This window comes from Populus alba, chromosome 9 (assembly GCF_005239225.2).
Source record: "Populus alba chromosome 9, ASM523922v2, whole genome shotgun sequence".
NCBI lineage: Eukaryota > Viridiplantae > Streptophyta > Magnoliopsida > Malpighiales > Salicaceae > Populus > Populus alba.
This window is the reverse complement of record NC_133292.1, coordinates 11,618,468-11,750,272: the sequence shown is the minus strand read 5'-3', so window position 1 is coordinate 11,750,272 and position 131,805 is coordinate 11,618,468. Positions and strand designations below refer to the sequence as shown.

Below are 131,805 nucleotides of genomic sequence, written 5' to 3'. Positions count from 1 at the left end.
ATTAAAATTCATATAAATTAATTTGAAGATGTCCTTAGCTTTTGAGGGGGGGGGGGGGGGGCTGGTGTGTTGAGTGTTGATGGTTACTATGTACTTACAATAAAAATGATCCGAGCTTGTACTGCCATAACCCAGATTAAGAAGGTATTAATTTGGCATTGCTCAGTCCAACTATTGTTTTTGAAAATTTTTAAATTATTTTTTTTATTTTTAGATATATGCTGATATTAAAATAAATTTTTAAAATAATAAAATATTATTTTAATATATTTTTAAATAAAAAATATTTTTAAAATAACATTTACTATCTTTTCAAACCGGCACTACATTATTACATACGGATCTCTTACGGCAAAGCTCACAATCAAGCAGGAATGCTGGAATAATGGGTTTTAAGATTTTAGCCCATTTGCTGGGTTTACTTTTATTTCGGCCTTGTTTCGGCTCTTATGCAGCCTCTAGTACCACGTTTTGTAAGAAAATGACATTAATAATCTTTAATGACATTTTAATTATTATCAAACAATATTTTCCGTTTAATTTTTAGTGTAAAGGAATGAATAGGAACAAAACCCTATTTAATTGGGTCATAATCGGACTAGGAATACCCAAACTCATAAAAAATCTTTTTTTTTAAAAAAAAAAAATCTGAACTATAATACGAAAATAAATTTACTTACCAATTATTGAATTCAAAAATACGTTTAAATCTATCAACATTTAAATAAACGCTCTCAAATTTCAAAGATATTAACATTGTTAAAAAAATTATGATACTTGTGTAATGGAAAAGTAGGCTTGATGTGAATTTATTTTATATATTTGTACCATAAAATAATTGGCTAGCTAGCTAGGTATATATGTTTTACTTTTGTAAGCCTTAGATTCAAATTTTAAGAAGGTGAGGTTGGATTTAAAAATTGACGAAGTTACCTTCATCGTCTAGCTATAAAATGATGACAATTACACTTGAATATATGCTATTATATAGTAATTAATATGACTAGTGACATTTCAAACACATGCCGCTAAACATCAATTGTTCCTTAATGATGGTAGGTCCCGGAGCAGAAGAGAAAAATACATGTGGGTGCAACTCGTGTTTTTTATTTTTTAAGAAAAAACAAAACCTAAACGTTATAGTTGAAAGAGAAAAATCATGGGGTTACACATAACTTATACTTATTGTCATAACCTAATTTCAAAATCAAATATCATATTGAAAAACACGTGTAAATATAGAGTTCCAATGAAAAGTTTTGGAAGGGACTTAATTGTATAAATCTAAAGTTTACGTTTAATTAGGAGTTTTATTGAGACTAATTGAAAGCTGGAGGGCAAAATTAAACTTCTATGAAATCCCTAATTTAACCTTAAACAGTGTTGTTTTGATCATTAAAAAAACAAACAAAGATAACCAGACGACGTGACATCAGGTTATTGTTCATTATCTTTTTCTCTTACCCAGAAAAGGTTGTTCATGTCACCTACTTTGCAGATGTATTTAATGCATCTAACGTCCATAAAATTTGACAAATCTTGCATGCAAATGATCATCTACAATGTATCTACAACTCCATATGTCATGTTCAAACTTAATGACAACCCATCGGCCTTGAAACTGGCCTAAAAAGGCCATCTCAATAACTTTTTCCTGCATATTTGACAACTCAGAATGCTTACTTTGAACCAACAGTTGTGATCCTTTTTAACTAAATCAAGAGCTGAAAATTTTTCTTAGTGTAGACAAGATTGCTCTCTTCCACTGTTTATAAATAGAGGTGGATTTCAAGGTCTAAGAGATGAGAAAATCAGGTCCAAAGTCAACCAAAAAACTAGCTTTTTTCGGTTTCTGCACATTTCTTTAGCTGTTAAAGACCCCACAGAAACCTTTCTTCTCCACCAAAAGACGGTGGCTCAATCTCCCCATGAATCCAAATCCTCACTAGCGATAGGGGTAGCCATTACGAGATTCTCCCTCTCCCCTCTGTAGATTTTCTTCTTCTGCTTCTTCTTTTTTCTTCCTTTACCACAGGGAGCCAACATCGCCACCATTTCTTCCACCAGCTTCACTCCAGGCCAATGACAACAACTACATCCCCTCCATGCAGGTGGCCTTTCTTTTTCTTCCCTCTGTTTTCCCCCACGATTTGCAACTTCTTAGTTGCATGCAAAACATGAACATTTCACATTCTACAAAATAATTAACATGGTTGCTGGGCTAGGCCAACAACCACGTGGTCCATGGACTGGACCTGTCCCAACCTAATCGAGCTAAGCCCACAAGTTTTAATAATATTTAATTAACACACACACACACACACACATATATATATATATATATATTAAAAAAACAACGAAAATTTTTCCAAAAAAAATAAAAAATCATTTCAAATTTTTTTTTATTTTCTCAAATATTTTTCTATCGATTTTGCATAGTATCAAGTTGTATATTTACATTGAAAAATATAAATTATGTATTAAAATACCCGATTTTCTTCAAAATATTTCAAAAAAATTCAAAATATCTTCAAAAAAAATCTCAAAAAAATTTCAAATTAATTTTTTTTCAAAGAAAAAGAAAAAAATATTTTGTTTTAATACATACGGTCAAATCCTAAATATTTTCCAAGCATATTTTCATAAAAAAAATCATGTTAGTTAGATTATTTAAATTCCATTCGAAATATATATATATATATATATATATATATATATATATATATATAGCAAGCACATTTATAACTAGCATATGAGATAGAAACAATTAGGATAGAGAAGAAAGATTTTAACCTTTGTACTTCAAAATTATCTCAAAAATAAATTTGTATTATATTTCTATTTCTTATATACAATCAAACATATTTATGTTTTTTCTATTTTTAGACATTAAATAAACACAACCTATATATATAGGGGGGGGGGACACTCCAAGCACCGATTATATGTTTTTATGTCTAAATGATTCGGAAAATCATTTAAATCAAGAACTACCCAATTTTTGGATGTTCATGATCAAGAATTCAAAACAACAGGAAAAAGACTACCATACCAGACATTTTTTCAGAGCCATATGTGGGCATTAATTAATAAACAATTCATCAATCCATGTATAGCGTGTAGAAGATGTTCTTTAACCTCACATGAAAAATCTTATATTATTGTGGTTGTTTTCTAAAATGAATTTTATTTTTTATTATATATATATATATATATATATATTTTAATATCAGTATATTAAAATAATTTTAATATACTAAAAAAATTAATTTAAAATAAAATAATAAAATTAATTTATTTTTTTAAAAAAATATTTTTTAACCAGAATTGTAAGGAGCCTTGTCCGTATCATTAATAGTGAAAAGATAGGGGGGGGAAATCGAGGAGTCGTGGCCCAAATTATTGTGACAAATGTCTATCATGGAATTCATTGATTTATCATGAGTTACATCATCGAGGACATGAAACTTGTTACACATTTTTCACGCAGGGCATCGATATGATAGGTGTAATTTTTTTCCACAAGCCTAACTCCCTACATTGCTTTTTGTAACTAATCAAGATTGAACCTTGAAAAGAATTGGTGATGCCAAAGGAGCTGATAAAATTTTAATTTTTATTTAAAAGAAATGAAACCACGTTTTTTTATGAGAAAAAAATAATCGAATTCATCCAGGTTTTAATTGGATTGTTCATATTATTATATCAAATTACTTGAATAATGTAGATGGTCCAAATTGAGAGGTAGCTTATTTCGGCGCTGAATGGAAACGTGTTCTAAACGATGTTTCATAAAAAATTATCAAAAATAATTTAAAAGATAATTACCTGTTGGATCAATGTTGTGGACGGTAGCCTAGTAATCTCATAGTAATGGCTGCGAGACCTAGAATCTATGATTATTTATACTTTGGATGTACCTAAAATCTATCATATTGAACAAAATTAATTTTCATTTTTTTTATTCAAAAGAGATATCAGTAACAAGAATCTGATTCATAAATCCAACATGTTCTTATTTTATTTTATTTTTTATGAATGTGATGTGAGACTGTTGCTGGGAATTAAAAAAAGAATAAACCCAGAAAGATTAGTGGCCAAATATTCAAAGTAGGTCAAAAAAGAAAGAAAAACATCGTCGTCGTCGCCAAGGAAGAGGGGGTAACGACAAGAATACAGCCAAACTCTAACGTGAGATTTTCCAAGAGCAAAGACGCAGGGCTGCCAACACATTGACAACAAAATAATGAGAATCAAGGAATGGAACCATGCATGCCTCCAATAGCAACGAAAGATCCAATTCCAAGAAACCAAAGATGAACCACTCATGGTTTTAAAAAACCTCGAATAAATTATAGCGCATGCAGGGACATGATGAACAGACCACCATTAGAAAGAAATTGTTTTAACCCAGAGGAGTGGCTTTGGTTTGGTAATTAATGAGAGGTAAGAGCTAGCTATCTCCAGTACTATGATTAAGTGCCTTGATCTTCAAGTAGTAACCACTTGTATTTACTTCCGAGAAAGAGATAAAACAAGGAAAAAAGAGAAACAAAAGAGAGAGAAAATCAGTCAGGTGAAAATAGTCTTGCCAGTTACGGATTTGATTCCTTTTTTTTTTTAATCCAATATCTCTCTCTCTCTCTCGCTTAAAAAATAACTACTCGTATATACTTAGTCTATAAATCCTATAATTTTATTATTTTTTTGCCTTCAACCATGCATTATGAATTTTTTTATCTCTCCTCTTTATTAACCTCTGATAAATTTCATTTTGATTGATAATTGTATTGAATTGGTTGCATATTATTTCTACAGTCATTAATTAGAAATTGTTTTGTTAATATGTCATTCGAGAAGAAAATAAATCCTAAATAAATACTAAATTCTCATGCACTTTGAAAAGGGCACGGGATTATGGGGCATCGATCATGGTTGATCTTTATATGAAGTGATCAGATATATTGGTCATCGATTCCAAATTATATGCAAAGATTCTCTCCCTACATAACAATAAATTGGTATAAAAGAGGGAAAATTAAAGTCTAAAATTAAGCTCTAAAGAGGATGAGTGGACTCCTAGAGCCTATGAACCCTAGAATCGTAATTAAGAAGACATTATAATTAATGTTCTGAAAAGTCTATTAATTTCCAATGAACCCTAAGAAGGATAATGGATGGAATGGTAGTGTATATATATGAGAGCTCTACCTTTATTATAAAGTTTATATATGACCCCAAGATGAATCAAAAACGAAAAAGTAAAACATTTGAATATGATCACTGAGAGTCTAAGCAGTCGCCCTCCCATAATGTCAAGTCCGTAGAACAAGCCATGTCATCCCAATAAACTCCTCTTGCCATAGCTGGCGGGGTAAGGATCAAACCCTCTGCCATGCTATCAAGTAATCCTGGCATGTTAAACAATGCCTCCTCATCAAAGAACGTTGCATTGGAATGATTAGGCACCTTCTCTGAGGAGTTACTAGAGCATGACATGACCATAATATTTGAAAAAGGCTCTTGATTAGAAACCTTCTTTTCATATATCTCAACACTTTGTGTGTCAAATAATGAAGGTCTTAAGACATTTTCTGTGCCCTTCTCATGTGGAAGATCACTTAAAGATGGACTCAAGACTTTCCTTGAACTTGTAATGAGGCATGACAGTTTCTTATGATCAGGTGACGAGGAAGAAGAACACGAAGAAGCACTTCGTCCAAAGACCTCTGTAGCAGCAAGGGCAGCCCTTTGTATATCTCTAGCAGAAGACGACTTTGCTCGAGGAAGTATCAAAGCTGAATCAAGAAAGTTCAGGGCAGCAAGCTCTCCTTTAAGTGCTAAAGCAGCAACATCATGTGCCCTAGCTGCCATTTCTGGGCTCTTGAAGGTCCCCACCCAAATTCTTGATTTCTTGTTTGGTTCACGCACTTCACAAACCCATTTATTCCCATTTCTTCTCCGTACCCCCCTATATACCGGATGCCGCGTCTCCTTGAACTTCTTCCTTCCCGCTTTGTTCTTCTTCAAAACTGCAACTGGCCGCTCTTGCCCTCGTGGAAGATTATTAATATTAGGGCTGTTGCATTGCTTGCACGATAAAGTCTGAAGAATTGAAGATTGTGACGATGAATAACTCTCAAATTCCATTTAGGCTTTTAGCAAGAGTTATTCATCGTCACAATCTAGATATATAGAGCGAGCTGCACATGTAATGTTTATATAGAGCTAGTAAGTGATACACGAACCTGAGACTGCCGAAAACATTGAGCATGAGATTGATTGATTATTTGACCATTTCCTTTGAAAACTGTTCAATCCGCGAAGCAGACATGGACACATACACGGTACGGTTTTACACGAGCAACACACTGATGCTCGGGCTTCCACATGTGTGGATCAAAATCATGGGGCCTGGTAACCCCATTGTACATTTGAATTATTAATAGTATGAATAACAAGACAGATTAGTGTGACCGATATTTTCTCTGAAAGGACCCGCCGCATTGATTGATATTGCTCACGACCTTGAATGAGTACCCGTTGCTGGTTTAGATTTATCTGGAGGCAGTACCAACTGGTTTACAAACTCAGAGTAAGTAATCATGTTGTGTGGGTTCATTGAATTATTGGAAGGGGAATAAAATAAACAAAAGGGAAATCTAATTACCCTTCTCCTTTTCCTTGTGCTAAAAATGATGTAAAAGAAAGGGAAAAGAAGTGGGAAATGAACGTGAAACTAACAAAAAAAATAAAATACAATCTTCACTTGTAGGAGAAAACTAATTAAAGACTGCGTTATTTTAGGCGTTTTGTTTTTGGGAGAAAATAATTTGTCTTGATAAACAAGTGTTATTGATAAAACTTTCTAGAGAATAATTCATTTCTTATCGATTTCTTTTTTAAATTGAGTTCTGTCATGGAAAACAAAGTTATAAAAACATTATATTATGTTTGAAATACATAAACTTAAATTAAATTCTAAAGAAAATATTTTTTCTATAATTGAATTAATATATAACTTAATATATATATGCATGCATGCATGTATAGTTACTACTAATAATTGATCTAGCAATTAAAACATTGTTATATTCAAGCAAAAATAAAAATAAAAATTTAATTTTTAAAAAATATAATTATTAAAAAGAACAGTCACGAACTCTGACTTCAAACATGACTAATTTTATTTTTTAAAAGGATATGAAAATATATATATATATATATATATATATATATATATATATATATATATACTGTGAAATATGAAAGCGTATACGACTGCGCCTAAAATTAACAAAATATATAGAAATATACTTTTCCTTTTTGGAAAATGCCCCGCTCCTAAAAAAGAAAAAGCAAATTTCTCCAAAAAAAGGCATAGTTTTGTCGCTCACTAAAAAGAATTTATGACTCTTTTTTCCCTTCGAAAACATGTTTTTTTTTCAGACAAATAAGTAAAGAACCTTTTGGCTATATATGATAGATGTCGACACCCAGAAAAAAATATTCTCCAACTTAGCTTTTGAGCCGACTATTTAGGCATCGACTGAGTCCACTACAAAAACAAATTTGACTTGAATTGTCTGAAACACAGCAGATTTTTTACTACAGAATTTGATCTTTTAAAGCAGCAATGATGCCCGGCACCCCTTGAGCTTTCTAATTAACCTGGTAAACTAAATTAGCCACATACTTAGATTTGAACATTTTGATATATTTACAATAATACTTGAATTAGTGGTTTAATCATCCTATCAAGAATTTGCCCATTATATACTCACCTTGTTACGTCTCTTTCCACCACCCTCGTATATATCTTCCAAGGTGGGAATCCTTGCCGGATCTTCAACGTTTTAGTCCATGCACTGGTCCCCAGATTGACAAATTAGAGCTTACATGACAAAATCGAGGGTCTTCGTTTCTCCGAAGACGATATTTCTGTCATGGGCAATGATGCAATGACACATCGTAGCTGCGCGCACTACTTAATTTGTTTAAAGGAAAGAAAGACAATCCAGTTACTTGTGGCTCAGTTTGACGTTTTATAATATCAATTTTTTAGTTTTTTATTACATTTCTACGTACAGTCCGGGAAATCTTGGACTTCGTATTAAGCTTAATCCGTTTGTAGTTACCATGTCATCTTGCAATAATTATTTGGGTTTTAGCATAATTAAGCTGGTTGTTTTGATTCAATAACTGGTACTTCAGATTTCAATATCTATTGTAACCTCTGCTTGGATGCATATATCTGTTTACTTACTTTGATCGGTTGTTTCTATATTAGTTTGCTTGTAGCGCTAGGTAGAAGGAAGAGAGCCTGACTTGTTGTTGACATGTTTGCAGACTTGAAAGGCTTTTCCCTGGTGAGACATCACTCTAAAGGCAAGATGCTTTCAGTTTTTATTAGTTCGCATTAAACATTGATTTATTTTCTCCATTTTAACTGTAGTCTAATCCATTCTTTAACTATTGAACGAACACTAATCGATATATGCAGCTGAACAAAACTTGATGTTCATACAATGGTCATTGTTGAATCTTGTTTCCCATTTTCTTCTTCATTTGTGGTAGATTCTCTCTTGATGAAAGGCAGGAGATATTCTCACAGGGTCCTTTCGGATGCATGCTCTCATAACTAGTTGAAGGAGAATCCTTGCTGAAGTTCTTGAAGCCGTCAACTGGGTGCTGATGGTTTAACAGTAAAATCTCACGCATGGAGGCACAAGTGCGAGCCCAAGTGATTCCTCATTCTTGTAATGATATATCTATAGAATTTATTGAGAAACACATGGTGGGGGAAAGGTAAAGTGCTCTTTTCTGTAGAATATAATTACGATTCACGATTGACAGCTCAGGTATCAGATATGATGTTGTCAAATCAGTAAGGATAGGGAGGGAGGGGGGGGGGGGTTGCAGTCCTTTCCTCTTAAAGGGCGTGCAGATGAGTGTTTTTTTTTTCTATTTTTAGATACTTTTATAAAATACTTTTGTTTTAAAAGAACATTGAATTACTTTTTAAAATATGTGTTTTATGTTTGTATGTCACATATTATATATATATTATCACTTTATGACGTAATGCTGACTGAATCATTAGAAGAAAAATAAAAGAGAGATTTCTCATAATTGTGTCAGTGCTCCCTCGAGATACATGTTAGTCTATTGACTTCTATCATTTATTCTACTGCAAGTGTTAAAGTTTATTGTTCTTTGATTTATTTATTTATTTATTTTGAAAATTTGACCCTGATTTGTTTTTTTTTTTTTATTTTGGATTTATTTTATAGTTTTTATTGTGTAATTTTAATCATCATAATTTTTTTTATTTATAGTGCATTTGATTTGATAACCTGGATCTGAAAAGTTAACAAGGATTAAATTTTTTTCTGACAACATCATCATTCAATATTTATTTTTTTTAATTTTTATCTTATATTTTTATTATATTATTAAATTAATTAAGTTAACGAATTTTTTTATTTCTTTACAAAAACAAGTGTACCCTCAACTAATTTTTCCGGTTAAAAAGAAGAGTCCGGCAGATGTGATGGCGTGGCACGAATGTAGTGCTGACAAAAGTCTGTAATGAAATCCATAATTGCTAATTAATGAGACAACACTGTGATGCTGACAAAAGTGGGTAGTAAATATTAAAACACCCTTGCATTCACGTCTGTCTGTACAGTCACAAATCAAAGCTTTGATATTTTGTAATTTGTACCTCTCTTTGACGTCTGACTCACTATACATAAAAGTACTCTTCATATTTAATAGTCCAGAGCTTCTCCCCACTTATTAGAAAAATAACAGTAATCATTCCAATTAACCAACTGATCACTGCATCAATATAGGTTAACTCAACCAGGTTAGATATAAGTCCGCGCTCCGCTGTGGCCTTTTCTTCTATCATGGTGCTGGTTATTTGACCCAAATTGCTTGGATTTGATATAATTGCCAAACTTACGGTATGTGAATCAGGCGTATGTCATTTTGGTTTAACATGATAGTTAGATCCACATTATTTGAGGTTTTTTTTTAATAATGGTACGGATAAGCCATTCACCATAACTAATTTTTTTTTTTAAAAAAAAAACATTAGACGAGATGTCACTCATAATACCCAGATTCCAGCTACTATAGTAGCCCAAAAATCAGGATAGCTATTTTTTATTTTTGTTAAAAACTTATTTTCAACTCAAAATATCTAGAAATCACCTTAATAACCTTTTTCAACCAATCTTTAACCTCCAAAGCACAAAAAAACAATCAAAACTCCAAAATCAACTAAGAAACCAATTTCTTCCTAATCTCATATCTTAATTTTTTAAGCACTTTCAAGGTAAAAAAAAAATCAAATCAAACTTTTTTCATCGTATGGAATTATTTGAAATAAAAATTTAACATTTTGGTAGTTGAAATCCAAAAAAATAATATTTTTCTTTCTCCATCCTTTCTCTCCCCTCACCCATTAAGAACTAAAAAAATAATGAAAATAAAGTTTAGTATCAAAATAAAATTGTTAAAACTTCAAATGACTAGTCACCTTATAGCAAAAAAAAAAAAAAAAAATGAGGGACAAAAACATACATCACAAATAAATTTGAATGGGCCACCCATGACACTCTTGTTTTCCACTTCAATCCCCTGGCTTTCAATTCAACCCTAAACCATAAGAATAAAAAAACATCCAAGCTCAATTACACTAAAACAAAGTTAAAGAATCAAATTGAAATTCTTTTTAAAATCTCACCATCACAATCCACATGAAACATGAGAGGAGAAATAATAAAACGATATACAGTGAAACAGCCACGTGGTTTATATTATAAGTAATTTGTTCGAATCAATTAATTTACTAAAAACCAATGAGATCAATTAGGTTTCAACGGATCAATGATATTTTTTATTCAACCTTGAAATTCAACCCTCAGCGTAGTTTGTTAAACCTGCCAGACCAAAGCCAGGTTTAACAAACAACGCAGAAAAGGAATAAACATCAAGCTATGTCTTTAACTAAGTCTTTCCGGCGCTAAACAAAACATGTTTCACATACAAGTAAACTGATATATCCACAACTACATCTCGCATCAGGATTGAGAATAGGAGAAAAAAAAAAGGGGGGAAATGATAAACGAAGTTGCTGGTACCTTTCCCTTGCTAGCTCTTCCCATTTTTCAATTTGTAAATGAGCTGGGAGAATCTAAAAGGCAGTCACTGGGAAATAAATTCAAGGATGTTATGGACAATCAACCAGGTTGTTGGACCAATACAGGTGAAGTCCACGTGCAGATACTTGGAACATTCCATCTCATAACTAGGATTGTACGATCATGAAAATTGGTGACTAGCTACTGTTGGAGATGACCTCCTGCTCCACTAAGGAATTGCTGTGTCCTTGTGATTTCCGTAGCCGACAGATTCGTTTTCTATGCCCACGGCCTTGTTTGTGCTGTTCCCACTCATGAGCTCCTCTAAGCACTCTATTCCCACAAGCCTAACAGCAACAAAGACGCAAGCAAGCATATTTTAGAGCATGGCCCTTCTTCTTCCAAACACCAGCCGACATCGACAATTCAAGTAAACAAGTCAAAATTAAGAAAAGCGGATAGTTCTTCAAGTTCTTCGAGACATGCAAACCTTGCAAATGTATTGAGTCCACAAGTTCCTCTCAACTGATTTCATTCCACTACCAACATGCGTTTCCGAATCAGGCACTGCACTCCTCTCCTCGGTTAGAAAAGCTCTGATAACATTCACAGCGGAGCTAACAACTTGTCCAGCCCACAATTCATCCGATTTGCCTGAAACATGAGTACCCGTGTGATTTAGCAGGGTACATTGCAAAGCATGCTAAGAGAAGGGATGAAACAACTAGGACTCGGAAAGGTTTACATGATATGAATTCTGTTGCATCTACATAATGTATGTTCCATCCAAAGAATGTTTGAAGTCGAGTAAGCCTCCTCTTCTGTAAAACAATAATATTTAAATCATTGAAGTCTTTGAGATGACCATAAAACACTAAGTTACATATGTTGGACACAATGAATACATTAAACAGAGAATGGGGTGCACCATAGCAATTTCATGAATGATTTGAGTAAAAATATGATAAAGGATATAGGAGCTGCTTGTGCATTCAAGTGGTACAATTTTTGCATGTACAGTCACAAACACATGCACATATACAGTATAAGCAATGCTATAAACAGGAGTGATTGTTTCTGAAGTGTGAAAAATATTGAAATGTCAGATATGATCTTCAACACAAGTGCATGTCTGACAAAGACAAGTAGATAATGTGAGACAATACAGACTTACTTGTACACGAACAAGTCTTCTGGTGTTTGCTTTTACTTTGTCAATAGCTTCTGCCAACAGAATTTTAAGTTGGTTATCATCAGAGGAATGGAGGATTTCCCTCGTATTATCTTTCAACAGCTTCACATCCTTGTTTTTTGACTGCACAAAGAGAGATCCTGTAGAGTCGTGTCCCTTTTCATCTGATATGTAAACCCTCAGAAAATTATCAAACTCCCGCACACCAATGGCTTGCCGCAAACCTCGAGTATATTCCGCATTATAATTATAAATCTCAGAGACTTCACCAAGTAATCCAGCATCTATCATGCTATCTACTCTTTGTTCCACATACCGGTCCAGAACTGGGATATCAGCATCAACACATATAAAACAGCAATGGAACCTATAATTATCCATGCAACCCCAATTCTGCCCTGCCACAATCAAGATGTTACAAATTTCAAGAGCACGCAGGTAAGAATAGTTTCATTTCTACAACTCTGTTTTGTGAAGCTTCAATTCCAACAGTTGGAATTGGTTTTGATGGATCCAAATCCCATTCTGTTCAGTTATGAGCTAACATGCTGAACCTAAGCTGCTGTGACATTAGTTTTATTCCTCCTGGGAAAAGTTACTAATTCTTTCTAAATCCAGAAAATCACAGTATGGGATACAGATACTTGCAGCAACCAATCTTCTTCAAGTAATATATACTGCATTTCAAAGTTTTCCAACTTGAAGATGCATGCCAAGACATCAAGTAGCCAAAGTGTCAGAATTTTGTTGAATCATGCAAGGTCAAACTACAAGCAAAACAGCAATTTAAGAAGATGGCCTAAAGGCCTAAAATAAAAGTTACAAACAGAAACCAAAGATATGTTAAAAATATGAAAATGAAAATAAAACAGAGTAAAATAATAGGTAAACGGAGACACAAAAAACTTTGGGGGGCATCTATTTACTATATATGGAAATCACACTTAAAAGTGAGGCGAACTTGAAAATGTGTACGTAGCATACCCTCTAAATTTAAAAAACAGGTATTGATAAATAACTGCCCGCACACAAGACTTTCATTTTTCCAAAATCATAACAGCTTCAAAATAATAGTAGAGTTCTATTCTGGTATAAAATATCTGAAATATAATGAGAAAATGTATGATCAAGCTGAATGGTGCAAAAGGATCCTTATAGCTGATGCCAACAAGTTTGGATTGATGTTTAGCAGTTGTTTATAATGAGAACAAATATGATTGCATGAATACATATTTAGTAAGAAATACGAACCTCTGCAGCCTTTCCCTGATAAATTTTGCTAGGGAGGATACCAGAGCGAGCATACAAATTAAGGTACTGATTGATCTGTATAGAAAACAAAATTTAGCGATATCCAGAAAAAAAAAAAAAAAAAAAAAAGTCAATAACATTTCTAGACTAATTAGTAGATGCTGCTGCTCAAAGGGAGATGCCAAATTTACAATAAAAAATTTCTAATGAATTTATCAGTCCTCCCAGGAGAAGACTTTTTGTTCATGCACAATTAATTTTCTCTGTAATTATGTTTCAGTAAGACAATTCATCTAGGTAAAAAGAAGATGAAGTGAGCAGAATATCAGAAAAATTTCTATTGTGGCACAAAAATTAAGTCTGCGGAAATAAGGTAGCTACAAAAATTGCACATTTCAACATGTTTTTCAAGGACTGCACTAAAGTGAAAAGTTGGAATCCCAACCTTTCTATGGTTATTTGGGTGGAGTCTGTTTGCTGCAACAGGATCAAGTTCTTTAAGATGATCATAGCTATAATTGAAACTCTCTCTCCCAGAGTCAGCTGCATGATCAGCCTGCTCATCACCTGTTAACATGTGAAGTATATCAATCTCATTTAAATTGCAGATTAATGCTGATTAAGCCAATAGAGTTGGTGCATACCAGAAGGATGATTCAGAAAGCTTTCATCTAAATCAGTTGTTGTATCATCTAGAAGGAATGGACTTACAAGAGCCTGAATGCAGTAAGTAAATAGAAAAGATTAAAGACAGCACAGCAGTTTTAAAAAGGAAAATGAAAATGCAAGAGTTAACAATTTGTAATGTGAATATACTAAAAGCGACAAATCTCTTCCTGGTCAGCCCAGAAAGCTCCTTGCCAGGAAATAAAAGAAAGACCTCCATGCTAGACCTTACTCGAATGACAACGTAAACAGCATTACCTGGATATAGTAATTTGTACCTCCAACAATAACTGGCAAGCAATTGCGAGACAGAATCTCATTGATGAGCTGAAATATAATAAACTCAATCAAATCAAAACATGCACATGATCATTTAAATTAATGAGAAATACCTTAGCCAAAACAAATGGTTGTTTGTGATAATTAGGACTCAGCACTAATTATCATTTGACAACTAATTGAGTTGGCAAGGCCAAGAGGATTGCTACGGAGCTTAACCAAATAACACCATTACTTTTTAGCCAAGAAAATAAATGGGAATTAGAATGACTCTATCAACTGTTAGTACCATGAAGCCATTTATTGCATTATTAGTAGCTATAATAAAGACCATGAAAATCCCAAAAGCCACTCAACATTTCAAAAGGTATCTGCATTTCCCAATGCTGAGAACCTATATGGCATATGCACAGTACCAAGTGCTCAAGAAGAAGGCAACAGCTAACTCACAGGAATAGCAGAATCCCGAAAGTCCTTAGCAGTGAATTCCACACTTGGATTTACTGTTCCCAAGAGATGATGTGGAACTCCTGCATCCATTCACAAAATCATAAAACAAATAAGTAATAATATCAGGAAATTTCTATGAAAATGAAGTCGATTTGAGGAAAGAAAAACGAAAGAAAAACCCAATTTCCACAACCTAGGAAAAGAGGTAACCATGTACAGAGAGATGGAACTCATGGGCATGACCAATAGTTGTTAGAAGATTATAAGCAGTCCAATCTCTATAACATAATCCAAGTGTTAGTGAGCATCTAAAAATAGAGACCCGTTAAATCGCTCAAACAATAAACTATCTATATTATATTAGTTTTGTAGACAATAACCTAAATGTTGAGTACACTTTCCTTCCCTTATCTATAAAATATAAACATTTTCAGTTCAAGCATTTGAAATCATCACACTCGGAGTCATAAGCTCTACACCCTCTAATTTCTTTCTCTCCCGTTCATTCTAGGTAGTTTGGAACCTGGTCTAGCCTCTACGTAGCCACGAAGATTTGAAACTTTGTAAGATATTGGTAGTTGCTAAGGAGTTTCAAGGAGTCATACGTAGGATGCAAGATCATACCGTAATTCCAAAAATAATTAAATGGAAAAGAGAACTTCTAGAATATTTTTGCCAGAATGTTGATCCTTAATTCCAGCGAAGACAAAGACGCTGTGTTTGGTTAAATCTATTTATTCTTACTTAATATTGCAAACACATTACCAAAAAATATCTTTGCTTTAGTCATTTCATCAACAAAGTTGGCTAATTTATTGCCATACCTCAGTGACTTAATCTTTCTTTTCTTTTTACGAATTTATAACCAAAACCCATAAGATTTTTTTTTATTATAGGTGAAAAATAAAAAATTCATGGCTGTAATACTTGTTTGTAAATTACACAATATATATAAAAAAAAGATTGCCACTTTTATAAAGAAGACGTAAGCACAACATATATTAACATGTAGAAAAAGAAAGAGAACAAACCCTCTTGATCAGAGATGGGGACTTTGTTGGTGAGAACATCAAGACCACGGTAGACCTGCATGGAATCAGCGTTGATGATTTCAACAGGGAAGTGGGCTGCTAAATCAATGGCTAGTTTTGATTTTCCTGAACCAGTTGGACCCATTATTACTACCACCTTTGGCTTCTCTTCTTTTTCTTCTTTCTTTGTAACTGTTGGCTTTTCACCTCCATCGGTATTGCTGGGGTTTTGCAGAGCTTCCTCGGCAGCACTGTCACTCTCCATTTCTCTCTCCGTGCTTCTCTCGGAGGGAAGCCTCGCGGTACACGACATGTCAATCAAAGTGTCATGTAAAATATGTAATGGGTGGGTTGATGTGTCTCTTGGGCCTTATTAAATCATTTCCATTGGGAATAGACTTCTGGCCTTTACCCAACAACAATACGTTTTGGGCCTAAGCCTAAAAAACATATGGGCCGATTATATCAGCACCTTCTTGAGATGATTAATGGAGATCCACGATGATTCGCATCACGGAAATTTTATCACCAAATAGGTACATAAGATAAATGATATTGTATTTGGATTAAATTACATAATATGAAATTATTTATATTATTCGTTAGAAAATTTTCATTATACGCAGCATAACTCTAGATAAATCAGTGTGGCGTGTTGTGTACATGATTGTTTAGTATTCGGGATTTGAAGTTTTATACGGTTGAGTTTTTAATTAAATTGAATAATATATTGATTTAGCCAACCTTATTTTAACTTATTATGATTTGTGTGAGCCGATTATAAGCTCAAGTTAACACCAAGAAAAAACTATATATAAAGAATATAAAATAACATCGTTTGATAAAAATAATTAATATGAGTTTATTTAATAATTCATGAGTTGATTGATCACTCGTATTCATTTTTCAAGTAAGAATCTAACAACTGTATACTACTTTTGATGTGAAAATATAATTAAAAAAATATTTTATGATAGATGGACTGTAAAAAAATTAATATATTTGGAATTGTATGGTCACATGTTGATATAGGCAAACTTTTCCAAGTATTAGGATTGGTTAGGCCATAAAATCTCTCCCATCCATGATAAGTTCATTTATAAAGTCCATTAATCAATTTAACTTATAACTAATGCTCATAAAAAAAAAAAAAAAAAAAAGGAAGAAAGAGAAGTTATTTTCACATTAACTTAAAACTAGGGAAGGAAAACTTGGAAGTGCAGAATCAATGTTTGAACTATTGTATAGTTGAATGGCTGCAAGTGATATATTTAGTAATGATTGGTTTTTTTATAAAAAAAAAAATTATTCATTTGAAAATATATCAAAATAATATATTTTTTAAAATTATTTTTAATACTAATATATCAAAATAATTAATTTAAAATAATTTTTTTATCAAATTTTTTTTTAAAGTAAAACAAACAGCCACTAATTCTGGTGGCATATCAATTCAGTGATTTTGATAGCTGGCTTCGTCACTGATACAATTAGGAAATCTTCATGAAAATTTCAGCTTCAAGATTGAACAAACATTTCTTGAATTTGACTACAAGAATGAGAAGGTCAAGATTTGACATGTGAGTAGCACCAAACCTCCATGGTGGGTACTTCTGCCCTATATGTAAAAAAAAAAAAAAAAAAAAAACTGTCCATGGAAAACCCACTAAAAATGAAAATAAAAATCACAGAAATCACAAGATATACACCAAATTCAAGGGCATGCATGGCAACAAATTAGCATAGCATGGCTGGCAATTGCTGGGGTGTTTGCAAGAATTCAGGGCAGAGCTTCAATATTCCTGCTCAATTCCTCTAGTTTCTTCATCCTTAGTTTCTCGCTTTCACCCACCAGCTGACCAACCAGTTGATACCAAAAAGAAATAAAAATTATTAGCAAACCAAAATCGAGATTTAACTAATTAAACATCGTCAACTGAGTATTACATGCACTAACATAGTATCTAATTACCTCCACTAATTTGGAAACAAGCTGAGCTTTTTCTTTGTTCTTGTCATTAAAAGCTTCAAGAGCTTCTTTGTATTCTCTCTCCTGCAATCATATAATAAACTCTTGAGGGGCTACTGACATCCTTTTGCTTCAATGCATAATTAACTGGTACTGTAAATCTTGTATCAGAGTTAATTAATAATCCTTAAAATATTCCATTAAGTTTTATTTCCTTCTTAAGGTAACAAACCCAGTATGACCATGCAGCTTAAACATGAAAAATAAGCATACTGTTCCTTAAAAAAATTTAGATCAAATCTTTACCTGATAAAATAGTAAAGAACATTGGATTGTCTGACTTGCAATGTTTCTTATATTTCCCTTGATGACTAATTTGAAAAAAATATTGAATTACTGGGTAAACTCATGAAGATATTAATTATTTTTATTAAAAAAATATTGTTTTTTAATAAAAACTTCATAGCCAGTTCTAGATAAGTTTACTGCATAAACTGAGGGGGTAGAAATCCAATCAAATCAACTGAATTTGACTCTATATTGATGTTCTTATCATGGCAAAGGAAGAAGAGAAGGAAACAAGCTAGAATTTTAATATCACCTTCTTCTGACAACTCAGGCCCAGAGGCTTCAGCTCTCTGTTGACTGTGTCGATCCTCTTACGTACCATCGAAACTTCCTTCCTCATTGGATCCGTCAGAGCTTCAAGCTCCTGAAATATAATTTTTTCCTTTAAAAATCCACAGTAATAATCTCTTCCAGAAAAGTCCAGGAAATATAAAAAAAAATAATTTATTGTATTTTTATTACAGATAAATAATTTTATTGAATTATGAAGACTCAAACAGTGTATATATATATTATGATGTTAGACTTACTTCACGAATTTCTGCTAAACGTTTGGTTGCTTCCTCCACGCGTCCTAGGTGAGCATGAACCTTGTCTCTGACTTCCATCTTCTTCTTCTCAATCTCTTCTTCCTTTGCCCTAAACATGGCCAATGCTGACCTTGATATCTCCTCATCCTTTTCATCCCTTAACAGCGGGCTTTCATTGTAATTGCTGATAATGCCTGAGCTCTTCAATTTGATCTGCATTTGTGACATTTGTTGCTCCAATATTGGTTTTTGTGTTGTCATTTTTTAGCCCCCTGTTTATCCTCTCTTCTCTCTCTGTGTCTCTTCTTTCTTTGCTCTTTTTTCTTTTTGATATGATTGCTTTCTTTCTCTTGTTGTAGAGGTAGTTTATAAGCAAAAGCTGGCTTTAAAGGTGTGATGCCAGCTTGCTTACTTTACATCAAAACAAAACACTAAATGACCCATTTGCCCGATCACCTTTAATCATGAAGGTAAAAAGAGGATTTCATCTTTGTTGAATGAAGACTTAACTTTGAATTATCCTCTTAACCTTCCTTTCACCTTTACTCAAAATGAAAATGATCACAAATTATGGTATTGCAATTTAAGAGTGTGTATGGTTTTATTTTCTTATTTTTTAATGTATTTGGTCAATTCTCTCTCTCAGTGTGTGTGCATATTATATATTATTGTGCTAGTACCATATTTATAGAATATTTACATTGTAAATTGCACGGATCATAAAAATATTTTTTTTTTATTTTTTATTTTAAAAAAATAACGCGTGTTGGATCAAGGTATAATTATCAAACTCAACACTTAAAATATTTTTTATATTTTTTTAAAAAATTATTATTGATTTGCTATGAAACACGAGATAATGCTAGTATATATAAAAACTTGATGAACGGCTGGATGGGCCTCCTTTGGTAGATGGATATTTTCTCAGGTCGGTTTCTTGACAAGTTTATCTTAGCTAGCTACACCAAGCCTGATTAATTTAGTGTTCATGTACTAACAAGACAAATACACTTGATAAGTGGTATTTAGTGCAAAACATACATACAATTCTCACCATATCTTGAAGGGTAAAGCCAAGTGATAGTAGATTAGCTGCATAGCACAGCACCATTATCAAGTCTATATTTGAAGAGACAGAGAGTAGTATCACAGGCAATCAATTATTTTCCAGACTCTTATGCATGGCAATCTTATTAGTCATGGAGAAATGATGCGAGGGAGTTAAAATTTGGTTGAAGGGTCTATAAGTAGAGGTAAATCTTCTTTTTCACTTGAAGAAGTGTGCTTTGGGTGGAAGTTTTGTTCTTGGAGTGGACAGGAAGGGCTCACCTACGCCATAGATTTTCTTGAGAGCCTTAGGGGACAAGACAGAGTAGGAGAGACAGGCAGAGCTAGCTTGCCTTCATTACATATCATTACCCTCCCATTTTTAAATTGTAACTGAGAATCTTGGCTTTAACACTTCTAATCCTTTTGGTTTCCCATGTTTTCTATTGCTTGTCATGTCAATGGCTTCGCAACTACAATGCCCGTTTGCTACAAATTTTGATCGACAGATTCTTTGGTGACTCTCTCATTTGTTTTGAAATTTCAAAACAGAAAAGAAATGCAAGCCATCGTGGTTGTAATCAGGGATACAAGTTCAGAGGACAAATCTTAAAAAAAAAAAAAGCCCCCGAACTGTATTGTAAGTATGGATTTTACCCTTAACAAATCCTTTTTATACCAATTTTGTTGCTAAACAATTTCGATTACTCAATTGGGCCTTCTATTAAGTTCTTTATAAGAAGACACAGTCAAGTTATCTACAAAATGATGTCGTATTGTTTTTCAAAAAGGTACAGTGTGTCAAGAATTCATGATCAAATATGGATGGAAGGGGACAGAATTGATATAGAATTTATGTGGAAGCAAAATCAAGACTGCCTATGTAAATGGGGGGCTATTTTTTATGTTTTCTTTCTTTAACTTTAATTTAAATGCAGGGACTGAGGCCAGGTCCATGAGTTGATGATTCGATACATAGGAAAGCATCAACATTTGATGGCCATGACTTTCCAGCTAATGATGTTCGTGGTTGTTGATTCAATTAGCGCACTTTTCATTTTGTTTTCCTAACTGTGGTGCTGCTTAGGCCCACGTTGATTTTATGTTCCACAAATCTACGTTCTATCTTTAAGAACTCGAAAAGTTATGGAGATTGCATGGTGTCCAAAATGTCTAAATGATAAGCTTGATGCGAGCCTTTTCTTTCCAAGTTATGGGGTGTTGTCCAGAAAGTAGAGCTTTAGCTTTTGTATAGTGGTTGGCTCTGTGGTAAGTAAGATCCGGTTCAAGCCAGCGTGATGGTGCTTGTGTGCCTCGTTATCACTTGACCAGTTTTTTTTTTTTTTTTTTTGCGTTTGCTCAAATGGGACTAGATGTAGGGCAGCTCTCTTAATTTTTAATTTTTTTTTTTTCTGTGTATCATTGTGTTTTAGAGACAGCCTTTTCTGCTAGTGCTGGCTAATTAACTAGTTGGTAATGTCTTTGAATCATAGTTTTTAAACCCGATTTGATAATTGACCGGTATAATAATTTAGGTCAAGGAGTTAGATGGGTTGACCTAGATTAACAAAAAAAAAAATTTACTTTTATGATCAATAACCAAGGCAATGGATCTTATAATATAACGTAAACTCAATAAACAAAATAATTCTATTATCTGCTTTATATAAACTCATTTTAGCGAGCCTTCAAGCCAAATCGCCAATGACAAATTCTTATAAAATAAAATGACAAAAACATTCAATGCATCATAAATTCTACACCAACCTCATCGAAATCAACCTCACATTCATCCTAAAAAAATCTCAAATTACAAATTATTCCAAGAAAACAAAAAAACAAAATCATAACAAAACCCATTTTCTCAAAATGGAAACTAAACCATAAAAATCATAACTTGATAATAACAAACAACAATTTGTTTGGATTCAATAACTTACTTTTCAATGGAAGGAAAGAAGAGAATTAAGTCATATCATATAAATACTGGCCATAATGTTGAAGGGCAAGTTTTGGGTCATCAACAAGCTTGAAATCAAGATCGAAACCACGAGATTTGAGAGAATTGAAGAAGATTGAGTGGGAAGATTTGAGTGACAATTCGTTGAGGAGGATCAAGAGGCGATGATCTGTGGGGGAATATGTGGAAAAAGAGAAGGAGAGAATGGGAAGGAGTGTGACCGATAAAATTGTTAAGATTGAGAAACTATTTCTTCCCATTTTTGCAGTCTTGGCTGCCTTAGTGAAAGGGTGCGAGAGAGAGAGGGAGAGGATGAAGGCTTACCAAAAATTAATATGGCTATGAACTTTGAAAAGAGACGGGGATTAATCGATAGTAAAAAGCTAAAGCAAAAAACAATGTCATTTAACATATATATATATAAATAGCCAGTTCTTAGCTGGGTTTACCTGGGTCAATTGGGTCCCGGGTCGATCGAGTTTTGCCGGGTCAATTCTCTAACGAGTTCTTTTCATCAACTTGACCTGGTTTCCAGTCCTGGATCAGCTGGGTCTCAAATTGACCTGCCAGGATTGAATTTTAAAACACTATTTTGAAGGCTTGAATTAAAACGCATCTACACCTGAAATGAAAATGAACAAAGGAGAGGAGGTTACTCCATTGTTCTAAAGGCAGTTTTTTTTGCAAACAATAACAACAACAACAATAATTTTATCATATGTTGGTGTAATTTCATTTGTGTAGAGACTGCTGAAAGGATGCCTAGGTTTGTTTTGAATTTTTTTAAAAAAATATACGAATATGAAAGATAAATAGATAACAATAGCAATTTTATTGAATTAAAAAATAATAATTATAGATACTTAATTGAAAAAAGTAAAAAGTAGTTTATGAACATATTCAATGTTGCTCAGGTTTGCATAAGAACATATTCAAGATTACCCCACCCTCCTATGATTTGACAAGAAGTCCCCGTAAATCTTTCATGCCTCTTTTTTCGTAATCTAGACATCTACTTAAATGGAATATAAATTCAAAAAAATTCAAATTTAAATTTAAAACAACTTTATAAGCAAAATGTAAATAAAGGCCAAGACTTTTACAACTCCGAATTAATTTGAGAAATATTTTCTTTTCTATTAGAAACTAAACCTGCTTGTTGTAAGATATATATTATATTAGCAAGGGAAATAAACTTTTTTTCTTGCTTTAAATAAAATATTTCAATCCCTGAAAAACCCTACTCTTTGTATATGGAAAACAACAAATTTTTCACAAAGAATCGAGAAGAACTCTCACAATTTTTTCTCGAAATCTTCCCAATTCCAAACGAGCCATACAGCTAAAATATAACACAAGATCTAAATTTAAAATCCCAGTGAAAAATTCATTTCATTTCTGTTGAATTCTGATGTGGTCTATCGTTTAAGGTGTGAGGCTTGAGAAGGATCACAGGTAAAGGTGGCAGCTTGTCGGAGGCAAATGCAATCTATATTGCTCGCAAACACTTGGCCCATCTACTAGTATGTAACGGACACGGCTGAAAATGGGCAAGGCCCAAATAGGTTACTGGTACCCGATGACCACCGAAAGTGCCAGTCCAATTGGACTTTTTTTTTTTTTTTTCTTTTAAAAAGGGTAATTATTTTATTATCTTGTTTTTTTTTATTGAAATTTTTTATGTTTTTATCCTATTCTTTATAATCAAATCCATTTTTTCTAATAAAATTCATTTTATCTTTTTTGTATATTACCATTTACAATACATTATTTAAATATAACCTTAATATATATTTGAAAAAATTAATTCTTTCACATTACTTTAAATCGTCTAGTTTCATCATTCTTGTTTTATTTAATTAAAAATAATTAGCCAATAATAACCCAATTATTTATCATCCTTTTCTCTCTCATTTTGCTCAAAATTTTAAAATTAATGTTGTGATTTGAAAGATGATTAATTATTTAACAGCATAATTAGAGTATCAACAATCCAATATAAATATTAAATTTAGCTTAATTTGATTAGTTGAACAAAAAAATTTGAGATTCAAAATCTAACATCTTTAATTAAATAGATATTAATCCAGTAAAACTTTATTTACAAAATCTAATCCGAACCTAAATCTAACACGGAAAAAATAAATCCTAATCAAACGAAAACACATCTACGTTAGATCAAAAGAGCCGTCACCAATCATGGGTCAACTAGTGTCAAAAGGAAAACCTTTGGTCCACTCAAAATCAATCCAAAGCCCAAGTCTCCTCCTTTAACCCTCCCCCACCTCCACCTCTGTCAAATCAACCAACCCCATCATAAGATCCACTGGACATGTCCACACCGTATCCCCATTTCACAACTGTTAAAAAACCAAGGGTACATTGGAAGCCACACCACAATTTCTGTTTCTGTAACCTTAAGTTATTCGAGACAAGAAAAACCACCGCTCAGTAAACCTCAAAATATCTCTCTACAGAGGAAAAAAAAAGTTTCAATTGTTCTTCAAATTCTAAAGAGGAAACGAAAAATTCTTTAAACCCACATCATCGTTTCTCTTTGTTGTTGTTTTTTCCTCTCAGTTAAGAAACCCAGTAAATAAAACAGGTCCTTTTTTTTTTTGTTGTGTCGCTGAAAGCCTCCTTTTTCAATGAAACATCAACGACACAGCAATGTTTACATCAGTAGACCTTTGTCTCCGCCACGGCAGACGCCGCGTTGTGGAATAAGAGACTGTGAGCTTGAAGAAAACCGCCGGTTTTCTCATGCTAATCAGTCTCGAAGTCCGGCGAGGAGAGAGAACCAACAACATGGCAATGTCAGGACACGCGAAGAAGTCGAAGGAAACAGGCGGTTTTCACGTTCTTATCGGTCTCGAAGTCCGGTCTGGTCAGAGCAACACCGGTCTGGACAGGCTGGGAGAGAATACCAACAGCATGGCTATATGAAAACTCGAACCCCACCTCGAAAGCAGGATGAAATCGAAGGGAACAGACGGTTTTCACGTTCTCATCGGTCTCGAAGTCCTGTTTCGGATGAACCACCCAGGTCTAGACAGGATGGGAGAGAACGCCGACAACTTGGCGATGTGAGAACTCGAACCCCACCTCGAAATCAGGATGAAATCGAAGGGAACAGACGGTTTTCACGTTCTCACCGGTCTCGAAGTCCTCTTTGCGCTGAACCACCCAGGTCTAGACAGGATGGGAGAGAACACCAACAGCATTGCGATGCGATAACTCGAATCCCACCTCGAAAGCAGGATGAAATCGAAGGGAACAGACGGTTTTCACTTTCTCATCGGTCTCGAAGTCCGGTTTGGGCTGAACCACACAGGTCTAGACAGGATGGGAGAGAACACCAACAGCATGGCGATGTCAGGATTTGGTCTCCACCTTGGAATCGTGAAGAAAGAGTAACAGTCATGCGGTCTTCTGGTTTAAATCAGCCAGTTGAGCCGGACCAATTGGGTTCGGTACATAGGAGAGAGGGTGATAGACTGTTTAATGAAGAGAGAGATGAGCATTTGGAAAAACTGTCACAGTTTTGCGAGTCTTTGTCAAAGAAAGGATCAGCCTTCAACAAGTTTCAATGGGACAATTTACTAGCACAAGAAAACAAACCCCAGAATGCAAGTGCAAATTTGGGTCCTTCAGTTGATCCTTGGAAGACCAGTGGGGTTGTTTCTGATTCTGGTGTGGTCCCCGCATCATTGTCAATGGAGTATGTGGGGCCAAGAAGCCATTTTGAGTGCTGCTTGGATGCCACAACAAGGGGTGACAATCATGGGCTTATTGATGGTGGCATTGGTAATGTCAATGTGTCGCCTTTTGGCGAACCTGTTAGGAAGAGGTTTGAAAGGAGAAGTAGTAGTGTTATCGACCCAATTGTGGACAAAGTTGAAAGGAATGATGCTTCTGTAGTAGGGCATCATTATGTTGAAAGAGTTAGGGTGTCACATTCAATGAGGCAAGAGGAGAAAGATGTGAAAGATTGTAGGAATGATCATGGAGACTATGGGGTTTTTATTAGGGAGAGGGGAAATATGGGTTCACTTCCCATGGCATCCTCATTTCAGAACATGAAAAATGTCAGAGGAAAGACTTGTATTGTTGACGTGATTGATGGAAATGACGCTGCTCTTAATGATCACATGAGAGAGAACAGGATGGTGGACAATCCTGAGGTTTTTGGAGAAAGGTACCCTTACGCTGAACGGGTTAGTGTTTTCCATTCAATGGAACTAGATGGGAGAGATAAGGACTGCAGAAGTGATCCTGTGGAGTATGGATTTATTCAAGATAAGAATGAGTCTCATTTGAGGAAAACTTTTGTTCGTGAGCGAGCTAATGTGGGGTCACTGCCCATGGAATCCCCATGTGAAAACATGAGTGTGTCAAGGAAAAGGACTTGCTTAGTTGACCCAATTGCTGACACGATTGATGGAAATGATGCTGCTCTTAGAGAGAGAATGAGAACAAGCAGGATTCTGGACACTCTTGGTGGTTTCCAAGAAAGACCTATCAATGTTAGCAGGGGGTCGTTGCGTTCATTCGAGGAAGATGATAAAGATGAGGAAGCTTTGGTTTCTAGCAACATGTACTATGAGATGGAAGAGTGTTTGGATCCTGAGAACCTGAAGTCAACAGAGGAATGTGGTTTTGAAGGGGATGGGGGTAGCATTGGGTCTTGTGGAGATGGTTATAAGAGGGTGACGGTATCATATGATGGACTGTATGCGACTGAGAATAGTTCGCAAAGGGTGGTCATGGAAGAGCAGCCTGGTATTCATGGGCAATCAGAATACATGCTCGACGGACAGCATATTTTCGACATGGAAGCTAGCATTCATGATCAAAGAAGTGTGATATCTTCTGATTGGAATGGCCTTGAGCAGATGCATGATGTGGGCTATAGAGATGGAAAGTGGACTAATCAGGATAATGAGCAATATTCTTCATTGGAGAACTCGGGATTGAGGCGTTTGCAAAGTGGTAGGGATGGATGGATGATTGAGGACAGGGCAAGCCATGAAGATGCCTATTCTTTCCATCCCTTACCTTCTACAGATAGGCATCTAAGCGAGCCTGTTGAACCTCCGAAAAGCAATGTGAAGCAGCGTTTGGGGCCTCTGCGAAATGTGAAGCAGCGTTTGGGTTCTGTACGAAATGTGAAGCAGCGTTTGGGTTCTGTGCGAAATGTCAAACAGCGTTTGGGGCCTGCTCAAAATGCGTGTAAGAGCTTGGGGGCTGCTCAGAAAGCTCAAAGGAAACTTCCTTGGGTTAAGATATATGAAGAACAATGCCTGTATGATTCTGACGGAACTCATAATATTCAAGGAGTAAAATCCTCAGAAATGAAGAAGAAACATGCAAATACTGAGGCGTCTAAGGACTCTGATGAGTTCATGCATCTGGTGCAAAGGGCTTTCTTAAAGTTCTCCAAACTTTTGAACGAGAATTCGGCTAACAGAAGGAAATACCAGGAGAAGGGAGGAAATGCTAATTTGAAGTGCTGCGTATGTGGCAGGTCTGTTTTTACGCATCTTTTAAGTTCCTGATATTGGTGAAATTCTTTTGCTCCTGGTTGGTTAAAAGTTTTGCTTTCGATTACATCCAACTAAGTATTCATAGTGTTATTTTGAAATTTTATACTGCTTAGGAATCAAATTTTGAGAAAGTTGGATTTTTAGTCTTCGCCATCTGGATTTCAATACACTTGATTCCTGATTATTGTAGATTTTAGTAGTATTTGGGGTTGGTGAGTAAGTATTGTCGGTAACATGCAATTTAAGGATTGTTGAATCTATCAGCAGAGTGTGCAGGGGAAGATTCAGATTGTTTTGTATTTCTACCATGATTCTTGAAATTAACAAGGGCAGAACAGAAAAGGTTGGAGAAAGGGAAACGAGAAGCCTTTTCTTCTAATGATTTTCAAAATGGTGAAAAAGTTTAGCTGGAATTAATGATACTTGATTTTAGAATGGTAATATTACAGTTTGAGAATCATGGTTTGCATTCTGTTGTGAACGGATTGGAAGATACAAAAAGTTAAGGAATCTGTAATCTAAGTTCTCTTTACACATGGTACCTTTTATATAGCTTTCAATTGGTGAAGGATAACCTTAACCAGCAGCTTCTTTCCTTCCCTCTGGAATCCATCCTGGTTCGCTGGAGCAAGCTATACTAGTGAAGGAATGTTAGGTGATATTCTGTAGCATGTATCTCTTTTTTCACATGATGGAAAATATATTTTGGTGTGAGTTTCTCTCTCTCTCTATAAAGCTCCCTCATCCTTTTTTATCTGTAGAACCAGTGGTTGAGGAAAAGTGTTATGTGCACAAGTTAATTGGTAGTTGTGGGAAAAATCTATCCACTGCCAGACTGTCCTTTAGTTCTGTTTTGTGAAGGGTTTGTGCTAGTTGCCTATTTGAACTGCTCTTGTGGACCAGAAACTTCTGTATCTAGCTAGGCTTCCTTCTGGCTTAATGCAGGATTAGAAATATACCTTAGTTTCTGAGGTCCTTGCTAATTGTTGATGTTTCATACTTCATAGAGATGAAGTGGTGCTTCTATAGTGGATCCTGTATGCTTTTCTTTTTTATTTCAATTTACCCTCTTAACTGACTTTTACTCGTTCACATGTTATCTTAGCAACTCCAAAGACTTTGTGGACACATTGAGCTTGGCACAACATACGGTCATGTTTTCTAAGGGCAGTTTCAGAGCAGAGCATTTGGGTCTTCACAAAGCGCTTTGTGTGTTGATGGGATGGAATAGTGCTGGATTCCCCAACAGTCAATGGGTTCGGCAGGTATTGCCTGAGGTCGAAGCCTCATCACTGAAAGAGGATCTCATCATATGGCCGCCAGTTGTTGTTATACACAACAGATCCATAGCAAATTATAATCCAGATGAACGGATTATTGTAAGTGTTGAAGGGCTCAGACATATTCTCAGAGGTAAGTGGACTTTTTTAACTGATGATAGTTCCCACATTTTCTGAATGTTTCTCAGTGTTCCTCGTTCTGGAGAATGGAACATGTTTTCCGAGCTGCAATCTAATTGAAAACCTTTTCTTCTCCTTCTGCTCAGTTGTGCTGATATTTCTTATGATCTTTCCATAATTATTTGTTAATTTCCCATATACCATCCTCCTCCCCTACGTTTCCGCTTTCCCCCACCGTTGTTTAATATGATAAATTGATTTCTTCTTGAAAAATAATAAATGTTTAGCAGCACTTTTTTGTTTTTTCTTGAGATTCCTTCCGACATTTTTTGTTACTGCTACTTGAATCTCCAAATGATTTTCTAGGTACCAATTTTACTTTTTGTCCTGATTCCTTCATTAACTTGTTATCAAGAATCTGAAGGAGAATGTGTAGAGTTTATATGCAGAACCAGTGCACTTGTCATTAGGCAGGTTTCACATGGATGTCTAGCTTCGGAATTGACTTGAACACTTCTGACCTTAACAACAAGCTTGCTTTTTTGGCTGATCCCAAGAAATTGCAATGATGCTTGTTGTTTATGTTGCCAGGCATCTTTCTTCCTTTTATGCGATGCATTGCTTTCTGTCCTCTTTTTTTCTTGTTTTCACTTCCATATCATCATTGCAGGTATGGGTTTTGGTCAAGGGATAACCAACATCTGCCGTGGCAAAGCCGCAAATCAGAGTACCATGGTGGTCATCTTCGGTCAGACCTTTTCTGGGCTGCAAGGAGCCGAGAGGCTTCACAAGCTTTATGCTGAGAGCAAACGTGGAAGGACCGAGTTCCAGCAAATTGGTCTACACGGGAGTCTGCAAACTCAAGGGGTGTCATCTAACACAAAAGAAAATGTTCTATATGGCTATTTGGGAATTTCAATTGATCTGGATAAACTCGATTTTGAGACCAAAAAACGATGTGTTGTGAAGAGCAAGAAGGAGATAAAGGCTGTTGCAGATTTTGCTCTGAACACTGAATGATGAAATTTGATCTGTATAAAATAGGTCTCCAGTAGAGAGTCAGGTTTTTTTCCTTTTTGATTTCTGTTCGGTACAAACTACAGATACAATTGACTGGATGTTCAACTCGATTGTAGACAAGGTTAATGGTTTGTCTAATCACTTTATTGCTCGTTAATTTTTATTTTTATTTTTCTTCATTTTGGGTTATGAACGGAAGGACTAGACTTAATTATAATATGAATTTAATTCCCATGTTTAGTGCAACCTTTTTGTGCTGATAGCAACCAGGCAAAGATCGCACTTTGTAACTTTCTGAATTAAAGAAATGTACAATTGAGTTGGAAAAGAATAGGAAGGAGAGATGTGCTGGGGTAATATGGAGGCCGAGAGGGGCCAATCTTTAGCTTTCCTCTCTGACTGGTCAAGAAATCTGGACTCCAGTGCTCTATGAATGAACTAATGATATTGCTGACTGAACCTCCTAGTGCCCAACGATATTCATCTCCTCTGGAAGTTAAGGAACTTGATGCCGTATGCGAAGACGAAAAAGAAGAGGAGAACCCAACCAACATGAGCTAGGACGACGGGTAGAAGGAATTCGTGATCATAACCCAAGTACTTCTCAACGAATGCCTTTAATGGCACTGGTTCTGATCCAGGAATTTCAAGAAGGGTGTTTTTATCAACAACTTGTGAGGTGAAAATGCCGTAAATGGTCCAAGCAACTGGAGAAGCCCAGTAATACCACCTCCACCACACAGGAATCAGCTGCAATGATTGGGTAGAAGTGTTAAGAAAGCAGTAATCAAGGTGCTGACTGAACTCTAATGCATCATGAGGTATTTCAGCAGATCATCTAAAGAAAATTAAAATTGGGAAAAATAGTATGCGAATTTTCATGAAAAACTTTGTTTTTGAGTAATATAGAAAAAGAAACTTTGAGTTCGAACTTGCTTACCGGCCTAGCGATGAGATAACCAGAGAACAAGTTCCAGAAACTTATGAAGAAGGACATAAACACGGCAGCGATCACAGGGCCAGGAGTCAGGGAAATAATCATCATCCCATACATTGAAAAGTAGGTGAAGCTCATGAAAATGAAGTAGTAGAAGTACAAGAACTTGCCCACATTCCATTCAAACCCAATCATTGAGAACAAAAGAAGAGAATATAGAAAAGTTTGGATTGAAACATAAATTATCTCTATAGCCACCTGCAGCAGAAAGGTGTAAGCATCAATTACAAATATGGGGAATCCCTTCAATTATTTTTGTCACATGGAAATGAAAATGTGATGCACAAAATAAATGATTTCGTTCTCTTACATGAGCAAAAGCATAAGGCAACTCTGAATACATCCCTGCGGCTCTTTCACGGTAGAAAACTGTTCTCTCAGTTGCTATGACAGATTGCACAGCAGAAGCATTAGTGGCTCCAAGGAAAAGAACAGCAGCATATGCAGCTCCCAGAAGATTAATAAGATCATTTCTTTTGTATCTGCCAGCAATAGGAAGAGCAATTAAACTTCTCAAGTGCCCTAATCCAGGTAACGGTGGCATTATGACTTAGAAAATGTAACTCAAGATAAATAACTAGCCATACATTCGATCTCCTCTGTTCCAAAAGACAACACCAAACAGGATACCAGTGATGATTGCTACAACGAACCGGGTATAATTGAATTCTGAGTTTCGCCAGTATGACTTGTGTTGTTTCCAGAAACAAGCCGTGCACTGAGTTATAAAGCTTTGGGAGTATTGAGAGGGGAAAGAAAGATCCTTGGAACCTGGTCGTGGAGTACTAAGTTTTTTTACGAGTTCCTGATTTTTCCTGAGGAAGTGTGAACAAGATTGTGAGAAGGACCAACAGCCACTCTTATAAATAGGCAGATTGAGGTAGAAATTGATAATTTGATATGACTAACTGGTAAAGTTCAGAGTTGGCATAAGCTTCTGCAAAATCAACTTGAAGTTGAGCTTCTATTGCCTCAGAGCTGATCTCCAACATCCATGTAGCAGGATTAGAGCCTTGTTTGATCCTGGGAACCCCTGGAACAGCCTGCTTGAGATTTTAGACATTAGATAATGTGGACATTTGCAATTATAGGGCAGCAGAATATTGGAAAATTAAGCGAAGATTTGTTGGGAGAGTTTTTCTTATATTTCAAAGGGAAAACTTGAGATAATGGCTGATCGAAATGGAGACAAAATATATGCAACTCCAACTTGGTGGTGAAAAAAATTTATGGAAAGTAAAGCATATAATGAAAGGAAGACTCGCCTCAAAATATTGCACAAGCTTGTGAGAATTGCGACCAAGAGGTCCAGCATATATCACTTGGCCTCCCCTCTTCATCAACAAAAGCTAAGAGAAGAAAACAAGATCATCATGAAAAAAGTACCATCGTAGATGAAATATAGTGTCAATAAAAAAATAAAATTGAACAACAAATACTTCATCAAAAGTTTCAAAGATGTCAATGCTTGGTTGGTGAATGGTGCAGACAACAGTTCGTCCTGTATCCACCATATGCCTTATAGCACGCATAACAATGGCAGCAGCTCTAGCATCAAGGCCTGATGTGGGCTCATCCATAAAAAGGATGGAGGGATTAGCAACCAACTCTACAGCTATTGTGAGTCTCTTTCTCTGCTCAGTTGAAAGACCGTCAATTCGTGGAAGCCCTACGAGAGCATTCATCAGTGGCTTAAGTTCAACCAATTCCATAACTTCATCAATGAACATCTGCACGAGAGGGGAAAAAATGGAAATAAAGGATGAATTGTTAGAAAATTAAGTATTCGTGCAATGCAAGAAAAAACAGTTCAAACTGCATAAAAGAAGTAACTATGGTGAATAAGTGATATGCCTTTCGTGTTTCCTTCTTGACATCTGCAGCAAGACGCATCGAGGCAGAATAGAGGAGAGATTCATAGACAGTAACACATGGTGAATGCATGTCGATCTGTTCACAATAACCACTGACCCGAGCAAATGTGACTTGGTTTTTTGGGTATCCAGAAATGCTTATACTTCCTTCAATGTACCCCACAATCTTCCTTCCTGCCAATACATCCATCAAGGTGGTCTTACCAGCACCGCTGACACCAACTAATGCTGTCAGAGTACCTGGCCTAAAAGCTCCACTCACATCTTTTAGCAGCTGCAATCGGTTTTTCTCAGTCCCTTGTTTCCTCATCTCCTAGTAAATCCATGGATAAATATATCAATATGAAGCTCTTGTTCATTTACATGAATCTTGAAATATGAAATAGTGTACACGAGTTACCACAGGCATATCGACATAATAATTCACATTGTTGAAGGCAAGTGAAAGTGGCTGAAAAGGCAGAACCGTTCCGTTTTTATATTGCTTGTTTGGATTCTTGGAATGTTTGTATTCTCCCTGGGAGATTTTCACTGTCAGGTCAACAATAACACTTACAATTAGTAGTTGTTGAATATTGGTTGAGAAGTATAAAATGATGGCAAAGCCAATAGCACATTTAACCATCATCCGATTTCAGATGACGAAGAACTTCCTTCAATGAGTTGAGAGTGGTTGATGTTATGAGTGTTCTTCTGATTGTTCAGCAATGTCTAGGAATTCTTCATGGGATTAGGGCATAGTTAACAGGGTGATTTTCAATATAATGTGAAGTTAAAGACCATACGTCTTAGAACACCAACCTTCAGAACTAGGTGCCAGTTTCCGCGTACTAACATTTTCAGTGTCATCATCCGCAATTACAGCTTTCGAATCGCCAGGAGCTGATAATGAGTTGGAAAAAACTGAATGCTCAATACTTGAATGTCATTCAATATTCTTAACAAAGATGATAGGTTCAAAACACTGACCTACCATTCAAAAATTCGAGTGCTGCAATGAAGAGAAAATTGAAAATAAGAGACAACCCAAGAAGCACCCCAATGCAAATCCAATACCAGTATTCATCCGTAAAGAATCCCCTTTCCTTAAGAAGGGACTTTCCAACAGTAGACTCATGTGAGCTGCCAGTGAGCTGTGACATACAGACTTGTGTTAGTAAGCCTAGATAGCTCAGAAAATATTTTAATATAATAAATATAAGTATTCACGAGAGAGTTTTCATATGCTTTGAAGAACTCACATTGCCCCATCTGTTGTCGAGAAATTCATTGATAGAAATGGCATTTTGGCCATACATTATAGGAGACAGATAGTAGCCCCATCTCATCCAGAACTCTATATCATCTGCACAGCGAAAAGGAAAACGATCCAAATTATTGTGCATCGAAAGTTCCAGTTACTGAGATTCCATAAAATTCAGGTGTTAGATTGATACATGCTTCAGAATAATCCAACAATATTAGAATACTAAACAGTGAACAAAATAGAATAATCATTACCTTTGGTGATGATGAAACCTCCAAGAACAATAACAGTCACCATAGTTAAGAAACCAAGTATGCTCGCGACAATCAATTTTCTTCCAACCACTGCTATGAAACGGTATAGAGATAGAGTCATCTGATATGTACTGAAGAAAGCCAGGAGCTGTTTGAAGAACCTGAACACAACAGTCATGTATTAAAAGAAGAACCTTTGCCCACATGATCGCGCTTTTATAGAGATCATTAAGAAAAAGGTCTGCACTTGCCTGCTGGCAGCTGGAGCAAAGCCAATGGAGTAATATGTAAGAGTGACCCAAATTCCTGATTCAATCAGTGAGACAGGAATGCTGAAGAGACAAATAGGTAAACCAAAAGCCCATGCAGGATATAGCATTGAACTCCTCTGCTTAAAGAACACGGGAAGTCTGAAAACTGTCATTGTAAGTTCTATCATCGTATTGATTATGAAATTTGTGAGCCCGAAGAATAGGGCTCCCCAAAAGTTTGCTGCACCGTTCTTTTGTCCAGCTTTCCCTCCGGTTTTTGAGAAAGCAGTTAATGCAATTATGGCAATGATTGTTATTTGGATAATTTTGAAGATGAAAACTATAGAGTTGCGCTTCATCAGAAGCCATTCCCTTGAAAAGCACGCCTTAAAGAGTTCCCAGTTGGAGATGCCATACTTTTCACTCACTAAAGCATCAGGATGAACTCTAAATTTGTTGAAAGGAACTTTTAGACGTTCTGAAAGCTGTAGGCCAATGTGAAAAGAATTGAAAGCGCGCACGAACTTTGGTACTGAAACATACTCGTAAGGTTGATTCTTTCTGGACCAGTATCGCTCTTGATCCTTCTTGGAAGTTACTTCCTGCAGGAAATCTGCAACCCCCTTCCTTTCAGGGCATTTGAAACCCATATGTTCGAAGAACTCAAGGACATTATCTCGTGGGCCCTGGTAAACAATTTGACCCTCTGAAAGAAGGATAATGTCATCAAAAAGTTCAAATATCTCTGGTGTAGGCTGCAGGAGAGACATGACCGTGGTCATATCCAAGAGATGGACCATCTTCCTCATGAATTCGACAACCTGGTAAGCGGTAGAACTGTCCAACCCTGTTGAGATTTCATCCATGACAAATGCCCTTGCCGGTCCAACCAACATTTCCCCTGCTTCGTATAAGCAATTGCAGTTAGTAATCAGCAGTGATTTTAAGTAACAGACATAAATGGGCAGCTTGGTAGATTCGGCGTTGGTGAAATCCCTGTCAATAAGTTATAGGCATATTCAGCATTCTTAAGAGTTAATCATACCAGTAGTTACGCGCTTCTTTTCTCCACCAGAGATGCCCCTTATCATGTCATCTCCTACCATAGTATCTGCACAACTATCCAATTTAAGTATCTGTCAAAAAATAATACGATGTTAGGCTTCACAATCAAGGGAACAAGTTAGAACGATAAAAACAATAGAAGTGACAGACCTTCAGAATGTTTTCTGTAATCAAACTGGTATCCTGACAAGTCATGGCTGCAGCTTCCTTACGAATACGAGGATTCGGTTTGAAACCTGCTTCTTTCTCCCGTCTCAACAACTCTGAAAGTATGTGATGCCTAGTCCCAGCTCCCATGCATCGTCCTGAAAAATCTAATGTCTCACGAACTGTCATCTGCCCATAGTGGAGTCCGTGTTGGCTAATATAAGCACATGTTTTCTGGGGAACAAATTCTGAAAACTCATGGCCGCAGTAGGTGACTTTCCCTGTTACCTGCTTGTGCCCCCACTTAATTATCAACTGTGTGAAAATATAAAAAGAGTGGAATTGAGGAAGACAAACCTTTATGTCATTGTCAAGTTTCCCTGCAAGTGCTTTTAGCAGAGTTGTTTTCCCAGAGCCAGGAGGCCCAAGAAGCAGTGACATCCTAAAAGTAAGAAGCAAACAATGGAGTTCTGAAAAGAGTTTGTTGGAAAAGGCAAGTTTTATGACTATGTATTGCATGAAAATACCTTGAAGGTTTTACAAGTCCCTTCACATCTTGAAGTATCTTGACAGCTCTTTTCTTTGATGGAGAAAGCCCAACCATCTGAGCAACACCCTATGCACATTAAGAACATAGCAACATCAGGGACTGGAGCCTGTAGAATCAAAGACAAAAATGTATAGTGTTGAAAAGAAAAACTGATTAAAGAATTTACCTCAACTGCATTCAAGGTGGTATTAAGCAAAGTTGGAAGTGCTCGGCTCCCAACATATGCTTCTCCCTCAACTGACAAATTCTGAAACCGAATCTCAATCCTAGGAAGCTCCATTCCTACCCTGTGTTCAACAAAACACGACACTCGATTAGAAATACGATTCAAGGTTTGAAACACATCTTTAAAACTTTGGGGAGTATACTCTTTGCCACCGACAGAACCAACCTGTCAACTCTTTTCCTTAGCCTCCTCAGGTAATCATAGTCTTCCTCAACAATTTTGCATGGACTCTCCATGAATTGCTTCTCATCTTCAGTCCCAAGTTTGGCAACCTCATCAAGCACCATCCTAGGATCATTTCTCATTACCTCCTTTAATGACTCTTCCATCACGCACATGCATGTGTCTCAACCTCACCAGCCTCTATATATTGTTAAATTCTCCAGTTAATTCTTCCACTCAAACATTAACACCACCTTTCCCGTCACTTTCCCTGACCAGCACTACTACTCGCTACATTATTCTGCACTGAAAAGTCATTTGTTGTCAAAAAACCGTCTATTTGTATGGTATAACATGAAGATTTGGTTGCTAAGGAAGCTTCGTGTTTTGACAACACCTTCTAGTCAACACGGACTCCTGCATTCTTAAAGAGGCCAATTTAGAATTAATTTGAACACTAGCCTAGAAGTTAAGCCAAGTTTCAATCAACAGAACAGGAATTTTTTTTTGACCAAGGAATTGAGCAAGCCATGAAACCCAAAGTTTCCATCAGGGGCGTTAGCAGACAAATATCGTTAAAACCAGGAGGGCCCTTCTGCAAAGAAAGAAATGCCGTACGTGACTTGCATTGCTGCCTGCCTTTCGATGGTAATATCCATGGCTGTTTTTGTGCAAAACGTGCCTTTGAAAAATCAACGTGATTAACTAAAATTTATAATTAAGGTGCCTTCTCGTAATTGTTTAGTGGCAAATCAAAGAATATTTTAATTCACAAATTTAAATTCTAACACTGATTTTATATTACACTCTTAACAATAAAATTTATTTTTTATCCGGGTCTCCTGTTAAAACACAATACTGTTCTTTTTTATCAATAGCAAAATGTTTTTCTTTTTCTTTTTTTCATCATAACATTACTGCATTATTTGTTTAAGGAATGGACTAAGGTAAAAATATTTTCTTATTCAAGAATGGAATAATGTAAAAACATTAGGTTACCTCAGGACAAACAATTGGATCATAGGGATCAGATTCACTAGCCGTGCTTCTTAATTTGATCAGTCCATGGCTTCAAGCTGCATCAAAGAACAGCTCCCTGAACTAGAATTTTGTTAGACATGAATTTATAGGCAAATGGCATCGTGAATAAAAAACATAAATATAAAATTTCTTATCCCAGCTATATATATAAAACGGAATAAGCTAATGGATTGAACCAAGTTTTATAACCCCATGCACAAACAAAACACGATGTTTAATCACAAGTTTAAGTTAACAATAAAACATGATGTAGAATATTTGGTTTCGGCTCCAGATTTTCCCGAAAGATTTATGTAGATATAGAGACTTAGAGAGTACCAAGTTTTTAGTTTCAGCTCTTGGATTTTCACACTAAACTTCTTGTTACGAGTTACGGCAGTTTCTTTTTTGTTTTTAGTTTCAACATGGTATGTTTAATGATATTATGGTTTCTAATGAAGAGATTAAGCCATTTTATGATTTTTGCTAGGTATTGTTTTGTCTCTTTATTGAAGATCGGAAGAATGGATTTTTATTTTATTAAATCTCTGAGAAGATAATTTAGTGATGGGATTGATTGATGATTAACTTTTTGTCATGTGCTGGTGAGTCTTTTAGCATCATGATCAGTCAAAATTTGCAGGGATGGAATTCCTGATGTCTTGAAATGTGAGACTATTAAGGGGTCGGTCTAATGATCGAGAAGATTAGTTTCCTTTCAATGTCTTGAAGTTGATATTTGTTTCTGTAAATTTATTAAATTGATGTGAAATATATATTCTTTAAATAATCTATAAAAAAGATTTTACTCCAGGATAATACGTGAATTAGTGCGGGGATATTTGAGAAATGAAAACGAAGCGTGTGATTATTTGTGTTGAGGGTATTAGGAAAGAGAAATTTTGCTTCATTATGGAACATTGTGATTATCAATTATTATTTTAGATGCTTTTTGAAGATTTTGGTATATTATTGATAGAAAATGCTTAGTTCATGTGATTTTAAAAGTTTCTACTAAAGAATTTCCTTTAGAGTGCCAGGAAAAAAAAAAGAGGGGGGGTGGGAATTAAAATAGAAATTGAGGTGTAAAAAATATCTGTTTGTTTTTTGCATTTTAAAAGTTATTAAAAAAATAATTTTTATATTTACTTAAAATTAATTTTATTTGTGTATGTTTATGTATTTTTTAATTTGTTGGTGTTATTTTTTAAAAAATATATATTATTTTAATACATTTTATAATAAAAAAATATTTAAAAAAACAAAGTTATTGTACTTTAAAAAAAAACCATCTTATAAGTCATTTTCAAGATGTCATGTTTGGATTGAAAAATGCCTTCATATATGTTATGAATAATTTCAATATTGTAGAATTATTCACCATCTTTGACTTCATTACAATTTATAAAGATAAAAATAAAGTTCATATCAATTTTAACGTGACACATCAATTAATCAGTGAATAATTACTATTTAAATCCTTTGTTAATTAAATCATCAAGTAACTAATGAAAACACTGCATCCTTTTTTTAACTAAATACAAGTGGCTTAAATTCAACTCCCCAAAGTCTCACAATCCTTTGTTAAATAACAAACAACGCTTCGCCACCACCAAATTAAAATTAAACAAGCAATAATTAACTTGGTACCATCACTGTCATTTTTATTGACATAATCTACGTGTACTAATTACATATTTGAATTTTGATCCCTTCATGTCCATCTGCCTGTGATGGGGACGTGGGATTTGGCCGATAACACATCTTCCAACTGGTATGTTTTGTCCTTCGCAAGGATGGCCGTCCCTCGTCAGTGCAGTTCATTGCAGTTTGTGTCTTGTTTGTTTGGCATCTGACAACAATCTTATATTCATGGCTTCCATTAGTCAGAGGCATGCCCAAGTGTTTCACGCGTGTGATGTAGAAGTTCTCTACATGTGGCGTTATTAAACATGTGGCTGTTAATGACTTGGACAGGGTTTTATCATTTAAATATTAATTTGACTAAACTTTAATTATTCTAAATGTATTTTAACAAAGTCAATTTCAAATAATTAAAATAATATTTAAAATAATATTATTTTAGCTTTTTATTTTTTCAATCACCCAAAACAACATCATCTGGAATTTAAAATTGATCTAAGTTGATTTACTGATCACAGAATCACTTTATAACTTAAATCTTATCGAACTAGAATTTTTAAATCCGGTCTGGTTCACAACCTAGGTTCTTGATTTTAACTAGGTCATTGGGTGGGCAGGGGCGGAGCTGAAATGAATATCACAGGGAGGGCCAAAACTCAAAAATATAATTTATTATTAGAAATTTTATCTATTTAAATTAAAAATATATTATATTATACTATATTTAAACATTAAAAATACATAACTTCAAAATATTTTGCAGGGGCCCGGGCCCTGCCCGCCTCCCCCTAGTTCCGCCCCTGTGGGTGGGTAAGGTCAATTTTGTTTTTTTTTTTAAATCAAAATAATATCTTTTCAGTAAAAAGAAACAAAAAAAAATCAACAAGTTACAACCGGATTTTTGACTAGGTCACCTCGTGTTTTGACTTTCCTTATTTTTTCTTGAACTCGGCCCAATTCCAGCCTCGGCTTGACCTACCTGGCCGGGTTTCAAAATTATGCATCAAACTTCAAAACAAATCGGGCAGCTATAACTTCAAAACAAATTGGACAACTATGTTTGCGGGCATGTCCAATGTATTTTTTTTATTTTTGGGACTGGTTTAATCACACAAATCATGATATTTTATTTTTCTCAATTGATAAAAATTTTGAAAAATAACACACGTCGTAAAAATAACATAATTGTGTTTGTAAATGACATTTGTTTTAAAATTTATCTCCCTTTTAAATTAATTAATATATACAAAAATCAACCCAAAAATTTATAAAAATCCAATTATCAAGAAATAAGATTAAAAAACCCAGTACGAGATATAAAGAGGGTTGAACAAAAAGGAAAATAGAGAATAGAGAATGGGTCATTTGAAACACACAAAGGCTTTGTTTTTTACATGCACGATGCCATCAAAAAAGATTTTGATGAGATGTTTTTTATCACACACTATAATACCACCAAACAATACCATAATTGATTGGGAATTTTTTCCAAAGTTAATTTAAAACTGGTTACAATCTCGTTTGATGGTCTTCTAGAGTATCGTTATAATAGTTCTGTCAAGATTTTTATAATTGTATTGGGTGTGTAAAAAAAAAAGTTTGGTGTGTCCCCGATAACCCATCTTTTATTTTATTTTTTATATTCTCTCTTGCCATATCACCTTATTCCTTATTTATTTCACAGTTATTGGATTTTGAATCTCATCTTTTGGTCTATGAATTTTTATAAAATTTTAGGTTAGTTTTTTATTTATGTTAATTAATTTGTAAAATACATACTTTAAAACATAATTAAGCAATCTTTATTGAGAATTATGGTCATGTACAAAAATAATTTTCAAAAATATGATTGTATGTTAAAACTGTGTTATTTTTTAAAATATTTTTTCAGCCCATGTCATTCTCTAAAAAAAAATAATTTTTGTTGATTTTTGTGTTTTTAAAAACGTTTCTTTTAAAAAAACAAAAATCTTTAACTTTTTTACTTTAAATTTTTTTTTTTTTTAAGATTAATATCAAAAATATATTTTTTTTATATATATATTTTTTAAAAATAAAAAACTAACTGCTAAAATGATAACAAACATACTATTAACTAGATTGTGTTGGTCTTAAAAAAAAATTCCCCAAATCAAAACAAAATTAAAAGTTCAGTACAACACGTTTTTCACATGGACTGTGACAAATTATCTTCTCCATCTGATCATATGAAGCCTAGTTACAATCCACCCATAGCCCATAGGCCATAACCTGTTCCATAGGCTGAAGTGAACCACACGAGATCTAACATAGGGGCTACGGCATCTCCAATTCTTCAAAAACTACCCATATACCCCTGCTTTATTAAGAAATATTTCATCTGGCTCCTCTATTTTTTTTTATTTTCATACATGCCCCTATCTCTATAAATGAGAAATAAATTACCCTAGGCATGTATAGCCTGGTATGATCTAATAACTTTTGATTCAGATAATTTTTTGAATGTTGACATGTAATGTACACAAGCTTGTTATGTTGGAGAAATTTCAAGGTATTTTATTAAGTTTTGATATTTTTGGATGGAGGCTTTGAATTTATTTATTTCTTTTTAAAAAAAAAAAAAAAACAGAATGAATTAGAATATTACACACTCCACGAGTCAGATTACAATATCATCCCTTCCTGTATATATATACCACACTACAATAATATTTCAACCACTTCATCAGTACTTCATTTTAATGATTTTTTTATATATTGTTGATGTAATTATTAATCAGAAATGTGCAGGAACGAAGCATCATTTTTTAGGTTGTATTTGATTAATGTTTAAAAATAAAAAAAACACGAATACAAAAGAGATAGAAATATATATAGTTAGTTAGACATGCAGAATCATAAAATAAACATGTTTATGAGACGATTTTAAAATGATTTTTTGTATTCTTAAAAAAAAAAATAAAAAAACATGTTTTTTTTTTTTTATCTTTTATGTCTTGAGAGACCAACCAAATACTATATATATCAAGTGATTTGTAAGAATTCAATGAAAAAACACGTGTGGAAAACTTGAAAATTCACTTACAAATTGGTTAACACGACACAACGGGAAAAAGTGGTGAAGCTACGTACGTACATATGAGGCTAAGGAATTCAAAACACATTCAAAGAGAGATAGCGTTAATTACCCTTGACATTCATCATGATGGTTAAAACAATAAGGCTCTCCACCAACCAAGTAAAAAGAGAGGGAAAAGAGAGAGAGAGAGAGATTATATATCGGGTCTGATTAGTTCTAGTAGTGTCAACTCTTTTCCTTAGCCTCCTCAGGTAATCATAGTCTTCCTGAACAATTTTGCATGGACTCTCCATGAATTGCTTCTCATCTTCAGTCCCAAGTTTGGCAACCTCATCAAGCACACCATCCTAGGATCATTTCTCATTACCTCCTTTAATGACTCTTCCATCACGCACATGCATGTGTCTCAAGCTCACCAGCCTCTATATATTGTTAAATTCTCCAATTAATTCTTCCACTCAAACACTAACACCACCTTTTCCGTCACTTGCCCTGACCAGTACTACTACTCGTTACATTATTCTGCTCTGAAAAGTCATTTGTTGTCAAAACACCTTCTATTTGTATGGTATAACATGAAGATTTGGTTGCTAAGGAAGCTTCGTGTTTTGACGACACCTTCTAGTCAACACGGACTCCTGCATTCTTAAAGAGGCCAATTTAGAATTAATTTGAACACTAGCCTAGAAGTTAAGCCAAGTTTCAATCAACAGAACAGGAATTTTTTTTTGACCAAGGAATTGAGCAAGCCATGAAACCCCAAGTTTCCATCAGGGGCGTTAGCAGACAAATATCGTTAAAACCAGGAGGGCCCTTCTGCAAAGAAAGAAATGCCGTACGTGACTTGCATTGCTGCCTGTTGCTGCCTTTCGATGGTAATATCCATGGCTGCTTTTGTGCAAAACGTGCCTTTGAAAAATCAACGTGATTAACTAAAATTTATAATTAAGGTGCCTTCTCGTAATTGTTTAGTGGCAAATCAAAGAATATTTTAATTCACAAATTTAAATTCTAACACTGATTTTATATTACACTCTTAACAATAAAATTTATTTTTTATCCGGGTCTCCTGTTAAAACACAATACTGTTCTTTTTTATCAATAGCAAAATGTTTTTCTTTTTCTTTTTTTCATCATAACATTACTGCATTATTTGTTTAAGGAATGGACTAAGGTAAAAATATTTTCTTATTCAAGAATGGAATAATGTAAAAACATTAGGTTACCTTAGGACAAACAATTGGATCATAGGGATCAGATTCACTAGCCGTGCTTCTTAATTTGATCACCATGGCTTCAAGCTGCATCAAGAACAGCTCCCTGAACTAGAATTTTGTTAGACATGAATTTATAGGCAAATGGCATCGTGAATAAAAAACATAAATATAAAATTTCTTATCCCAGCTATATATATAAAACGGAATAAGCTAATGGATTGAACCAAGTTTTATAACCCCATGCACAAACAAAACACGATGTTTAATCACAAGTTTAAGTTAACAATAAAACATGATGTAGAATATTTGGTTTCGGCTCTAGATTTTCCCGAAAGATTTATGTAGATATAGAGACTTAGAGGGTACCAAGTTTTTAGTTTCAGCTCTTGGATTTTCACACCAAACTTCTTGTTACGAGTTACGGCTGTTTCTTTTTTGTTTTTAGTTTCAACATGGTATATTTAATGATATACTGTCGTCGGCAAACTGGAGAAACTCCATTCCAGCTTTTTATATTCCCCACTGTCAATTCGTCTGTCATTCGTTTTCATCGATTAGGCAAAGCTCCAAAACTTTCTTGAGAAAATTGCGGTCATAAAATAAATACTTATAATATTTTTCATACAGCTGTTGCCCACAAGTGAACTAGAACACCAAAAGCAAAATCTTCTCGATTGAATTAGTATATTTATCCAAGGTTTCCTGTTCAGAGAACATCAGATATTTCTAATTAGCATCTGAGATCAATTTTATATTTTAATAGCATTATTACTTAAATATAACTGGTTAAACAAAAAAGAAAAAGTTACTGCTGCATATTTCAGTGGGAAATTGAAGATCTTTTGAGGCAAAATTTCCTTCCCTGCGCCATAGAATGGTGTGCCTTTCTGCCCTAAATTACACTTCTATGGCTTTCCGAAGCCCACTATTCTCTAAATCCAGAGGAGAGTTGCATATCTTTTGAATTTCTTGTCAACTTTTCATGCGCCATCTTGTTTCGTGAACAAGATGGAAATGTTGTAGAATAGTCTATCAACGATTATTTCAAGCCTAATTTTGTCCTTATAAACTATAGTTGAAAACTTCCCCATTGCATCTAGCAATCATCTTTCGTGTTGAAATGACATGCCAAAGTTGCACAGTATTCAATCATTTATGTCCAATGCATCCCTAATTGGAATATTCGTACAATTTCTGCAGTAGCACTCTAGCCTTTATCCAATCTGCTGGGGAGGAAAAGGCAGATAAAAACAAAGTTGCTTCCTAACAGATAGTGCAGCTTCAAGTTTAGGATTTGAAACAAACTGGATAGACATCAATCCGAACCAATCCAAACACGTTGAAAAATAAGTTGGATATTTTATAGATTGTTAGGATTCGGATAAGGTTCTAGTATGAATAGTAAAGATAAAGTTGGGTTTCGAAGTATCATTTCACCCGACCCAAAACCCGATGCAAGATTTATTTATGCAGCACCAGCAAGTTTAATACTCAATAAATTATGGAATGACTCGAACAGTTACCGTCATTTTCTCCAATCCAATACTAGCCAATTTTAGGAATCAAAAGGAGCATTGGCTGCGCAACCTGAACCTAGGATGCAGGATATGAAGATAAGATCTAACAATTGGATGTCCTTTGCTACGAAGCAACCTTCATGCCCTTGAATTTTACGTAACAACTAACAAGTGATACTCGACTGGGTTCTGTATTTAACCTGGCATTGTTTCAGAGACATGCCGAGTTTTGCTTGTCCGCCATGCATTTCCAAGGATAACATTCAAGATATCCTTAGTATAGCATGCTAAAGATATCTCCAAGATGATGATGCTTTGAGTCCCATTTAGAAATTTCACGTCAGGATAGGGGTTTGTTTGGTGAGCCCAATCTTTTACTAAATTATGAAGTTATAAATCCATCCCACTTCAAGATTTTATCAAGAGGGCTCGGCCATACCAACGTCCAAAACTGTACTAATTAGAGCCCCTCAACCGAACACAAACACACAAAAAGAAAAAGGAAAAATGGGGTAAAGGGGGAAACAATGCAAGTCAAGCGTAGCTTAGCATTCATCAAATAATCCAAGCCTTTAGCCCGAACAATATATACCTTAGTAGGGCACGAAACTAACAAGTTTCGCTTGTTGTTCAACCATCCTATGGTCAAGGTCTGAAAACAATACGAACAAAATGCTTAGTTTCAACCTACATGAAGAAATGATGCTGTGCCTTGCGAGTTTTGGTTGCACACGTTATAAATTTCAGTTCCTCAGTTAAAAAAGTAGGCTCTGAAAAACACAGCCTGCTCATGACGAGCATAACTAATACAACAGAAGTCTCATTCTTCTTCAGGTGGCCGTTCGAGTATCTTTTTCTACATCGAGGACTACATTAGTTACTACAACAAATGCCACAACTGGGCTTCAGATAAGCAGAAAGGTTGTGGCATAAAAAGAGAAGGCTCACATAAAGTAGCAATCAATCTCCACTCGCACAGCCTCCACAACCACAATGCACACACTCAACAACCTTCTCTTCCCTCAAATGCTTGGGAACCCTGCACACACAGGTTGTGCCGAAGTTGTGATCCCTGGGCTGGATGCAGCGTAGACAGCACAATCGTTCATATCCTGGCTGTAATTCAAACAAAGAAACTCAACATCAACAGGTTTTCAAATATTCACGGATCAAAAAAGCCATACTTCATGCACTACACATTCAAAATTGCAAATTCAAAAGCAAAGTAATAGAATTCAAGATAGCAATGTAGCTCACATGTGCATCAAACAGAAAGACAAACCAAATATAGGATCCAAAACTTGCAGTTTAGCTCATCTACAAATCATACTAAATTAGCAACTAGCTCAAATAAATATCAAACTCGCACAAATATTATTTGAAACCATTGATTGAAGTCAACACTAAGATAGCATTTGGTTAGCATCCCAGGATAGAAAGGACATAAACATATTTGATTAATACAAGGACGGAGATGGTGTCTCTAAGACAATTTTTGAGTGAATTTTTATCCTAAGGATAAGGGGACATGCACCTCTGTCCTAACAATCTCCGTCTTTTCTATCCTGAAATAATAACCAAATGTTGCCTAATAATGCATTGGAAGCGTAAATTCATACACATTGAAGTGCCTTTTATTGAAAGGGAAACATATTAGATGCTCGACAAGCTACAAACCCAATCACTTTTCTTACAAAACTCAGGCCAAGTATTTTTCAAACAAAAAAAAAATATCACCAGTAAAGCAATTATAAAAAGTAAAAGCCATAAAAAAAACAGCGAAAAACTAAACAAACCTTCTTCCATTTAGCAATTAGGTTACGATCCCCATAACCTTGGTCCAAGCAGAACTCATAAAGCTCCTTAGATATCTCACTCCTTCTATAATAAAGATCATAAACATATCGGCTCTTTTGATGTGTGATTTTGAAAATAGGCCACAGAGCCTCACACTTTCTCTTTCCATCATGTGGATCCAGTTCAGCTGCGAAAACATATATAAAAAAAAGATAAAAATAAAAATCCATCAATCAACCAACAAAAAATAGAAAATAAATTAATTATATAATTGGATATCTAATCAACCTTCCCTCATCTTCCCGTCGAGTTCGCGAAGCGTAGGCTCGATTAACTCCCATCCCTCCGGGTACTTGACCCTGTTTGTCCTCACTTTCGGCATTTTGACACTGCTTATTTAGAAACCTAAAAGCAGTTTATATAATTCAAAATAAAATTATTAAATTTAAGATTGTCAATTTATGATATAAAAGCAGAATTAGGGTTAGCATTTAGCAATTGAGTTTAAGAAACGAAAAATAAGGAAATAAATACAGGAATCATGTTTTGAATAATTAGGGTTTAACGAAGTGAGTCAAGTGACCTCTGTTTGCTTGCTTAGCAGGATTATTTTGTGATTAAACCAGGAAAAAAAAAAATTAAAAGAAAGTTCGAGAGAGAGACGAAGAGTGAATTAGCTTACCGCTGCTCTGGATTTTATTTCAGTTTGCTCGAAAACGAGAAAGAAGCTAACCTTGTACTTAGATTTCTTTTTATTTGTAAATAAACAAACTAAAGGTTTTATTTTTTATAAAGAGTATTGGGCCCGGTAATGGATCCACGGCCCATAAATAAAGGTTTTGGGTTGAAATAGGTACTATTCCAGATGAAAAATCAATCTAAGAGGCCCATGACAAGCGTGTCATGTCCGAAGTTGGGTTTGCCCGTGGGTTTTTTTTAAAGTATGTTGAAATATATACTTGCTCGTACAGTTTTGATCCTTCTCGAACAGTTTTGGTTCGCTTTTCAATGGTTCAAATATCAATGTAAAATACGAAAAGAATAGGAAAACAATTACATGAAGTATGGTTCACTTTGAAAAATAATAAATAAAATTAATGATCCATAAAAAATAATAAAATATTTATATTTGATTTATAACTAATAGAATATATTGTTTGATTGTTTAAGTATACAAAAAGTTGAATGAATATCTATGAGACGTGAATGCCAACAGGCTGAAAGTTTTTGGAGAGGTAACAGCAAATGAGGTACAAGGAGGCAGTAGTATCTGTATAATGATCACAGGTTGAAGGCTTGGCGAGTGCATCTTAAAGAAATTAAAGCCATAACTCAGAGAATCTGTGTTTGTGTATCAAATAAGCAGAGCTCATTTATCCTTGTCGCGAAAGCAGGCATGCGAGTTCCGACTAAAGCAACTAATTCATGAAAGATTGAAATTTCATAAATGTTTTCACAAACTGGGATGTGCCTCAGAAATGTTCGATCAGGAAGACAGCACGATTCAAAATCCAACTCAGAAAATAGACGAGGCTAATGATATTCTAGGACAGTGGAATTTTTCTGGATCTGCATCGTTTTGATCTCAACAACCAGATTAATCGTTGCCTTTGCATTAGCACAAACTACAGGTTTAACATCCAAAGCAACATTCACTTCCATTTTTCTGGTAATAACACAAGACAAGGGGGCAAAAACAGATCCCTGATGACTATGGGAGTTTGACAATAATCTACTTCGTGAGAGATAACATGCAATTGCTTTAAATCACTAATGAAATGTTTGTGCAGAATGCTGAAGGTTGGACCAACCAGCATTTAACCGCAAGTTAATTTTTTTCAGCCAAAATGTTGTCCAACAATGATTCACAAGCATCTTCAAGTAGATCCAAAACCTGTGATAAAAAAGAAATATCATGAGGTTATTCACAAACAAAATGCACTTTAGTTTCTTTTCTAATATGGACAGTAATCAATTAAGAAGTTTAGATAACTTCTGTGTCTATACAAGCGTACAATTTCTATTGTGCAGAATGGTCAATGCTTCTATCATGAGAAAATTGAAGCAGGCAAGTTAAGAGTTTAAAACTTAGATCAGGTACAAGCAGTTCGGCCTACTTTCTACATGAATGCAACACCATGGGTCACAAGGTGAGGGAAGTTAAAGTAGGGGGTTAAGAAAAGCAATCCTGTAACAAATACCGGAAGCCATAAGTATGATCTATAATCCAACGTGCATTGAAGGATCAACAAGCACATCAGCAGTCCGATGAAGAGGCAGCTTCTGATTTGAAATAATATAGGTAATAAGTAAAGAAAAAAAAAAATGAATGCCAAGAAAGCCTGTATACCTTAGCTCTCTCTTTAAGCGGCAGCATCTATATTGAAGTAAATCTCAGTTCATGTCTTTAAAATAAACTAATTCAATCACATGACATATTGTTCTAAATGCAGTTTAATGAAGAAAACAATCAAGCAACTTAAGTCCTGGTATTGAATGCTTTACCAAGATTTCACAAATTTTCAATACGAGCTCTGACCATTTAACTCAACATGCTCATGCATTACCTTCTCAAAACCCTGCGGTCCACCATAGTAAGGATCCGGGACTTCAGTTTCTTCATGTTTCTTACAAAAAGAACACATTAACTTAACCTGAGAAAACGAGAGAAACATATGAGACTTGACAAAACAACCTTTATGCTAAAATTCATACCAAAGCCCTATAAGTCTTTCACTAACCTTCTTGTGTGCATCATCAGGAAGTGTCTCTCTAAATTTCCATCTATTAAAAGCTTCCATTATATCCTCTGCACAAAGCCCAATTCAAACATAACAATATATCATCAAAAGAATTAAAGAAAGCTAATAAATGTGGGGGGGGGGCATTTTTTTTGTACCTCTATTTTGCTTGTCCATAGCAAGAATGATATCAAAATCTCTAAAATCAGATGGCCGAATCGGCCTTGATATGGAAGTTATCTCAACCCCACGCCTTTTAGAAGCTGCCCTCATTCTTGGGTCAGCTGGATTACCCTTTATTAACCACGAAAACAACTATGTTGCTATTTTTCATCCTTTCTCTACAATCAAAGCAACAGAATTTTAGAAACATATGTGTACCTCATGGTAATCAATGGTGCCAGCAGAGTCAATCTTGAACTCAGAATCAAGTCCTCTCTTTTTAACAATATCAGTAAACACACCCTCAGCAGCTGGACTCCTACAAATGTTGCCTAAACACACAAAGAGAACAGAGAAAGGTTTGATCTTTGTTGAAGAAGCCATTGATGATGATGATGCTTTGATCACTAAGGGCCTGAAATTGATAGCACCGCTTGTGCATTTTTTCTGATGATGATGATGGGAATATTGGAGAGATGGGTGTTTATTGATGAGAGGAAGTGGGTTTTTTAGAGAGAGGATTTTGGTGGCATTGTGGCAGAATTGTAAATTTAGAGATGGGTTTGGAAACCTGGTATTAGTAGCACTGCTGTACAGGGTAGTTGATGATGTCCTCACCATCGCTCCTGTGAGTGTGGAGGTGTTGCGAGTGAGACGATGATATTCAAGAACGGGAGCGATTTGTTGTGTTGGATTTTGGTTGGCCGAAAACTATTTGCTAAAGGTAGATTTAAAATAAAATGGGCTGGTGATGGATATGTGGGTCGGGTTTTTTTATATAAAAAAAAATTATTTGAATATATCTTATGTTATTTTGCATATCAATTAAAATTAAATATTTCATCTAAACGATCTTAAAAATACACTATCTTTATCGACATGATGCATCCATATTATATATATATAAAGGGCTCAAATTATATCCACCGATATTTACTAATAAAAATATCTCTCTAAAATTATTTCTCTTTTTTTTGTGTTTATTTTGAATATTAATAATTATAATTTAACATCATAAAATCTCTTTTAAAAACATGATTAGACCAACATTGGATCCTTCTACATCAATCTATATATAAATGCTGGTTTATCAAGAATATGTAAGATAAGATACCATGCTAAGTTGACTGTCATGTCAATGAAATAAGATTGAAGGAATTGCAGAAAGCTAAAATACAGCAGAAAAAAGGTTAAACCATGGAGAAAAGATACGCAAACTGCACAGGGAGACTGATATGCTCAGATAAATAAGAGAGCAATGCTTCTTCACCTCCACATTCTCAATTACTTTCCCTCATTTCACATTTCAACTCTAAACTAGAGTTAAAGGTATACATATATCTCATACTTAATAAGTTGCCGCCAATTTTCAGAATTACATTTACACTATATGCCATAAATATATATTATATATAGTTACAATAATGATGCGAAACCTCATTTTTTAAAAAGAAAAGAAAAGAAAATCAAACATCTTTCCTTTCTCACATCAGATAATTCCAGGCTAAAACATCTCAAACACTCTTTGCTCTTCTGTATCCTTGACATCCTTAAACTTAGTGCAGTCCTTGTTCTGAGAGAAAGTGATTGATGTAATTCCAGCATCGCAGTGTTTAGGCAGCTCTGGTGGAATTGTACACCGTATCAGAGCCCAATTAAGGCCGTCGAAGAAAGGGTGCTGTTTGATCTCTGCAGCCCCTTTGGCAGATCCTAGCCGATTCTCAGGTTCCTTTATCAACAATCCTCTAATCAAATCTCGTGCATGAAAACTAACTATAGGGCTGCTGGGGAACTTGAGGCTTCGTGAGACAACGTTGGACAAAGTTTCCTCATTTCCTGAGCCCTTGAAAGGCGTTCTACCATATAACAGCTCAAACAAAAAGATTCCGAATGTCCACCAATCAACAGCACTGCCATGACCCTCACCTTTGATGATCTCTGGAGCCAGGTATTCATGAGTCCCAACAAAGGAGTTAGAACGAGCACTCGTTGGCTCCACTACCACCTGCGGCAGCGGACTGACTTGAGCAGCTAGGTCAGATTTTAACTTCTGAGATTTCGCAGCAGCAACTGATAGAATTCTTGGAGTGAAACATGATACATGCCAGGCTGGATGGAGGCAGAAAGGATCGATGCAGCTAGCTTCAGAGCAAGGACTCGACATCTTTTTTGCAGGCTCTTCAGCAGGTGTAGATGATTGAAGCAGAACTGGATTAACAGCACACCTGAGTGATAGGTCAAAATCTGAAAGCATGATGTGCCCATCCTCTCGGACCAGAATATTTTCTGGTTTTAAATCTCGATAAACAACTCCAAGCATGTGCAAATACTCCAGTGCAAGGAGGACTTCAGCAACATAAAACCTACAAACATGATTTTGTCAGGATGGATTGAAGAGACAAGAGGTAAAATTAAGTTAACAATAGTCAAGTACGAGCAGACCTCTTCTAGTATATTTACTTCTCTATCAAGGTTATTTACAAGTGTGTGCTCCTCAAATCAGGACTGGTTTTGGGTAGTTAAATACCGATCCTTCTTTAGTTTATATTTTCATAAATATCACTACGGAGCACAATTCATATAGGAAGGACATAAGCACCATTTATTTTGTGTGCGTGTGTGTATGGGTAGACATGGAACAAATTTCTGGCTACCAATCCATTCCATCTTTTGATTGATCAGTTAACGGCATCTGAACTTCTGAAGCAGACAAGCAGAAAGACTACAAGTGTATCTATTGAAAAAACACATGGTAACAAATAGCACTAAGAAGGACTTGAATTACTTGAAGCTCTTGAAACTTGACAATGAAGTATAGACATGACTTACAAACAACCGAGAGATTGGGTCCATGCATTCTGAAATTGACAACCACTTTCTACTTAGTATGTTCCAGCTATGAGAGAGCTGAAGGGTGACGTTCCCTAGATAAGAGCCCCCATCATGTGCTCCACTTCTTTGGAGCACAAGAAGCTGGCTGTCCAAATTGTGATGTGACGTAGCAATTAAATCACCAGCACACCTTCACATGTATCCATTCACTATACCTTCTATAACTAGCTTCCCCGTAAATTCATTTCTAAGAATTTGGTTTTTAAAACCTGCTGCATATCACCATGTACCAGCAAGACTGTTGCTCCATTAATTTGCTTCCCATTTACCATCAAGGCACACCAAATTCATAAGAAAGGCAGCTACTAGAGCCCAATTGATTATGAGTCCCCAACCTTGACTGTAATTTCAGGTTTCCCATAAACTAACCTATCTTAAAGCAATTATGCCCATCATTTTCAACCTACAACCCCCCCCCTTTTTATAGGATGAAATGTTAGGTACAAACAATTTAACAGCCATCATATTGATGATCGATGAATGTGGAACAAGTGTTCGTGTGTGTGTGTGCATGCGTCTGTGAGAGAGAGTTTGACCCCAGCAACCCACCAACGCCCCATGTGTGTGAGGGGGGGGAGAGTGAGAGAGAGGGGGGGGGGTGTCCAAGTTGCATAATATGCAACAAAAAAGATTGTTAAGTCGAATAAAATATGCTGCAAAGCCTAAGCCAGGAAAATTTGCGACCTAAATAGAAATTAGTACCTTGCAGCTTGTTCAGCAAAACTCCTGCCAGGTTGTTTCTGCCGCAGCACATGCAGATCTCCACCAGGACAGTACTCCATAACCAAGCAGGAGAGTTTATCTGACACAAAATGGGCATATAATGTAGGGAGAAAAGGATGGTCCAGCATCTGCAAAATCTTTCTTTCAGTTAGGGCCCTAGACATCTTCTTCCTGCTTGCCAAATAGTCGTTGTCCATCACCTTCAAAGCAAATAGGCAATTTGTACCACTTAGCTCAGCAAGATAAACAGACCCAATATCCCCACAACCAAGCTTCTTGATCAGCTTAAAATGTTTCAAACAAAAGCTTCCATGCTGCTTCTGAATATGGCGAATGGCTTCCCACCTCACGTCCTTTGACATGTGAGGCCGACTGCCACTACGACTAGACCCGCTTAGATTGCTATCATCACTAATACTCGTGCTACTACTATAGTCACCAATACTACTTTTTGAACTTTGAGAGAATTCCCCCTTTTCTCTTGATCTTGATCTTTCATCAACTTTTGTCGATATAGATCTCGTTCTGTTAACACCATTCAAACTAGAACCCAGCCTGCCTGAACTTGTGTCAGCAATGATTGAATTGTATTCAGTGCTGTGATTTGTACTGCTAGAAGCTGGAGAAGCTTTCGCACCTCCTCTCCTTCCACTCTCCAGCATACAGTCATGCATCATGCTGTCCGAATTGCTTGTACTAGGATTCAGATCATTATTGACTTTTTTATTACTTGGATTAGAACTATTGGAGGCAGAAGCTGAATCCTGCTTTACTTTCTTCTTAATGAAGTTTTTGCTCCTGAAGATTGGCTTGATGAAGCACGGAGCATTACATACAGAATTATTCACTGTACGACCAGGGCTTGAACCAGACACAGAAAGTGAGGAGGAAGCATGCAAATGGTTTTTCTCCTCTTCTGGCACTGGAGTTTTTACAGAAACTTTGATTGAGGCCAAAGCAATCTCATCTGCCTCTTTTGGCTTCTCACCAACATGACTGGTAAATGAACAATCTGTAGATTTAAGCTCTCCAACTTCTTCCTTTGATATTTCACTATGAAACCCTGTAGGCAGAGGAACAACCTGATCCCGTGAAGAATGGAGAGTTTGATGTGATAACTCTGCCTTGACCATTTCTGAGGATTCAAACATCTTCTCAGAAGAATTTGATGTGATTTTTTCAGGTACAAGAGAGATTTCTACCAAATTTCCATTGCCTTCATTTAGGGGGAGCCCAGATCCATCAGCCTCAACTACGACTGCCCTGTACAACCTTTTGATAGTTCCCACTTCTGAGGACCTTGATGAACTTGTTGGTCTTGATAATCGCTTCATTGCTGCCATCTCCGACGCCTGAGAGATGCATAATCCCCGCAAAGCTTGCTTCAAACTAACAGGCTCTGAAATTCCAATTCCTGACATTTGAGGTGAACCAACCCTCATTGGTCTCTTCATAGCTTTCTTCCTTAAAGCATCTTTAACAACTTCATCATTGTGCTTAGTGGAGGTTCTAACCTCAATTGATTCAAAAAGACGATTGATGTCATCTTCAATAGAATACCTATTTCCCAATTTTAAAACAGAATGCTTCCTCGCTTTCTCATCCATTTTCAATTCAAAATCCAACTCTTCATTTGATTCAACAATTTCGGAAATACTGGGCACTGCATCCATCTCCATGGTGTTCACTCAAATACTACAGACACAAACTTTCCAAAAACTATATTAACCCAATTCTAAAGAAACATTTTGAAGGCAAAGCTGCACAGATATCAGAAAGAACACCATATATCCTTGGAAATTCTCTTCAAACATAACGATCCCCTAATCCAAACAGCCCGTTAAATCCCATTCACTAACCTCAAAAGGGAGCATTCAGACCCTGCCACAATCACCAATTTTCATTGAGAGAATTATTCATTCCATAAACCCCCCCTCCAAAAAAAAACAAAAAAACTAACACGAACTAAAAAAAATACTCTACCATAAATTCAATATCCAGAGCTCTTCATCAGATCAATCAAAAGCCCATTTGCAGACATGATTCAAATTTTACCAAACTTGTTTTGGCACTATTTGTCAAAAAAAGATAAAGAGCTTATTTGACCATAAAAAGAAGGGTTTCTTTTAATTTAAGCAAAAGTGTAAAGATGTGCCTACACTTGGCCCTCTTAGCTTTTCTTTACCAACAATTCATGGGACTGACATTGATCAAGCAACCAACATTGAGACACTCGGATAGCTACAAAACAAAAAGGTTTACCGGTTCCAATAATCCTTTTCATTTCTTATTTGAACATTTCATTTAATAATTAATAATCATATAATAAATACAATTAGTTGTCAAATCCACTGTTCTAGATCTTGTTGGTCATGTTGAATCATCAAACAGAAAGATGTTTTTGTGTCAACTCATGCTTGTATTTTCAATTATCAAAACATGCTTAGATTTTTAAATTAAAAATAAATAATAAAAAAATGGGCGAGAAAATAAAGTGGTTTTTCACTTCAAAATTGAATATCCCAATTCAAACCCACCGCCATGTGTCTAGTTACAAAAACATAAATCAATTCAAAGTTCAAACAGTTCAAAATGTGTAATTACAGATTAGAAACTAGTATTATTATTACTCCCAACAAAATTCTAAAAAAAATAATATTATCATTTACTTCATGAATTAAGAAGAAGAAGAAGAAGAAGAAGAAGAAGAAGAGATATCAAATAACCAGGAGTTGAAAGAAAAAAAAATCAATGCAAAAAAAAAAGGGTCCAAAAATAGATACAGAAACAAAAACAGTACGAGAAAACGCTCTCTGTTCTGTTCAAACACACACCAAAAAAAGAAACAAAGAAACGAAAACTCCTTACCTGAAAAAGATCAGAAACGAAGAGCATCGGCTGGATAACAGGAAGAAGGCGAGAAGGAAAAGAAATAGCAGAGATGATGGTCAGGGTTGGAGTTGGGGCTAGGAGTTAGGGCACGAGAGAGAGCGGTGGGAGAATGAATGAGGAAAGAGAAAAGTTGGAATGCAAATGATCACGAGAAGTATCAGTAGCTTACTGTTTCTTTTCTTCTGTTCGAGTTGTGATTGGATGACAACGTTGTTAATGACAACGTTGTTAATGACAACATTTGTCAGTGGTCATTCAAGCTCGATAGAAGCGCGTGCTAGCCATCCAAATATTTACTCGTTAACATGTTGCATATCAGTCCTTGTTCTTCGAGAATCTTATTAGATTTTCCCTATGCTTTTTTTTTTGTTCCAATAAATTCGTCATATATCGATTTCTAAGTTAGAGATAAACTGGTAAAAGGTGAATATTAAAGATTTCTTTTGTTGTTGCAAGATAAAATAAATTGGTTGTCATATACTATCGTGGTTATAGTTTTTTTTTAAAAGTATTATTTATTTAAAAATATATTAAAATAGTATTTTTTATTTTTAAAATTTTATTTTTGATGTCATTAGATCAAAATAATTAAAAACAATTGAAAAAAATTATTTTCTTATAAAAATATTTTACTACAACAAAAATAAATGAGGCATTAATCTATTCAATATTTATTTTATCAGTAAATATGTTTATAGTTTTAAATTTCTTATCATGAAATAAACAATATAATAATAAAAAGAATTATCTAAACGAACTATAAGAACAAATTGCGTGTTCTGGTCAATAATTTTTATAATGTTCGACATGTAATAATTATAGTGTAAAAAAATTACAATAAAAAAAAACAGAGGAAAAAACATCAACCAAGTAAAAAACGATAAGAATATCTCTTACCAGAATTTTGAGCATCACGGAATTTTTCAACTTTGAATCCCACTCTCGTTTATCTTCCATTGAACGTGTAAACTGCACTCTGACTTTATCAGCCTGCCACGTCATGTTGTCAAATTCTATTCATTTGACAAACGATGTCAAACAATCAGCTTCCTGTTTCTTTCTCTGAAATGGCGGAAAAATGAGAAGAACAGTGTGAATTTATATATAAAAAAAAAATTAAAAAAAAAAAGAGCGGTACCCAATGCTGTGCATGGTGGGTGGAGATTGTCTACGTTAAGGTGTATTTTAGTCTCTTCGTTTTGGTTAACTAATTAATTAATGCCATAATCAAATGAAGAGGACCAGACGCAAGGAACCTTTTTCTCAACTTTTTTAGTAACTGTTTGGCATTCAGGCTAAATTTGTTTTTTAATAAAATTTAATTTTTTAATAGTTTTAGTTTGTTTTAATATATTAATATTAAAAATAATTTTTAAAAAATAAAAAATAGATTTTATTTTAATACATTTCTAAACAAAAATTACTTTAAAAATTAATTTTTTAAATTGTTTTATTTCAAATATAACAAATATCTTCTAAAATATCCATTTGATAATTTATTTATTTATTAGCATGTATAATCACATCAAGAACAAGAACTGTATTTTAAGGCAAATAAGGATAGTATTTATAGTAAATTATTTTCTCTTGATCTTTCCTAAAATCTCAAATCTAGATGATAATATAAAGAGTAAACTAGTTATAAGATTTTTCATCTTCTAATTTTTAAAAACATACACTAGAAATTTATATATTTTGTATTTTTTTTTCCATGAAAAAATAAAATCTAAAATAGTTTTGGCATTCATTTTTATAAAATTTCCCTAGATTTTTAGCGAGAGGTGGAGTGCGGGAAGAGAGTATAAAATAATTTTGGCATTTGGGATATTTTTATATATAAAAAAAAAATATAGGAGATTAAGCGGAATGATTACAGTAAACATCTTAATCATCCTAAAATAAATTTTAATCAAGTCGGTGATGACAGCACAAGTGGGAGGAGCAAAAGCTCCACCAACATCGAAACTTAAGAGGACCCAATGCCAGAGGATAGCAAGCAAAATATCATGTTAATGTTAATCAAACCAGCTAAATTAAAGTTCTTTTTGTCGAATGATTACGTTTTTTGAAACTTCTACTAATTCATGCTGTAAATGTCAAAGCACTGTCCATGCCACTGTGGATTTTGAAGCGTGAGTAAATTTTAGATGAAAATCCCAGCATCTCCACCATTCTCAATGACCTCCGAGCCTCAAATCCTTCCAGACCTAGATAATTTCCTTTACAGAGGTAGGTGTACCTGAAGGCCCTACCAGGAATGTCTATGAACTAACTTTATTAAGACTCATTATCATCAAACAAACTTGTAACCAATTCTGCAACTTCTTCCATGAATGAAGGAAAGGGATTAGGTTGTAGTGAGAGACCTTCTGGCTAGGCATATGAACTAGCTAGGTTGCAATATTTTACATGACTTGCGAGAATGACTTTTGATTTTGAGTTATAATTCTTTTTTTATTTATTTTACAAGTAGCTAGCCCATAATAAAATTAAGCTAAAATAACTTTGAATTATGCATATATTTGTTGAAATTAACTTTAAGCAACCTTGTTTTTGAAGAAAGATGTAATACAAGTTAAAATTTAAGATTTTCAACTTCTAATTAAATTAAAAGTTTGGGAATAAGGGATTTATTTTTCCTGTGATCCCAAGTTCGAGCTATGTGGTTGCTAATATGATAGTCACTAGAGACTTATATAATTATTAATTTCAGGACCCATGAAATTAATTGAGGTACACGCAAAGTGATACTAATATTTATGTTAATAAAAAAAAATATTTGACTTTGATTTATAACAAATCTTGATTTAAGTTAAAAGTTATTTATAGCAAAAGATAATTATGATTTTTTTAGATGAGAATCAAAACAACTTCAATCAATTAATAAGAAATCATATCTAACATGTTTTTAATCTATAATAGATATGTTTTTACATTAACGATGTCTTCATGGCTATTTTGTGGATTTTAACCATTTTTTAAATAACCAGTGATTAGGCTTGATAAGTAAAAGATATGACTTTTCATACGTACCTCAATACATGGAGTACGAACACATGACATGTGAAATTATTGATAAATGAAAACAATGATCATAAAATTAGCAATCTCAAATTCAAGCATATGATATTCATTGCCGTTTAGATTTTAGTTTATTTTCCTCCAATGTAATCCGACTTCATTAGCCAGTAGTACCAAACCAAGCATCAAAGGAACACACGGAATACATAGAATCTGACCACACAGCCCAAGTTCCGACCTTCATAAAGGACCTCATTGATTATACCCCAACCATCAAACATGTTGTTGGCGTCTTAACCAACAATGTCCTATGCTCTACCATGCTTTTGTTGTAAACTAAAGGCAAGGTTCCTTTCTCGCCAAATTAACTTGGAAAAAAATAGATCGTTAACATTCGGTTGAAACCTTTGTGCTCCAATCGAATCTTTGCAGCATTTATCCTAACTTTTTTTATTCCTGGTTAAGAAACCTGAATTGGATTTTATAAAAAATATAAGAAATTAATAATTTAGCGTGACTTGGTTCAAAACTCAATTTAATTAATAATTCGATCAAAATTTATTGTTTTTTTTTTAATAAAATTCCAAAAGGTGTAATTTTGACTTTTAAAAAAAATAAATAGTAAACCCTCACTGAATTGTAATGCAGGCTTTGCACCCGATTGAGATTAATAACAATGTTTTTATAAAGCAACGTTTTCAAGATTATCTGTGATGAGGGAGCCGTGCCTTTGATATTTGCAACATTGAAGACGTACATGGTAGAATTTGTGGTGACTTCTTTGTTGTTTTATATGTTCATTTTGACATATCGATTCTTATTTTTTAGTTCGATCCTCGATATATCTTGAAATTCCAATATTATTAGTTTTTAGTACATTTTGGACGATAAATTAAAAGGAACTTGATTGTGAAATGTATACAGTGATTGTTTTTTAAGGATATATACATAAACCTCTTCAGATATGTGATAGACGTACAGTCTCGGCCTCCCTGCAAGCAAGCATTCAATTCCCTTGGGAGATCGAGCACACACAATGATCCCATGCATGCGAGAGTTAAAAGACTAGTAAATTAGCAGCGTACGTGGCATGTACTTAAGGGCCTTGCTAGAAAGAATTAAGGATGCTCCAACTAGTTTAATTAAGAAACATGAACATATATATATATATATATATTAGATTTAAAAAATAAATACAGAGACATGGAAATTAATTTATTTTAAAAATTATTGTGAAGTAATTTTGTATATATAAAAAAAACATGTTCTGCATGTGTATCCTAATTGTTTTGATCTCTCATGTTTAATCTAGGATATTAACCAGACAATACCTGCTCGTTTCTTTTCTCCCGTATGCTGAAGGACCCATCTTCATATTTCCCGCCCATAAAGTTTCCATGCTACAGTCCTCTTATAAACAAAAAGTTGACTCGAAAAAGCGAGTAACATGTGAAAGGGAAAAAAAAGAGGTTCTTAAGGACACGAGAAATTAGCATAATGTCTCAGTGTCTTACCACATGTTTCCATAAAAATCCACTGAACTTGATCTCCCTCATGATACCTTGGAAAGAAAAAGGATTTTGATTATCCTCTAACAATGATAACACTACTAGAACTAATCAGACCCGATATATAATCTCTCTCTCTCTCTCTCTTTTCCCTCTCTTTTTACTTGGTTGGTGGAGAGCCTTATTGTTTTAACCATCATGATGAATGTCAAGGGTAATTAACGCTATCTCTCTTTGAATGTGTTTTGAATTCCTTAGCCTCAGATGTACGTACGTAGCTTCACCACTTTTTCCCGTTGTGTCGTGTTAACCAATTTGTAAGTGAATTTTCAAGTTTTCCACACGTGTTTTTTCATTGAATTCTTACAAATCACTTGATATATATAGTATTTGGTTGGTCTCTCTGGACATAAAAGATAAGATATATATGTGTGTGTGTGTGTTTTTTTATATTTTTTATTTTAAAAATACAAAAAATCATTTTAAAATCGTCTCATAAACATGTTTATTTTATGATTCTGCATGTCTAACTATATATATTTCTATCTCTTTTGTATTCGTGTTTTTTATTTTTAAACATTAATCAAATACAACCTTAAAAAATCATGCTTCGTTCCTGCACATTTTCTGATTAATAATTACATCAACAATATATAAAAAAATCATTAAAATGAAGTACTGATGAAGTGGTTGAAATAGTATTGTAGTGCGGTATATACATAAAGGGATGATATTGTAATCTGAATCTTGGAGTGTGTAATATTTTAATTCAAAGCCTCCATCCAAAAATATCAAAACTTAATAAAATACCTTGAAATTTCTCCAACATAACAAGCTTGTGTACATTACATGTCAACATTCAAAAAATTATCTGAATCAAAAGTTATTAGATCATACCAGGCTATACATGCCCAGGGTAATTTATTTCTCATTTATAGAGATAGGGGCATGCATGAAAAAAAAAAAAAAAAAAACAGAGGAGCCAGATGAAATATTTCTTAATAAAGCGGGGGTATAAGGGTAGTTTTTGAAGAATTGGAGATGTCGTAGCCCCTATGTTAGATCTCGTTTGGTTCACTTCGGCCTATGGAACAGGTTATGGCCTATGGCCTATGGGTGGATTGTAACTAGGCTTCATATGATCAGATGGAGAAGATAATTTGTCACAGTCCATGTGAAAAACGTGTTGTACTGAACTTTTAATTTTGTTTTGATTTGGGGAATTTTTTTTAAGACCAACACAATCTAGTTAATAGTAAGTTTGCTATCATTTTAGCAGTTAGTTTTTTATTTTTTTAAAAAAAATATATATATATATATAAATATTTTTAAAAAATTTATTTTTGATATCAATGCATCAAAACGATCTAAAAACAAAAAAAAATAATTTTAAGTAAAAAAGTTAAAGATTTTTGTTTTTTAAAAGAAATGTTTTTAAATCGCAAAAATCTACAAAATCTATTTTTTTTAGAGAATGACATGGGCTGAAAAAATAACACAATTTGAACATACAATCATATTTCTGAAAATTATTTTTGTGCATGACCATAATTCTCAATACAAATTGCCTAATTATGTTTTTAAAGTATGTATTTTGCAAATTAATTAACATAAATAAAAAACTAACCTAAAATTTTATAAAGATTCATAAACTAAAAGATGAGATTCAAGATCAAATGACCGTGAAATAAACAGGGTATAAGGTGATGTGGCAAGAGAGAATATAAAAAAATAAAATAAAAGATAGGTTATCAGGGACACACCAAACTTTTTTTTTTTTTTTACACATCCTATACAATTATAAAAATCTTGATAAAACTATTATAACAATACTCTAAAAGACCATCAAACGAGATTGTAACCAACTTTAAATTAACTTTGAACAAAATTCCTAATCAATTATGGTATTGTTTGGTAGTATTACAGTGTGTGATTAAAAACATCTCATCAAAATCTTTTATGATGGCATCGTGTATGTAAAAAAGAAAGCCTTTGAGTGTTTCAATTGACTCATTCTCTATTCTTTATTTTCCTTTTTGTTCTTCCCTCTTTATATCTTGTAGTGGGTTTTTTAATCTTATTTCTTGATAATTGGATTTTTATAAATTTTTGAGTTGATTTTTGTATATATTAATTAATTTAAAAGGGAGATAAATTTTAAAACAAATGTCATTTACAAACACAATTATGTTATTTTTACGACGTGTGTTATTTTTCAAAATTTTTATCAACAGGAAAGAATAAATACTGTGATTTGTGTGATTAAACCAGTCCCAAAAATAAAAAAAAAAACCCTGGACATGCCCGCAAACATAGTTGTCCAGTTTGTTTTGAAGTTATAACTGTCCGATTTGTTTTGAAGTTTGATGCATAATTTTGAAACCCGGTCAGGACGGTCAAGCCGGGGCTGGAACCGGGCCGAGTTCAAGAAAAAATAAGGAAAGTCAAAACCCGAGGTGACCTGGTCAAAAATCCAGTTGTAGTTTGTTGATTTTCTTTGTTTTTTTTACTAAAAAAATATTATTTTGATTTTAAAAAAATACAAAATTGACCTTACCCGCCCGATGACCTAATTAAAATCAAGAACCTAGACTATGAACAAGACCGGATTTAAAAACTCTAGTTCGATAAGATTTAGGTTGTAAAGTGATTCTGTTATTAATAAATCAACCTAGATCAATTCTAAATTCCAGATGATGTTGTTTTGGGTGATTGAAAAAATAAAAAGCTAAAATAATGTTGTTTTAATTATTATTTTAATTATTTGAAATTGACTTTGTTAAAATACATTTAGAATAATTAAAGTTTAGTCAAATTAATATTTAAATGATAAAACCCTGTCCGGGTCATTAACAGCCACATGTTTAATAACGATGCCTATTCTATCTCGCAACAGCCACATGTAGAGAACTTCTACATCACACGCGTGAAACACTTGGGCATGCCTCTGACTAATCGAAGCCATGAATATAAGATTGTTGTCAGATGCCAAACAAACAAGACACAAACTGCAATGAACTGCACTGACGAGGGACGGCCATCCTTGCAAAGGACAAAACATACCAGTTGGAAGATGTGTTATCGGCCAAATCCCACGTCCCCATCACAGGCAGACATGCAGGACATGAAGGGATCAAAATTCAAATATGTTATGGCTCCAAAAGTCTCCCAAGTTGGGCTGTTTTTGTTTCTAGTCAATGTCCCAGACTCCTCAACCCTTGGTGATATTGGCGGCAGTAGCAGAAACTAGCAAGAGAATTACACCACGGCTATATACGTGTCTTAGCTGGCCATAAATTGACTAACAAGTTATGCAAAAGTCTCAGATTTTCTTCTTACATCAAATCATGATCTAGCTTGTGGTCGATTACCACAAAGGTTCCAGGAACATAATTAACATTCTAATTGTCCAGTTTGACCCCTTTACATCTGATTATTCAGGGACGAACATCAGCTGGCTGGATAAATCTGGGCTAAAAAAATCACCACCGCATCGAATTTATCAAGATTGAAAACTTCAGTTCGAAGTGTCAAATTGAACCCACTCGTCTCAGAGACTCATGCATATATTCCACTACTGCATTGGACTGGGATGAATCAGAAGGTCTGGAATTTGAAAAATCCCAACTGTTTGCTCAAGTAATGAATCACTAACTTGGGCAAAGGCTAGACATAGGTTCATTGCCCCCGAAGATTCATCAATGTTCCACTTTTCAAGTGCTTGTCTCGATAAGTGTAGTAAATGTTAATTTTTATTTAAAAATATATTAAAATAATATTTTTTTATTTTTTTAAAATTAATTTTTGATATTCGTACATAAAAATAATAAAAATATTATTTTAAAACCAAAAACAAATCAAGAATTAAGATTACACACATAATTTCATGCCCTTTTCTAGATATACCCAAGAAAGGTGGCTTTCTATATTAATTACGTAAAGCAACTGTTTGGACAACTAACCTGGTGCCATGGAAAGTTTCCCTTTGCTAATGGGGATATTAGGGTGAGGTAAGTAATGATCTCTTCTTCTTCCTTTATCAATAAGTACACAGAAAATCTAAAGTGGATGCCATGGGACCGCGAGACATGAGCCTACTTGACATATTTTACTGTGCCATTACTTCCATGGTGAAGATGTCTGGATATTGAATTTATGAATTACAAGGAAGCTACAAGGATAAGAAGAGGAGACAAATTGTGCCATGTCCCTTGCTAGTGTCTTGCTTGGCTTGTTGCAGAAAATCCCAGACAAAACATCAACTTAGTGCGAGATTATTGCCCATAAATATTGCAATCAGTTTTCTAGTTTGAGATGGACTGACGATGCTCTCTAACCCACAACAATTGAGCTTGTCATCGTGCAGTTGTAATTAGTACACGTAGATTATGTCAATAAAAATGACAGTGATGGTAGCAAGTTAATTATTGCTTGTTTAATTTTAATTTGGTGGTGGCGAAGCGTTGTTTGTTATTTAACAAAGGATTGTGAGACTTTGGGGAGTTGAAGACATCTTCTCCGTTTAATTTAAGCCACTTGTATTTAGTTAAAAAAAGGATGCAGTGTTTTCATTAGTTACTTCATGATTTAATTAACAAAGGATTTAAATAGTAATTATTCACTGATTAATTGATGTGTCACGTTAAAGTTGATATGAACTTTATTTTTATCTTTATAAATTGTAAGGAAGTCAAAGATGGTGAATAATTCTACAATATTGAAATTATTCATAACATATATGAAGGCATTTTTCAATCCAAACACGACATCTTGAAAATGACTTATAAGATGGTTTTTTTTAAGTACAATAACTTTGTTTTTTTAAATATTTTTTTATTATAAAATGTATTAAAATAATATATATTTTTAAAAAATAACACCAACAAATTAAAAATACACGAACATACACAAATAAAATTAATTTTAAGTAAATATAAAAATTATTTTTTAAAATCACCTTTAAAATGCAAAAAACAAACAGATATTTTTACACCTCAATTTCTATTTTAATTCCCCCCCCCTCTTTTTTTTTTTCTGGCACTCTAGAGGAAATTCTTTAGTAGAAACTTTTAAAATCACATGAACTAAGCATTTTCTATCAATAATTTACCAAAATCTTCAAAAAGCATCTAAAATAATAATTGATAATCACAATGTTCCATAATGAAGCAAAATTTCTCTTTCCTAATACCCTCAACACAAATAATCACACGCTTCGTTTTCATTTCTCAAATATCCCCGCACTAATTCACGTATTATCCTGGAGTAAAATCTTTTTTATAGATTATTTAAAGAATATATATTTCACATCAATTTAATAAATTTACAGAAACAAATATCAACTTCAAGACATTGAAAGGAAACTAATCTTCTCGATCATTAGACCGACCCCTTAATAGTCTCACATTTCAAGACATCAGGAATTCCATCCCTGCAAATTTTGACTAATCATGATGCTAAAAGACTCACCAGCACATGACAAAAAGTTAATCATCAATCAATCCCATCACTAAATTATCTTCTCAGAGATTTAATAAAATAAAAATCCATTCTTCTGATCTTCAATAAAGAGACAAAACAATACCTAACAAAAATCATAAAATGGCTTAATCTCTTCATTAGAAACCATAATCTCCTTATAATTAGGCACAGTATATTCCATGTCTATATAGACCCCCCGGCCCACCATTTCCTCTTCATTACGGCCCAACCCGGCCCATTTAATTCCCTTAAAAAACTAGATCTCTTGTCTGCCAGTGTCATTTTATTCACCTCTTCAGTCTCTCTCTCCATCTTTCTACGATGGAGCCTCCTCCATGGCTGGAAGATTTAACCGACGACCTCCAAAGCATAAGCTTCACATCCACCGCCACGACAACCACCACACTCCACCGTAGCACCAGCTCCGGTTCCTCCTCCGCCACACTTACTCCCGCTCCCTCCACTCACACCTCTTTCTCCTCCAAATCCACAAGCAAACACTCCCTCTCTCTCTCCGATCTCCGTTTCTCTCACCGCCTCGGTTCCGGCGACATCGGTTCCGTCTACTTAGCCGAACTCAAAACCAAACTTAATGAAATGGACTCTACGTTTTTTGCGGCGAAAGTTATGGATAAGAAGGAGCTAGCTAGCAGAAATAAAGAAGGAAGAGCGAGGACGGAGCGGGAAATACTTGAAACGCTGGATCATCCGTTTTTGCCTGCATTATACGCTTTTATTGACACTCAACGATGGCTATGTCTGTTAACGGAGTTTTGTCCCGGCGGTGACCTTCACGTTCTCCGTCAACGACAGCCTCTTAAACGATTCGAAGAAACCGCCGTCAGGTGCGTTCGTTGGCATTTCCACTTTTATTTTAAATTATTAGATTCTTATTTTTAACTTTTTATTGGCATACACGTAATTCGGAAACAGTAGGAGTAGGAGAAAGGAGAGTGAGAGCGATGGATCAGGGACGTGGGACCATATCCTGGGAGAAGGCACGGTGCCTTCTGCGTACGTGTACCCCGTACCCCACTGATTGGTTACTGTGTTTTTTCTTCTTTTCAGTTACTTTAAAGTAAGTTAAACTAGGGCAGCGAGCGAACAGGATTTACAGTTTGTTTGTCGTAACACTGGATTTGTTTTCTGTTGGGGAAGACGATCACGTGCGGGTGTAGTCCACGTAATGATGTTTGACTTTTCGCTTCTTATTTTTTTCCTTAAAAAAATGTTTTCTCGATTATGAGAACGTAATTTACGTAGGCAGTGTCTTTGAGAGTATTCCAATTTTTTATTAATTGTTTTTCAACAAAAAAAATATTTTGAAAAACAATTTATTCTTTTTATTTCTACAAACAAAAAATATTTTAAAAAATAACTTTAATCATATTCTCAAATATCCATTCTTGATTTTGATTGTTTGGGATTGATTTTTTAAAACTTTAAATTATTTTTATTTGTATTTTGTTTTATAATTTTGATAAATCGATGTTAAAATATATATTTTTTTAAATTTAAATATTTTGAAAATCAATTTCTCTAACAATATTAAGTTAATATGTGCTAATTGGGCATTCTTGAATAACTTAGGGCATAAATTAGGTTAATATTACTTTATTGCCACGAACGTCAAAGGATTACAAGTTTTTTTAAAATAATTTTAAAGTAGAAATATATGTTAATTTTTTATATCAATACATTAAAATTATCAAAAAAAAATAAAATATAATCAATTATGCAAAAATTAGTTTTAAAAACACTTTAAAAAACTAACTGAAATAGAAAAACAAACACTCCCCTGTATTTAACAAAAGAAACAAAGATAACAGAGGAGATACTAATAAAAAAAAACAACCTGAAAATAAATTATCACAAATTGTTGGTTTTGAACCAATAATTCATAATCCTCTTAATGTTTGTAGATGAATTTTTTTTTTTTTTTTTTATCTTAACGTTCAGCTATCTTTTATTAGAATTCATGAACATTTATTGATAACACGTGCCAATGTTTTAATGAGCCAGTTACTGAGTTAATAAAGGGTGGTGGTTTTGATTTCATAAATTTAGAAGTGTGTACCGGGTGCAATTACTGTTGCAATTGGTGGTTTTAAATTTAGTAGCAAAGTAATACCTACCGTATTAGTTTTGCTTATAATGGCGGGAGTCGACCATCATGGACATCAATTGCGGGACGTGTAAACAGAGATATCACTTAACCTTTTCATGAGAGAAGGTGGGTTGGAGTTATCATGTTATTAATGGTGTACACTCATCGTTAGTGAGTTAGCAACAACTCGTTTGTACAGCAAATGTACATCCTGTTTTTCAGGAAAACTTGGCTGTCAAGTTTAACCTTCCCTTCCCGTCCCCCCACTTTCCGAGTTAACGGTAAGTTATAGCGATGAAGGAAATTACAACAATAGCTATAGTTTCTCCTTTTGCTTTGGTGAATCCTTTCATGGAGTTTCACGTGTCGTTCTATGAAAAAAATCTTGTTCTTATTTACAAGAAACCAAAAGATCTCCTGGATATCTGAAATTTCAATATTCCTTGCTTTCCGTTATCTTTTGCTGGATTTCTGGGTTTTCTTTGGAGACCGTACGCTGGTGACCAGTGGCCCCGATTTTATCTTGTTGCTTTTTGGCCCCTTGTTAAAACACACCATCGGTTTCTAGCTCCTTTGTCCAATATTGAATATTTAACAGACATCCTATCCCTATCCTCCGAGTCATTTTAATTTTATGTTTCTTTTAGCCCCTTTCCTTTGTTAATGAATATAAAAGTAGGTGCACGAGAGGCTAGTGAAAGGTTTTAGCTAACAAAGTAGACGAGAAATCCATTTCTTCCAATAATGAATGCTTAGTACTGAATAATAAAGAAGAAAATAAATAGTTAATGAATGTAATGAGTTAATAATAATTCTTCTTCTCTAATACCTGATATGCCACGTAGAAAGGTAGGAATAAACAAAAGAAGAAAATAAATAGTTAATGAATGTAATGAGTTAATAATAATTCTTCTTCGCTAATACCTGATATGCCACGTAGAAAGGTAGGAATAAACAAAAGCTCACGCGTTGAAAAAGAAAAGCTAACACTGAAATACGAATATGCAAATACAGAAGGACATGGATTCGGTAGCTTTATTTGCTTTTCTTCTTCACCTTACATGCCAAGACATTTTCTTTCAACGTCTCCTTCTTCAACAATTGATTTTGCTGCATGAAGAGTATAGACTCTGTGGATGTAGGTCCCTTGTCATTGTGGGTATGGGTCATGTAACAAAAATAGAGCTGAATAATTCCTTGTTTCTGTTTAATGATATGGTTATCAAAAAACCCAGGATGCTAATATACAAATAACAACAGTAGGACCTTTTGCTCGATGTTGAGGTGTCTCGCAGCATCTCAATTATTTTCTTGCTCGAATGTATCATTACATTTGCACCAAAATATTCTAAGCACCGATCATCTCCTTTTTCTTTATAAATTGTGTAATCCTTGGTGGACCCTCCATCGAGATTGCGTTATTCTATTTTTTCCCTGATCTTGATTAGGTTTAATTAAAACAGAAGGCAACAGAGAAGAATTGGTTTTTTAATACTTAATTAAGTGTTCTTTTGGTGTTTTTTTCCAGGTTCTACGCATCAGAGGTGATTGTAGCTTTAGAGTACCTTCATATGATGGGGATTGTTTACCGTGATCTCAAGCCTGAAAACGTTCTTGTTCGATCAGATGGTCATATAATGCTCACTGACTTTGACCTCTCGTTAAAATGTGATGATTCTACGTCAACTCCCCAGATTATCTCCGACAAAAAAGATGCTGCCGCAGCCCCCAAAAATGACTACCTGTTTGAGCATCCTTCTTATACTTCATCCTCATGCATTCTTCCTAACTGTATAGTCCCAGCTGTGTCATGTTTCCACCCAAGACGCAAACGCAAGAAGAAGATGGGCAACCGTGGTGGGCCTGAGTTTGTAGCCGAGCCCGTCGATGTTCGATCTATGTCATTTGTTGGGACCCACGAGTATTTAGCACCGGAGATTGTTTCCGGTGAGGGCCATGGTAGTCCTGTGGATTGGTGGACGCTAGGAATATTTATGTTTGAACTATTTTACGGGTTTACGCCTTTTAGAGGTGTTGACCATGAGCTAACTCTAGCTAATGTTGTGGCTCGAGCCCTTGAGTTCCCTAAAGAACCAGCTGTGCCTGCCGCAGCTAAGGACCTCATTTCGCAACTACTGGTTAAGGATCCAGCAAGGCGAATGGGTTCCCCCATGGGCGCATCAGCCGTCAAGCACCATCCTTTTTTCCAAGGAGTTAATTGGGCATTGTTGAGATGTAGACCTCCACCATATGTTCCTCCACCATTTAGTAGAGAGGTTGTATCAGATGAAAGTTGTCCCGAGACCCCTGTGGAATATTATTAGCAACTTGAAAAAAGAATTAATAAATGCATCTCACAATAGTCTGGCCATTTCTTGATTATTTCTCAGTACCACTCCTGATATCGAGTTAGCCATATGGAAATGGCCATGGGTTACTTTAATTTAGCCAAGATTGTTCACCAATAGCGAAGCAGTCTATCCCAGTATTCTATATACAAGAAAAACTCGGTGATTTGCAAACCCTATCCATTTTCATGGTCAATGCATGTGTCGGAAACATTGAATCCCGACAATACAAACATAAAGAATGACATTGACTTCTTAATTAGAGAAAAACCAGGGGCACCGCGTGATAGGTTGTCCACCGATCGCGAGGGCCCTGGGGATGGTCAGGCCACGAGGGAATGGCTACTCGTTTTGTGTGTGTGTTTGCTTGTGAAGACCAAGCCCTCGCCCATGTGGTTTGTTTGGTGAACAGGGTAAATGTGGGACAAAACTGGAGGTTTAGGAGAAGTATCCTTGTTTTTGTTTTTAGAGGTCACATGAATCTTTCACAATAATTCTCTGGCAACTGGCAAGGTCTAATCTTCTTTATCATCTGAGGCACCATTCCAACTGTTTAATATGGGGTGGTGCTGGTTAAATTGTGGTAATATCTATTTGAGTATTTGTCATGGAGGTGGAAGTTGGAGCTGTTTTATCAATTTGTGCGTGGTGACCGTGCTTGCCTCCTAACAAGGCTACAATAATAGGTACCAGCTTCTTTCTAGATCGGCTTGTTCACAGTTTGATCTTAGATTCAAACCCCACCACTGTCTTTTGGTAGAGTGGCATAGGTGACCTGTATGCATGATTTTCAAATTCCTCGAGAACAGAAACTGCAGCTTACTCTCTCTTTTTTTCCAGAGATTTGTTTTGTACGTGAAATATTCTGTTTCTTTGAGTGGTGGGCTAGGTTGATTTTTTGGCTCGCTTGCCAATTCGTCACCGTATTATATATTCACATCGCTATAAGTCGTGCTGCTAATTTCCTGCCCTCGACGACATTAAGAAACAACTAATGTTAGAATTATTTTTTTTGGGTATTAGTTTGATCAGGTTTGGATCAAATTTAATTGGGTCAAATGCATAATTAAGAATCAAGTTGGTACAGTTAAATTTTACCGAGTTAATATTTTTTTTAAGTTAAGATCAGATTCTATATTTTGAATTTTTCATGTCAATTTACCAAGACAAGCCGCATCATGTTACTAGATAATTCAGATACATTGTATATCCTGCACTTTGTTCAACTAGAAAAGAAAAAAAAAACCATGCCTGCCTCAATTGGCAATTGCTCTTTTCTTTTTCTTTTCCTTTTTTTACCAAGATACCAATCAACATATCTTTTAATTGTTTAATAATTATGAGTGGACAACTATTAAACATGGTCAAGCGTTGCAATGATGAGTCATAAGAAAAGCAAGACAAAAAAAAAAAGCAAGACACCTCAACGCAGTTCCATCATCATCATTATGGAATGTTTATAAATGTAACTCCATTATAAGGAAATGTTTAGAAATATAATTGGAATTATTTTTTAAAGTATTTTTATTTAGAAATATATTAAAATAATATTTTTTTATTTTTTAAAAATAATTTTTAAAATCAGCACATCAAAATAATTTAAAAATATTAAAAAATTATTAATCTCAAGAAAAAATAAAATAAAAAATTGCAATAGAAGTGGCTTTTTAGCAGTTCGGACTTCGGAGGTGCATTCGGTTTTGCCCATTTCTGACTCCACTGGTTGAAAAATTTGCAATAGACCCTATCTGGCCCCGGCTCATGGATCTTCGAACCTTTTACCTTCCAGGCTCGTACGTTGTCGGCCTACCAGGCTTCTACTCACAAATTCAAGCGTATGGCCCAATTTAGTATTAGCTGGCTCAATTTAAATTTTACACTGACCCGACCCGAAACCAGATCTTATTAAACTCTGTCTGACTTGGGAGTCGACTTGGTAACCTACCCACCCAAAACTTGGAATGGCCAGGTTTTTTTTTTAACCATGAAAATTAACTCAATTAAACTCGGGGCAATGGTATAACCTAATTATAACATGATTAACTTGACTGGTAAACTTCATTAAAATTATTTTAAAATTCTTGTTAGAAAAACATTGTCTTATACAAGTTAACTTCCCTGCCTTTCAATTGACTCGATAAATTCGTGATTCGAGTTTTTTTACCCGATCAGACCGACCACGTCTGATAACCATGATCTATACAGCTACCCCAGTCACGGGCGGAAGCTGAAACCCGAGAAATCCATCCCGCTTAAACAATAACAAGCAGAAAAACTCCCTCATTGTGCTCACACTCTCTTCCCCGCAAGTATAAACCCTAGAAATCAGCAGCAAAAATGGAGGAGGAGCCAAAAAACGGCAACCCGGAGACGCCAGTGGAGAACGACGAAGATGCCGTTATTGGACCTGGTCCAGCCCCTAAAGCGCGAGCCAAACGTCCTCTCCAGTTCGAGCAAGCTTACCTAGATTCCCTTCCTTCTGCAAACATGTAGGTTCCTCTCTTCTGTTTTTTTCGAATTTCGTATTTGTTTTAGGGTTTAGAGGTTTTAAGCTTCCGTTAGGGTTTTATAGCTGAAGCTATAATAAATTCTAAATACAGAAGAAAGTTGCTCACTCATTATCTGTTTTGCAGGTACGAGAAAAGCTATATGCATCGAGATGTGGTTACGCATGTTGCAGTTTCCGCAGCTGATTTTTTCATCACTGGAAGTGTTGATGGTATCCTTTGGCATAATTACTGTACAATTATTCATTAACAGTATTCACGAGCTATTTACTTAAGATGATGTGCTGTTTGGTTATTTTTTGACCGTTTCTCTTATTTATGTTAATCAGGGCATTTGAAATTTTGGAAGAAAAAGCCTATTGGCATTGAATTTGCTAAACATTTTAGATCCCACCTTGGTCCCATTGAAGGCCTAGCGGTGAGCTCTTCCACTTCGCTTGATTTTATACGTATCATGTTTAACCTGATTCTCAATTGATTTTTGCTTTGAATAACTTTATGAGTCCGTGACCAATCAAGAGCTTTAATCAGTAAATAGGCTATAGCTATCTGTCATATAATTTGTACTGCATGTTTTTCGGTTGCGTTTGTATGTGTAGTTTACATGTAAAAAAAGACGTCATCTGTGATTATTTGACCTGCCCTTTTAGTTTCCAGGTTACTAATTACTGTTCATAATGTTTTCCTGTTGGTATTTAGGCAGCAATCATTATTAGGTTGTTCACCTTTCATCTTGTTTTATTCACAATTGTCAAAATCCTGTTAGTTGGCGCAGTCATCAACCATGACTCTGTTCAGTCATGCAGGTTAGCTTGGATGGCCTGCTTTGTTGCACGATTTCAAATGATCAATCTGTGAAAATATATGATGTTGTCAATTATGACATGATGGCCATGATCCACCTTCCATATGTTCCTGGTAGTGCAGAATGGGTCTATAAACAAGGGGATGTCAAAGCTAGGCTTGCCATAAGTGATCGGAATTCCTTAGTTGTGCATATATATGATGCACGAGCTGGTTCAAATGAACCAATCATCTCAAAAGAGGTAACTGGTCACATCAATTGCTCTCAATTTTCATAACACAAGGTTTTTACTCCCATGTTCTTTTTTATACCACAACAAAGATACTTATTTTCATTATTTTTTATTGCATTTCTCCAGATACACCTTGAGCCGGTTAAAGTTATGAAGTACAACCCTTTATTTGACACGGTAATATCTGTTGATGCAAAGGGACTTATTGAATACTGGAGTCCCACCACGCTTAAGTTCCCAGAAAGCGAGTATGTGCACTTATATAGATGTGACGTTATCCTTATTGTACAAAATATCTATACAAGTCCAGGATGGAACCACTCTTTAGGTGTGACTTTGTAAAACATTTAATTAACTATAAAACTTTGTTGCTGAGTTTATAAAAGACATGAAAGATTTGCCGGCACCTTTCTGGGTCTCATGAGTTTTTTTTATGCTAGAAGTTTCTTGAAGCTGTCTTCCATTAATTTATCATTTGAAAACCCATACTTTACGTTTTGCACTCTCACACCAATATATGTGTGGGTTGCCTTGTCAACCTGTTTTCACAACAAATATAACTCAAAGCTTGAAATCTAGGCTTCAGAAAATCTTGGTAGGAAATGGTTTCTGTTGTACAGTTTCTTTTACACATTAAATGGATGTTTATTAGTTCTGGAGTTTCTTATATTGATGGATTTCCTAACTTTCTTTTATTTATTTTTTATTTTCTTAACTTTGCAACTAGCAGAAGTGTTGAACTTTTAGAAGCTTATGTCACTAATATCCCAATACGTTCTTCTGTAGATTTGTCTAGAAGCTTATGTTAGCATTATCCTACCATGTTCTTCTGTAGATTTGTCCCTGATTGTTACCAGGGGTGCGATCCTTTTGAGTTTGTAGATAAAGTTTTATTTTCATGTGATGTTGAGACATTAAGGTTTGTCTGGTTTCCTCTAATTGTGGCAGATTCCTAACAGTTTCTCTTGTCTGGTGCAAGCAGGGTGAAGTTTAGATTGAAAAGTGATACTGATCTATTTGAAATTGTGAAGTGTAAAACAAGTGTTTCCACAATGGAGGTACTATACATTCTGGTTCTGATATGAGTGTGGTCTACAAATTGATATTGTTGACTATTTTGTGCTTGATATCAGTTTGTTGTATTGATTTTTATATTGTTTACATTGAAATATCAATGTGAAAAACTGCAAAAAAAAAAGTTTTGATAACTGTACATGTTACTGTTATCCATCAGGTCAGCCCAGATGGTAAGCAGTTTTCCATTACATCACCTGATCGAAGGATACGTGTATTTTGGTTTAGAACGGGTAAACTAAGAAGAGTTTATGATGAATCTCTTGAGGTAATACCGATTATGAGTGGATTTTCATTTAGAATTTATTTTCTTGTGGAGTCTTTTGTAATGATAGATTACCTTGTGTTGGTTAGGTGGCTCAAGATCTTCAGAGAAGTGATGCTCCCATGTACCGGCTGGAGGCTATTGATTTTGGGCGAAGAATGGCTGTTGATAAAGAAATTGAAAAGACAGAAAGTGCACCACAACCAAATGCTATTTTTGACGAAAGCTCAAACTTCCTTATATATGCCACCCTCCTAGGAATAAAAGTAAAGTTACTACTGCTAACACAAATTAGGAATGTAAATTTTTTTCCTGCACTGCATTTTATTTACTTGTAGTAAACATGACTGTATTTTTGTGTGAATATATATTGTTGTACTCCTGACATGTTATTTCTTATTCCCCCCCTTTTTTTCATGCTTTTTTTAAGGTAGTGAATTTACAGACCAATAAAGTTGCCAGAATTCTTGGAAAGGTGGAGAACAATGACAGATTCTTGCAAATTGCATTGTATCAAGGTGACCGAAGCAGCAAGAAAGTCAGAAAAATTCCTACAGCTGCAGCAAATGTCAATGAGAGCAAAGAGCCTTTAACAGATCCCACTCTCTTGTGTTGTGCTTTCAAGAAACACAGAATTTATCTATTCAGGTATTGATACTTCTCAATTTGACTGATCATGCAAAATACTGGCTAAAATGAATGTTTTTCTTTAAGGTGTTCTCCAATGATGCCAATATGGGTGGAGCAACTGCTTAAATGTTTGTTCCTGGTCACTGATTATTAAAAACCAAATCAGCCACTGTGGAAAGCATTTAAGATTTGTAAAAGCGAGAAAAGCAAAAGTTATTTCTAATTTCCATGCCAGAGGACAAACCAGTTCTGTCATACATATTTCCACCTATTAGATGTTTTTCCCAAAAAGGCCTAACTAGTATGCAAGAATATGCTTAGGCCACTTGTATGTTTTACTATGAAAGATATATTTCTTGCATCATCTATATGTTATTCCCTTTTCACCATGAAAATAAAATATGCTTCCTCGTCTTTACTATCTTAATATTTTTATCAAATTAAAAATGATTTACACGTCTACATTAATAATCCGGGAAACACAAAACACATTAGAAAGGACTTGTGCTAAGTTTTTCTCAAAACTTGGACTTATTTTTAAGGTTTCAACATTCAAGAAAAATTAAGCCTGCTGTTTTTTTATTTCAAGTATTCTTTGGTTTTTGATGAAACAAAAATCACCTGAAATGCTAATGAAATTACTCAAGTGTGTTGACAAGAGAAGTACAAAAGACATCGTATGAGTGATATTCTAGATACCTCATAGATTGGTCACAATTATCAGCAAGAATAAACGACATTGGATTAAATGCTTTAAACTGATATTTGTTTTAAATGATTTAACATAGTGCACCAAGAGTTACGTCCAACACTTTGGATCTAAATGTCACGTTGTTTTTTGTGATTATTTATAATGGTGCAAATAGCCGTCGAGAACCAGAGGAGCCTGAGGATGCAACTAAGGGACGGGATGTGTTTAATGAAAAGCCTCCACCAGATGAACTTTTGGCTGTATCAGATATAGGAAAAGCAGTGACTACATCTCTTCCTGACAATGTGGTGGGTTATTTCTTTCTGATATCCAGGAGGGGACTAGGTCATAACTATACTGACCTATAAAATTGATTTTGATATTTTATTTATCCATTTAATTAATAAATTTCTTGTTTAGCATACTAAATGTGCACTTCTTTTTATTGAATTTGCTAAAATATTGCTTTGCCTCATGTTAAAACATGCATTTCTGTTTGTATGATTGTTTGTCCGTGTGTCTGAGCACACCCTAGAGTTGGTGTTTATATGTCGGTGTATGGGTCTCTGTGGGTGTTCCTGTGTCCTGTATAAAGTACGGGGATGTATTTTGAACATATTGCTCTTTTTTACACTTTCCTAACTGTGAAGAAACTAAAATCTCATATGTTTCCATGGTCACATGAATAAGACAGCCTTCCATTGGTAGTGCATTTGTCAAAACTGATGGCTGAAATGGCATTTACATATGATTAATGATTCCATCAAACATTCTATTTGACTAATCTGAATTCCCTTTTTCCAGATTCTGCACACTACAATGGGAGATGTTCACATAAGACTGTACCCTGAAGAATGTCCAAAAACTGTAGAGAATTTTACAACACACTGCCGAAATGGCTACTATGATAATCTTATCTTTCACCGTGTCATCAAAGGTTTCATGATACAAACAGGAGACCCATTGGGAGATGGCACTGGTGGGCAGTCTATTTGGGGGAGGGAATTTGAGGATGAGTTTCACAAAAGGTAATCTTTCAAGTGAATTACATTTTCACCAGGTTATTTGTGCTTCTCCAAGGTGTTCCTCCCACCAGCATTTTGAAAAAAGCTTCTGCCTGCAACTTGATGGCATTTCAAATTATAATAAGAAATCCTAACTCATGGTTGGTTTCAATATTTATAAATGATATTTGAGTCGTTATCCTTTTTGCCTTTGGTAGTTTTATTTTTATTCTATGTTGGGCTTTTAAGTTCCAACCAACCATAACCATAATAATAACAAACTTGGTGGCAAGAAATTTTATTCTTCAGATTACATTAATGTTCACATTAACTTGGATCAGCGCCAGACAATAAAAGACTTGGTAGAACTTTTATGCATTTTAATTTTTGGTACATGGACAAGTGGCTGTTTTAGCTGCTTATTCTTTTTTCATTTGCTGTAATCGTTATTTAATCTCCTCTATGCATCACATCACATGCAACTGACTGGATGAAACATTTCTGTTTCTGCAGTTTACGACATGACAGGCCTTTCACAGTATCAATGGCAAACGCAGGCCCAAATACAAATGGTTCTCAGTTCTTTATCACCACAGTGGCCACTCCATGGCTGGACAACAAGCATACAGTGTTTGGTAGAGTTGCGAAGGGAATGGATGTTGTACAGGTAAACTTGAGCCATCAATTTTGTGTTCAATGATATTTGCCTATCTTGCTGTTAAATCGTTCTGTATTTTAGGCGTGTGGTGCTTGGGAGAGAATCCATTGTTTTGCACAATTTCTTCATTAACTTCCATACCCAATATATAGATCAAATGAGATTTCTTGCCATTTAGTTTGGGTATCCATGGACTGATTGGTCTGCCTGAATGCCGAGTGCTCTAGAACTGGAATTGGATAAACATACCCTTGTAACATGTTATTATGCACATTTGCATGTTACTCAGTACTTGTTCTACATTGATGTCAGGGTATTGAGAAGGTGAAGACAGACAGAGGAGATAAACCATACCAAGATGTAAAAATCCTGAACGTGACTGTTCCCAAGTCTTAGTAAAATCTTCCTTTTAGTGGTTAATCTATCCTGACATGGTTGTTGGTGTGGCTAAGAATCATATGCCAAAGTAAGTGCGTTGTTTTCATCTCCCTACTCACTCACCTGCAGTGTATTTTCACACTTGGGGTTCTTTATTTTTTGTTTATGATTTAGTGCATCTTTTTTAGTTTCTCTTTTCCTTTTGGAAACTCCTGTTGGCATATATGAAAGGTGAGGAGAAGGGATAGAATTTCCGTTTAATTTTTAGAAAAGTTCACTCTTACATTAGAGTGCAGGAAACTCATTGCCTTCTGTGAGCATATGAAATCATGTTCTGTGGCACAGAAACATGTTTCATTCCATTCTCTGATCAACCGAGGCCATTGGCTGATATGTGAGCTACCACTTCAAATATTTTTAAAAATTTCCAAAAGAAAGATGCAACCAAATGGTATCTACTCATCAGTGATCGAAAGTTTTTATTAATGAAAAACTACACACCTAAAGTAAGGAAAGGACAATCTACTTTCTCTGATTTAAGTTGAGAGAGCTTAACCAAAGATTCATAATGAACTGTGTTGTGTATTGTTCTTCAAAATTGTTGACCATACAGCGTTGAACTCCGTGTACTATTAGTTGGGATGGAGTGGACTGCCAAAGGTTTTGTCATTCTGACAACTAGTTCTTATAAAGTGGCTTGCTAATTTTATTTCAACAGAATTGTCCTAAAGAACATATACGACATATTTTTCCATAATTTTGTCGTCTGTTTTGATATCTCCCTCATTTTGCCCAGAACATTTTTTCTGCATCTTCAGCAATATCATTATTTGTAGTATTGTAGAATCCAGTTGCCTCACTGTGAATTGTGTTGCTTTGACAGGTTTTGCATGTTGTCGACGAGACAGCAAGGAAGATTACCATTATCATTCTACAGCCCGAGAGAGTTGCCTCCAAAGAGGTCCCGCACTTCCTCGGTTCTCTTACCCTCGTTTTCTGGGATGGTGTACGAACACTTGTTGTATATGACACGACTCCCATTTATCCCTTTTAAAGTCTTCTGTAGTGTTTTCACCAAATCCCATCGCTTTAATACGTGTTTTAGATCAACTCCCATCTACTTGAAAAATACATGAAGTGGAACACCTTTGAGTTCTGTCATGTTTGGTACCTGGGTTTTGATAGCTGATTTTCTTTGTGATATCATGTTACAACAGCCAGGGAAATTGCATGCTTTGTTTCTATTGATTTTTGCATATTTCTTGTTCCAATGATTCAAACCTACATCGTTTACTGTAATGATGGGTGACTACCAGCAAAATTAATATTTGTCCTTCTGGAACCTTTGGCTATTATCGGTCCTTTGGTTTATGCTTTCTTGCTGAGTCCGGTTGATTCCCTTTACCATACTCGGGAGCACGCTGGTAGCTTTATTCCATTTTCTTAATCTTTCCATCTTCGTACAAAGTGTTTACGACGGTTAAATCATCTTCTCTTTTAAGGTGTTGGATGCCCCTTCTCATTATAGTTATAAGATCCCAACTTGGATCGCGGTTGAGTAGGTCTATTCAACCATTTGTTTTTTAAATAATAATATTTTTATTAAAAGAAATATGCTTCCAAATAAAATTTAGCTTGGACCAGATCAGATTTTGGTTTGGTGAATCATCCGGTAACACCATGTTTCTTAGCGAGGGGATTTGCTTACGATGTATTTTAGATACATGTTCGTGAATTATACCCTATTTGTTTTTTACGTGAACAAAGAACTTGTATGCATTACCTGTGGCCGGAGCATAATTCGAAACATCAACTGCAGGTGATTATATTCATTGGCAGCTAGAGACTTCGTCGACAAACAATTATGTCATCATGGATGCTAACATCTGATCCTCGATGATTCAGTCTGTGCATACACAAGATTTTGATCACTTGCCATTAAAGTGTGCTTATAACCTATGCTTTTACACTGGTATAAATCATTCAGTACATCACTTTTATGTTGTTGGTGAACCAAAAATATAGAAATCAGTGTGTGCCTGTGTTCATTCATCTTAGAAGTAGAGCAATAAAGACAGACATGCGTAACCAAAGGGTAGAACTTAATTTTAAGGTGCTAAGCCAAGTAAAATTCTGACCTGCAATCTTTCGATGGATTTGTGTGGATTTTTGTGAAATGGTACATGCGAGAATCATAGCAATACTATCTTCTATGGCTCGGGTTCGAGCCAGTTTGGGTATGGATACCTGACAAATATCCAATGAATACCTGAAACTTGATCGGCTAGGGTTTGGTTTATATCTGATAGGGTTTAGTTATGGTTCGGGTTAAATTTTTGCAAAACTCAACCCGTGGATACCTACGAGGAAATGCCATTAAAATTTACTGGCACTTGATCCTTGATTGATCTATTTATTGTAGACTGAATCTTAATCCTCTGCATTTGGTGTTACAGTATTGGTGGCCATAGGATGGCCCTTGCTGGTCGTGAGCTCCGATATGCACGTGAAGAGAAGGACAAGGACAGGTATGATAAGTGCCCTGCTCTCATTTTAGAATCATGAAAGTTAGGAACACATTCACTTCGTTTAATTTATCATCTTCTATAATCTTCATATTGACTAATTTCAATTGTGCTTTCCTAAACATGATTTTATAGCAATAGTATTTTAATTCAGCAGTGACTTACATTTTATGACTCACTTTAATTTTTAATATTATATTAAGAAGCATTGTTATTAACTATGAAAGGTAAATCCAATAATTCGTGATTGATCTAAGACATATCCTACTTTATTAAAATTACACTGTAAGTTAATTAACCAAGTTATATTCTTGATGCTTAAAATATTAAAATAAATACTAAAACAAAGCATTGTTTTAATAGTTTTTTTAAAAAATATTGAAACGACACTATTTTGGATTAAATTAGATCAACCTACTAAACTTATAATTTGAGTCTTAAGCTATTTTATGTGCGAGCTAGGTTTAATAACTTATAGAAAAAACCAAGTGGTACCTCGTGGTTTGAGTTATATGGTCTGCTCTCCTATTTTGTTGATATCTTAGTCATGTTGTGGCCAAAATATAGTCCTAGCCTTCTAGGTTATTAAAAAACATTCAATGATGCATCATCTTATGTTGATCCCCTGGTGTTCCTTGAACCCAGGATATCTCTTTCTTTGTCCTTTGTTAAAAGTTCTGTCACTTTTTTCCAGGTGCTTTGCAGCTTTTTGCAAGACCAAGGATGAATATCAAATTTTAAAGAAGTTCAATATCATCTTGCAAGTAATGCTTAGGAAAAGAACTACCAGCCATGTATTTTCTTCCTTATTATTATCAATACATTACTGTTATCTTGGTCTTTCAGTAGCTTCTTGGCATATTCTTGATGAACACTCTAGGTGGAATGCTTGATGAGAACATGATAGCAAGATTAGGTTTAGCAATTATAGAAAATCTCTCTATTCCAGTTCTTGTAGTAATCCTTCCAAATTGGAACCTCAAGACTGCTCAAAGCCGATTAAATCACATTCTAATTGTCAGACTTATTTTGAGCATTTAGCTGGTTACCCATTTCAGGGCTATTTTTCCATTTCTCTGGAGGATTTCTTTTCTCCTAGAAGAAATGAGGTCAAAATCTACAGTGAAGGATTGCATGGTACCTCCATTGTGCATGCTCTGAAGCATAAAGTAGGAGGCTAGCTCTAGGGTGCAATCAGTTCAAAGAGTATGCAACCCATAAGATTCAAATAAACAAGACAATTTAGTTGCTCGTAAGATGACTCTTACTTGTGTGCTTTCGATTAGTCTTGATCATCGTTGCTTGTTGTATTGTTTATGATTTTTCCAAAATATTAGACTTTCATTATACATGTAATTGTTCATCATTTGATAATGGTTTTGGTCACAGATGGAGAGATGTGATTTTTGGTGAATCTAAAAAAGGCCACCAATAGAGCCCTGAGTTGTCCCTGCTGCTCCGTCAGATGACTCTGGTGGAATGAATATCCAGGTCAGATTGTGTCAGAAATGAGAATGTAAATGGAACTCATAGGGAGGATTGTTTTAAATTATTATTATTGTTTGTTGAGTATCAGTATTTTTGCCCATTTAGCATGTTTTGTTCTGGCAAAATACAAGGATATAGCCTGGCTAATTTCATATTTTTCACATAGCATTGTCTCTTTCTTCGGAGGTAATCATTGACCTAGCTAGTAGGAAGAGCAAGCAATGCTCGAGAGAATGTTTCCAGGAATTTTAATCCTTTTTATACGCACCACAATACTCCAGCAGTGAATATTTGAGATTAAATGCAAAATGTTTTTTTTTTTTTTTTTTTTTATTATTATTATTATTTCTCAGTTAAAAATATATTAAAAAAAAATTAAATTAACATGGCAAACTTGTTAAATGAGTTAAATACACTTCTAAAATACAAAGACAAATAATCTTTAAAAAAGTACCTAGACACTAAAAACTATCGCACTACCGTACACAATACTGTAGATCGAGACCATTACACGTCGACTATTCCTTTATAAAGTGGCTTAAATATTACAAACACTGGTTAACGATTCGAATTTGCTTTCTGCTATGTAGCAGAGAGCTTCAGCAAAGTTCCCATACTTCAGAGAAGTCTTTCCCCACCATGGTCCAGTGTTGTAAACAACTGCCCAAGTGCGAAACCAGACTTCACCTTTCCAGGTCATGTGGAAGAGTTTAAGCTTAAGGACAGGAATCTACAAGCAAACATCAGGCTAAATGACATTTGATGTATCCTTGCTCTGCTTAAAAATGCACCAGGAAAAGCAAGCAGACGTGCAAAACACCAACCAACCAAGAAGACAATTCGTATAATAAATCCATCAAGAAAGAAACGCATGTTCATGGGACAATTTCCGAATTAGCGCAACCTATCAATTCAGCTGCTGGTTTCACCGAATACATATCCATAATTTAATTTAACACCCTCAGACCAATTTTTGTTTCCAGCAAAATGGTGCTTAACGGCAGGCCTTTTGGGTTTCTAATGACTCAGAATTTTTGCAACTTGCTAGGGTTCCTCCAGAGCCCAAATAACTCGATTTTCTCCCATGAACTATTTGTGTCAATTCCTTCGATTCAAAACTTGAGATAAGGAGTGTAATCCAAAAAATTTTTTGTAAGTGATTGTTAATAGAGTTGAAGTTGCCAAATTTTGAAAAGTCGGTATCAATTTATGCCTAATTGCTCCACATATAGTTCCTCTAACCACATTTTCTAAACAAATTAGAGCCAATCCGAATTGATCTTGTAAGAGATCCACTACAGAACGAATGGTGCTTAACGGCAGGCCTTTTGGGTTTCTAATGACTCAGAATTTTTGCTACTTGCTAGGGTTTTGGAGGCAGATTTTGACATAATATGTTTATCCGGGTACAAGGAGATATTGACATGGATTGTTTAATCAACCACACAATTTTGTTAAAAAATTATCATCTTCAACATAAAACATTTGTCACAAAAATAAACCCACAAAACTTTCAGACTTGGCGAAACCCTCAAACCAACTTTTGATACAACAACAATCAACACTTCTAACAAGAAACAGAAAAGAAAATAACAAGCACACGATAACGGTAATCCAAAATTAACAATTATATTTAAAACATTTAAACATTCAATTATCTAAAATCCAAAAATCGTTCGAGCCCAAAACAAGGTCTTAATATCATAATAGCAAACTACAAATAAAAAACTTGTGCAAAAGAAGACCTCTTCGAAACTAAATCTCTTAATCGAACAGGCTGAAGCCCATATCCTGCAACAAAGACAGCAATAAAACATTCCCTTTAGTAAAAAGAAGGCAACTTTAAAACGAACACAACAAGCCAGGAAAATTTATAGCAAGAAAGAAAAGGATCGCTTACATCATCAGACTCCTCTTTCTCTTCAACCTTCTCCTCCTTCTTAGCCTCAGCAGCAGGAGCAGCACCAGCAGCAGCAGCAGGAGCAGCACCGGCAGAAACAGCAACACCACCACCGGAAGGAACGGAAGCCAACTTTTCCCTGCCGGAAGCAATCAGCTCAGTGATGTCCTTTCCTTTCACACTGGACAGCAGCAACTCGATCCTGTCATCGTCAGCATCAGCGCCAACTGCAAATCCGAAAAACAGAAACAAAATCAATATATTAAAATACAAGAATCTGAAAACAGAATAATGAAAACCTAATGTGAAGAAGGAAGGCAGAAAGTACCAGATCCGAGGATGTTTTTCAAATCCTCGGCGGTAGGGCAGGTGTTGCCACCAAGAACGGCGAGCAAGTAAGCGGCGACAACCTTCATTTTTGTTTGGAAGAGGCGCTGAGAAACTAGCAATAGAGGCTGCTACTACCTAGGGTTTTGGAGACAGACGGTAGAAATAGATACAAGTATATATGGTTATATCTAGGGCTTGTCAAGGGTGAGATTGTGTGATTAAATCTTGTCCGTTCATTGTTGGTTTTGCCGATTATGTCCCTGGTTTTGTTATTTCCATGTTTGGTTGCAGGAGGAGGAACGTGCATGTCATGGTTTAGGTAATCACCGTGTACAAACTTATTGAGGGAGTATCTTTTTTTTTTTTCAAATTATTTTTTAAAAAATATTTCATTTTTTTTTCACAATTTAATATAAAATTATTGTTTATGTCGAACAGTACCTAAATAACAAAACATGCTGAGAGTATTTATATCTGTATAAGTTTTATGCAAACCGCGAAGTACTCATCTCTGTATTTTTCATTGTAAGAATATTATATATCTTTTTTAAACCTTACTCTTAAATTATTAAATATCTCATGTTTTTTACTATGGTGAATATTAAACTGTACAGCACCAAACACAGTATAAGCATTAAATGTTTTTGAAAAAAATTAAAAAATAATTATTTTTTATGTTTTAAATTAATATTTTTTATATTTTAAAATTATTTTGATATATTAATGTCAGAAATAATTTTTTAAAATAAAAAATATTATTTTAATATATTTTCAAACAAAAAATACTTTAAAATATAACCAACAAAATAAATATAATAGCTGCTGTTGCAATTTGTCATATAAACTTTCATGACAAATTGCATGGTTAGAATGCTAGCCATTGTCGAGAACAAAGCTGACCTAATCCCTTCTGATGTCCATATCACCTCCACATGAATCACACTGTTTTCTTTTACAACCAATTGTTCTTTTATAGTTGTTACTATTATTATTATTATTATAACCATCGATTGGTGTGGTCTAGCAGCAAGCGAGGCGAGTGTTCTTATTAGCAAGTCACCAGAAAAACCATCTTCTGGTTGTTGAACTTGGAGCCCGTTCATCGTTTTTCACTTCGTTCTTTCTATTCTCGATGCCCTGCGTTAAGGATTCTAACCTTTTTCTGCATAAAACAGTGAAGAGAAGTCAGACTTTGGTAGTAGATGAGTAGAAATTGGCTTCTCATGCAAATAGGCAACTCCAAGTAATTGAATAGGGAAAAATGGCGACAGGTTAAGTTATCAATTGCACAGCTAACAATTTTAATGAAACTTAAACTACTTGAGCTTTCTGTTATTGATGCAGCGCATTAAGGGAAATAACGAATTTGTTTATCCTTGCTTCTTTGGAGACAAAGAAATTCATCAAATGGTTTCCAGTGGAAACAAGATTCACTTTTTATATCTTATCTCAACAATGATCTGAAAGCAGAAATTCTCTCTCCAATGATTGAGCACTTGACCACCAAATCCAAAAATATAATTTTGACATTTCGTAAGAGGGTCCAAACATTACTTGGTATCTGTTAGACGACCATGCAAGCTCCATCTCTGGCGAAATCCTTCAATGCCTTCAATTCCACTTGCAAGAATCAAGCGCCTATTGGGAACGGTTAAGACACATAAGTGATCTCCAAAGATGAGTAATGATTCCATAAAAGAAACCAAATATGAGAAATATACATGACAAGTATATTGTTGTTGCAATACACATGGACGGTATTAATTATAACACCTATAAAACCAAATTGTACTGACATGATAGTGTGTAGTCATGCCCTTAATAAGAAAACTTTCACAGGCATTGATGACCCCAATTTGCGCTCACTAAAGATGTAACTTCTCTAAACAACTACTCAACATAACCATCAATCCAGATTATACCTCTCCAAAGATGTAACTTCTGATTCAAGTTGAGAAGCTCTTTCCTTTGCTTCATCTAAAGGCATTGACGACCCCAATTTGCACTCACTGTCTTGTAGGCGTTGCCTTAGTTCCTTATCCTGCAACTCAGGTTTTCAAACAAACATCAAAATGTTGATATCAACCGACCTTCAAAAATCTGCATTTTACAAATTATATGACATCCAAGAAAGAGCACATCTAATAGAAACGGAAGTGAAAAGACAATCAATCTCACCCTCCTTTCAGCACAGTGTCGATACAAAGCAAGCTCATCTTGACAGAAAGGCTCAATATCATTGATCTGCAAGCCTACAACATAAAGCAGGAAGATTTAGTTACAAATGAAGTTATTTTCCCCATCTGTATGGCATTAAGTTTGCTTCCAACACAACAAAAAGATGGTCGATGTATCACCCAGCAACAGAAAGTCTTATATTACAACTAAACTTGATTATACACGAAAGAAAATAGGTAAGGGTGAGGGACGTCTATCCAACAGTCAGTCTGTGGAGCTACCACATAGAACCAGAACAGACCCAGAGAAGTTGAGTACTACATATGCATAGGCTTACAAAGACCTTTAATACCACTAACTTTAGTCATCTTACAAAATCAAGTAGTCATGCTACTGTTTTGTACAAAGACTCTGGTCAGAGGCCATTAATGAGCACGGAACAATTTGGCAAAACAAAACTTAGATTGACTGGAAGGAAATGAAAACTTACATAAGAATAGGTTCCTTAAAATCCCATCACACAAATCAACACCTTCAAGAACATGAGAGGCAATTTCTGGTGGGATGATTGGGGATGGTGGTCCCATCATTAGATCATCTCCAACCAAGATAGTTTCATCCATGGTTGGCTGTGCATCGACTGAAGACCACAAGAGATTGCAACAAATTGAGAATATATCTCAGTTTAAAGTTTGTTAAATATTTATTCTTAATATGAAAAAGGAATGCGATGAAGCATGAACAAACCAGTAACTCCAAAACCCTTAATGACCAAATTGGAAATCTTTTATATATGCTGAAATGAATGGAACTTAAAACATATGCCTGCATGCAAGATGCAGGCATCACATGTGCATGCAAGTGCGAATTTAAACAGATTAATGATTTGACAGTTTTTAAACAGTCCACTTGAGTTAGAAAGTCATATTTTTAAAAATCAACTGGCAGACTCCATGCCAATTCTGGTATACTGGAAAAGAGAAAACTTCACCTCAATAAAGTTCCTACTTGTTTGAAGAGATTTGGCACTCATATATAGTTTTTACTGATTATTACTATGTCCCTAATAGATCCTTTGACACTATATCAACACTGAGACTTTCTCCCAATATTAGCGAGTTGATTTTTTTATCATGAACAGCGCCATAACACCATTAACTTGCTTATTATTTTTAGTTGCTCTATCTGAATAGTTCAACTTCAAGATTACTTCTATAGAATCTAAAACTAAATTTGGCTCACAGCATATTCCAACAAAATTCCTAAACAAAGTTGCTGTTCAATTATCACTTTGAAATCTGTTTCTTTTCCTTGTTTTTGAGACCACAGACATGACCAGTTTCTACTTCTCAGAAGCAAGACTGGTAATTTCAGACCTCCAAAGTCTTAGATCTTAGACTTAGGAGACTGGCAACACAGAAGCAAGAACCCATATCTTCACATCCAATCTACCGAAGAGAAAAAAGATGAAAAATCATAAAAACATTTCTTCATACATAGATTCATCACACAAAAAAGAGGAAAAACAAAACAAAAGGAGGCGGGAGAGCTCACGTACCATCCATGATTGCTTTTGAGTAAACTCCTTTGTCTTCAACCACCAAAAAATAAATATGTTCAATCAAGTATCAATACCTGTAAACTACAAGAAAGAACAAAAACAAGAAAAGAATTAACAAGTCACAAGAGAAAAAATGCCCAAAAATCAGCTAGATAGGTGGTTAATAAATAAAAAGTTCAGGAACGGATTTCCTCGTTTACATCAAAAAACAAGATAAGAATGATCAACATGTAAATGGGGTGCGTAGATTGAAAGACAACCTCATTGCGGCATTTCATCAAACAGTTGCAGTGCAAGACACTAAGTGATAAATTTTATTCAACTACGGCCATGTCGAGCTCATTTTCAGTGTTTTGAAAGCCATGAAATGCATGTAATCCATTTCAAGTTAAAATGAAACTCATTCTTATGGACTTACGGTCAAGTAGGGCTGAGGGAAAGAGGGAGCACATACAGGTCCTGTCAGTGATTGATTTTACGAACGGAAAAAATGGAGACGAAAAAAAGGAAGCTGAGATATAAATGGGCCACAGATAAAAATAGGTCCAATACATTATACTGGCTCAATATACAAATCCAGTTTGAAGCACTAAGAGCCAAAAATGGGCTTTAAGCCCATAAGTGTGAATACGGCCACCCAAAAACATTTTTCATTTTTTTGTTTTTGAAAATAACTCCATTGATGATCAAACATGATGAGTGGATCTTACTCTTGGTCTAATTTCATTTTAAATCAATTTAAGAGTAGATTTAGTTGACACGATTATCCTAGCAAACTTTTAAGAAACCTGACTATATTAATTCTAATAATTTTAAAAAAATATTATTCAAAATAAAATCATTTTATTTTAAAAAATAAAATAAAATATCATTATTTTTTATACAGAACATTAATTTACGACAATCTAAAAATAGAAACTAAAAACATTAATTTTAAAAAAAAAAAAACAATTCAACAAGAATAATGCCACCAAAAATTATAAACAGTCACCAAAAATATAGGATGAAAAGGGGTTAATTGCAACCTTTAATAAACTGTCACCAAAAACTATAAATTAAAATACCTTGCCCAAGAATTTATTTATTTATTTATTTTTTGCTGATCTCTTTTCAGCAGCAGAACAAAGCCAGCCTAGTAAAATATTTTTATGCAAACTTGATACGTTCCTGATCAAAATAATATTATTATTGATGACGCAAAGCTGAATGTTTTAAAAATTCTGTGTTATTTCAATTCTATTTAAATATACAGAAATCATAAATATTACATGATGAAACCTTGCAATGTACAGAATTCACATTGATACACAAAATGATCACAGCACTTTCAAAACACCAGTGGCGAAAACATGCATGCAAAATTCATATACGCCTATACTCATCCCCGCAGTCGCCAATCACTTTTAACAGATCCTTCCCTTTTTTGGAAACTTCCTGTATGCTGTTCATATCCTCCTCGTCGAGGACCAGTGAAAACACAGCATTGGCGTCATTGATGTGTTCAGCCAAACCAAGTCGAACACCTATCATGGATCCTGCCACTGCTGGCTGTAGTTATACAAGACATGCCAGAAGAAAAATCCTTGGTCAGCGAGAAATTCTACCATCAAAGAGAAATGAACATTTAGGAGGTGCTGAAATATACCTGATCTAATATGTACTTCACCGCTACAGTTGGAATGGAGACCCCGTGTTTAGAGGCTATCTTATTAAGTGTACGCAGCAGACTTTGGAAGAGACTCCATCCTCCCCAAGCATCAACCATCTGTCATGTATTTTGCACAATTTTATGACACGAATCTAAGCATACTATTACAGTGGTAAACATTCAAAGCTTTAAATCTCTCCCCCTCTCATACATCATAGGGTTGCAATGAAAATAATTTTGGAGAAGTCTTATCTGAGAAAAAAGAGAGGGTAGATGATGAAAAAATCACAAATCCAAGACTTTTGTTCCTCAAATTGTGACCAACTTCCAAAGAGAAGTAAATCTGACATTTTAGTAAACTCACTAAACAAAAGCCAACAGTTTCCTTATTAAAGGTGGTCTTATTTCACGTTACCAAATAGCATGTCTACTCCTCACAACAGAAGTAGACATGAACTGTTATTTTTCCATGGACAAAATAAAGCCGGTATTCAATGGAGTTCTTATCTCTTACCCTTTTGTACTTCTGCAAGGAAGGAGTATTTAATGGTGGGGCAGAAAACGGAATGGATAAGTTAGTGTCAAGGAATTTCTCAGATAACAGTCCACCCATAACTGTCCCATACCTGCATTCATTAATTATCCAAGGAATGCTCAATTGTACAGCAGATAATGTAAATTCTGTTAGCATGCCAAAAGGCTAACACATAATATTATCTGTGCAATCATATTTCTATGCGTGTGCAATGAGAGAGGGACAAACAGACGTGATAAGTTTAACTCCAGTAAGCTGACAAAGCTCTGCCATTTTTTGTTGAGGACGCATGTCCACAAGTGAATGTTGCACCTGATGGAATCACAATATACTAGTTTACATGAGCTACAAGCTACATTAAGAGGTGGGAGTGACAAAAACAAGAAATTGTTCGATAATACCTGATTGCTGACAACAGGAATTCCATTTTCTAAAATTATTTGTAATCTCTCTGTGTCGAAATTTGTCAAAGCAACAGTCTTAATTTTACCTGCATGCAACTTGCTGAAGTGATGCAATCAAATCAAAGATATATGGACTCCCGTGCCCATAAGAATGCAAGATAAATAATTTGGCCTTCTTTGAATTGCCAAAATAAATAATTCTAACCTTCTTCCTTAAGGTCATTCAAGTGTTTAAGGGCATCAAGGTAGCCACGATTAGAATAGTCCCACCTATTTAAGATAAAAAAGAAAATAGAAAAGCACAAATCATTAGTTTCAGAAAAATTCAACAATATCTAACAGGTATCAATAGAAAGTGCTGATGTTGATTATCCAAAATCTAGAGAAATGTTGTCCAAATACAATTGAAACAAAAGAACAATACCAATGAAACTGAAGCATGTCCAAGGATGACACATCCATCCTCTTCCTTGAAATGTCAATGTTCTGCCTGACATGGCTACCAGTCATTTTAACGGGCGGTGGAACCCACTTTGTAAGGCTGCATTGCATAATATACGGAGGTAAGCATGAACTCCACAGTTCCCTTCCTTTATTCTAGAGGTGAACATAAATTCTACAATATCCTTCCTATGTTATACGTCAATAAATTTCTTGTCCATGTAAGCCAAGATAAGCACCAAAGTTAATTCTTCCCAACTCAAATATTAATACATGCCAATTAACAAAGTGGTTATGACTCACCCTCTAACCCTATCCAGGACTTCCGGTGGACGCTCTCTGCGAATTCGGTTGATAAAAATGCCATAGAGATCTTCAGCAGGCCCATCTGCAGTGTTAGAAGAACTGAAAACAATGAGGGACCCAATTCTTGGATGCAAATATTAAAAATAATAGACTGCCAATATCATCATTATACAGTGCCACAATGTATGTATATCTATAAAACATTTCTGTTTATCCAATTTATAAGCAGTAAAGTTGCTGCTACTTCTTTATAAGCTCATTACATATATCAGCCATATCAAAAGTAGTCAATCCAGCATCAGCATATTTGAGCATAGCATCAACAGCGTTGTCACGATCAATCTTGCCCCAACCACCACTTGTTTGCCACATCCCATTAACAACCCTACACATATCTAAGGAGTCTTTTCCATTCTTCACCACCACAATTCTCCTGTTATCCTCCTCAGTCAACACACATTGCAATGGTTTCAAACTGGTTACTTTTCTTACATCACCAACTCTTCTACTTACCAGTTTCATTCCATTAAAGCTGAAGCTGCTAAATGGTTGGTATAAAAGCTCTGCCATTTTCAATTGCAAAAAAGCCTAATATCCAAAGAGACTAAAAAGATTACAAAAGGGACTTTTGTTTTTGCTTCTTTAAACCCCATAACACCGTCTCTTCCCTTCCAGTAGTTTTCTTTCATCTTATCTGCTTCCTTGTCTTAGCTTCCACCATTGATTCTATAGAAAGGTCTTTGCAATTATGAGGAAGTGGGGGCATTTTGGCCAAAGCATGTCATTTAAACGGTTACATTGTTACAAATAGAAAGAAAAAAGTGGCAAATACCCATAGGGACCCTACGGCAACAAACAAAGTAAACTAAGAAAGCCGACGTGGCAAGCAAACGGACCAGGACCTTCCAAGCCAATGAGAACGCACCACGTAAACATAAAAAAAAAACCCACAAAAAAAGGGTAAGGGTTTTGAATAATTTACAGTGATCGGCCATGTCGAAGGTGGAGAGACCAGCGTCAGCGTAGCGAAGCATTGCCTCGACGGCGTCGTCTCGGTCGATTCGGCCCCAACCGCCGCTAGTCTGCCACATACCGTTAAGGACTCTGCATATGTCAAGCGAGTCGTTCCCATTCTTCACCGTGATTCGATGAGCCCCGGCGTCAGTTGTGGTTGTAGTTGTCGTCGGCGCGCAGCACCTGACTGAATTGAAACTGGGCCATCTTGACTCGGGACGAGCTGCAGTTGTTATAGTGAGTTTGGGGACAGCGTGGTGTAAGGACGCAGCCATCTTTTTAGCGTTTACAATGTTCCAGACACGGAAGCAAAGATGGTAGATAAGGTGTTTGGCGCTCAGAACGAAAAAAAAAAAATATCCTATTTTCTTAATTGACTATTATACCCTCAGTTTCCACAAACAAAATTTCTCTTGTATATAATATTTGTACAAAAGATGTGTATTACTCAAGGTTTTCTTTATTCTGGGAAAATGAATGATAGAAAATCTAAAAGTATATTGAAGCTTCTCGCCTTTATCAGTTATACTTGTCAGAGAACCTGAGGGATATGGAGTTGAGAGGAACGAGAGGTGATGAGTTTGATATCAAAGCGAGTACGAGTATACCGAGAAGGAAAGTGAAATCATTACCAAATGGGGGTAAAGTTCAAGCCAGATGAGAGGAGATAGTCGCTGAGGCTAAGCAACCCTAGTAAATTATTTTTATTACAAGGATGCTGTTCTATTTTTATAAAAACAATAATTAATTTGACCTGTCAGGCTAGATAAATCAAATCAATAAAAATTTAGTTAAGATCAATATTTCTTTTCAATTCAATTTAAAACTGCTTCCGAATCCAGTTTTAGATTAGAGTTTTTCATGTTTTAGATTAGAGTTTGCCATGGCAACCCGCTAGGCCAAACGTATTTACTTTGGGTGAGATGCTCATGAAAGCCAATCAAGTCCATTTGCGGGCCTAAATACAGAGAAGTATCAAGTTCCTGCTTCAAACGGAGCCTGTGGCATGAGGAAATTCAGCATTCATTATTCGCATTTTGCAGATCAAGAATCATTAGAATATCCTGTGAGAGACTTGTTCATCCACATGCATCTTTCCATTTCCTCGTAGGTTTGACAGAACAAATCCGAAGACTTGCCAACCTGAGCTTGTGTCAATAGGTCCTAACCTCGGGCGAAGCTCATGTACTGGAGTTTGAAGACCATAAGTGGCTCTTCTTCGATAAGCTCTTTTCTGGATCAAAAAAGAATTAAGCTACTATCTTGGTGCAATGTGACAAGCACCATCCTCGTAAACTGTGTTTCCCTAGAACAATGCGAGACAAAAGATATCCAAATACTTACAGTGATTATGTCTTTGCCGTGAATTGTCTCATTAACCAGCCGAAAGATGTTATGTTTCTTTGTTCTGATGGAATCATCACAAGATTCTCCCAAGAAAACCAAAACCTGGCCGATCTCTTCAATACCCCGGGGGGGGGGGGGGGGGGGGGGGCTATTGCTGTCAATATTCTCGAGTGTTCTCCCCAAGCTATTGAGAGAAGTTGAGTCATTTTACAGCAGCAACTGGGCAACTATGAGGCAAACTTATTTTAGCACTCTATGGTCATTCATCTCAGTGTTATCCACATCAATCCACATTAGAGTAAGATAATAATGTTGCCCGATATAATATATGGAAACACCAGGTCAGGTTCAACCTAGTCGAACCGAACCCCTTTGTTAGACCAAAAAAAACATAATATATGGAAACAAATTCTTTTATGTTAACGGACAACTTTCTGCAACGAAATGAGTATATTATTTATAAGCGCAAAATAAAGATGAGAATCCTTCCTAATACAGCATACCATCCACTAATATACAACCAAGTACAAAGCAACAACAGATATAAGAACAACCTGATCTTAAATCCACAAGCATCACTCCTGCATGGATAGGTTATCAAAAAGTTTTCTCACAGGCACATCGAGGTGAACTTGACAACAGACAGAAATCTACTTTTTATGTTTGCTCTCAAGTCGCATAATCTTCCGCTCCATCTACAAACCAGTGAGGCCCAGAAAAATCAAGAAGCAGAACAAGTGTTTCATTAAATGTAGGCAACAAAACATTTGTGCACCATACTGTATTAGAACAGGGACATACTGTGAAGCAGAAATTATTGTGGAGAACCAAAAACTTGAAAACAATCTGCATGTGCCTTGAACTTGGGGAGTGCTTGGTATAATTATGAATTTCCCTCACTCTCTCAAAAACAACTGAACGATAAACCAAAGTCCTGTTAATGTTGGTGTTGTATATTAGTTTTCTATGTTTAAGTAAAATGCTGCCGAGAAATGACACGCATTTTGCCACATGCAATTCGATACCTAAAATGCAACAAGCCAGCAATCTTATCCCACGTGCCCTGAAAACCATTATAGGAAACTATTCTTCCTCAATTAAAAGTGTTGCGCACAGCCACTCAAAACTGAGACTCAGGATTTTGAGCTTTGATTTGATTATGATGCAGTCCTTTGTTGCCTACTATCCTTCTTTAGCAAGAAGTTTTATGCAACTGTGTGGCATTACAAATGTATATCATTTTTCCATGTTGAACTTCTACCAAAGCCCAAAAGCAAAACCTATTAAAGACTAAAACATGTTTCCAACCTGTGGTAGCAAACAAATCAAGCATTTATCACAAGTGCTGCAAACTTAAGCAGCAAGAAGTCTAAAATATACAAGGTATAAGAAAATAAGAGTTTTTGAAATCTTAATGAATAAAGGCAATTGATCAATTAAAACGTAAGTGAAGCACACAATCAAATATTATCATGGATCTAGCAGATACTTGAGCATGTGAGATATTTGGAAAGGGAGTTTGAATGATAATGATGTACGATTATGCAGTACTCATGAGCTTTTTAGTGATTAGTAGAATCAAAGTGAACTGGCTAATGGCATGTACCACACTCGAGAATTCTAGGATTTACAATATAGACAACCACCCAAGGTTGTGCTTGCAGAAAGATGAATTTCAAATCAGTAATAAATATTCAAGTTCAACGTCAACTAAAAGTGGTGTATTATTTTAGTAGTTATAGTATTGGATTGTTATTTTTATGTAATATTATGATCTACATTCAATTATTACTGTCCCTTTTGATTTCAATCATTGAAGATCTTTACAGTAAAACAATTTGCTAAAAATTGCTAGCCCTGTTTTACAGTTTCAGCCAGGGTACCTTAAATTCATGTTAAATACTGAAAAGACAAATCGGTTTTGCATTTAGGCATTTTTTTCTTTTCCTAGTGAATAATTGGAAATATGCTTAAATATATAGTATTCTTTTTTACCCATATTCTCCTTCAGGCTGAGTTGCATTTTTCATCTGCCATTACGCATCCAATAAATTAACACCACTCACATAGCAATACTATCCACTCATGCAAAAAATGACATTCTTACTATAAAAACTCCACAAGAGGTCAAGGAAACACACCATGAAATCCTAAACAACAATATGCAGATATGTTACTTTGCAAGTAAACAAGAACTTGAGAGTCCACAAGCCAAGAATTAAAATTGAATTACCTGAACAATGACTTCCAACTTGGTCCGAATATGAGCAAATTCATTCTTTATCCAATTGAAGGAAAGGGACAAACTGAAACAGCAAATATGCAAATACATGGGAGGAAAGGAAGTTATTAATCCAAATATGAATTATTGAATATAGTAAAGATAAGAAAATGATAACCAACAAGAAAATCAAGCATTTCTTTGAAAAATAAGCAGATACGACACAAGTCTAAGTAGCTAGCAAGTTATTTATCAACCATCACCATCTATCATGTAACATGTAGGACACGCCCTTCCTACAAATCAATAATTGAGAAGAAAATGACAAAGCACAGCATGAAAGCCACCTTACTTTCTTTTATCCATCTGACGACAAGCTTGAATGAGATCAGCACATGCAAGCCTCATATGCTCTGCACCCATGCTGTAAAACCAAGTACATTATATCCACCTTTTTAATTCTTTTTATGATAGATGGGAAATTAACTTTCAGCTAGACTAGTGGGACAACAAAGAAACTGTAGGAATATTGATAAAACCATCGGAACAATTTATTTTCCTTGAGAAGAAAAATTATAAACTAGCAATAATTTTTTACCATTTACTATCTTTTGTGCTGAATATAAGCGACTAATAGCTCTCGTTGTTATTTGTTAACTAATGATTATCTCACATTGCTAGATTCCAACATTTGAGTTTGTGGATGTTAAGACAGACAAATCATATGAATCTGCATAAGACAGCGGTGCATTTATCCAAACATCATCCCACTTGTAATCTTAGGGTTACTGCCGTCTTTTAACTATGAGGAAGAATGAGTCGTGATAAATGTATATGACAGCGGAACTCTAGAGCATAATGCAGATGAAAAAAAGGAAACTACTAGATACCTGCTACTTTTGAACTTTAATGAACTCTCATTATTGTCGTTTAAAATTCTTTTTGTTTTTATCCAAGAACCAACATATAAGAAAGATCACTCTAGCTCATTTCCACATGACACCATTCACGATAAATTTAAAGTTCCATGCAAAATAAATTATCACATAGACCTAAAAGTGTTAGCCTATTGTTTCAGCTAACCATTATTCTTAGAGATGGTGCTTCAACCATTTAGATCATTATGTTGTTTTAACTAAAGAAGAAAAGGAATCAAATTGGCTTTTCTTTTTAATTGGAGTGTTGATTAATACAACTACATATACATATTTGGATATATCATAGTATACATAGGAAATATAAAAAAATGCTGAATAGAATAGTTAATGACTATAATTTGCATATATGATATTCATCATTACTTGCATGCCATATACATCCATGAAAACAAATAAAAAAACATAAAGGTAAGAACACCTAATGCCAGCTTAATAAAAGTAAGAGACTGATAGCAAACAAGTACAAATAAATCATCACATGTAGGAGCTACTTCTGAACCCAGTTATTATTTATGCTCTTTACTTGAAAGGAATGGGAAAGAATGTAGTCTTAGGAAAATACTTCATGAAGGAACAAAAATTATTGTGGCCTTGCCATTGAAGAAAGACAATATAAAGCATGCTAAGAGCACTTGAAGGTCCAGTGACCACTTGAGAAGCAAAAATATACAATCGTTTGATGAATCATGAATCATGCTAAACAAGTTGTCTACCATAGCAAAGGGAGGAACCACACATGAGAGAGAGAGAGAGAGAGACAAGCACATGAAATTTTCTTTCTTCATTCACCACTAAAAGTAAACAATCAGCCATCAGCACCCACTACCCTAGAGATTAAAAATAGAAAGTGCACGATTGAAATGAGGAGAAAACATAGATATGTATTTCCTAATCACATTAATAATTGCACACATGTTGTGTGCTTTTGCATCACCAAGGAAAGTCCCAGTACCCAGGTCTTGATCAAAGGCAAGAAACCATGAGCTCAGCCTTTTAAACCATGTTCAAACAGCTGCTTTTTCTCTCTTGATATTTCCTTCTTTCAGTATATCTAAACTCCTTTTCACTAAAAGCAACCTATCTACGAGAGCACCACATTTAGCCAACCAATGTCAAACATACACTCCATTCCAGAAATTGTTTCCTATTTTCTCTATTTATCAGACATTATTATTACTCTTGTTATCCAATAACTACCCTTACACAGAATATAAAATATCATCTTACAGTGAGCTTCTCTCCTCTACTTGCTGGGCTAGGGCAGCCAACTTAGAAAAATCAACGTCAGGAAGATCACTGCAGGTATATAAAAATGAGTTAAATAACCCAAATTATTCTAGGAAGTCATCTACCATAACTGACGCTTTGCAAGTTGAGTTTTGGGTATAGTGTTACATGTAACTTCCAAGTTCAAATAAGATTGACTCCACATCAATGGAGTACGTATTGATCAATCGCACAACATGATCAGGTTCCTCCTCTGTTTTCAAAGTTTGAATATGACAGAACTGAGCATTCACAATCCCCTACAAGGAATATAATAAAAACACATCATCAGCACTGAAAACCTTTCCAAACAAATAAGTCCTCTGCATGACACCAAATTTAAATGGCCTCAAATCACAACTACAAAATACTTTGAAATCAGAAGCAATCACACAGAATTGAATGAACCACTTAAGAACATGTCCCATACATCTGTATGTATGTATGCATATGAAAGTATTTATAAAAAAATACACTATTTTATGAATAGGTTTAGAAAACTGAGACAAGATCAAATAGCCTTCAATCTTTATTTTTCCCCTTTTTTTTGCCAAAAGCCCCTGAATGCATTGAAGACATAACAATAACATCCTAAAGAGTAAAGTGAAGACAAGCATAGGATTAGCAAAAGAGATTCTACAGAAAAGCAGTAAAACCATTAGAAACTGTTACCTCATCAAACAGTGACTGCACATATTGTTGGAGCAGTCCTTTAACAATTAACATGGCCATTTAAGATATAGGACACTAACAGAAGCCTAAGCTAATGGAATCTGGAGAAGATAGCAAGCTACAGTGACAAGTGAGCAACTTTGCATGAAACATTCCCACAAGAGTGAGGGAGTTATATGCAAAATGAATTGCAGATAAAAACAATGTCAGACCATGAGTTCAGCATGGTACCTTACAGATTAAGCACCTAGACTATGGATATTAACATTTATGCCACTGCTAATGAAACTGACCAAAACAATTGAGTTGCTTCAAATTATGACTTAATATCAGAATAAATACTTTTGATGCATCTAGCAATTGAAATATTATCAAAAAAAGAGAAAACTGGATGTCAAAAAACCCATGAGGTGATAAGGAAGAAGCACAATAATTGATTAATAAAAATGATTTGAACATAGCTACTTTGTGAAAATTTACCTGCTCTGAGGCAATGAAACAGTGGTGTAAGTTATCTAGTTTCAAAATTCAAAGAAACTAGAAGCATTTTTGGTAGGTAATGGCATTTCCAAATGTTCTTCACTCCACTGAGTAGGCCCCATCTCGCTCCTGCTTGACACGATGACAGGTGGGTCCCATCATTCATATTAGTTGGAAGTTGTATGGTACATAAAGCCAATGCCACATGGCAAAGCACAAGAAATGTGTAACCTGTCAGGTGCTTCCATTCTACTTCCTCAGCAACACCAAAATCCATGTAGAGCTGGGTGCATTTCCTAATTATAGGAAACTTCTCGGGATAATTTACTACAACTCAAGAATCATCTCAACAAATTAAATATAGTGGTCCCCTGATAATCCATGAACAAAGTACAATCAAAAGTTTACTTATAAAAGATACAACTCATAAGCACCCACTGATCTTGGTAGCTAGGTAGCGCCACCAGCCATTCGGAGGTGGAATACAAGTTCAACCTACACAAACAAAACAAAAACTCCGAAGCATGAGTAGGCTGCTCCCTATTCTGTAACCTATTATAGCAACTAATCAACATTCTGTGACCTATTATAGCCAGCTAATCAGCAAAGAATTCATCACACTTTACCTTTATTAATCATATCACGATAATGCCAACCATCCAAATTGACAAGGGACATCGAATTTCATGAACATGCCAATCAAACCGATCCTTCGTGAAAAAACAAAACAAAAGGAAACTATGCAAAACAAAAAAGTGGTTTCCAATGCTCGCGTCATTTCAGACAACATGTATGCAACCATTTATACTGAACTTACAAGTCTTCAACGGACGACATTATAACTGAAATTCTACAATTAGTAACAGCTCAGTAGTAAGCACTCCTCTTTCCCTTCCTAGGTTTCTAAAAATTCTACAACCAAACTATATCAAATTTGTATGAATCTAACCACCAATATAATCTGAACTTTAGTGAAACAATCGAATACATTCCCACGGGAACTATTAAATTCAAGGGATGGCTACCTTGTATAATTAGGCCGTTGGATATGTTAAAACTCACCCTCAAAACAGAAATTAAATCATGCAATCACTAAAAATAGACAAAAGAAACTATCATCGATCACATTAACCAAGGTATTGCCAGTTTTACCAACAACATCATGTACGAGCTGCAACCAGTCAGAATTAGCTTTTATCAACCCTGAAAAATTATAACTGGTTGAATCGCAATCAAAAGACGCAAGCATTTTCAATTTTTAAAAAAAAATACTCGTAATTATTTGTGAAAGAGAAAAAAAAAAGGCATATTCACAGTACCTGGATAGCAACAAGCTGTATCGACTCGCGGTGGAGAAAGGGAAGAAGAATCAAGCAGCATGAGCTCTGCTTGTGAGTCTGCCCTAACATGGAGACTTCAGCGACAGAGAGAGTGTGTGTGTGTGTGTTTTTTTTTTTTTTTTTTGGGGGGGGGGGGGGATGGAGATAAGGATGTCATGGTTCTGACTCCTGAGCACTAAATATTTTAAAGTTTTAGTGGAGATGAAGCTTCGAAAAATAGTGTAAGAAGAATATTCTACATAGCTGTTTTTAAGCAAAATTTGTTACGAGAAATGAAGTTCAATGTTCAAACTCTTTATTTTTTACTATATTAATACTTTTTTATTCAATTTAAAACTTAATTCAAATCATATTTTAAATCATGAGTTTTCTAAATCATTACACCAAAACACACCAGCTTTAATAATTATGTGCAGTTGCCATTGCTCATAATTAGTTAAAGGTTGTTCGGTATCATAAATATGTTCACCACTATGCTCCTCTTGGAGGATGTTCCTCTCTAACTGCGCATGAAAAAAAACACCAATAAAAAATAACATTAGGAAATTGTAAACATTGGATTATTGAACTGTTTGGGAATGTGGTTGAAATTACGTTCCCATAAAATTTATTTATTTTTACTAAAATTTAATACAGTTTGCATGTTTTAAATTATTTTGATGTGCTAATATTAAAAATGATTTTTAAAAAATAAAAAAAACATCATTGACATGTATTTCGATGTAAAAAGTTTTTTAAAAAACAACCGCTACCACACTACCAAACATACTCTAAACCATGTCCACCTGGTGAGATGATGAGGGGCTGGCTTTTATCTCGGGTTAGATTTTTTAAAAAATATTAATTTATAAATGATTTTTTTTATTCGAATTGATGGAGCGAATCAATTTATAATACAGTAAAAACTTAGTTTAATTTTTTTTAAAAAATAAAATTATATTGTTTTAACTCTTTTTTTAAGTTGATTAATCTATTAGTTTAGATTATAACTTATCTGGCAAATAACCGGAACTTGAATCAAGTCATGGTTGAATCAAAGGATTAATAACTTTACTAGGAAGAACATTTCCCTTTTAAAGGAAAGCCAAAAAGGAGGTTGAACGAGTTTTGTAAGGATTGAGAATGTATATAGCCACTTGTTACTTAAAGATTATTAGTTTAAGTCTTATAAATTTTGGAACCACTAAAAACTTATATGGTTATTAACTTCAAGATCCATAAGATTAGTTGAAATATTTACTAACGGACCCAGACACCCACAATAATATATATATATATATATATAGTGTTTAAATCAAACAAGTTGTTTTTAAAATACTTAGACGGCCTGTTTAATCCCATAGTATTTAGAGTGTTAAGTCCAACAAGTTGTTTAAAAACACTTAGAGTGCTTAAACTTAAGTTCCAATTTTAACGCCAAAGTGATACCTGCAACATGGTGTCAAATTAATTTCTTCCGCAGCTCAGAAAATTCATTCTCGGTGAAAAATAAAGCCCGATAGCAACTGCAGAATAAAAATTGACAAATTTAACATATTTTATGAGTTAGATACAAAAATAAAAAAATCAAGATTTTACCGTCTTATAAAATTATAAAAGGATTAACGTGTTTAGCTCATAATGCTAGATATAAAATATTTGCAAATTAAGAGTTGGAATGTCTATAATGGAGTATAAAAATTCTTACATGCCATTGTTATCGCGGAGATCAAGGGATGATACAAGCATGTCTCAATTTAATTACTCTTTTCTCCTCTATAGAATCCTCCTCCCTTCCTCTTCATTCAAGGAAATTCATATATATCAATTAAAGCAGTTCCTCTCTCTCTCTCTCTCTCTCTATATATATATATATATATATATATATATATATATATATAAAGCAGTTCAATCCCTAATATTGAATTAAACCGGTATAATTAAGATACGAAAATAATTAATAAGATTGATTAATCAATGATTGTAATGATGGAGGGGTAGTTTTTGAAGGGTCTAACCGTGGCATTGTTTGACTTGATCCTCGTAGTATGGAGAAAGAAATGAAAATGCACATTATTTTTTTCTTCTCAATTAGCACCAATCACCAACTTGCGAGTATAAAGAAAAACTATCCAGTCCAATATAAATTTAAAAAATAATATTTAGCATATCAAGGACAAATTTGTCTCCAACTATCACCCGAGTATTGATTAGATCCCTGAATAAAAGAAATTCCAATTGGATCCCCCATTTATTGGACTTTACCCAATTATCCCCACATTAAATTTTTTGTCTTGAAATCACAAAACAAAGTCTTTTTGTCCCACAAATTTTAATAAGGGGGTTAATTAAATCATGTTTTATAGATGGGGTCCACTTGAAAATTATTTTTATTGTGGACTCAATCGAGAATCAAGTGATAATTGAGGGACAAATGTATCCCTTTTACATATAGATAGCTATGCTAGCAAGTATTTTCTTACCTCTCTTTGTTCTTCTCCTGGCAAAACTTGCATCAATGCCACAGCAGGGTTAAAAAAGTAGTTGAATTGAGGCATCCCACGAAAAGTTATATTAAATTGAAAAAAAAATTAAAGATAATATTCACCATTCATATGAAAAATAGATAAATAAAAAATAAATGAAACAAACACTATCATATTGATTTTTAGGAAATTTATTTCAGTTTAGTTGCTGGGAGATCATTAAAAAAAATAATATAATTAAGAAACGTGTTATGAATTAAACAATATTAAACTCTATTTATTTAAAAAAAAATAGACAAAGGATTTTGCATTTTACATTCGACGATACATTTCATTTAGCAAGCCTTGGCTTGCAGTACAGTGATTAGTTATTGTTTGCACGACATAATCCGGCCTCATGATTGCCTTTTTACCTTGCACAGTTGCACTTCATAAAGTCCGTCATTAATTAGTCCCTGTAAATTAAAATTAATATTGAGAAATGATAAAATTAAAATTTATCAATTTTACAGATTAAATTACCCTAGCAGATGACAGGAAATAACCATTATGCCATCATTGATTTTGGAATTTAGGGTCTAGCAAGAATAATCCAAGGAAAGAAAAAGAGGATTCTCCTATTGACAAATTTAAAAGTAAAGGGAGTCTAAAATCTATTGTAAAACAGCAGGGAATTCCCCAGATATTATTATTTTTTTAATAATATTTTTAATTATTAAAATTTTTTTGCTTGATTTTTTCTTAATATAATGGTAAATTGATAAATGATGGATTCAAAATCGAGGTCTCACTCTTCTTAATTTTGCAAGAACACCACTAAACTGAAAACATATAACCCTCCTAATACTTTGTTCCTAAAAAAAGAAAAGAGGATTTCTCGAACAAGGAACATTTCTTTGGTTAATCTTTGCATGAAGTCAAATTATTTTGTTAAAAAATAACTTATCCCAAATTCCTATTATTGTAATTGCTTCTTATCTATATTGTATTTGTTTTAGGGACCACATACATTCACAAGTCATTTTTTGTCATTAAAAACTGAAGCAATTAATCACATGTGAAGTTATAATAAATTTGGACCTGATTTGGCATTACAATTTAACTTGAATTGGGTTTAATGAAATTAATGTACTTGATTAGTGTTTGGCATTACAATTTAACTTTACTTTTATTTTTTAAAAAAAATTAATTTTAAATTAATTTTTTATATTTATGAATTATTTTGATGTATTAATATCAAAAATAAATTAAAAAATTATTTTAATATATTTTCAAGTAAAAAATATTTTTAAAAATAACATTTATCATAATCCAAAACAGACACAATAATTATTATATATTTGATATTGTGGTGTATGGTGTTTTTCAAAAGTATTTTTTGTTTGAAATACATTAAAATAATATATATATATATATTATTTTTAATATCAGTATATTAAAAAAAATAAAAAAAATTAATTTAATATATTTTCAAACATATTCAAGTAGAATTACAAACACAAAAATAAATTATACAAAATACTAGAATTAAATTCTCTGGCTCCTTGTTAGAAGAGAAGTTAGATAAGAAAGTACTTAGAAGACTGCTATTCCCATACCAGATAGAAAACCGCTACGTTAATGATTTTTTTTAAGCATCAAATAAAATGTTTACAGCATCATTCATTACTAGTCAATGGTCAATAGCTACCTTCCAAAATTTAGTTACTAGAACAGGGTGTATGAAATTAATTTTTTATAATCTATTTAATATCTAATTACAGAGAAAATTAGTCTAGCATGCGATCATATATAGTTGCCAGTAAAAAAATTAAAACCGGCTGTATTGATGGTTGACAAGCAGCCATTGAAAGAGTAAAAAACAAGATAACCACATTATTTATTCTACCAAAGTTATTTTGAAAGTATAATTCTAAATATTAAGAAAATATTTTAAAAATACAGGTAGATTGTTAAATTAGTGAAACTTCATTTTATTTTAAGGTCATATTCCAACAGTCCATGCACGTTTTCGAAATTTTTCTTGTTATATTTTTTTAACATTCAACATTGCTGCACTTGAAAATAAGTAAATAATTGTTGTTATTTTTTTTTTAAGTTTTTACAATATTACTTATAGTATATGTAGTTGGATTATCATTCTTTCTTTTATTAAAAATTCAAATAGGCTATATGCTACAGGGTTGGTGGACACCCAACCAACTGGGCTGGAAGAAGCAAAGGATAGTAGAGAAGGGGTGTTTAAAAATGTAATCGAGGTTATTTTAAATTTTATTTGAAAATGTATTAAAATAATAATATTGTTTTAAAAAAATTATTTTTGATATTAGCCTATCAAAATAATCTAAAAAAATAAAAAATATATATTAATTTAAAATAAAAAAATTTGAAAAAAATTTAATTTTTTTCAAAAAATATTTTTAAAACAAAAAAATAAAAAGAGTCTAAATCCCGAAAGTAGAAACACAACAAGAGGGAGCTCTCTAGCAGGAACTGGACTGGAAGAAAGAGGAACAATCCTACAAGGAAGAGAAGAAGAGAAGTCCAAAAATAAGAGGCATTCTATGTGACAGAATCACTCCTAAAGTCAGCCACTCGAGAAGAAATAATTAAAACAACAAACACCATTCACATGAAATGAAAATAATTACACAGCCCAACGGTGGCAAAGAGTTTCCTTGTCTCTGCATCCTGGATTCAAGCCTCAGCGTGTACGCCTGTCACCCCTGCGGTGTCTTACATGTTCACTGGGTTTGCAGGATGTTCAGTGAGCCGTGAGATTAGTCGTGGTGCGCGCAAGCTGGCCCGGACACCCACGTAAATCAAAAAAAAAATTACTAAAATAATTACTGGCCTGTGGTCGGTTAATGAACAAAATATAGGTGAAATACTGTAGAGAAATTCAAATAATTTGAAAGTAAGAAAACCATGCATTATGCTATCACAATTTTGTTTATTTTGTTAATCTTTCATTTTATTACAGAGAAATAAATAGTCAATGGTCTAAAAGTCTTCTACATCTCACTAATCACGTGTTTACTAGTAATCTTAGGCTTTATACGAAGCATTTAATTTCTTATAACTTAAGAATGTTACACTCCTCGTGACTTGGCATACTAAATAAGAACATTCATACAATAATTTTTTTAAAAAAAATTGAAGTATAAGATAATGTCGGTCATCAAGGCACCCGCAACTTTATAATTGAAATTGTACTCTTCCAGGCCGGCTAATGAAAATATTAATTAAAACCCTTTAATTAGTCATAATCTAAGACTTCTCCCTGAAGAAAAGTAATTGACCACTTGAGAAAAAATTGCTGGTCTTATAGTTTTCTCCACTCTGCAGCAATGACTTTGCGTCGCTTCACAATATCGTGTGGAGTCTGCTGTTTGAAGAAATGAACATGGAAAATGCAGCGATCGTCTCGCCCCTTCATGTATAGTGTGTTAAGAATATTAATTTGGCCACTTGTTAATTTAGAACCCGATTTTAGCCGAGTTAATAAAAAAAACATGTTTTTTTATACTAAAATAATATTATTTTGGATCTTTTAAAATAAAAAATCAAGTTAACTTAGATATTGAACCAAGCTAGTCCCTAACGGTTCTTAATTATAACTATGGTTGAGACGAAGAATAATAATAATTAAAGAATAAATCATGTTTTATTTATTCACCAATATTTCATTTCTATCTCTATAAATTAAAATATCTCTCCGTGTTATCCCTGTTGTCTTTAAAAGATCTAATTTTGCTCCATGACTAAATAACTAACAAAAAGCTTGTTCTTTTTATGTTTTTATTTTATTATTTCTCTCATTTTCCCTCTTAAATCCTCAAAAAAGCTAGTTTTTTTTAAGAACCTTAAAAAACTCAAGAATCTAAAGAGTCAAAAACTATTTTTCCCCCATAATTAGAGGTTGATTTGAAGTAATTATTAATATTTGCCATTGCTATATATTATTTTGTAAATATAATAAAAATCTCATATATATCTGTGTACGTTATGTTCACTGACCAGGTGTGAAGGCCTGGCTTGAAGTGCTGGAAGAGAAAGGTTTCTTAAACATGTACATTAACTAACATGAAGATGTAAGCTGCGTGATGGTTGCTACTAGGCAGGCTTTACCTGATAATTTACCAAGTACCTTCGTTTTTATCTTGCATAGTGATGGCCACAATTTTATTTTATTAATCTCTAGTGGGTTAGCGTGTAAAAATAGAAGATACAGTATAAACACACCTTCATATATTTTTAAAAATATAGAAAAATATTTCAAAATTATTCTAGAGGTATTTTTATTTTATATTTTTATCTCTATTACTTCGATTAAATACATTTTTATTTATTCTATGTTTATCTTTTTTATTTTAGAATCAGGAGTGGAGACTGGCAAGGGCATTTATCCTGAAAGAAAAGAAAACATTAATATTTTTCCAAAAAATTAATTTTTTTTTCTGATCTCGACACCCCTAAAAAACTTTCCTAGCCCCACCCCTGCTCAGAACACGAATGCAACCTGGATATTTTTATTCATGTTGCTAGTATATAAATTTCAAGAAATATTCACCAAGAAGAAAAGAAAAGAAAAGTAGAAGAATTGACAGCAGAGCCAGGTTAATTTGAGGATGATTGCTTAATATTTTGAAGAGAGATCTAATATTTTGAGGCTGACTTCTGAATTTAGACCTGCCCTGCATGTGAGAGAGAACCAAATAATAATTAAAGTAAAAAAGACTTGAAGTAGGGAGGCAGTATACCAAGTTTTTTATGCTAGAAATTGAGGGTACATAACTTGCAATTGCCTTCTAAAAATCAGTATAAAAGGAGCTCTACGTCAAGAACCTCTATCACAATACTTGATTAAACAAATTACATAACCAAAGGATCAAGCTATGGCTCGATTATCCATATGTTTACTCGTAATTTTCCTAGCCATTGTGGCTGAGGCAGCTCCTCAGAAGCCAAAGAAGGCAAAAAAGTGCCGTGACAAGAAGAACTACCCTGTATGTTTCAAAACTAAAAACCTCTATTGCCCACCAGAGTGTCCTCGTGACTGTTATGTGGATTGTGCTACATGCACCCCTGTTTGCTCACAGCCATCTAAATCTCCACCACCTTCTCTGAGCCCACCTCCAACAACCTCCACCCCTCCTCCCACCATTTCCACTCCACCACCTCCTCCTCCTACTAGTACCACACCTTGGAGCCCACCCCCCACTACACCTTCATCAAGCACTCCACCTCCTGCAACTACTACCCCCCCTACTCAAAATCCTCCACCACCACCAGATTCAAGTGAATCAGCTCCAAAGAGAGCAAGGTGCAGAAACAGGAACTATGCCACCTGCTATGGTCAGGAGTACACCTGTCCTAGTGCCTGCCCCCATCAATGTGAGGTTGATTGTACCATTTGCAAGGCTGTTTGCAGTATGTTTCTCTAACTCCTTCCATCAAAGTCCTAATCTCAGTAAATATTATCTTTTATTTTTCTTCATTAATTTATCTATACATCTGCAGAGAATATTTTTCCTATCAGTATCATGAAAACTAAGTAAGTTGTCTGCAGAACATTTTATGTTTAATGAGCATTGTATATTGATGTAGTTTTTCCTTGTTGCGAACAGACTGTGACCGGCCAGGTGCTGTGTGCCAAGACCCGCGATTCATCGGTGGAGATGGAATCACCTTCTACTTCCATGGGAAAAAAGACCAAGACTTTTGCATAGTTGCTGATTCTAACTTACACATCAATGCTCACTTCATCGGTCGCCGCAACGAAAAGTTGACGAGGGACTTCACTTGGGTGCAATCTCTAGGCATTCTCTTTGGCACCCATAAACTCTTCATCGGTGCTCAAAAGACAGCTACATGGGATGACTCCGTCGACCGCCTTTCGTTAGCCTTAGATGGAGAGCCCATATACCTCCCTGATGGGGAAGGCATGAAGTGGAAGGCAGAAATATCACCAAGTGTGACCATCACAAGGTCTAGTGACGCAAATGCTGTAGTCATCGAAGCGGAAGACAATTTCAAGATCAAGGCAGCCGTGGTGCCTATTACACAGAAAGATTCAAAAATTCACAACTATGGCATTTCCTCAGAGAATTGCTTTGCACATCTTGATTTGAGCTTCAAGTTCTACAAATTGAGTGGAGATGTAAATGGTGTTCTAGGCCAGACATATGGTAGCAGCTATGTGAGTAGGGTGAAGATGGGGGTTCTCATGCCTGTTTTGGGCGGCGAAAAGGAATTTGCATCTTCAAATATTTTTGCTACAGACTGTGCTGTTGCTCGATTTAGTGGTCTGCAACCTAGTGGCAATTCTTCTGAGAATTTCGAGTTTGCCAACTTACAGTGTGCTAGTGGAATCGATGGTCGTGGAGTTGTCTGCAAGAGATAAAATTAATCTCTCTCTGAATCTGGCAGAAAGCTATAACAAGCAGTTCTATATTAAATTTATAATAAGGTCAGATCTATACTAGAATAGGTCAGGCTGGTTCCAGTTTGTAATCATGAATATTTTCTTGCTTCACTAATATGATTCAATAATCGTTTGTGTTAATGGAGCGTTGGCCTAGTGTTCAAGGGCTCAGCATATCCAGGTTCAAATCCCTTCTCTCCGAAGTATAAAAAAATATTCCATAAATCATAATTGCAGAGCAACAATTCTTGCACTATTCTATTTAAATGTTTGTAAGTAAAATCAAACAAGAAAAAAGGCTACAAAAATTCATAAAGAGGCTTTGATTGCACTTGGTGCATGCTCTACAAAACACAAGGAATTTATGCCTGTACTAGACAAACCTAAAGAAAATAGAAAGTATGCTTTATTTTCCCATAATAATCATAGAAGCAAAACTAATTTAAAAAAATAAATTCCTGCATCTAGCTAGCGAGCTATATCCCAATGGGAAGCACCATGTTAGAAATAACAATAAGACTCTTCACCTTATGATTGTTTGAGTCAATCCATTCTAGTGAAGCTGACAAAACAAGGGTATCCTCCATTGGTGGCCCTTGTACCTTCACCTTGAAAATTTTCTTTTCATTAACCTTATTGAAGACCAATGTATCAGGAGTTACAGTGACCTTGACATCCTTTGGTGCCTTCACCACTGCCTTGTAGGTAGATTTTTCAGGTCCTACGTTTGTTACTGTCCGTATGAAAGCAGCTGTGGTGCTAGAGTGAGGATTTTCAACCTGAACATTCATGGACGGATAGTTTAAAGCATCATGACCACCAAAGGGAGAAATACTCGAACAGTTTGTATTTTGATCTCCTGTGACAATGCTTAGTATTGTTCTAGAGTAGCTCGCCTTGCATGTGCTGCGCTGGTAAGAGGGTACATCCTTGCTTTTGGTGTGAAGGTGTTGACAGAAATTCCCTGTTATTGCAGCCAATCATATCAGTAGTACAATCGATTGACATTAAAAAAATTGACGGAAAACATAAGGAAATTAAATGTCGAGCCACGTTTATTTATCATCCTGTAGTATATGTCTGTCAGTGCCAAATTGAAATAGAAATCATCATGTGATGATCTAGAGAGACTTACAGAAGTCTTAATGCTATTTCCAATGGTAAGAGGAGTCCTGAACTGCCTATCCATGCCACTAGCACCAACAGTTAAAATCCAAGGAGCCACATTTCCTACTGAAGGTAAAGCTGGCCTTCATTCCCTGCCGCAAAACTAGTCAGGATCCCTTTCTTCATTGCATGAAATGATCCGATCGCAATCGCATCGTTGAAGTAATCTGAAACTGGCCCACCGACTGACAATGATATCATATGAACACCATCCTGGATAGCATCGTCAAATGCAGCCATTATGTCCATGTCACTACACCCATCTTCGTAGCACACTTGATAGATTGCAAGCCGGGATGACGGAACCCCACCTCGAGCAGTGCCTTGGCCCAGGCCATACAGGGCTTGCACCCTCAACCGAGATGCCAGCTACTGTGGAGGAAGTATGGCTGCCACGGCCTTCGTCATCAACTGGGGTGTTTTCATCAGGACGTCTGTTTTCTAAGTCGTATGACCTCGCGCCTATTACCTTGCTGTAGGCGGGCATCACAGTGTAAAAAATACAGGGAAATTAGTCATCGGAAAAGATTAAAAAGGAGAGATTGGTTGTTCACCTAGGATTTTCAGAGAAAGTCATATCTGATCTCTAGCTTATGTTTGTTTGTTGAGCAAATAGAACTCACATTGAGACTAATCGGTCCAATGTCGACAGAAATGGGACAGAATCTAGGCATGGAAGGGGCAAAATTTGCTTTTTATCTGTCCCATGCTGTGCACCGAATCCAATAAACCAAATGCTACCTAGATCTTGGTGATTTTGATGCCTCTATTTCAGATTAGTAATTAAAACATTAATGAAGATGGAAAAATCTACTTGTTGCAGCCAGTGAAGTTGTTTCCTTTTTGGCAAGCACCCTTCGATGATGATGAAAGTGGCCCAAAACCTTTGTCATCAAAGCTTGGGGCATCAATATAAACTCCTGAGGATAATCACCATAAGTTACTTCCCTCTAGCACCAACTAAAAGGGAAAGATCAGACGTTCAGCCAAGTATAAAAAGAAAACACCAACAACAATGCTACTCTCCACTTGAGGTTTTCTTTCTACTGAAAGAGGCATTCCTATAAAATCCCGTGATCTTGTGGTGAGAAGCTTTCTCTTGGTACTTAAAAACACTGAGACCACGTTTTTATCCCCTGTAAATTACAAAAAAAAGAAGTTTATATGTATATAAATTAATAAATAAATCTTCACAGAAGTTAATTTATTTCATTACAAATTTTATGGTTTCAAGACGTTTTAATCTCTCAGCTTCCTCTGGCAATAGATGCGCTGCGAATGCATCAAAACTCTTTCCATAGCTGTGTATTCTAATCCGTCGAGCTACATCCTCACTGAAAAGAACAAGAACAAGGTGAAATACATAAAAACATATATGCATAATTTTTTACGAAAAAGATATTCTCAGCTCAACTGTCTCACTTACTCTCCGAGAGCTGATGAGAGAAAACCATGATGACGATCAGCAGTAGAAATGTGGTGAGTGTTAGGTGCATTTCCCATGTAGACAATGTAAGCCTAGTGATCAAAACCAACAAAATTTCTTATTGTTAACAATAATAAATAATCCAAGTACTTTAAATATTGAAAAAAATCCAGATACAACCTTTCTTTCCTTGTCTTTGGACCCATGACTCAATGACAATGTAGCTAGAAGCAAGACACTGAAGATAAAGATTGTTTGTTTCTCCATTGTTTGAAAGTTCCATGCATAGTTGTGTCTTCTTTCTTGCTATTTATGCATGGAACAAGGTTATAATTTAATGGCAACAACACAGTTGCAAGAACACAGCTCTACCAACAACTGAGTTGTATCCTCCGAGCCAAGTGGAGCTTGTGTGAAGGAGTTGTATCATCGCACTGTAATTAATCGAAGTAGAAACGGATCACTATTAACTGTGATTAAAACCCAACTAGAAAGAAATGGGGTCTGGGCCAAGCCCTAATATGGGTTGGGCTTTCTGAAAATGGTGCAGAAATTAAAGCCCTGAAGGTTCTAACTCGGCTTTTTTCATGGATGTCTATATTTAAGTATGCTTGGGCTTGAGACTGGTCATCCTTTTTCTTTTCACATCATGAGACCGTATAAAAGTTGAATTTATCCCAATTTTGATACGATAAATTCAACCATTCATGCACTATTTTGACTAAAAAAATAAATTTATTAAGAATTAAATCCCAGATTTTCCCTACTCTCTTCGCAACAAAAATAAAAAATATATAGCTATAAAAATACAATTAAAAGAAAAATCTTCAAATTTTTTTTGAGTTGATTATAAGAGTATTTTTTTAAGTATCAATTTACACATTAATCAAGACTAAATTTTTCTTCATATGATTTTAAAGGCACACCCACATTTACCTGGTGCATTCATTTTTTTAAAATAATAATATATTCTTTGCATTCATTTTTGTAACAAAAAGTCCCTGAATTCATGTTACAGATTTTTCATGGACATCAAATTCGTGATACACATTTATAAATTTTTTTTTTATTTGATTGGTGCAAGAGAAAATGTTCTACGTGACCACATCAGTGCACAATTGTCAATAAATAAAGTTGACTGGGCCATAAATTTCTAACATAAAGCTTAATTCTCCTCGTTAGAATACGTCAATTCATCAGATTTCTCGAAGCTATATATATATATGGCACACAACACGATAGCAATAGAGACAGCTGTTCATAGAAATCAAAGAAGCCGGATTATTTTGGAGAGAAAAAAATCTTAAAGAAAAATATCACTGGGTCCTAAAACCCCCAATTAAAAAAAGAGTATTCACTTGTAAAACGGCAATTAATTATAAGGGCCGCAGTCAAACTTCACTGCATTTTATAAAACTACTTTTTTAAAAAATATATATTACATCAATACTGTTTTAGTATTTTCTAATGGGGTTTCTTGTGCCCATATAAAAAAAAATATTTTGATATATATTTATCTAAAAATTTATTTTTAAAACACTTTGTACCTCAATCCCAAACACCCAAAATTTAAATTAATGTATTAATCTGATATTAGCTGTGGTTTGACATTCTTATATTAAAATAAATTATAGGCTTGAATTATCTCATTGTTTTGACCAGGTCATATTTAACTGGTTATTGTTTATGGGCCATCTGTTGTCCGGTGATCATAGGAAGAGATATTTCCATGTTAGGCTAGCCGGGACAAGAAGGCAGGAGCTAGGTGCCAAGCAATATTTTACAAATTGTTTTTGCTATTTATCTTGCAATTCCGATGACATGTTTAATCTCCATGTTTTACATTGGTAGCCGTAATATTATCCAACTGAACCACCAGCAGCAAGCTGTCTGCCTGCTAGAAATCACCTTCAACATGTCTAGAGAATAAAAAACAAAATCTTAATGCGTGTTTGGAAGTGTAGTTATGTTACTTTTCAAAGTGCTTTTCACTTAGAAAAACATGTCAATAATATTTTTAAAAATTATTTTTGAGATCAACACATCAAAATAGTTCGAAAACATTAAAAACATATTAACTTAAAGTAAAAAAAAAAAATTAAATTTTTTAAAAAGTACTTTTTCATCACAATGCCAAACACCTGAGCGTGAATGAAGGCGTAGTCACTGTATAATGTCCTCTGTAGGAAGGGAATGCCACCATTGACACCGCTACTATATATATATATATATATATATATATATATATATATATATATATATATATATATATAGCCTTGTGAAGGAAATGGTCGAGATGCTAGCTTGAAACTGGCCCTTCAACTCCTCGCAAGGTGATCTTGGATTAGGTTGTTCTTGTGAGTGACCATTTCTCTAGTTTTGACGAGCATGGGGGATGGTGAATTGGAATGCCGACATGCTAATTTACATGCCTTGCCATGTTTGGATATTCGGGTTGAATTTCTTTCTTTCCAAGAGCTAACATCATAGCTCTTTAACTTGATTTAACTTGGTAGATTGATTTATTTATGGAATCAAGAATTGGGAGCACGATGCAAGATGAGCGTTTAATTTAATTGGATAAAACATTGATTTAATATAAAAAAAATGATTGATTTAATCTAGTTTTTAATGACGTAGTTGATTAAGTCAAACTTGAATGAGTCAACACTAAAAAAAATAAAATAAAATAATTTTATTTTAATAAAAATAATTGATATAGGTTAATTTGGTAATTTATAAATTAATATGATAATTTAATTACTTGTAAATTTTTTTACAAGCCAGTTTTCAGATTGAGTGTACCGATTATAATTTAATTAACACTTGATATCCAAATTACGACATTATAATTCCTGTACGTGTATAGTTTTATTTTAGTATGTCTATCGTTCTCTAAAAAACATATTTTATTTTTGTATACTGGCCCCTCTACAAAAATTATTGGCTATGCCAGTTCCGATCCCCTGCCTATTCCTCCCCGTCCGGGATCTTCTTCTTCTTCTCCTTTTCCTTCTCCTTTTCTACTGTAGCTAGCTCCGGCGCAACTTTTTAAAATCTGAATTCATCAGATACAAATCACGCCATAGTTGAGCCACAGTGAACCAGCGGACCAATGGATCACCTTACTTGGCCAGTTCTTAGGACAACTGAACCTTGAGGTCTTGCTCATGTACATGGCGGTCCACGACCTTGAATGCGATGTTTCCTGTTACTGCAAGCATGTTACAGTTCCCACACAACAATTGTCGATAATGTCAATATTTTGCTATCCAAACTCTCAAGTAGCCACTCGAAAAAAGGTTGCTGTCAATGTCTGGACTGCTTTTCAGTAGTGCCAAAAAAAAATAAAAAAAAAATGATTTGCCATGGCCAACTGTGAGTTATGGGAAAGCATGAACTTACAATGATGGTACGATTGAGAGACTTAGAAAAGCGCAAAGACTATTTTGTTGATTTCTCCTCTACTCTATCACGTCTCCTTTCAATCCTTTTCCATGCTGGAATCACTTCAATTCAGTCGGGTGTTATCAACGTTGATCGATCATACACCAGAGAAAAGATTGTTTTTTCTTTTAAAATATATATATATATATATATATATAATATATATATATATATATATATATATATATATAAACGGATTAATATATTTTTATTATTTTTAATGGGTTAGATTTTATTTTTTTATTGTTTTTTCTCTTTTTAAAAAAGAATCTATGGAATAACTATCAGGATATTATTTTATAAGTACATTATTCCATAGATATTATAAAATTTTCTAGAATGAATTAGCTTGAAATCTTAGGGTGATGAAATTATAACTGCTGGATATGGATACGCGCGCGCGTGTATAATAAAATCAGCTAGAAAAAAGTAACAACATTTTTTTTTTTACGTCTATTGTTTCCAAGTAGTTTCAGTGGAGGCACGTGATTTTTTTTTTTTTATATAGGAATTAACAAGCCAAGAAAACGCATCAATCCAATTAAGGCCCGATACATGGAATTACACGAATCACGTGTAGCCCGGTCTGAAAACATCAACGCGGACATTGTCGACGGAAGTGTTCACGTGTTGTTTAGTGGTCCAAAACATATAGCGACTCTGCCATCGCGCTCCAAGAAATTAATCTTTATTTTATAAAATTTTATAACAAGGGTGGATATTTTATTTTAGTCTATTCTTATCGGATAGAAGAGTTGTAATTATTATTTATTTTCCGATTGTAAGTTTTAAAAATATTATATTTTTCGGAATGTGTATTCTTGTAGATGTTGGCTTGATTCAATCATTTAAAAAGCCTGTTTTATTTCTTAACCTTTTGGATTTAAATTCCAGTATCAACACTTAAAGAATAGATATATTTATTATTGAATTAGAAAAATAAACAATAAAAAAATTACACCATGTCAGAGCACAACACCAAAGTAAATTATAAAAAAAAAACAAGACGACATCAAGCAACTTCTTGGTTTGCTGCATAGTTATAAAACCCTTTATGGTTATGCGTTTAACAAAGTTAATTGTATTATATTAAAATTAATAAATTAACAATTAAGGTTAAAAATCTATTTGAAAGTGTTGTTACGGTTATTTTTTAAAGTATTTTTTACTTGAAATATATTAAAATAATATTTTAAAAAAAATATATTTTTAAAATCAGTACATCAAAATAATTTAAAAACATTAAAAAAATATTAATTTAAAATAAAAAAATTAAATTAAATTAAATTTTCAATCAACTTGGTTTATTTTATTTTAATTTAAACTGGTCCAAACCTCACATGGATCAGGTTTCATGAAGCCCGTCGGGCCTTGCAGGCTTTACAGCTACAGATCAGAGATTTAGCGAGGATAGATTTAACGAGTGGACAGCAGCTAATGGTGACTTCAGCATCAAATGCTTATCGTTTTCAAGCGGAAAACAAGGTGTCCGTAATTTGTGGGGTCCATCAACTTTTACACTCGGTCTAAATTCTAGATGATTGAAATGTTGCCTTTTGAGTTTTGTGGAAACCGTTGGTTGTTTGTCTGGCACGTATATGTTTCTAGCACATTTAAAACGTGGGAAACATGTGGAACAACAAATGGCACGTCAGTTTGCCTCCTCTTTCATGTCTCGTAGGATTGATTGTTACCTTCCATTTACTTTTGTCATTGTCAACAAGAGGAAAAAGAAGCATAGTGATATCTCCCCCGTATAGATTTTTCTTTGGGATGGAATTTTCAAACCCGTGTTTTTTAGAGCAAGATTGCAATTCCAAAACATTATCTTGAAAAGATCACCAAACACTCATGAACCAACTATTTTTATGCTTATAAACCAACTTTTTTTCTAGCTGGTGCAGATTAACTAAAATATACACAGTATTAATTGCTATATTGTAAGGTGCAATCTATTGTCTAGCTAAGCAAAAATAAATCTTAGTTATGATGTTTAAATTGTATATTTACAGCATAGGAGAAAGATAGGTATGTATATAAAGAGAGAGGGAGAGGGAGTTAAAAAATCTCGAGTAAGTAAAAGATTATAACTTTAGCATCGCAAAGTTTTCTATCAAGTCACCGCGGAAAAAAGAATCTGCTAGCTATAAAACGAAGGAATAACATTTATGGGTGATTGTGTGTGTTAGTTTTTGTAGTAAAACTTACTGCACACTTGAGTTTTCAGGAACAAACTCCTTCTCCTAGCTCGGGTTATGCATATTCTTGCGTGTTAAAAGAATTAGTCTTTTCATGAAAAAAAAAATAGAGATTTTGAAACTTTCAAAATGAAACTTTTTTAAAATAAGAATTTCCCTCCAAACCAAGAACCTGTAGGAATCTTTCACTACCGTAGATCAATGAGCAATGAACTAGATTATCATGTCCCATTAAAGAAAGATTTTAGTCCCTCGACACTATAAAAAGTAGCAAAAACATACTTTTTATTCTTTTGATTTTTTGAAATTCGGGTTGTATCACGACTTTCCCATATGATCTCTAAGTATTTCTGAAACTTCACTCACATTCTATACCATTTTAGGTTAAAATGGTTATTTAATATTTCAGTATGAAACAAAAAAAATATTATAACAAATACATATAATTAAGTAGTACTAACCGTGTATTGTTATATACTATCATATTTATTATTATCTTAATTAATTTATTTATTAGCTATTATTTTTATAAATATTTATTTATTTGTTACTAATTCATGGATTACAAGCCTCCCTTTTAATTCTTCCCATCCCTAGTTGGCAGAACCAGCAGCCATTTGGATGCTTCGAAACTTCACATGTATGCACGCTCCATGTGGGTCTGGGGGAGGGCACTTGCAGATCCCTTTGAACTATCAAAAATCAATCTGCCTTGAACCACTTGCAGGTATGATTAAATGAAAGGTTAGACGTGGCTCTCAATTGGAAATTGGAACCATGCAAAGGAAGTTTTTTCATTAAAATAGCTTCGAAACTTGGTTCAAAACGAGACGAAACATATATAACGACAGAGGAGGTTTTAGTTTGTCTTCACGTGATCCACCATTCTTGAATATGTACCGACATGCCGTCTGCCGCCGACGTGGAAAATCTTGCACGAAGTGATCAATTAAGTAAGTAAAGTACTGAATCTTAATCATGAAGATGGAAAAAACACGAAAGATTCAAGGCACCGGAGCTATGTTAGATCTCTAAAATTTTCTTCTATTGCGCGCAATGCATTACATGTTGAGTATTGACAGCCGGAACCTTGACAGTAGAGACAAAAGGAGATACTGTCTCGTGCACGAGGTGTTGTCTATAGTTGCGTGTTAAAATTTTACTTCATAATTATTGTCTAAAATCAGACAATCTAGGGATTAAATTTAAGCATGTTAAATTTTATACAGGAGGATTGGGGGTGCTGAAGCGAATGCGAGGGCATTTGCATTATTATATTGTAGTTTTTTTTTTTTTTTTTTTTTATGAATGCATCAATTTAGATATAAATAGTTTGTTTAAAAAACAATAAAAAAGAAATTTAGAATCGGTGTGTGAAAGCTTAATTATTGTTAAAGTGAAAGGAAATGTTTGATGAGTACTGAAAAACTGGCCAGTAGAAATTATTTTGTTTCAAGAAAAGTTTTCACTCTTATTCCATGAAAATTAAAAAAAATATTTTATAAAAAACACCTCTAACTCGTAATTTTGCTATCAACATAATCATCTTATAATTTTGCTATCAACATAATCATCTCGCCACTACCATCACAGCTATAATTTTAAAAATTATTTAAAAATACAGTAAATATTGTTTTTCAAAGTATTTTTTATTTAAAAATATATTAAAATAATATGTTTTTAATTTTAAAAAATTATTTTGACAATATCAGCATATCAAAATATCTAAAAATATTAAAAAAAATAACTAAAAAAATAAAAAAAGCATTATTGAAATGAAAAAAGAAATAAGTTAATTACTATAGTTTTGAAACCCGACCCGGCTCAGCGGGTCGACCGGGGATTCTGGGTTGGACCCGACCGACCTGGGGCTGGAACTAGACGGGTTGAAGAAAAAACAAGGAAAGAAAAAACCAAGTGAGACCCAACAATTCGATCAAAAACCCGATTGTAACACACTAATTTTTTTTTATTAAAATAATATTATTTTAATTTTTTAAAAAAAATTAATTCTAACAATTTAGTTAAAACTTGAAATCCGGACGTTGGATTGATGGTGTCTGTAAAAACTATTCTAATTACGATTATTTTATTTATTGTTAATGGCACATATGTAGTGTTGGCTCTTAATTAATATAATATAATATAGCTAAAAACCTACAGATGAATACTGACATAACAAAATTGTATACTGCCACTGTCTAAGAAAACTACAAGTCAAGATTTCTCCAAAACGAAGGTTTCTAATAAATACTATCCGAATTGATTTTTGGGCCAGATACATGCCTCGATCGATGCAAGATTTTCAATTCCTTAGGTACAGCTAGCAGCGATCTTTTTTAATGTTCTAAAATTTAATTCAACGGCAGATTTTTATTTAATGTGCCTTCCCTTGCAAGCGCATGCAAGCAGCTAGCTTTTGCTGGGCGCATGGCCAAGTCAGAGAAACGTGTTCTTAATTTTTTTTGAAGTGCTAAAAGTCTCACAGGACGACTTATAGCGCTGAATGGTTATGTTTTGAAGAATGTTATTTTTTATTTAAAAATATATTAAAATAATATTTTTTTTATTTTAAAAAAATTATTTTTGATATCAGTATTAAAATATCTAAAAATAACAAATAAAAAAAATAATTTAAAATAAAAAAATAAATCTTTTTAAAAATAAAATACAAACAGCAATAGTTAAATTAACAAGAATAATAGAACTGGCTCTACATGCAAGAAATCAGAAAATTGATTCCTTCTCAGCCTAAAGCACCGGAATAATTTTTATAAATAAAATGTTTTAGTGATTGCTAGTTAATTATATTTATTATTGGAGATGGAAATGTAATCAATTGCTAATATGGGTTGACACGCATAAATTTAGGAATGGTTATTTCTTTTATTAAAAAAAACATGATCCAACACCTTTGGTGGTCGTGTTACACGAGTGTTTCAATACCATCAACTGTGGGGGTTTTTATATATATATATATATATATATATATATATATATATATATATATATATATATATTAATTACTGGTATATAATACTTGATTTAATGTTATTATTAGCGTATGAGTAGTGATTACAGCTGGCAAACAGTGACGGCAAGATAATAAAAAATTTGATCTTCCGATAAATTCACTGTACCCTTACAAGGGACCACTTGACCATGAAAAAAATAATAAAAAACAGAAATGTTTAATGTATTTTTTTTCTCCTTTATATAACTTTTCTCAATCACGCTCTTAATTTCATATTAAATATTGGTCAAACTTTGAAGCTCCGTTTGCCACAATCACATTGTTATAAGAAGAACCCTTAACTCCATCTTGACGTAATCAATTAAGATAATTCTTTTTGGGATTGACAGAGAAAATAACAATAACCCAACTGCTGCTACAAATCTTTGTGAAAATTATTAAAATACCTTGAGAACACGTTTTACTCAAATATTTTGTCCTTTTTATTTTTTTAAGTCATTATATTTTTAAAATGTTATTCAAGTATTTAAAAAATATTTAAATACTTATTTTGTTAGTCTATAATTATATTTAATAAATCATTTATATAATCTAATTGGAATAGATTTAATCCATCCATAAAATTTTTACATTTAACAATCTAAAATCTCCCTTTATCACAAGTAAAATTACATCAAAGCCCCCTTAAAAGACAGAAATGGAATGTCTCCGAAAACAAAGTCTCATAGAAAGAAAGAAACCAAAACCCGAAACTACCCCTGCCAACCAGCCTTGAACAACAGATAAGCCAAGGACAGTTTTGGGAGCACACTGTAACGGTCCACTGTAAAAGCACTCAAGATGAGATCAAACGGTAAAACAACAACGTTATTTATGTTCTGTTAATAAAACTGAAAAACATTTCATCGCTAACACGATTGAATTCCTAAATATTAGAGCTGTCTTCTTCAAAATACCCTAATCTTATAAAAAAGAAAACCTCTCCTTAAATATTAAAATGGTTTTGATAACATGAAAGTATGGAATACATAAGCAATCAACTGGCGGTTCCGCACACAACCCAACCGACATGAGAAGAAAAAAGAAATTCTCCATACCAAGAAAAAAACGAAAAGGCACAAGACAACTGCCAAAAGACAAGGGAAAAAAAAGAAAAAGAAAAAGAAAAAATAGAGAGCACGTGGTTGAATGTATTTTCCTCAACAGTACGTGTCGAGCACACAGCGATCTTTAGCGCACGCGTTATTCATGCAAATTGATGCCACAACTTTCTATACCTTTGATTTGATTGACGGACTTTTGCAACTTTCTACACTTTCCAAGGCCTCGATAGCTGAAAGCTAGCTAGCAACAAAGTCACAATTGGATAGGATAGCAAAGAGCAAGTTAGCGACCCACCATTTCATTTTCAAGATAGACAGCAGTGGAAATCTTGCTACATATACCGCCCTTCCATTTCATTTGCCCTACAGCTTCCAGCTCTTGCCTTCCTATACTCCTCTGAGAACACACTCTCTTTGTTTTTCTTGGTTTCTTGAATGGATTTTTTAGCTGCTTTTAGTTTTCTTTTCTTTGGTTTTACCATCTTGTTCTCTTTGTTTTCTTTCTTGATCTATGTTTTGAGGCTGAAACCATGGTGTAATTGTGATGTTTGCAAGACCTATCTTTCTTCAAGCTGGACCAAAGATTTTGCTAATCTTTGCGATTGGTACACTCACCTTCTCAGAAAATCAAAAACTGGTACAATTCATGTCCATGTTCTTGGCAACATCATCACTGCCAATCCTGAAAATGTTGAGCACATGCTGAAGACGAAATTTGAGAACTACCCAAAAGGGAAACCTTTCTCTGCACTCTTGGGTGATCTTTTGGGTAGAGGTATTTTTAATGTTGATGGTGATCATTGGAAGTTTCAGAGGAAAATGGCAAGCTTGGAATTAGGGAGTGTTTCCATAAGAATGCATGCTTTTGATCTCATAATGTGTGAGATTCGTAGCAGGCTACTTCCTCTCTTGTCATCAGTTGCTGATGAACAACGAGTTTTGGATTTGCAAGATGTGTTCAGAAGATTTTCTTTTGATAACATTTGCAAATTCTCATTTGGGTTAGACCCCGGATGCCTCGAGTTATCTTTGCCTGCTTGTAAATTTGCGGCAGCTTTTGATACCGCGTCAAAGTTATCTGCTGAGCGAGCCCTGGCGCCATCACCAATAGTCTGGAAGATCAAGAGGCTACTAAGCATAGGCTCGGAAAAGGAACTTAAAGAAGCAATCAAGAAGGTGAATGAGTTAGCTGAGGGAATGATAAATGAAAGGCGAAAAGCAGGCTTCTCTAAGAACAATGATTTGCTATCAAGATTCATGACGTCCATAACTGATGAGAAGTATCTCCGAGACATTGTTATAAGCTTTCTCTTAGCTGGTCGCGACACTGTTGCTTCAGGCCTAACCAGTTTCTTCTGGTTATTATCACAACGTCCAGAAGTAGAGTCAGCAATTCGAGCGGAGACAGAAAAGGTCATGGGGTTGAATCAAGACCTTCCTAGCTTTCAAGAAATGCGTGAAATGCACTGCCTAAATGCTGCAGTTCATGAAAGTCTGAGACTGTACCCACCAGTACAATTCGATTCTAAGTTTTCTCAAGAGGATGATATACTTCCTGACGGTACATTTGTGCCTAAAGGGACTAGGGTAACATATCATCAATATGCAATGGGTCGAATGGAGCAGATTTGGGGACCGGATTGTCTCGAATTCAAGCCTGAAAGATGGTTAAAGAATGGAGTTTTTGTGCCCGCAAACCCTTTTAAGTATACTGTTTTCCATGCTGGGGTTAGGATTTGCTTGGGCAAGGAAATGGCCCTAGTGGAGATGAAAGCTGTTGCGCTTGCTATAATCCGAGGGTTTAACACCCGGGTTGTGGATCCGAATCAAGTACCAAGGTTCAGCCCGGGTCTTACAGCCACCGTTAGAGGTGGCTTACCGGTTGTGATTCAAGAAAGGGGAAGCCTGAAAACACATCAGCTGCCTAACAATTTTCCCTTCGAGGTTATTGGCAGACTGATATGATTTTAATGGGTCAAATAGGCGCATGTGCCCTTTTGGTGGCTATTGGTCATCGCACATGACCTTGAAATGCTGTACATATTAGCTCAATTAGATGTTCACTTTTCTTCTTTCTTTCCTTCTTTCTTTATGCAAGTATATATGGAATGTTATGTCTACTCTCCTTTTTAACTAGTCTATGGTACTTTTCCTCTGCTATTGTTTGTCTGAAGTAACAATCTAATTAGACCAGTTTATGTGACTTCTCATAAATAAACTGACACAGTCCTCCCTCTGCAACCTTTCCCGATGAGTTAAAGAAACTGTCAACTGCTATCTTGTACTCCCCCCCCCCCCCCTGAAGAGATAGATTATCCAATTCCAAGCATTGCCACACGATGAAGCTAGCTCCTCTTGATTGGAAGCGAAAGGAGAATTAAGGCTTCAACAAATTGCTCGTAAAACCATGGATAAGGTGGTTGATTCCGCCCCATGATTTACAATTTTTAATATCAGATTCTCGAGGCCAAAGCATATTTACATGCTTAATTTTTGGCCTCGTCTAACATGTTCCAAGCACTTGAGTGGTTTAGGAGTATCGTATCCATAAGCTGGTCCAATATTGATGCTCTGACATTGCTATCCAAAGTTGTGGTTGCTTTACGTAACCATAATGCAGTCTTTGTTATTCTTTAATTAATGGAATCCGACGTGGGGAATCACTAAATTGATTCTTGTTTTTAATTTAATTAGGTTGATGTGTGCTCACTAGAAGAAATTCAATAAATACAAACGAAAATATCGAGAGAATATTTCCGTCGGTAAATTTCTGAGGAATTGTACCGATGGAAAGATTCCCTCGGTATATACCGAGGGAATTACCATGGGAAAAAAAATTTAAAACAAAGCAAAAAAAAAAGATGATGTGTCATTTTTTACCAACGGAATTACCGACAGAATTTTTCTGTCGGTAAATCCGTTGGTAAACTGTGAACATTGTTCATCATGTCGATTACAAAGTGAATTACCGATGGAAAAATTCCGTCGGTATTTTACAGAGAGCTCCAGAACTGTTCATCTTTAAATTGCACTGTTAATTATTTTACTTTACGGACAAAATCACCGACGGATTGAAAATTCGTCGGCGTGTTTTGGCGGTTTTCTGAAAAAATTCAATTGATTTAAAATTTTCATTTAAATATTACAGACGGAATCACCGACGGATTGAAAAATCATCGGTAATTTTTGGCGGTTTCTGAAAACTTTTTATGAAATTGAAAATTTAAATTAAATATTACCGACGAAATTACCGACGAAATAATTAAAAAATATTAATATTCAATTATCCGTTGGTAAATCCGTCGGTAACGCGTCCCAATAAAAAACCTGAATCCGCTTATTTCACAAGAGACAGACTCATTATTTCTTTTTCCTCTTCTACTACTTCTTCTTTCTTCTTCTTCTTCTATGTCTACTTCTTCTTCTTCTTCTTCTTCTTCTTCACTATATGTAAAAAACATCAATATCTATTTCTTTCTCTTCTTTTCTCTCCTCATCTCCTTCTCTTTTCCTCCATGCTCGGGTATGTCTTCTTCTTCTTTCTTCTTTTATCCTCTTAGTTTTTTTTAATTAATATGCTTCACGAATTTTTTTTTCCTTAGCTTCACTTGCAAGTATATTAAGGTAAGATCTTTTTTTTTTTTTCATGATTTTTCACTATGTTTGTTTTTTATTTAATTTTAATTGATTTTGTTCTTAATAATTGTATAAATGTTGTTATGAGATTTTTTATTTTTTTTTCATATGAGATCAATTTTTAGTTGATTTATTTATAGGATTTTTAAATTTTTAGCAATTGCAACTTCATTTTTTTCATATGAATTTTTTTAGTTGAATTAATTTTTTTGTTTTATTTATTTGTTGCAAATTTGTTTGAGTTGATTTTCTTATTCTTTTTTCCAAGTATTTTGAGTATATATTATACAATGTTGATTTATGTTAATTTAATTATTTTATAATTTTATAAAATGAATTTTTTTAAAATGTTTTTAAATAATTACCGACGGAAATTTCTGTCGGTAATAAAAAAAATTTTACCGACGCATCTGTTCCGCCAGTAAATATTACCGACGGATAAAAAATTACTGACAAAAGATTCACCGACGGAAATTATCCGTCCGTGATTTCATCGGTAAATTAATTACCGATGGAATATGTGTCTTACGCCGACGAAAAAATTCCGTCGGTAAAACTGTTAAATCTTGTAGTGGCTGCTTGGAATTTTTTATCTTCGTTTTTTAGAAAGGGTTCTACTTCGATCTTTATTCTTTTGGAAAGGGTGTTATTAAATTTGACTCGAGAAAGGTATGAAAAGATCATTTGTGAATTAACTTAATTAAAAACCCGTGTTGAATGAACTTGTCCACTTAATGATTTTTTTTAATAAAAAAACAACAATTTTTTTTATTAATATAGATTAATTTACCATCAAGTAAGTTGATGTATATATAATCAGTTGCATTAATTTCCAAGTTTTTCTTTCATTTGCAAGTATTTTATTCTTAAAAGTCAGTTATTTGCCTCAATTTCTTCAAAGCCATGCCACTCAACAATTTCTGTCATTGGTTTTGTGGTGTAGTTTAGCTTTATTGTATATCTGTGAATTTAAGACACGCATGCAGACAGCCTCAGGTTTTCTCTGAGAAAAATGACAGATAAATTATACATACGCAGCCTAAGTGATTAAAAGTACTGAATTTGTGTTTGTGTTACAGTATGTCGTGTCATATCCAATATGTACATTCATCTGAAGTCAATTTGAATCATTTAATTTGTTCTGGAAATACCCTCTCAAGAAATCCATGCCTCTAGCCAATTCAGATACTCAGTAAAATAAAAAATATTTGAATATGGGTGTCTGGATCAGCTTACATGTACCTTGACTAATCTCATGGGTTCTGAAATTAACGACTATAAAAACTTCTATGATCATCATATTAGTAACCATAGGGTTTGAATTTAAGATTACAAGAAAACAAATTAATTTTTTTATCTCAAACTCTTGTTACTGAATCATCTACCGGATAATTTGTTGTTATAATATTTTAATTAATGTCATGTAGTATGACTTTTAATTTATCAAATTCTCCACCTCATGAAAGAATTAATTAAATTTAGTAAGAGAACAAGTTAATCCAATGAACACCTGAAAAACAAAAAAGAAAAGAAAATGGATGTTAAAGGACATTAATTGAAAATAAATTAATAAAGAAAACTTGTAATTGATGAAAGTAACCCCCCTGTGAAGGTTTCCCTTATGAAATCATTCGTTTTTTATACGTATTTTCCACACACACACACACATATATATAGGAAAAACTCGAAATTTAAGGTTGCCTTTCATTAGGAAAGGTAGCTAGCCCATTAATCAATTAATGAAGAAAATATGCCACACCCTCTTAATTATCGATGGAAAAAGGGCAAATGGCCAATTAACAAATTAATTAAGGAGCTATAACTGTCACAGATAGGTTTCTGGCCTTGTTTATCCTGCAGCATTAAGCTATAAATAAATTAAAGACAGAAGAGATAGAAAAAGATTTAACCAAAAGAACTTGGAACTTAGGAAACTAAACACATATCAATTTAGTTTCTAATTGCCGGCTATTGCTTCTCATGTGTGGAGCGCTCAAGCATTACAAAGTGCATGCTTAGTCACCATTAATTGTCGTGTTCTGGAGCTTTGGCATCTTCCATGTTAACTGTCGTAGCCATTGCTATGAAAAGCATGGACCACACTCATTTCAGGTTCTATATAGCTACCTTATTAATTACCCAGTTGAAGTTAGGGTCACCATGCACCTCCTTTTCTTTTAAATTATTACAATTCCTTGAGTGGTCCTAGCTCGTACTCTAAAAGAAATTGGATAATCGAAAAGGAGATTAAAGTGATCCAACTCATGCTTGCTCTTCACATGATATTAATTGGATTTAATCAAAGAAAATGACTTCTTGTCTTTAACATATATATCATGCGCGTTAAATCATAGCCAGGAAGGCAAGAAAAATGTAACACTAGTTCCTTACAGCATCAAAGGGATATAAATCTCAATGTACAAGAATTGTGAATGTACAAGAACTAGATTAGCAATACATCAACGATAATCTAGTTGGTAGGGAAAGAGAATTATGAACAAGAGGGAAAGAAAAATAGAAAAATAAAATTAAGGCAAGAAAACAAGAGCATAGCCAACATTAAGTAGACCAGAGTAGAATGTTTTCGGAACCTTTTACCAGATCATTGCCACTGTAGGTGAAATTAGAATCCATAGTTCTTAGTTAAAGTGCTAGATAGCCTATACAGAATAAGACAAAAGATGGGAGTTCTTATCGTTTTTGTTTTCCATTGTTTCTTTCAGTAAATAACTGGAAAGGATAACAGGAATATTAAATATCAGTATCCCCTATCATTTTTTTTGGGTCCTTTGATGACAAAAGCAGGACTTGAAGGAATTAAGATTTTATTAAATTTTTGTGGATAAGGATAGTAACCATCCATGGCAATTTAAGGGCAGACTTTGGGATATTAAACGGGAAGAAAGTTAAACCTAATGTTTTCGTTTTTTTATATATATAACAATTAATGATAGTTTATTAGAGGTTGAAGACTACTCGTTGGAAGTAATTATCTCCACTGTCTGATCGCTTCATCTTCTAATATTTCAAAACTAGAAGTTCAATAGGAGACGGAGCAAGGACTCCTTCATATATAAAAGCTTCAGTGACAGCAACAAGGAGATTGGTCAGTTGAGAATTTTCCCGTAGCATGTGGGGACGAAACTTTTGGAACTTGGAAGCTTGTTAATATCTGACGATATGTATACAACACACAGCAAGGTGGCTTTCCCGGTGCTTACAAGGCCAAAGTTGCCGGAAAAGACTCGGCCGCGTACATCAAATGGTACAATATCCGGTCAGGCAATCGGAAGTCACAAAAAGCTCAAATGACGACAAAAAATATTAGATAGATAAAAATTCAACCATCATCCAGTCCATTTAAACACCATAAACTGTGGAGAGAGCTCCTATGTAGCTAGTCTAGTACTGCTAAAAGTGAACCATCACAATATATTCATTAATTATGTATTTATCCACCAACCAATACTTAATTAATTAACATCAAATCTGATAGAGCAGAGAATACTACTAAGAGAGGTAAAATTTGCAAAATCTATTCGAACTACCCATTTGAGTATTTTTGGATTGAAAGAGATATTGTTCTTCTTCTTAGGCCATAATTATAAGTTCTTTCTTGTTTTCTTTAGCAACAACAAACAACAGTACTAATTCTCAAACTTTATTTGACAATTGTCTCTTGACAAGTTAACCATTCACGTTTTGCCCAAGGCAGACAGGGATAGAAAGCTGCTCTCAAACTTCAATGAAAGGAAATGAAAACTGAGTGGCTAAATTAGTCAATGGTGTGTGCAGTAATCATGGAGTCTTTGCGGCCTCCCTCTAAAAAGTAGAGTTGTTTTTGTTAAACTACTATTTATGTTATAATTGATGGTCTCTTATTTTACTATTGATATCTATAAATAAATGTATTATTTAAAAGTGAAATGAAAGAGAATATAAAGCCAAAAACATGAAAAATATATAAAAAAATAAGTTGTAAAGAACAATAAGTAATGGTTGCTATTGCAGCACTGCTAAGTGTTAACATGTAATTAGCTTAATTAGAGAATAAGAGTCCTAGCAGATATTCCATAAGAGTTATGAAAGGATACACATTAATGTATTCCTTTCAGAACAGGAAATAGATTCCTTGTAGAACTGAAATTAATTAAAGCTGTAAACCGCCATATATATGCCTATATAAGGCATTCCTCCGAGAGAAAAGAATAACAAGAAGAACAGAAAAACAAAAAACCTAAACTCTAAACTTTATCATGGTATCAGAGCATAATTAATATTCTTATTCTTCTCTTTTTTTTTACAGCCCCCATCCAGAATTGGTCTTGAAACAAGGGACCAACCATGGATGATACAAATACCTCTATAATTCCTATAAACCATTCTCCAGTCTCTGTTGAATCACCCAACCTAAACCACTTACCCTTTGGATTCAAATTAAATGAGACAAACTTCAAAATCTGGTCACGAATGATTGAGCTTCATGCTGCTGGATTGAATAAACTTGGCTACTTAAATGGACAAAATGCTAGAATGGAAGAAGGAAATCTTGGTTACTCAAGATGGTGCATTGAAGATGCAGTGGTGCGAGGATGGCTGCTGAAAACCATGGAGCCTCATCTCATCGGCTTATTTATACACCTTTCATCAGCCAAGAAAATCTGGGACAGTGTAACTCAAACCTTCTATGATGGGGCTGATGAGTCTCAATTTTATGAGTTACGCTGCAAGGCAACAAGAACTAAACAGAATGGACGTCCAGTTAACTTATACTACGCAGAACTTAACAGCGTCTGGCAAGAAATTGATAAAAAACGACCAATTAAGATGATGTGTACTGCAGACCTTAGAACCAGACAAGAAGAAATCCAAAAAGATCGGATTTATGACTTTCTTGCGGGACTAGATGAGGTATTCGACCCAGTACGCAGTGATCTTCTTCGCATGAAATCTGTTCCAGGTATTGAAGAGTGCTTCAATACTGTTCGACGAGAGGCTCAACGCCAAGTCACCATGCTTGGCACAAAGAACACGGGTGAAGGTACTTTCATGGCAATGATTTCCAAATCCACCGCCTCCTCTAACTTTCGCACCCTCAGAGCTGTTGAGGAAGCAGAAAAGGATAAATTGCGCTGCAGTCATTGTAATGGAAGTCGCCATACCAGAGACACCTGTTTTGAAATTCATGGCTATCCCGAATGGTTCTTAGAGAAACGGAAGCAGAGTAAAGCACGCAACAATAAACGTCCAGGCCAAGCAAAATTAGCTAATACGGTGGAGATCCCTTCTAGTGTTACTGCAATGGCAACAGGTCAAAGAGACCATATTAAACCGAGTGAAATACTCACTCTAGCCAATACAGCTGACTCGCTTCCAACCTCA

At 34.6% G+C, this 131,805-nt stretch overlaps 17 protein-coding genes and 2 long non-coding RNA genes across 38 annotated transcripts; 7 read left to right on the top strand and 12 right to left on the bottom strand.

Moving 5' to 3' along the window:
* Positions 1-5,195: 5,195 nt before the first annotated feature.
* On the bottom strand, positions 5,196-6,207 carry LOC118045502 (dehydration-responsive element-binding protein 1B). The gene has a single exon (XM_035054161.2). The coding sequence runs from the start codon at positions 6,148-6,150 to the stop codon at positions 5,281-5,283; it is 870 nt and encodes a 289-aa protein (XP_034910052.1). The 5' UTR covers positions 6,151-6,207; the 3' UTR covers positions 5,196-5,280.
* Positions 6,208-10,881: 4,674 nt separating this feature from the next.
* LOC118045501 (tRNA dimethylallyltransferase 2) lies at positions 10,882-16,353 on the bottom strand. The gene is made up of 10 exons (XM_035054159.2): positions 16,023-16,353; positions 14,992-15,071; positions 14,521-14,589; positions 14,241-14,313; positions 14,042-14,163; positions 13,597-13,671; positions 12,328-12,738; positions 11,899-11,974; positions 11,644-11,807; positions 10,882-11,500 (listed from the first exon to the last, which is right to left on the bottom strand). The coding sequence occupies exons 1-10, from the start codon at positions 16,333-16,335 to the stop codon at positions 11,351-11,353; spliced, it is 1,533 nt and encodes a 510-aa protein (XP_034910050.1). The 5' UTR covers positions 16,336-16,353; the 3' UTR covers positions 10,882-11,350.
* A 1,169-nt stretch (positions 16,354-17,522) lies between these two features.
* Positions 17,523-19,248, bottom strand: LOC118045500 (uncharacterized). 2 transcript variants are annotated; one of them, XM_073411519.1, is made up of 4 exons: positions 18,870-19,248; positions 18,593-18,703; positions 17,996-18,075; positions 17,523-17,887 (listed from the first exon to the last, which is right to left on the bottom strand). In XM_073411519.1, exons 1-4 carry the CDS (start codon positions 19,128-19,130, stop codon positions 17,803-17,805), a joined length of 537 nt encoding a protein of 178 aa, XP_073267620.1. In that variant the 5' UTR covers positions 19,131-19,248; the 3' UTR covers positions 17,523-17,802. The 2 variants fall into 2 exon arrangements, with proteins under 2 accessions (XP_073267620.1, XP_034910049.1); XM_035054158.2 differs by having other exon boundaries at positions 17,523-17,877; positions 17,995-18,075; positions 18,870-19,246.
* A 5,035-nt stretch (positions 19,249-24,283) lies between these two features.
* On the top strand, positions 24,284-30,021 carry LOC118045498 (uncharacterized). The gene is made up of 3 exons (XM_035054155.2): positions 24,284-27,403; positions 28,528-28,835; positions 29,493-30,021. The coding sequence occupies exons 1-3, from the start codon at positions 24,525-24,527 to the stop codon at positions 29,840-29,842; spliced, it is 3,537 nt and encodes a 1,178-aa protein (XP_034910046.1). The 5' UTR covers positions 24,284-24,524; the 3' UTR covers positions 29,843-30,021.
* Positions 30,022-30,044: 23 nt separating this feature from the next.
* On the bottom strand, positions 30,045-37,138 carry LOC118045497 (pleiotropic drug resistance protein 2). The gene is made up of 20 exons (XM_035054154.2): positions 36,618-37,138; positions 36,393-36,513; positions 36,204-36,292; positions 36,034-36,118; positions 35,680-35,964; positions 35,510-35,600; positions 34,465-35,365; positions 34,214-34,374; positions 33,955-34,058; positions 33,687-33,846; positions 33,515-33,595; positions 33,114-33,244; positions 32,694-33,026; positions 32,279-32,569; positions 32,105-32,188; positions 31,749-31,882; positions 31,427-31,654; positions 31,150-31,321; positions 30,783-31,037; positions 30,045-30,592 (listed from the first exon to the last, which is right to left on the bottom strand). The coding sequence occupies exons 1-20, from the start codon at positions 36,788-36,790 to the stop codon at positions 30,323-30,325; spliced, it is 4,149 nt and encodes a 1,382-aa protein (XP_034910045.1). The 5' UTR covers positions 36,791-37,138; the 3' UTR covers positions 30,045-30,322.
* Positions 37,139-45,789: 8,651 nt separating this feature from the next.
* On the bottom strand, positions 45,790-47,649 carry LOC118045496 (protein BUD31 homolog 2). The gene is made up of 4 exons (XM_035054153.2): positions 47,550-47,649; positions 47,156-47,272; positions 46,867-47,054; positions 45,790-46,186 (listed from the first exon to the last, which is right to left on the bottom strand). Exons 2-4 carry the CDS (start codon positions 47,247-47,249, stop codon positions 46,031-46,033), a joined length of 438 nt encoding a protein of 145 aa, XP_034910044.1. The 5' UTR covers positions 47,250-47,272; positions 47,550-47,649; the 3' UTR covers positions 45,790-46,030.
* An 813-nt stretch (positions 47,650-48,462) lies between these two features.
* On the bottom strand, positions 48,463-50,505 carry LOC118045495 (uncharacterized). Its single transcript, XM_035054152.2, has 5 exons — positions 49,990-50,505; positions 49,767-49,902; positions 49,609-49,676; positions 49,435-49,521; positions 48,463-48,761 (listed from the first exon to the last, which is right to left on the bottom strand). The coding sequence occupies exons 1-5, from the start codon at positions 50,389-50,391 to the stop codon at positions 48,696-48,698; spliced, it is 759 nt and encodes a 252-aa protein (XP_034910043.1). The 5' UTR covers positions 50,392-50,505; the 3' UTR covers positions 48,463-48,695.
* A 501-nt stretch (positions 50,506-51,006) lies between these two features.
* Positions 51,007-55,064, bottom strand: LOC118045494 (serine/threonine-protein kinase KIPK2). The gene is made up of 2 exons (XM_035054150.2): positions 53,365-55,064; positions 51,007-52,133 (listed from the first exon to the last, which is right to left on the bottom strand). The coding sequence occupies exons 1-2, from the start codon at positions 55,062-55,064 to the stop codon at positions 51,275-51,277; spliced, it is 2,559 nt and encodes an 852-aa protein (XP_034910041.1). The 3' UTR covers positions 51,007-51,274.
* LOC140955917 (uncharacterized) lies at positions 54,247-55,269 on the top strand. Its single transcript, XR_012170677.1, has 2 exons — positions 54,247-54,384; positions 54,569-55,269. It is a non-coding gene; the product is annotated as an uncharacterized lncRNA (long non-coding RNA).
* Positions 55,270-66,561: 11,292 nt separating this feature from the next.
* On the top strand, positions 66,562-70,783 carry LOC118045493 (serine/threonine-protein kinase D6PKL1). Its single transcript, XM_035054147.2, has 2 exons — positions 66,562-67,132; positions 69,923-70,783. The coding sequence occupies exons 1-2, from the start codon at positions 66,609-66,611 to the stop codon at positions 70,716-70,718; spliced, it is 1,320 nt and encodes a 439-aa protein (XP_034910038.1). The 5' UTR covers positions 66,562-66,608; the 3' UTR covers positions 70,719-70,783.
* Positions 70,784-72,874: 2,091 nt separating this feature from the next.
* On the top strand, positions 72,875-80,257 carry LOC118045492 (peptidyl-prolyl cis-trans isomerase CYP71). 2 transcript variants are annotated; one of them, XM_035054145.2, is made up of 14 exons: positions 72,875-73,231; positions 73,376-73,461; positions 73,579-73,667; positions 74,056-74,295; positions 74,413-74,534; positions 75,269-75,344; positions 75,521-75,628; positions 75,715-75,891; positions 76,056-76,273; positions 77,122-77,254; positions 77,751-77,974; positions 78,464-78,617; positions 78,921-79,074; positions 79,870-80,257. In XM_035054145.2, exons 1-13 carry the CDS (start codon positions 73,080-73,082, stop codon positions 79,002-79,004), a joined length of 1,863 nt encoding a protein of 620 aa, XP_034910036.1. In that variant the 5' UTR covers positions 72,875-73,079; the 3' UTR covers positions 79,005-79,074; positions 79,870-80,257. The 2 variants fall into 2 exon arrangements, with proteins under 2 accessions (XP_034910036.1, XP_034910037.1); XM_035054146.2 differs by lacking the exons at positions 72,875-73,231; positions 73,376-73,461 and having other exon boundaries at positions 73,580-73,667; positions 74,048-74,295.
* Positions 80,258-84,609: 4,352 nt separating this feature from the next.
* Positions 84,610-85,393, bottom strand: LOC118045491 (large ribosomal subunit protein P2B). The gene is made up of 3 exons (XM_035054144.2): positions 85,228-85,393; positions 84,900-85,126; positions 84,610-84,790 (listed from the first exon to the last, which is right to left on the bottom strand). Exons 1-3 carry the CDS (start codon positions 85,313-85,315, stop codon positions 84,764-84,766), a joined length of 342 nt encoding a protein of 113 aa, XP_034910035.1. The 5' UTR covers positions 85,316-85,393; the 3' UTR covers positions 84,610-84,763.
* Positions 85,394-86,024: 631 nt separating this feature from the next.
* On the bottom strand, positions 86,025-89,508 carry LOC118045490 (uncharacterized). Of its 2 annotated transcripts, none has more exons than XM_035054142.2 (7): positions 89,387-89,508; positions 88,966-89,049; positions 87,898-88,047; positions 87,408-87,481; positions 87,152-87,270; positions 86,784-86,867; positions 86,025-86,391 (listed from the first exon to the last, which is right to left on the bottom strand). In XM_035054142.2, exons 2-7 carry the CDS (start codon positions 88,970-88,972, stop codon positions 86,286-86,288), a joined length of 540 nt encoding a protein of 179 aa, XP_034910033.1. In that variant the 5' UTR covers positions 88,973-89,049; positions 89,387-89,508; the 3' UTR covers positions 86,025-86,285. The 2 variants fall into 2 exon arrangements, with proteins under 2 accessions (XP_034910033.1, XP_034910034.1); XM_035054143.2 differs by lacking the exon at positions 89,387-89,508 and adding an exon at positions 89,229-89,378.
* Positions 89,509-90,136: 628 nt separating this feature from the next.
* On the bottom strand, positions 90,137-93,794 carry LOC118045489 (uncharacterized oxidoreductase At1g06690, chloroplastic). Of its 2 annotated transcripts, none has more exons than XM_035054140.2 (9): positions 93,285-93,794; positions 92,300-92,384; positions 91,980-92,096; positions 91,761-91,825; positions 91,553-91,641; positions 91,384-91,463; positions 91,131-91,242; positions 90,614-90,733; positions 90,137-90,516 (listed from the first exon to the last, which is right to left on the bottom strand). In XM_035054140.2, exons 1-9 carry the CDS (start codon positions 93,589-93,591, stop codon positions 90,331-90,333), a joined length of 1,161 nt encoding a protein of 386 aa, XP_034910031.1. In that variant the 5' UTR covers positions 93,592-93,794; the 3' UTR covers positions 90,137-90,330. The 2 variants fall into 2 exon arrangements, with proteins under 2 accessions (XP_034910031.1, XP_034910032.1); XM_035054141.2 differs by lacking the exon at positions 93,285-93,794 and adding an exon at positions 92,566-93,211.
* Positions 93,795-95,060: 1,266 nt separating this feature from the next.
* On the bottom strand, positions 95,061-101,728 carry LOC118045487 (uncharacterized). Of its 16 annotated transcripts, none has more exons than XR_012170698.1 (10): positions 101,560-101,728; positions 100,867-101,457; positions 100,472-100,735; positions 100,241-100,369; positions 99,218-99,348; positions 99,050-99,118; positions 97,237-97,308; positions 96,897-96,969; positions 95,465-95,876; positions 95,061-95,358 (listed from the first exon to the last, which is right to left on the bottom strand). It is a non-coding gene; the product is annotated as an uncharacterized lncRNA (long non-coding RNA). The 16 variants fall into 16 exon arrangements; XR_004687002.2 differs by having other exon boundaries at positions 100,867-101,443; XR_004687005.2 differs by lacking the exon at positions 100,867-101,457 and having other exon boundaries at positions 100,472-100,567; positions 100,679-100,735.
* A 7,197-nt stretch (positions 101,729-108,925) lies between these two features.
* LOC118045486 (uncharacterized) lies at positions 108,926-110,578 on the top strand. The gene is made up of 2 exons (XM_035054138.2): positions 108,926-109,478; positions 109,676-110,578. The coding sequence occupies exons 1-2, from the start codon at positions 108,944-108,946 to the stop codon at positions 110,449-110,451; spliced, it is 1,311 nt and encodes a 436-aa protein (XP_034910029.1). The 5' UTR covers positions 108,926-108,943; the 3' UTR covers positions 110,452-110,578.
* Positions 110,579-110,948: 370 nt separating this feature from the next.
* On the bottom strand, positions 110,949-113,332 carry LOC118045553 (subtilisin-like protease SBT4.15). The gene is given in 9 exon segments (XM_073411261.1): positions 110,949-111,251; positions 111,374-111,436; positions 111,608-111,714; positions 111,717-111,981; positions 111,983-112,112; positions 112,454-112,775; positions 112,876-112,973; positions 113,066-113,157; positions 113,246-113,332. Coding segments are annotated over 9 exon segments (1,467 nt in total).
* Positions 113,333-123,049: 9,717 nt separating this feature from the next.
* LOC118045485 (cytochrome P450 94C1) lies at positions 123,050-124,920 on the top strand. Its single transcript, XM_035054137.2, has one exon. The coding sequence runs from the start codon at positions 123,223-123,225 to the stop codon at positions 124,750-124,752; it is 1,530 nt and encodes a 509-aa protein (XP_034910028.1). The 5' UTR covers positions 123,050-123,222; the 3' UTR covers positions 124,753-124,920.
* Positions 124,921-130,767: 5,847 nt separating this feature from the next.
* Positions 130,768-131,632, top strand: LOC140955924 (uncharacterized). The gene is made up of 2 exons (XM_073411260.1): positions 130,768-131,464; positions 131,562-131,632. The coding sequence occupies exons 1-2, from the start codon at positions 130,768-130,770 to the stop codon at positions 131,630-131,632; spliced, it is 768 nt and encodes a 255-aa protein (XP_073267361.1).
* Positions 131,633-131,805: the final 173 nt, after the last annotated feature.

Excerpts from the sequence above, each read along its gene's own strand:
- LOC118045502 (XM_035054161.2), bottom strand. The coding sequence starts at position 6,150 with ATGGAATTTGAGAGTTATTCATCGTCACAATCTTCAATTCTTCAGACT.
- LOC118045501 (XM_035054159.2), bottom strand. The coding sequence starts at position 16,335 with ATGTCGTGTACCGCGAGGCTTCCCTCCGAGAGAAGCACGGAGAGAGAA. Across the intron at positions 11,975-12,327 it reads GAAGACTTGTTCGTGTACAA|AAGAGGAGGCTTACTCGACT; the intron begins GTAAGTCTGTAT and ends ATTGTTTTACAG. Across the intron at positions 11,501-11,643 it reads GGACTCAATACATTTGCAAG|GCTTGTGGGAATAGAGTGCT; the intron begins GTTTGCATGTCT and ends TGTTGCTGTTAG.
- LOC118045500 (XM_073411519.1), bottom strand. The coding sequence starts at position 19,130 with ATGACAACACAAAAACCAATATTGGAGCAACAAATGTCACAAATGCAG. Across the intron at positions 18,704-18,869 it reads GTTTAGCAGAAATTCGTGAA|GAGCTTGAAGCTCTGACGGA; the intron begins GTAAGTCTAACA and ends ATTATATTTCAG. Across the intron at positions 18,076-18,592 it reads GCCTGAGTTGTCAGAAGAAG|GAGAGAGAATACAAAGAAGC; the intron begins GTGATATTAAAA and ends ATATGATTGCAG.
- LOC118045498 (XM_035054155.2), top strand. The coding sequence starts at position 24,525 with ATGAAACATCAACGACACAGCAATGTTTACATCAGTAGACCTTTGTCT. Across the intron at positions 27,404-28,527 it reads AAGTGCTGCGTATGTGGCAG|CAACTCCAAAGACTTTGTGG; the intron begins GTCTGTTTTTAC and ends ATGTTATCTTAG. Across the intron at positions 28,836-29,492 it reads GCTCAGACATATTCTCAGAG|GTATGGGTTTTGGTCAAGGG; the intron begins GTAAGTGGACTT and ends TCATCATTGCAG.
- LOC118045497 (XM_035054154.2), bottom strand. The coding sequence starts at position 36,790 with ATGTGCGTGATGGAAGAGTCATTAAAGGAGGTAATGAGAAATGATCCT. Across the intron at positions 33,245-33,514 it reads ACTGGCACCTAGTTCTGAAG|TGAAAATCTCCCAGGGAGAA; the intron begins GTTGGTGTTCTA and ends TTGACCTGACAG. Across the intron at positions 31,322-31,426 it reads TGGAACAGAGGAGATCGAAT|ATACAAAAGAAATGATCTTA; the intron begins GTATGGCTAGTT and ends TATTGCTGGCAG.
- LOC118045496 (XM_035054153.2), bottom strand. The coding sequence starts at position 47,249 with ATGCCGAAAGTGAGGACAAACAGGGTCAAGTACCCGGAGGGATGGGAG. Across the intron at positions 47,055-47,155 it reads CGACGGGAAGATGAGGGAAG|CTGAACTGGATCCACATGAT; the intron begins GTTGATTAGATA and ends ATGTTTTCGCAG. Across the intron at positions 46,187-46,866 it reads TAATTGCTAAATGGAAGAAG|CCAGGATATGAACGATTGTG; the intron begins GTTTGTTTAGTT and ends TTTGAATTACAG.
- LOC118045495 (XM_035054152.2), bottom strand. The coding sequence starts at position 50,391 with ATGGTGAGGACATCATCAACTACCCTGTACAGCAGTGCTACTAATACC. Across the intron at positions 49,522-49,608 it reads CTGATGATGCACACAAGAAG|GTTAAGTTAATGTGTTCTTT; the intron begins GTTAGTGAAAGA and ends TCGTTTTCTCAG. Across the intron at positions 48,762-49,434 it reads GACCGCAGGGTTTTGAGAAG|GTTTTGGATCTACTTGAAGA; the intron begins GTAATGCATGAG and ends TTTTTATCACAG.
- LOC118045494 (XM_035054150.2), bottom strand. The coding sequence starts at position 55,064 with ATGGAGATGGATGCAGTGCCCAGTATTTCCGAAATTGTTGAATCAAAT. Across the intron at positions 52,134-53,364 it reads TTTGCTGAACAAGCTGCAAG|GTTTTATGTTGCTGAAGTCC; the intron begins GTACTAATTTCT and ends TCATGTTTGTAG.
- LOC118045493 (XM_035054147.2), top strand. The coding sequence starts at position 66,609 with ATGGAGCCTCCTCCATGGCTGGAAGATTTAACCGACGACCTCCAAAGC. Across the intron at positions 67,133-69,922 it reads TTCGAAGAAACCGCCGTCAG|GTTCTACGCATCAGAGGTGA; the intron begins GTGCGTTCGTTG and ends GTTTTTTTCCAG.
- LOC118045492 (XM_035054145.2), top strand. The coding sequence starts at position 73,080 with ATGGAGGAGGAGCCAAAAAACGGCAACCCGGAGACGCCAGTGGAGAAC. Across the intron at positions 73,668-74,055 it reads GTCCCATTGAAGGCCTAGCG|GTTAGCTTGGATGGCCTGCT; the intron begins GTGAGCTCTTCC and ends TCAGTCATGCAG. Across the intron at positions 75,629-75,714 it reads TTTATGATGAATCTCTTGAG|GTGGCTCAAGATCTTCAGAG; the intron begins GTAATACCGATT and ends TGTGTTGGTTAG.
- LOC118045491 (XM_035054144.2), bottom strand. The coding sequence starts at position 85,315 with ATGAAGGTTGTCGCCGCTTACTTGCTCGCCGTTCTTGGTGGCAACACC. Across the intron at positions 85,127-85,227 it reads GAAAAACATCCTCGGATCTG|TTGGCGCTGATGCTGACGAT; the intron begins GTACTTTCTGCC and ends TCGGATTTGCAG. Across the intron at positions 84,791-84,899 it reads AGAAAGAGGAGTCTGATGAT|GATATGGGCTTCAGCCTGTT; the intron begins GTAAGCGATCCT and ends TCTTTGTTGCAG.
- LOC118045490 (XM_035054142.2), bottom strand. Across the intron at positions 87,482-87,897 it reads TTTAAGGAACCTATTCTTAT|GCTTGCAGATCAATGATATT; the intron begins GTAAGTTTTCAT and ends TTTATGTTGTAG. Across the intron at positions 87,271-87,407 it reads GACACTGTGCTGAAAGGAGG|GATAAGGAACTAAGGCAACG; the intron begins GTGAGATTGATT and ends CCTGAGTTGCAG.
- LOC118045489 (XM_035054140.2), bottom strand. The coding sequence starts at position 93,591 with ATGGCTGCGTCCTTACACCACGCTGTCCCCAAACTCACTATAACAACT. Across the intron at positions 92,385-93,284 it reads CTTCGACATGGCCGATCACT|ATGGGCCTGCTGAAGATCTC; the intron begins GTAAATTATTCA and ends CTAACACTGCAG. Across the intron at positions 91,826-91,979 it reads GACATGCTTCAGTTTCATTG|GTGGGACTATTCTAATCGTG; the intron begins GTATTGTTCTTT and ends TATCTTAAATAG.
- LOC118045486 (XM_035054138.2), top strand. The coding sequence starts at position 108,944 with ATGGCTCGATTATCCATATGTTTACTCGTAATTTTCCTAGCCATTGTG. Across the intron at positions 109,479-109,675 it reads CATTTGCAAGGCTGTTTGCA|ACTGTGACCGGCCAGGTGCT; the intron begins GTATGTTTCTCT and ends TGTTGCGAACAG.
- LOC118045485 (XM_035054137.2), top strand. The coding sequence starts at position 123,223 with ATGGATTTTTTAGCTGCTTTTAGTTTTCTTTTCTTTGGTTTTACCATC.
- LOC140955924 (XM_073411260.1), top strand. The coding sequence starts at position 130,768 with ATGGATGATACAAATACCTCTATAATTCCTATAAACCATTCTCCAGTC. Across the intron at positions 131,465-131,561 it reads CACAAAGAACACGGGTGAAG|TCATTGTAATGGAAGTCGCC; the intron begins GTACTTTCATGG and ends ATTGCGCTGCAG.